Raw genomic sequence first — 140061 nt, forward strand, 5'->3', positions numbered from 1 at the left:
ATGTGTTTGGGTGATGTGTGTGCCAGTGAGAGTGGTGCAATGTGTTTGGGTGATGTGTGTATCAGTGAGTGTGGTGCAATGTGTTTGGGTGATGTGCCTATCAGTGAGCGTTGTGCAATGTGTTTGGGTGATGTGTGTGTAAGTGAGTGTGGTGCAATGTGTTTGGTGATGTGTGTGTCAGTGCGTGTGGTGCAACATGTTGGGTGATGTGAGTGTCAGTGAGTGTGGTGCAATGTGTTTGGGTGATGTGTGTGTCAATGAGTGTGGTGCAATGTGTTTGGTGATGTGTGTGTCAGTGAGTGTGGTGCAATGTGTTTGGGTGATGTGTGTGTCAATGAGTGTGGTGCAATGTGTTTGGGTGATGTGTGCGTCAGTGAGTGTGGTGCAATGTGTTTGGGTGATGTGTGTGTCAGTGAGTGTGGTGCAATGTGTTTGGGTGATTTGCGTGTCAGTGATTGTGGTGCAATGTGTTTGGTTGAAGTGTGTCAGTGAATGTGGTGCAATATATTTGGTTGAAGTGTGTCCGTTAGCCTCATGCAATGTGTTTGGGTGATGTGTGTGTCAGTGAGTGTGGTGCAAAGTTTTTGGGTGAATTGTGTTGGTGAGTATGGTGCAATGTGTTTGGCTGAAGTACGTCAGTGAATGTGATGCAATGTGTTCGGGTGATGTGTGTCAGGGAGTGTGGTGCAATGTGTTTGGGTGATTTGTGCGTCACTGAGTGTGGTGCAATGTGTTTGGGTGATGTTTGTCAGGGAGTGTGGTGCAATGTGTTTTGGTGATGTGTGTGTAAGTGAGTGTGGTGCAATTTGTTTGGGTGACGTGTGTCAGTGAGTGTGGTACAATGTGTTTGGGTGTAGTGTGTCAGTGAGTGTGGTGCAATGTGTTTGGGTGAAGTGTGTGTCAGTGAGTGTGCTGCAATGTGTTTGGGTGATGTGTTTCATTGAATTTCATGCAATGTGTTTGGGTGATGTGTGTCAGTGAGCGTGGTGCAATGTGGTTGAGTGAAGTTTGTCTGTGAGTGTGGTGCAATGTGTTTGGGTGATGTTTGTGTCAGTGAGTGTGGTGCAGTGTGTTTGGGTGATGTGTGTCAGTGAGAGTGGTGCAATGTGTTTGGGTGATGTGTGTATCAGTGAGTGTGGTGCAATGTGTTTGGGTGATGTGCCTATCAGTGAGCGTGGTGCAACGTGTTGGGTGATGTGAGTGTCAGTGAGTGTGGTGCAATGTGTTTGGTGATGTGTGTGTCAGTGAGTGTGGTGCAATTTGTTTGGGTGATGTGTGCGTCAGTGAGTGTGGTGAAATGTGTTTGTATGAAGTGTGCGTCCGTGTGTGTGTAGCAATATGTTTGGGTGATGTGTGTGTCAGTGAGTGTGGTGCAATGTGTTTGGGTGATGTGTGTGTCAGTGATTGTGGTGCAATGTGTTTGGGTGATTTATGCATCACTAAGTGTGGTGCAATGTGTTTTTTGAAGTGTGTCAGTGAATGTGGTGCAATATATTTGGTTGAAGTGTGTCGGTTAGCCTCATGCAAAGTGTTTGGGTGATGTGTGTGTCAGTGAGTGTGGTGCAAAGTTTTTGGGTGAATTGTGTTGGTGAGTATGGTGCAATGTGTTTGGCTGAACTACGTCAGTGAATGTGATGCAATGTGTTCGGGTGATGTGTGTCAGGGAGTGTGGTGCAATGTGTTTTGGTGATGTGTGTGTCAGTGAGTGTGGTGCAATATGTTTGGGTGATGTGTGTCAATGAGTGTGGTGCAATGTGTTTGGGTGATGTTTGTCAGGGACTGTGGTGCAATGTGTTTTGGTGATGTGTGTGTAAGTGAGTGTTGCAATTTGTTTGGGTGACGTGTGTCAGTGAGTGTGGTGCAATGTGTTTGGGTGTAGTGTGTCAGTGAGTGTGGTGCAATGTGTTTGGGTGAAGTGTGTGTCAGTGAGTGTGGTACAATGTGTTTGGGTGATGTGTGTGTCAGGGAGTGTGGTGCAATGTGTTTGGGTGATGTGTGTCATTGAATTTCATGCAATGTGTTTGGGTGATGTGTGTCAGTGAGTGTGCTGCAATGTGTTTGGGTGAGGTGTGTGTCAATGAGTGTGGTGCAATGTTTTTGGGTGATGTTTGTGTCAGTGAGTGTGGTGCAGTGTGTTTGGCAGATATGTGTCAGTGAGTGTGGTGCAATGTGTTTGGGTGATGTGTGTCAGTGAGTGTGGTGCAATGTGTATGGGTGATGTGTGTCAGTGAGTGTGGTGCAATGTGTTTGGGTGATGGGTGTGTCAGTGAGTGTGGTGCAATGTGTTTGGGTGATGTGTGTGTCAGTGAGTGTGGTGCAATGTGTTTGGTGATGTGTGTGTCAGTGAGTGTGGTGAATTGTGTTTGGGTGATGTGTGCGTCAGTGAGTGTGGTGCAGTGTGTTTGGGTGATGTGTGTGTCAGTGAGTGTGGTGCAATGTATTTGGGTGATGTGTGTCAGTGAGTGTGATGCAATGTATTTGTGTGAAGTGTGTCAGTGAGTGTGGTGCAATGTGTTTGTGTGAAGTGTGTCAGTGAGTGTTGCGCAATGTGTTCGGTTGAAGTGTGTGTCAATCAGTGTGGTGCAATGTGGTTGAGTGAAGTGTGTCAGTGAGTGTGGTGCAATGTGTTTGGGTGATGTGTGTGTCAGTGATGGTGGTGCAATGTGTTTGGGTGAAGTGTGTGTCAGTGAGTGTGGTTCAATGTGGTTGGGTGCACTGTGTCAGTGAGTGTGGTGCAATGTTTTTGGGTGATGAGTGTGTCAGTGAGTGTGATGCAATGAGTTTGGGTGATGTTTGTGTCAGTGAGTGTGGTGCACTTTGTTTGGGTGATGTATGTCACTGAGTGTGGTGCAATGCTTTTTGGTGATGAGTGTGTCAGTGAGTGTGTTGCAATGTGTTTCGGTGAATGTGTAAGTGAGTGTGGTGCAATATGTTTGTGTGATGTGTGTTTCAGTGAGTGTGGTGCAATGTGTTTGGGTGAAGTGTGTCAGTGAGTGTGGTGCAATGAGTTTGGGTGATGTGTGTCATTGAATTTCATGCAATGTGTTTGGGTGATGTGTGTCAGTGAGTGTGGTGCAATGTGTTTTGGTGAGGTGTGTGTCAATGACTGTGGTGCAATGTTTTTGGGTGATGTTTGTGTCAGTGAGTGTGGTGCAGTGTGTTTGGCAGATATGTGTCAGTGAGTGTGGTGCAATGTGTTTGGGTGATGTGTGTCAGTGAGTGTGGTGCAATGTGAATGGGTGATGTGTGTCAGTGAGTGTGGTGCAATGTGTTTGGGTGATGGGTGTGTCAGTGAGTGTGGTGCAATGTGTTTGGGTGATGTGTGTGTCAGTGAGTGTGGTGCAATGTGTTTGGTGATGTGTGTGTCAGTGAGTGTGGTGAATTGTGTTTGGGTGATTTGTGCGTCAGTGAGTGTGGTGCAGTGTGTTTGGGTGATGTGTGTGTCAGTGAGTGTGGTGCAATGTATTTGGGTGATGTGTGTCAGTGAGTGTGATGCAATGTATTTGTGTGAAGTGTGTCAGTGAGTGTGGTGCAATGTGTTTGTGTGAAGTGTGTCAGTGAGTGTTGCGCAATGTGTTCGGTTGAAGTGTGTGTCAATCAGTGTGGTGCAATGTGGTTGAGTGAAGTGTGTCAGTGAGTGTGGTGCAATGTGTTTGGGTGATGTGTGTGTCAGTGATGGTGGTGCAATGTGTTTGGGTGAAGTGTGTGTCAGTGAGTGTGGTTCAATGTGGTTGGGTGCACTGTGTCAGTGAGTGTGGTGCAATGTTTTTGGGTGATGAGTGTGTCAGTAAGTGTGATGCAATGAGTTTGGGTGATGTTTGTGTCAGTGAGTGTGGTGCACTTTGTTTGGGTGATGTATGTCACTGAGTGTGGTGCAATGTTTTTTGGTGATGAGTGTGTCAGTGAGTGTGTTGCAATGTGTTTCGGTGAATGTGTAAGTGAGTGTGGTGCAATATGTTTGTGTGATGTGTGTTTCAGTGAGTGTGGTGCAATGTGTTTGGGTGAAGTGTGTCAGTGATTGTGGTGCAATGAGTTTGGGTGAAGTGTGTCAGTGAGTGCATGGTAATGTGTTTGGGTGAAGTTTGTGTCATTGAGTATGGCACAAGGTGATTGGGTGAATTGTGTCAGTGATTATGGCGCTCTGTGTTTGGGTGATGTTTGTGTTAGTGAGTGTGGTGCAACGTTTTTGAGTGAAGTGTGTGTCAGTGAGTGTGCTGCAATGTGTTTGAGTGATGTGTGTGTCAGTGAGTGTGGTGCAATGTGTTTGTGTGATGTATGTCAGGGAGTGTGGTGCAATGTGATTGGGTGACATGTGTATCAGTGAGTGTGGTGAAATGTGTTTGGGTCTTGTGTGTATCAGTGAGTGTGGTGCAATACGTTTGGGTTATGTGTGTCAGGGAGTGTGGTGCAATGTGTTTGTGTGAAGTGTGTGTCAGTGAGTGTGCTGCAATGTTTTTGGGTGATGTGTGTGTCAGTGAGTGTGGTGCAATGTGTTTGGGTGATGTGTGTGTCAGTGAGTGTGGTGCAATGTGTTTGGTGATGTGTGTGTCAGTGAGTGTGGTGCAATTTGTTTGGGTGAAGTGTGTGTCAGTGAGTGTGGTGCAATGTGTTTGGGTGATGTGTATGTCAGCGAGTGTGGTGTAATGTGTTTGGTTTGACATTGATTTGACAATCTGACATTATTCTCTGACTATATAAGCTGTGTCTTTATGCATTTCTCCACTTCACCTGACGAAGGAGCAGCGCTCCGAAAGCTTGTGATTTCAAATAAAGCTGTTGGACTATAACCTGGTGTTGTGTGATTTCTTACATTTGTCCACTCCAGTCCAACTCCGGCATCTCCACACCATGGTTTATGTGTGTCAGTGAGTGTGGTGCAATGTTTTTGGGTGAAGTGTGTGTCAGTGAGTGTGCTGCAATGTGTTTGAGTGATGTGTGTCTGTGAGTGTGGTGCAATGTTTTTGGGTGAAGTGTGTGTCAGTGAGTGTGGTGCAATGTGTTTGGGTGAGGTGTGTTTCAGTGAGTGTGGTGCAATGTGTTTGGGTGATGTGTGTCAGTGAGTGTGGTGCAATGTGTTTGGGTGAAGTGTGTGTCAGTGAGTGTGGTGCAATGTGTTTGGGTGATGTGTGTCAGTGAGTGTGGTGCAATGTGTTTGGGTGAGGTGTGTGTAAATGAGTTTGGTGCAATGTTTTTGGGTGATGTTTGTGTCAGTGAGTGTGGTGCAGTGTGTTTGGCAGATATGTGTCAGTGAGTGTGGTGCAATGTGTTTGGGTGATGTGTGTCAGTGAGTGTGGTGCAATGTTTATGGGTGATGTGTGTCAGTGAGTGTGGTGCAATGTGTTTGGGTGATGGGTGTGTCAGTGAGTGTGGTGCAATGTGTTTGGGTGATGTGTGCGTCAGTGAGTGTGGTGCAGTGTGTTTGGGTGAAGTGTGTGTCAGTGAGTGTGGTGCAATGTATTTGGGTGAAGTGTGTCAGTGAGTGTGGTGCAATGTGTTTGTGCGAAGTGTGTCAGTGAGTGTTGCGCAATGTGTTCGGTTGAAGTGTCTGTCAATCAGTGTGGTGCAATGTGGTTGGGTGAAGTGTGTCAGTGAGTGTGGTGCAATGTGTTTGGGTGATGTGTGTGTCAGTGATGGTGGTGCAAAGTGTTTGGGTGAAGTGTGTGTCAGTGAGTGTGGTGCAATGTGTTTGTGTGAAGTGTGTCAGTGAGTGTGGTGCAATGTGTTTGGGTGATGTTTTTGTTAGTGAGTGTGGTGCACTTTGTTTGGGTGATGTATGTCACTGAGTGTGGTGCAATGTTTTTTGGTGATGAGTTTGTCAGTGAGTGTGTTGCAATGTGTATCGGTGAATGTGTAAGTGAGTGTGGAGCAATATGTTTGGGTGAAGTGTGTATCAGTGAGTGTGGTGCAATGTGTTTGGATGACGAGTGTGTCAGTGAGTATGGTGCAATATATTTGGGTGATGTGTTTATCAGTGAGTGTGGTGAAATGTGTTTGGGTGTTGTGCGTATCAGTGGGTGTGGTGTAATGTGTTTGGATGACGAGTGTGTCAGTGAGAGTGGTGCAATATATTTGGGTGATGTGTGTGTCAGTGAGTGTGCTGCAATGTGTTTGGGTGATGTGTGTGGCAATGAGTGGTGGTGCAATGTGTTTGTGTGAAGTATTTCAGTGAGTGTGGTGCAATGTGTTTGGGTGAAGTGTGTCAGTGAGTGTGGTGCAATGAGTTTGGGTGAAGTGTGTCAGTGAGTGCGTGGCAATGTGTTTGGGTGAAGTTTGTGTCATTGAGTATGGCACAAGGTGTTTGGGTGAATTGTGTCAGTGACTATGGCGCTCTGTGTTTGGGTGATGTTTGTGTTAGTGAGTGTGGCGCAACATTTTTGAGTGAAGCGTGTGTCAGTGAGTGTGCTGCAATGTGTTTGGGTGAAATGTGTGTCAGTGAGTGTGCTGCAAAGTTTTTGGGTGATATGTGTGTCAGTGAGTGTGGTGCAATGTGTTTGGGTGACATGTGTGTCAGTGAGTGTGGTGCAATGTGTTTGGGTGATGTGTGTGTCAGTGAGTGTGGTGCAATGTGTTTGGGTGATGTGTGTGTCAGTGAGTGTGGTGCAATGTGTTTGGTGATGTGTGTGTCAGTGAGTGTGGTGAATTGTGTTTGGGTGATGTGTGCGTCAGTGAGTGTGGTGCAGTGTGTTTGGGTGATGTGTGTGTCAGTGAGTGTGGTGCAATGTATTTGGGTGATGTGTGTCAGTGAGTGTGATGCAATGTATTTGTGTGAAGTGTGTCAGTGAGTGTGGTGCAATGTGTTTGTGTGAAGTGTGTCAGTGAGTGTTGCGCAATGTGTTCGGTTGAAGTGTGTGTCAATCAGTGTGGTGCAATGTGGTTGAGTGAAGTGTGTCAGTGAGTGTGGTGCAATGGGTTTGGGTGATGTGTGTGTCAGTGATGGTGGTGCAATGTGTTTGGGTGAAGTGTGTGTCAGTGAGTGTGGTTCAATGTGGTTGGGTGCACTGTGTCAGTGAGTGTGGTGCAATGTTTTTGGGTGATGAGTGTGTCAGTGAGTGTGATGCAATGAGTTTGGGTGATGTTTGTGTCAGTGAGTGTGGTGCACTTTGTTTGGGTGATGTATGTCACTGAGTGTGGTGCAATGCTTTTTGGTGATGAGTGTGTCAGTGAGTGTGTTGCAATGTGTTTCGGTGAATGTGTAAGTGAGTGTGGTGCAATATGTTTGTGTGATGTGTGTTTCAGTGAGTGTGGTGCAATGTGTTTGGGTGAAGTGTGTCAGTGAGTGTGGTGCAATGAGTTTGGGTGATGTGTGTCATTGAATTTCATGCAATGTGTTTGGGTGATGTGTGTCAGTGAGTGTGGTGCAATGTGTTTTGGTGAGGTGTGTGTCAATGACTGTGGTGCAATGTTTTTGGGTGATGTTTGTGTCAGTGAGTGTGGTGCAGTGTGTTTGGCAGATATGTGTCAGTGAGTGTGGTGCAATGTGTTTGGGTGATGTGTGTCAGTGAGTGTGGTGCAATGTGAATGGGTGATGTGTGTCAGTGAGTGTGGTGCAATGTGTTTGGGTGATGGGTGTGTCAGTGAGTGTGGTGCAATGTGTTTGGGTGATGTGTGTGTCAGTGAGTGTGGTGCAATGTGTTTGGTGATGTGTGTGTCAGTGAGTGTGGTGAATTGTGTTTGGGTGATTTGTGCGTCAGTGAGTGTGGTGCAGTGTGTTTGGGTGATGTGTGTGTCAGTGAGTGTGGTGCAATGTATTTGGGTGATGTGTGTCAGTGAGTGTGATGCAATGTATTTGTGTGAAGTGTGTCAGTGAGTGTGGTGCAATGTGTTTGTGTGAAGTGTGTCAGTGAGTGTTGCGCAATGCGTTCGGTTGAAGTGTGTGTCAATCAGTGTGGTGCAATGTGGTTGAGTGAAGTGTGTCAGTGAGTGTGGTGCAATGTGTTTGGGTGATGTGTGTGTCAGTGATGGTGGTGCAATGTGTTTGGGTGAAGTGTGTGTCAGTGAGTGTGGTTCAATGTGGTTGGGTGCACTGTGTCAGTGAGTGTGGTGCAATGTTTTTGGGTGATGAGTGTGTCAGTGAGTGTGATGCAATGAGTTTGGGTGATGTTTGTGTCAGTGAGTGTGGTGCACTTTGTTTGGGTGATGTATGTCACTGAGTGTGGTGCAATGTTTTTTGGTGATGAGTGTGTCAGTGAGTGTGTTGCAATGTGTTTCGGTGAATGTGTAAGTGAGTGTGGTGCAATATGTTTGTGTGATGTGTGTTTCAGTGAGTGTGGTGCAATGTGTTTGGGTGAAGTGTGTCAGTGATTGTGGTGCAATGAGTTTGGGTGAAGTGTGTCAGTGAGTGCATGGTAATGTGTTTGGGTGAAGTTTGTGTCATTGAGTATGGCACAAGGTGATTGGGTGAATTGTGTCAGTGATTATGGCGCTCTGTGTTTGGGTGATGTTTGTGTTAGTGAGTGTGGTGCAACGTTTTTGAGTGAAGTGTGTGTCAGTGAGTGTGCTGCAATGTGTTTGAGTGATGTGTGTGTCAGTGAGTGTGGTGCAATGTGTTTGTGTGATGTATGTCAGGGAGTGTGGTGCAATGTGATTGGGTGACATGTGTATCAGTGAGTGTGGTGAAATGTGTTTGGGTCTTGTGTGTATCAGTGAGTGTGGTGCAATACGTTTGGGTTATGTGTGTCAGGGAGTGTGGTGCAATGTGTTTGTGTGAAGTGTGTGTCAGTGAGTGTGCTGCAATGTTTTTGGGTGATGTGTGTGTCAGTGAGTGTGGTGCAATGTGTTTGGGTGATGTGTGTGTCAGTGAGTGTGGTGCAATGTGTTTGGTGATGTGTGTGTCAGTGAGTGTGGTGCAATTTGTTTGGGTGAAGTGTGTGTCAGTGAGTGTGGTGCAATGTGTTTGGGTGATGTGTATGTCAGCGAGTGTGGTGTAATGTGTTTGGTTTGACATTGATTTGACAATCTGACATTATTCTCTGACTATATAAGCTGTGTCTTTATGCATTTCTCCACTTCACCTGACGAAGGAGCAGCGCTCCGAAAGCTTGTGATTTCAAATAAAGCTGTTGGACTATAACCTGGTGTTGTGTGATTTCTTACATTTGTCCACTCCAGTCCAACTCCGGCATCTCCACACCATGGTTTATGTGTGTCAGTGAGTGTGGTGCAATGTTTTTGGGTGAAGTGTGTGTCAGTGAGTGTGCTGCAATGTGTTTGAGTGATGTGTGTCTGTGAGTGTGGTGCAATGTTTTTGGGTGAAGTGTGTGTCAGTGAGTGTGGTGCAATGTGTTTGGGTGAGGTGTGTTTCAGTGAGTGTGGTGCAATGTGTTTGGGTGATGTGTGTCAGTGAGTGTGGTGCAATGTGTTTGGGTGAAGTGTGTGTCAGTGAGTGTGGTGCAATGTGTTTGGGTGATGTGTGTCAGTGAGTGTGGTGCAATGTGTTTGGGTGAGGTGTGTGTAAATGAGTTTGGTGCAATGTTTTTGGGTGATGTTTGTGTCAGTGAGTGTGGTGCAGTGTGTTTGGCAGATATGTGTCAGTGAGTGTGGTGCAATGTGTTTGGGTGATGTGTGTCAGTGAGTGTGGTGCAATGTTTATGGGTGATGTGTGTCAGTGAGTGTGGTGCAATGTGTTTGGGTGATGGGTGTGTCAGTGAGTGTGGTGCAATGTGTTTGGGTGATGTGTGCGTCAGTGAGTGTGGTGCAGTGTGTTTGGGTGAAGTGTGTGTCAGTGAGTGTGGTGCAATGTATTTGGGTGAAGTGTGTCAGTGAGTGTGGTGCAATGTGTTTGTGCGAAGTGTGTCAGTGAGTGTTGCGCAATGTGTTCGGTTGAAGTGTCTGTCAATCAGTGTGGTGCAATGTGGTTGGGTGAAGTGTGTCAGTGAGTGTGGTGCAATGTGTTTGGGTGATGTGTGTGTCAGTGATGGTGGTGCAATGTGTTTGGGTGAAGTGTGTGTCAGTGAGTGTGGTGCAATGTGTTTGTGTGAAGTGTGTCAGTGAGTGTGGTGCAATGTGTTTGGGTGATGTTTTTGTTAGTGAGTGTGGTGCACTTTGTTTGGGTGATGAATGTCACTGAGTGTGGTGCAATGTTTTTTGGTGATGAGTTTGTCAGTGAGTGTGTTGCAATGTGTATCGGTGAATGTGTAAGTGAGTGTGGAGCAATATGTTTGGGTGAAGTGTGTATCAGTGAGTGTGGTGCAATGTGTTTGGATGACGAGTGTGTCAGTGAGTATGGTGCAATATATTTGGGTGATGTGTTTATCAGTGAGTGTGGTGAAATGTGTTTGGGTGTTGTGCGTATCAGTGGGTGTGGTGTAATGTGTTTGGATGACGAGTGTGTCAGTGAGAGTGGTGCAATATATTTGGGTGATGTGTGTGTCAGTGAGTGTGCTGCAATGTGTTTGGGTGATGTGTGTGGCAATGAGTGGTGGTGCAATGTGTTTGTGTGAAGTATTTCAGTGAGTGTGGTGCAATGTGTTTGGGTGAAGTGTGTCAGTGAGTGTGGTGCAATGAGTTTGGGTGAAGTGTGTCAGTGAGTGCGTGGCAATGTGTTTGGGTGAAGTTTGTGTCATTGAGTATGGCACAAGGTGTTTGGGTGAATTGTGTCAGTGACTATGGCGCTCTGTGTTTGGGTGATGTTTGTGTTAGTGAGTGTGGCGCAACATTTTTGAGTGAAGCGTGTGTCAGTGAGTGTGCTGCAATGTGTTTGGGTGAAGTGTGTGTCAGTGAGTGTGCTGCAAAGTTTTTGGGTGATATGTGTGTCAGTGAGTGTGGTGCAATGTGTTTGGGTGACATGTGTGTCAGTGAGTGTGGTGCAATGTGTTTGGGTGATGTGTGTGTCAGTGAGTGTGGTGCAATGTGTTTGGTGATGTGTGTGTCAGTGAGTGTGGTGCAATGTGTTTGGGTGATGTGTGTCAGTGAGTCTGGTGCAATGTGTTTGGGTGAGGTGTGTGTCAATGAGTGTGGTGCAATATTTTTGGGTGATGTTTGTGTCAGTGAGTGTGGTGCAGTGTGTTTGGCAGATATGTGTCAGTGAGTGTGGTGCAATGTGTTTGGGTGATGTGTGTCAGTGAGTGTGGTGCAATGTGTATGGGTGATGTGTGTCAGTGAGTGTGGTGCAATGTGTTTGGGTGATGGGTGTGTCAGTGAGTGTGGTGCAATGTGTTTGGGTGATGTGTGCATCAGTGAGTGTGGTGCAGTGTGTTTGGGTGAAGTGTGTGTCAGTGAGTGTGGTGCAATGTATTTGGGTGATGTGTGTCAGTGAGTGTGATGCAATGTATTTGTGTGAAGTGTGTCAGTGAGTGTGGTGCAATGTGTTTGTGTGAAGTGTGTCAGTGAGTGTTGCGCAATGTATTCGGTTGAAGTGTCTGTCAACCAGTGTGGTGCAATGTGGTTGAGTGAAGTGTGTCAGTGAGTGTGGTGCAATGTGTTTGGGTGATGTGTGTGTCAGTGATGGTGGTGCATTGTGTTTGGGTGAAGTGTGTGTCAGCGAGTGTGGTTCAATGTGGTTGGGTGCAGTGTGTCAGTGAGTATGGTGCAATGTGTTTCAGTGATGTGTGTGTCAGTGAGTGTGGTGCAATGTGTTTGTGTGAAGTGTGTCAGTGAGTGTGGTGCAATGTGTTTGGGTGATGTGTGTGTCAGTGAGTGTGGTGCACTTTGTTTGGGTGATGTATGTCAGTGAGTGTGGTGCAATGTTTTTTGGTGATGAGTGTGTCAGTGAGTGTGTTGCAATGTGTTTCGGTGAATGTGTAAGTGAGTTTGGAGCAATATGTTTGGGTGATGTGTTTATCAGTGAGTGTGGTGAAATGTGTTTGGGTGTTGTGCGTATCAGTGGGTGTGGTGTAATGTGTTTGGATGACGAGTGTGTCAGTGAGTGTGGTGCAATATATTTGGGTGATGTGTGTATCAGTGAGTGTGCTGCAATGTGTTTGGGTGACGTGTGTGGCAATGAGTGGTGGTGCAATGTGTTTGTGTGAAGTATTTCAGCGAGTGTGGTGCAACGTGTTTGGGTGATGTGTGTTTCAGTGAGTGTGGTGCAATGTGTTTGGGTGAAGTGTGTCAGTGAGTGTGGTGCAATGAGTTTGGGCGAAGTGTGTCAGTGAGTGCGTGACAATGTGTTTGGGTGAAGTTTGTGTCATTGAGTATGGCACAAGGTGTTTGGGTGAATTGTGTCAGTGATTATGGCGCTCTGTGTTTGGGTGATGTTTGTGTTAGTGAGTGTGGTGCAACGTTTTTGAGTGAAGTGTGTGTCAGTGAGTGTGCTGCAATGTGTTTGAGTGATGTGTGTGTCAGTGAGTGTGCTGCAAAGTTTTTGGGTGATATGTGTGTAAGTGAGTGTGGTGCAATGTGTTTGGGTGATGTGTGTGTCAGTGAGTGTGGTGCAATGTGTTTGGTGATGTGTGTGTCAGTGAGTGTGGTGCAATTTGTTTGGGTGAAGTGTGTGTCAGTGACTGTGCTGCAATGTGTTTGGTGATGAGTGTGTCAGTGAGTTTGGTGCAATTTGTTTGGGAGACGTGTGTGTCAGTGAGTGTGCTGCAATGTGTTTGGGTGATGTGTGTGTCAGTGAGTGCGGTGCAATGTGTTTGGGTGAAGTATGTCAGTGAGTGTGATGCAAAGTGTTTGGATGAAGTGTGTGTCAGTGTGTGTGGTGCAATGTGTTTGGTGATGTGTGTGTCAGTGAGTGTGGTGCAATTTGTTTGGGTGAAGTGTGTGTCAGTGAGTGTGCTGCAATGTGTTTGGGTGATGTGTGTGTCTGTGAGTGCGGTGCAATGTATTTGGGTGATGTGTGTGTCAGTGAGTGTGGTGCAATGTGTTTGGGTGATGTGTGTGTCAGTGAGTGTGGTGCAATGTGTTTAGGTGATGTCTGTCAGTGAGTGTGGTGCAATGTGTTTGGTTGATGTGAGTGTCAGTGAGTGTGGTGCAATGTGTTTGTGTGATGTGTGTGTCAGTGAGTGCGGTGCAATGTGTTTGGGTGATGTGTGTGTCAGTGAGTGTGGTGCAATGTGTTTGGGTGATGTATGTGTCAGTGAGTGCGGTGCAATGTGTTTGGGTGACGTGTGTGTCAGTGAGTGTGGTGCAATGTGTTTGGGTGAAGTGTGTGTCAGTGAGTGTGGTGCAATGTGTTTGGGTGATGTGTGTATCAGTGAGTGTGGTGCAATACGTTTGGGTCATGTGTGTCAGGGAGTGTGGTGCAATGTGTTTGTGTGAAGTGTGTGTCAGTGAGTGTGCTGCAATGTTTTTGGGTGATGTGTGTGTCAGTGAGTGTGGTGCAATGTGTTTGTGTGATGTGTGTGTCAGTGAGTGTGGTGCAATTTGTTTGGGTGAAGTGTGTGTCCGTGAATGTGGTGCAATGTGTTTGGGTGATGTGTATGTCAGCGAGTGTGGTGTAATGTGTTTGGTTTGACATTGATTTGACAATCTGACATTATTCTCTGACTACATAAGCTGTGTCTTTATGCATTTCTCCACTTCACCTGACGAAGGAGCAGCGCTCCGAAAGCTTGTGATTTCAAATAAATCTGTTGGACTATAACCTGGTGTTGTGTGATTTCTTACATTTGTCCACTCCAGACCAACTCCGACATCTCCACACCATGGTTTATGTGTGTCAGTGAGTGCGCTGCAATGTTTTTGAGTGATGTGTGTCTGTGAGTGTGGTGCAATGTTTTTGGGTGAAGTGTGTGTCAGTGAGTGTGGTGCAATGTGTTTGGGTGAGGTGTGTGTCAGTGAGTGTGGTGCAATGTGTTTGAGTGATGTGTATCAGTGAGTGTGGTGCAATGTGTTTGGGTGAAGTGTGTGTCAGTGAGTGTGGTGCAATGTTTTTGGGTGATGTGTGTCAGTGAGTGTGGTGCAATGTGTTTGGGTGAGGTGTGTGTCAATGAGTGTGGTGCAATGTTTTTGGGTGATGTTTGTGTCAGTGAGTGTAGTGCAGTGTGTTTGGCAGATATGTGTCAGTGAGTGTGGTGCAATGTGTTTGGGTGATGTGTGTCAGTGAGTGTGGTGCAATGTGTTTGGGTGATGTGTGTGTCAGTGAGTGTGGTGCAATGTGTATGGGTGATGTGTGTCAGTGAGTGTGGTGCAATGTGTTTGGGTGATGGGTGTGTCAGTGAGTGTGGTGCAATGTGTTTGGGTGATGTGTGTGTCAGTGAGTGTGGTGCAATGTGTTTGGTGATGTGTGTGTCAGTGAGTGTGGTGCAATGTGTTTGGGTGATATGTGCGTCAGTGAGTGTGGTGCAGTGTGTTTGTTGAAGTGTGCGTCAGTGAGTCTGGTGCAATGTATTTGGGTGATGTGTGTCAGTGAGTGTGGTGCAATGTATTTGTGTGAAGTGTGTCAGTGAGTGTTGCGCAATGTGTTCGGTTGAAGTGTGTGTCAATCAGTGTGGTGCAATGTGGTTGGGTGAAGTGTGTCAGTGAGTGTGGTGCAATGTGTTTGGGTGATGTGTGTGTCAGTGATGGTGGTGCAATGTGTTTGGGTGAAGTGAGTGTCAGTGAGTGTGGTGCAATGTGTTTGGGTGATGTGTGTCAGTGAGTGTGGTGCAATGTGTATGGGTGATGTGTGTCAGTGAGTGTGGTGCAATGTGTTTGGGTGATGTGTGCGTCAGTGAGTGTGGTGCAGTGTGTTTGGGTGAAGTTTGTGTCAGTGAGTGTGGTGCAATGTATTTGGGTGAAGTGTGTCAGTGAGTGTGGTGCAATGTGTTTGTGCGAAGTGTGTCAGTGAGTGTTGCGCAATGTGTTCGGTTGAAGTGTCTGTCAATCAGTGTGGTGCAATGTGGTTGGGTGAAGTGTGTCAGTGAGTGTGGTGCAATGTGTTTGGGTGATGTGTGTGTCAGTGATGGTGGTGCAATGTGTTTGGGTGAAGTGTGTGTCAGTGAGTGTGGTGCAATGTGTTTGTGTGAAGTGTGTCAGTGAGTGTGGTGCAATGTGTTTGGGTGATGTGTGTGTCAGTGAGTGTGATGCAATGAGTTTGGGTGATGTTTTTGTTCGTGAGTGTGGTGCACTTTGTTTGGGTGATGTATGTCAGTGAGTGTGGTGCAATGTTTTTTGGTGATGAGTTTGTCAGTGAGTGTGTTGCAATGTGTATCGGTGAATGTGTAAGTGAGTGTGGAGCAATATGTTTGGGTGAAGTGTGTATCAGTGAGTGTGGTGCAATGTGTTTGGATGACGAGTGTGTCAGTGAGTGTGGTGCAATATATTTGGGTGATGTGTTTATCAGTGAGTGTGGTGAAATGTGTTTGGGTGTTGTGCGTATCAGTGGGTGTGGTGTAATGTGTTTGGATGACGAGTGTGTCAGTGAGTGTGGTGCAATATATTTGGGTGATGTGTGTGTCAGTGAGTGTGCTGCAATGTGTTTGGGTGATGTGTGTGGCAATGAGTGGTGGTGCAATGTGTTTGTGTGAAGTATTTCAGTGAGTTTGGTGCAATGTGTTTGGGTGAAGTGTGTCAGTGAGTGTGGTGCAATAAGTTTGGGTGAAGTGTGTCAGTGAGTGCGTGGCAATGTGTTTGGGTGAAGTTTGTGTCATTGAGTATGGCACAAGGTGTTTGGGTGAATTGTGTCAGTGACTATGGCGCTCTGCGTTTGGGTGATGTTTGTGTTAGTGAGTGTGGTGCAACATTTTTGAGTGAAGTGTGTGTCAGTGAGTGTGCTGCAATGTGTTTGAGTGATGTGTGTGTCAGTGAGTGTGGTGCAATGAGTTTGGGTGAAGTGTGTGTCAGTGAGTGTGCTGCAAAGTTTTTGGGTGATATGTGTGTCAGTGAGTGTGGTGCAATGTGTTTGGGTGACATGTGTGTCAGTGAGTGTGGTGCAATGTGTTTGGGTGATGTGTGTGTCAGTGAGTGTGGTGCAATGTGTTTGGTGATGTGTGTGTCAGTGAGTGTGGTGCAATGTGTTTGGGTGATGTGTGTCAGTGAGTCTGGTGCAATGTGTTTGGGTGAGGTGTGTGTCAATGAGTGTGGTGCAATATTTTTGGGTGATGTTTGTGTCAGTGAGTGTGGTGCAGTGTGTTTGGCAGATATGTGTCAGTGAGTGTGGTGCAATGTGTTTGGGTGATGTGTGTCAGTGAGTGTGGTGCAATGTGTATGGGTGATGTGTGTCAGTGAGTGTGGTGCAATGTGTTTGGGTGATGGGTGTGTCAGTGAGTGTGGTGCAATGTGTTTGGGTGATGTGTGCGTCAGTGAGTGTGGTGCAGTGTGTTTGGGTGAAGTGTGTGTCAGTGAGTGTGGTGCAATGTATTTGGGTGATGTGTGTCAGTGAGTGTGATGCAATGTATTTGTGTGAAGTGTGTCAGTGAGTGTGGTGCAATGTGTTTGGGTGATGTGTGTGTCAGTGATGGTGGTGCATTGTGTTTGGGTGAAGTGTGTGTCAGCGAGTGTGGTTCAATGTGGTTGGGTGCAGTGTGTCAGTGAGTATGGTGCAATGTGTTTCAGTGATGTGTGTGTCAGTGAGTGTGGTGCAATGTGTTTGTGTGAAGTGTGTCAGTGAGTGTGGTGCAATGTGTTTGGGTGATGTGTGTGTCAGTGAGTGTGATGCAATGAGTTTGGGTGATGTTTTTGTCAGTGAGTGTGGTGCACTTTGTTTGGGTGATGTATGTCAGTGAGTGTGGTGCAATGTTTTTTGGTGATGGGTGTGTCAGTGAGTGTGTTGCAATGTGTTTCGGTGAATGTGTAAGTGAGTTTGGAGCAATATGTTTGGGTGAAGTGTGTATCAGTGAGTGTGTTGCAATGTGTTTGGATGACGAGTGTGTCAGTGAGTGTGGTGCAATATATTTGGGTGATGTGTTTATCAGTGAGTGTGGTGAAATGTGTTTGGGTGTTGTGCGTATCAGTGGGTGTGGTGTAATGTGTTTGGATGACGAGTGTGTCAGTGAGTGTGGTGCAATATATTTGGGTGATGTGTGTATCAGTGAGTGTGCTGCAATGTGTTTGGGTGACGTGTGTGGCAATGAGTGGTGGTGCAATGTGTTTGTGTGAAGTATTTCAGCGAGTGTGGTGCAACGTGTTTGGGTGATGTGTGTTTCAGTGAGTGTGGTGCAATGTGTTTGGGTGAAGTGTGTCAGTGAGTGTGGTGCAATGAGTTTGGGTGAAGTGTGTCAGTGAGTGCGTGGCAATGTGTTTGGGTGAAGTTTGTGTCATTGAGTATGGCACAAGGTGTTTGGGTGAATTGTGTCAGTGATTATGGCGCTCTGTGTTTGGGTGATGTTTGTGTTAGTGAGTGAGGTGCAACGTTTTTGAGTGAAGTGTGTGTCAGTGAGTGTGCTGCAATGTGTTTGAGTGATGTGTGTGTCAGTGAGTGTGCTGCAAAGTTTTTGGGTGATATGTGTGTCAGTGAGTGTGGTGCAATGTGTTTGGGTGATGTGTGTGTCAGTGAGAGTGGTGCAATGTGTTTGGGTGATGTGTGTGTCAGTGAGTGTGGTGCAATGTGTTTGGTGATGTGTGTGTCAGTGAGTGTGGTGCAATTTGTTTGGGTGAAGTGTGTGTCAGTGAGTGTGCTGCAATGTGTTTGGTGATGTGTGTGTCAGTGAGTTTGGTGCAATTTGTTTGGAGACGTGTGTGTCAGTGAGTGTGCTGCAATGTGTTTGGGTGATGTGTGTGTCAGTGAGTGCGGTGCAATGTGTTTGGGTGAAGTATGTCAGTGAGTGTGATGCAAAGTGTTTGGGTGAAGTGTGTGTCAGTGTGTGTGGTGCAATGTGTTTGGTGATGTGTGTGTCAGTGAGTGTGGTGCAATTTGTTTGGGTGAAGTGTGTGTCAGTGAGTGTGCTGCAATGTGTTTGGGTGATGTGTGTGTCCGTGAGTGCGGTGCAATGTATTTGGGTGATGTGTGTGTCAGTGAGTGTGGTGCAATGTGTTTAGGTGATGTCTGTCAGTGAGTGTGGTGCAATGTGTTTGGTTGATGTGAGTGTCAGTGAGTGTGGTGCAATGTGTTTGTGTGATGTGTGTGTCAGTGAGTGCGGTGCAATGTGTTTGGGTGATGTGTGTGACACTGAGTGTGGTGCAATGTGTTTGGGTGATGTGTGTGTCAGTGGGTCCGGTGCAATGTGTTTGGGTGATGTGTGTGTCAGTGAGTGTGGTGCAATGTGTTTGTGTGAAGTGTGTGTCAGTGAGTGTGGTGCAATGTGTTTGTGTGATGTGTGTGTCAGTGAGTGCGGTGCAATGTGTTTGGGTGATGTGTGTGTCAGTGAGTGCGGTGCAATGTGTTTGGGTGATGTGTGTGTCAGTGAGTGCGGTGCAATGTGTTTGGGTGATGTGTGTGTCAGTGAGTGCGGTGCAATGTGTTTGGGTGATGTGTGTGTCAGTGAGTGCGGTGCAATGTGTTTGGGTGATGTGTGTGTCAGTGAGTGTGGTGCAATGTGTTTGGGTGAAGTGTGTGTCAGTGAGTGTGGTGCAATGTGTTTGGGTGATGTGTGTATCAGTGAGTGTGGTGCAATACGTTTGGGTTATGTGTGTCAGGGAGTGTGGTGCAATGTGTTTGTGTGAAGTGTGTGTCAGTGAGTGTGCTGCAATGTTTTTGGGTGATGTGTGTGTCAGTGAGTGTGGTGCAATGTGTTTGTGTGATGTGTGTGTCAGTGAGTGTGGTGCAATTTGTTTGGGTGAAGTGTGTGTCAGTGAATGTGGTGCAATGTGTTTGGGTGATGTGTATGTCAGCGAGTGTGGTGTAATGTGTTTGGTTTGACATTGATTTGACAATCTGACATTATTCTCTGACTATATAAGCTGTGTCTTTATGCATTTCTCCACTTCACCTGACGAAGGAGCACTGCTCCGAAAGCTTGTGATTTCAAATAAAGCTGTTGGACTATAAGCTGGTGTTGTGTGATTTCTTACATTTGTCCACTCCAGTCCAACTCCGGCATCTCCACCCCATGGTTTATGTGTGTCAGTGAGTGTGGTGCAATGTTTTTGGGTGAAGTGTGTGTCAGTGAGTGTGCTGCAATGTGTTTGAGTGATGTGTGTCTCTGAGTGTGGTGCAATGTTTTTGGGTGAAGTGTGTGTCAGTGAGTGTGGTGCAATGTGTTTGGGTGAGGTTGTGTGTCAGTGAGTGTGGTGCAATGTGTTTGGGTGATGTGTGTCAGTGAGTGTGGTGCAATGTGTTTGGGTGAAGTGTGTGTCAGTGAGTGTGGTGCAATGTGTTTGGGTGATGTGTGTCAGTGAGTGTGGTGCAATGTGTTTGGGTGAGGTGTGTGTCAATGAGTGTGGTGCAATGTTTTTGGGTGATGTTTGTGTCAGTGAGTGTGGTGCAGTGTGTTTGGCAGATATGTGTCAGTGAGTGTGGTGCAATGTGTTTGGGTGATGTGTGTCAGTGAGTGTGGTGCAATGTGTTTGGGTGATGTGTGTGTCAGTGAGTGTGGTGCAATGTGTTTGGTGATGTGTGTGTCAGTGAGTGTGATGCAATGTGTTTGGGTGATATGTGCGTCAGTGAGTGTGGTGCAGTGTGTTTGGGTGAAGTGTGCGTCAGTGAGTGTGGTGCAATGTATTTGGGTGATGTGTGTCAGTGAGTGTGATGCAATGTATTTGTGTGAAGTGTGTCAGTGCGTGTGGTGCAATGTGTTTGTGTGAAGTGTGTCAGTGAGTGTTGCGCAATGTGTTCGGTTGAAGTGTGTGTCAATCAGTGTGGTGCAATGTGGTTGGGTGAAGTGTGTCAGTGATGGTGGTGCAATGTGTTTGGGTGAAGTGAGTGTCAGTGAGTGTGGTTCAATGTGGTTGGGTGCAGTGTGTCAGTGAGTGTGGTGCAATGTGTTTCAGTGATGTGTGTGTCAGTGAGTGTGGTGCAATGTGTTTGTGTGAAGTGTGTCAGTGAGTGTGGGGCAATGTGTTTGGGTGATGAGTGTGTCAGTGAGTGTGGTGCAATGAGTTTGGGTGAAGTGTGTCAGTGAGTGCGTGGCAATGTGTTTGGGTGAAGTTTGTGTCATTGAGTATGGCACAAGGTGTTTGGGTGAATTGTGTCACTGATTATGGCGCTCTGTGTTTGGGTGATGTTTGTGTTAGTGAGTGTGGTGGAACGTTCTTGAGTGAAGTGTGTGTCAGTGAGTGTGCTGCAATGTGTTTGAGTGATGTGTGTGTCAGTGAGAGTGGTGCAATGTGTTTGTGTGATGTATGTCAGGGAGTGTGGTGCAATGTGATTGGGTGATATGTGTATCAGTGAGTGTGGTGAAATGTGTTTGGGTCTTGTGTGTATCAGTGAGTGTGGTGCAATACGTTTGGGTTATGTGTGTCAGGGAGTGTGGTGCAATGTGTTTGTGTGAAGTGTGTGTCAGTGAGTGCGCTGCAATGTTTTTGGGGGATGTGTGTGTCAGTGAGTGTGGTGCAATGTGTTTGGGTGATGTGTGTGTCAGTGAGTGTGGTGCAATGTGTTTGGGTGATGTGTGTGTCAGTGAGTGTGGTGCAATGTGTTTGGTGATGTGTGTGTCAGTGTGTGTGGTGCAATTTGTTTGGGTGAAGTGTGTGTCAGTGAGTGTGGTGCAATGTGTTTGAGTGATGTGTATGTCAGCGAGTGTGGTGTAATGTGTTTGGTTTGACATTGATTTGACAATCTGACATTATTCCCTGACTATATAAGCTGTGTCTTTATGCATTTCTCCTCTTCACCTGACGAAGGAGCACTGCTCCGAAAGCTTGTGATTTCAAATAAAGCTGTTGGACTATAAGCTGGTGTTGTGTGATTTCTTACATTTGTCCACTCCAGTCCAACTCCGGCATCTCCACCCCATGGTTTATGTGTGTCAGTGAGTGTGGTGCAATGTTTTTGGGTGAAGTGTGTGTCAGTGAGTGTGCTGCAATGTGTTTGAGTGATGTGTGTCTCTGAGTGTGGTGCAATGTTTTTGGGTGAAGTGTGTGTCAGTGAGTGTGGTGCAATGTGTTTGGGTGAGGTTGTGTGTCAGTGAGTGTGGTGCAATGTGTTTGGGTGAAGTGTGTGTCAGTGAGTGTGGTGCAATGTGTTTGGGTGATGTGTGTCAGTGAGTGTGGTGCAATGTGTTTGGGTGAGGTGTGTGTCAATGAGTGTGGTGCAATGTTTTTGGGTGATGTTTGTGTCAGTGAGTGTGGTGCAGTGTGTTTGGCAGATATGTGTCAGTGAGTGTGGTGCAATGTGTTTGGGTGATGTGTGTCAGTGAGTGTGGTGCAATGTGTTTGGGTGATGTGTGTGTCAGTGAGTGTGGTGCAATGTGTTTGGTGATGTGTGTGTCAGTGAGTGTGATGCAATGTGTTTGGGTGATATGTGCGTCAGTGAGTGTGGTGCAGTGTGTTTGGGTGAAGTGTGCGTCAGTGAGTGTGGTGCAATGTATTTGGGTGATGTGTGTCAGTGAGTGTGATGCAATGTATTTGTGTGAAGTGTGTCAGTGAGTGTGGTGCAATGTGTTTGTGTGATGTGTGTCAGTGAGTGTTGCGCAATGTGTTCGGTTGAAGTGTGTGTCAATCAGTGTGGTGCAATGTGGTTGGGTGAAGTGTGTCAGTGATGGTGGTGCAATGTGTTTGGGTGAAGTGAGTGTCAGTGAGTGTGGTTCAATGTGGTTGGGTGCAGTGTGTCAGTGAGTGTGGTGCAATGTGTTTCAGTGATGTGTGTGTCAGTGAGTGTGGTGCAATGTGTTTGTGTGAAGTGTGTCAGTGAGTGTGGGGCAATGTGTTTGGGTGATGAGTGTGTCAGTGAGTGTGGTGCAATGAGTTTGGGTGAAGTGTGTCAGTGAGTGCGTGGCAATGTGTTTGGGTGAAGTTTGTGTCATTGAGTATGGCACAAGGTGTTTGGGTGAATTGTGTCACTGATTATGGCGCTCTGTGTTTGGGTGATGTTTGTGTTAGTGAGTGTGGTGGAACGTTCTTGAGTGAAGTGTGTGTCAGTGAGTGTGCTGCAATGTGTTTGAGTGATGTGTGTGTCAGTGAGAGTGGTGCAATGTGTTTGTGTGATGTATGTCAGGGAGTGTGGTGCAATGTGATTGGGTGATATGTGTATCAGTGAGTGTGGTGAAATGTGTTTGGGTCTTGTGTGTATCAGTGAGTGTGGTGCAATACGTTTGGGTTATGTGTGTCAGGGAGTGTGGTGCAATGTGTTTGTGTGAAGTGTGTGTCAGTGAGTGCGCTGCAATGTTTTTGGGGGATGTGTGTGTCAGTGAGTGTGGTGCAATGTGTTTGGGTGATGTGTGTGTCAGTGAGTGTGGTGCAATGTGTTTGGGTGATGTGTGTGTCAGCGAGTGTGGTGCAATGTGTTTGGTGATGTGTGTGTCAGTGTGTGTGGTGCAATTTGTTTGGGTGAAGTGTGTGTCAGTGAGTGTGGTGCAATGTGTTTGAGTGATGTGTATGTCAGCGAGTGTGGTGTAATGTGTTTGGTTTGACATTGATTTGACAATCTGACATTATTCCCTGACTATATAAGCTGTGTCTTTATGCATTTCTCCTCTTCACCTGACGAAGGAGCACTGCTCCGAAAGCTTGTGATTTCAAATAAAGCTGTTGGACTATAAGCTGGTGTTGTGTGATTTCTTACATTTGTCCACTCCAGTCCAACTCCGGCATCTCCACCCCATGGTTTATGTGTGTCAGTGAGTGTGGTGCAATGTTTTTGGGTGAAGTGTGTGTCAGTGAGTGTGCTGCAATGCGTTTGAGTGATGTGTGTCTCTGAGTGTGGTGCACTGTTTTTGGGTGAAGTGTGTGTCAGTGAGTGTGGTGCAATGTGTTTGGGTGAGGTTGTGTGTCAGTGAGTGTGGTGCAATGTGTTTGGGTGATGTGTGTCAGTGAGTGTGGTGCAATGTGTTTGGGTGAAGTGTGTGTCAGTGAGTGTGGTGCAATGTGTTTGGGTGATGTGTGTCAGTGAGTGTGGTGCAATGTGATTGGGTGAGGTGTGTGTCAATGAGTGTGGTGCAATGTTTTTGGGTGATGTTTGTGTCAGTGAGTGTGGTGCAGTGTGTTTGGCAGATATGAGTCAGTGAGTGTGGTGCAATGTGTTTGGGTGATGTGTGTCAGTGAGTGTGGTGCAATGTGTTTGGGTGATGTGTGTGTCAGTGAGTGTGGTGCAATGTGTTTGGTGATGTGTGTGTCAGTGAGTGTGATGCAATGTGTTTGGGTGATATGTGCGTCAGTGAGTGTGGTGCAGTGTGTTTGGGTGAAGTGTGCGTCAGTGAGTGTGGTGCAATGTATTTGGGTGATGTGTGTCAGTGAGTGTGATGCAATGTATTTGTGTGAAGTGTGTCAGTGAGTGTGGTGCAATGTGTTTGTGTGAAGTGTGTCAGTGAGTGTTGCGCAATGTGTTCGGTTGAAGTGTGTGTCAATCAGTGTGGTGCAATGTGGTTGGGTGAAGTGTGTCAGTGAGTGTGGTGCAATGTGTTTGGGTGAAGTGAGTGTCAGTGAGTTTGGTTCAATGTGGTTGGGTGCAGTGTGTCAGTGAGTGTGGTGCAATGTGTTTCAGTGATGTGTGTGTCAGTGAGTGTGGTGCAATGTGTTTGTGTGAAGTGTGTCAGTGAGTGTGGGGCAATGTGTTTGGGTGATGAGTGTGTCAGTGAGTGTGATGCAATGAGTTTGGGTGATGTTTTTGTCAGTGAGTGTGGTGCACTTTGTTTGGGTGATGTATGTCAGTGAGTGTGGTGCAATGTTTTTTGGTGAATGTGTAAGTGAGTGTGGTGCAATATGTTTGGGTGAAGTGTGTATCAGTGAGTGTGGTGCAATGTGTTTGGATGACGAGTGTGTCAGTGTGTGTGGTGCAACATATTTGGTTGATGTGTTTATCAGTGGGTGTGGTGCAATGTGTTTGGAACACGAGTGTGTCAGTGAGTGTGGTGCAATATATTTGGGTGAAGTGTGTATCAGTGAGTGTGGTGAAATGTGTTTGGGTGTTGTGTGTATCAGTGGGTGTGGGGCAATGTGTTTGGATGACGAGTGTGCCAGTGAGTGTGGTGCAATATATTTGGGTGATGAGTGTATCAGTGAGTGTGCTGCAATGTGTTTGGGTGATGTGTGTCAATGAATGTGGTGCAATGTGTTTGTGTGAAGTATTTCAGGGAGTGTAGTGCAAAGTGTTTGGGTGATGTGTGTTTCAGTGAGTGTGGTGCAATGTGTTTGGGTGAAGTGTGTCAGTGAGTGTGGTGCAATGAGTTTGGGTGAAGTGTGTCAGTGAGTGTGGTGCAATGACATTGGGTGAAGTGTGTCAGTGAGTGCGTGGCAATGTGTTTGGGTGAAGTTTGTGTCATTGAGTATGGCACAAGGTGTTTGGGTGAATTGTGTCAGTGATTATGGCGCTCTGTGTTTGGGTGATGTTTGTGTTAGTGAGTGTGGTGCAACGTTTTTGAGTGAAGTATGTGTCAGTGAGTGTGCTGCAATGTGTTTGAGTGATGTATGTCAGGGAGTGTGGTGCAATGTGATTGGGTGATATGTGTATCAGTGAGTGTGGTGAAATGTGTTTGGGTCTTGTGTGTACCAGTGAGTGTGGTGCAATACGTTTGGGTTATGTGTTTCAGGGAGTGTGGTGCAATGTGATTGGGTGATATGTGTATCAGTGAGTGTGGTGAAATGTGTTTGGGTCTTGTGTGTACCAGTGAGTGTGGTGCAATACGTTTGGGTTATGTGTGTCAGGGAGTGTGGTGCAATGTGTTTGTGTGAAGTGTGTGTCAGTGAGTGTTCTGCAATGTTTTTGGGTGATGTGTGTGTCAGTCAGTGTGGTGCAATGTGTTTGGGTGATGTGTGTTTCAGTGAGTGTGGTGCAATTAGTTTGGGTGATGGGTGTGTCAGTGAGTGTGGTGCAATGTCTATGGGTGATGGGTGTGTCAGTGAGTGTGGTGCAATGTGTATGGGTGATGTGTGTCAGTGAGTGTGGTGCAATGTGTTTGGGTGGTGGGTGTGTCAGTGAGTGTGGTGCAATGTGTTTGGGTGATGTGTGTGTCAGTGAGTGTGGTGCAATGTGTTTGGTGATGTGTGTGTCAGTGAGTGTGGTGCAATGTGTTTGGGTGATATGTGCATCAGTGAGTGTGGTGCAGTGTGTTTGGGTGAAGTGTGCGTCAGTGAGTGTGGTGCAATGTATTTGGGTGATGTGTGTCAGTGAGTGTGATGCAATGTATTTGTGTGAAGTGTGTCAGTGAGTGTGGTGCAATGTGTTTGTGTGAAGTGTGTCAGTGAGTGTTGCGCAATGTGTTCGGTTGAAGTGTGTGTCAATCAGTGTGGTGCAATGTGGTTGGGTGAAGTGTGTCAGTGAGTGTGGTGCAATGTGTTTGGGTGATGTGTGTGTCAGTGATGGTGGTGCAATGTGTTTGGGTGAAGTGAGTGTCAGTGAGTGTGGTTCAATGTGGTTGGGTGCAGTGTGTCAGTGAGTGTGGTGCAATGTGTTTCAGTGATGTGTGTGTCAGTGAGTGTGGTGCAATGTGTTTGTGTGAAGTGTGTCAGTGAGTGTGGTGCAATGTTTTTTGGTGATGAGTGTGTCAGTGAGTGTGTTGCAATATTTTTCGGTGAATGTGTAAGTGAGTGTGGTGCAATATGTTTGGGTGAAGTGTGTATCAGTGAGTGTGGTGCAATGTGTTTAGATGACGAGTGTGTCAGTGTGTGTGGTGCAATATATTTGGTTGATGTGTTTATCAGTGGGTGTGGTGCAATGTGTTTGGATGACGAGTGTGTCAGTGAGTGTGGTGCAATATATTTGGGTGAAGTGTGTATCAGTGAGTGTGGTGAAATGTGTTTGGGTGTTGTGTGTATCAGTGGGTGTGGGGCAATGTGTTTGGATGACGAGTGTGTCAGTAAGTGTGGTGCAATATATTTGGGTGATGTGTGTATCAGTGAGTGTGCTGCAATGTGTTTGGGTGATGTGTGTGGCAATGAGTGTGGTGCAATGTGTTTGTGTGAAGTATTTCAGGGAGTGTAGTCCAAAGTGTTTGGTTGATGTGTGTTTCAGTGAGTGTGGTGCAATGAGTTTCGGTGAAGTGTGTCAGTGAGTGCGTGGCAATGTGTTTGGGTGAAGTTTGTGTCATTGAGTATGGCACAAGGTTTTTGGGTGAATTGTGTCAGTGATTATGGCGCTCTGTGTTTGGGTGATGTTTGTGTTAGTGAGTGTGGTGGAACGTTTTTGAGTGAAGTGTGTGTCAGTGAGTGTGCTGCAATGTGTTTGAGTGATGTGTGTGTCAGTGAGTGTGGTGCAATGTGTTTGTGTGATGTATGTCAGGGAGTGTGGTGCAATGTAATTGGGTGATATGTGTATCAGTGAGTGTGGTGAAATGTGTTTGGGTCTTGTGTGTATCAGTGAGTGTGGTGCAATACGTTTGGGTTATGTGTGTCAGGGAGTGTAGTGCAATGTGTTTGTGTGAAGCGTGTGTCAGTGAGTGTTCTGCAATGTTTTTGGGTGATGTGTGTGTCAGTGAGTGTGGTGCAATGTGTTTGGGTGATGTGTGTGTCAGTGAGTGTGGTACAATGTGTTTGGGTGATGGGTGTGTCAGTGAGTGTGGTGCAATGTGTATGGGTGATGGGTGTGTCAGTGAGTGTGGTGCAATGTGTATGGGTGATGTGTGTCAGTGAGTGTGGTGCAATGTGTTTGGGTGGTGGGTGTGTCAGTGAGTGTGGTGCAATGTGTTTGGGTGATGTGTGTGTCAGTGAGTGTGATGCAATGTATTTGTGTGAAGTGTGTCAGTGAGTGTGGTGCAATGTGTTTGTGTGAAGTGTGTCAGTGAGTGTTGCGCAATGTGTTCGGTTGAAGTGTGTGTCAATCAGTGTGGTGCAATGTGGTTGGGTGAAGTGTGTCAGTGAGTGTGGTGCAATGTGTTTGGGTGATGTGTGTGTCAGTGATGGTGGTGCAATGTGTTTGGGTGAAGTGAGTGTCAGTGAGTGTGGTTCAATGTGGTTGGGTGCAGTGTGTCAGTGAGTGTGGTGCAATGTGTTTCAGTGATGTGTGTGTCAGTGAGTGTGGTGCAATGTGTTTGTGTGAAGTGTGTCAGTGAGTGTGGTGCAATGTTTTTTGGTGATGAGTGTGTCAGTGAGTGTGTTGCAATATTTTTCGGTGAATGTGTAAGTGAGTGTGGTGCAATATGTTTGGGTGAAGTGTGTATCAGTGAGTGTGGTGCAATGTGTTTAGATGACGAGTGTGTCAGTGTGTGTGGTGCAATATATTTGGTTGATGTGTTTATCAGTGGGTGTGGTGCAATGTGTTTGGATGACGAGTGTGTCAGTGAGTGTGGTGCAATATATTTGGGTGAAGTGTGTATCAGTGAGTGTGGTGAAATGTGTTTGGGTGTTGTGTGTATCAGTGGGTGTGGGGCAATGTGTTTGGATGACGAGTGTGTCAGTAAGTGTGGTGCAATATATTTGGGTGATGTGTGTATCAGTGAGTGTGCTGCAATGTGTTTGGGTGATGTGTGTGGCAATGAGTGTGGTGCAATGTGTTTGTGTGAAGTATTTCAGGGAGTGTAGTCCAAAGTGTTTGGTTGATGTGTGTTTCAGTGAGTGTGGTGCAATGAGTTTCGGTGAAGTGTGTCAGTGAGTGCGTGGCAATGTGTTTGGGTGAAGTTTGTGTCATTGAGTATGGCACAAGGTTTTTGGGTGAATTGTGTCAGTGATTATGGCGCTCTGTGTTTGGGTGATGTTTGTGTTAGTGAGTGTGGTGGAACGTTTTTGAGTGAAGTGTGTGTCAGTGAGTGTGCTGCAATGTGTTTGAGTGATGTGTGTGTCAGTGAGTGTGGTGCAATGTGTTTGTGTGATGTATGTCAGGGAGTGTGGTGCAATGTAATTGGGTGATATGTGTATCAGTGAGTGTGGTGAAATGTGTTTGGGTCTTGTGTGTATCAGTGAGTGTGGTGCAATACGTTTGGGTTATGTGTGTCAGGGAGTGTAGTGCAATGTGTTTGTGTGAAGCGTGTGTCAGTGAGTGTTCTGCAATGTTTTTGGGTGATGTGTGTGTCAGTGAGTGTGGTGCAATGTGTTTGGGTGATGTGTGTGTCAGTGAGTGTGGTACAATGTGTTTGGGTGATGGGTGTGTCAGTGAGTGTGGTGCAATGTGTATGGGTGATGGGTGTGTCAGTGAGTGTGGTGCAATGTGTATGGGTGATGTGTGTCAGTGAGTGTGGTGCAATGTGTTTGGGTGGTGGGTGTGTCAGTGAGTGTGGTGCAATGTGTTTGGGTGATGTGTGTGTCAGTGAGTGTGGTGCAATGTGTTTGGGTGATGTGTATGTCAGTGAGTGTGGTGCAATGTGTTTGGGTGAAGTTTGTGTCATTGAGTATGGCACAAGGTGTTTGGGTGAATTGTGTCAGTGATTATGGTGCTCTGTGTTTGGGTGATGTTTGTGTTAGTGAGTGTGGTAGAACGTTTTTGAGTGACGTGTGTGTCAGTGAGTGTACTGCAATGTGTTTGAGTGATGTGTGTGTCAGTGAGTGTGGTGCAATGTGTTTGTGTGATGTATGTCAGGGAGTGTGGTGCAATGTGATTGGGTGATGTATGTCAGGGAGTGTGGTGCAATGTGATTGGGTGATATGTGTATCAGTGAGTGTGGTGAAATGTGTTTGGGTCTTGTGTGTATCAGTGAGTGTGGTGCAATACGTTTGGGTTATGTGTGTCAGGGAGTGTGGTGCAATGTGTTTGTGTGAAGTGTGTGTCAGTGAGTGTGCTGCAATGTTTTTGGGTGATGTGTGTGTCAGTGAGTGTGGTGCAATGTGTTTGGGTGATGTGTGTGTCAGTGAGTGTGGTGCAATGTGTTTGGGTGATGTGTGTGTCAGTGAGTGTGGTGCAATGTGTTTGGGTGATGTGTGTGTCAGTGAGTGTGGTGCAATGTGTTTGGGTGAAGTTTGTGTCATTGAGTATGGCACAAGGTGTTTGGGTGAATTGTGTCAGTGATTATGGTGCTCTGTGTTTGGGTGATGTTTGTGTTAGTGAGTGTGGTGGAACGTTTTTGAGTGAAGTGTGTGTCAGTGAGTGTACTGCAATGTGTTTGAGTGATGTGTGTGTCAGTGAGTGTGGTGCAATGTGTTTGTGTGATGTATGTCAGGGAGTGTGGTGCAATGTGATTGGGTGATGTATGTCAGGGAGTGTGGTGCAATGTGATTGGGTGATATGTGTATCAGTGAGTGTGGTGAAATGTGTTTGGGTCTTGTGTGTATCAGTGAGTGTGGTGCAATACGTTTGGGTTATGTGTGTCAGGGAGTGTTGTGCAATGTGTTTGTGTGAAGTGTGTGTCAGTGAGTGTGCTGCAATGTTTTTGGGTGATGTGTGTGTCAGTGAGTGTGGTGCAGTGTGTTTGGGTGACGTGTGTGTCAGTGCGTGTGGTGCAATTTGTTTGGGTGAAGTGTGTGTCAGTGAGTGTGGTGCAATGTGTTTGGGTGAAGTGTGTGTCAGTGAGTGTGGTGCAATGTGTTTGGGTGATGTGTGTGTCAGCGAGTGTGGTGCAATGTGTTTGGGTGATGTGTGTGTCAGCGAGTGTGGTGTAATGTGTTTGGTTTGACATTGATTTGACAATCTGACATTATTCTCTGACTATATAAGCTGTGTCTTTATGCATTTCTCCACTTCACCTGACGAAGGAGCAGCGCTCCGAAAGCTTGTGATTTCAAAGAAAGTTGTTGGACTATAACCTGGTGTTGTGTGATTTCTTACATTTGGCCACTCCAGTCCAACTCCGGCATCTCCACCCCATGGTTTATGTGTGTCAGTGAGTGTGGTGCAAAGTTTTTGGGTGAAGTGTGTGTCAGTGAGTGTGCTGCAATGTGTTTGAGTGATGTGTGTCTCTGAGTGTGGTGCAATGTTTTTGGGTGAAGTGTGTGTCAGTGAGTGTGGTGCAATGTGTTTGGGTGAGGTTGTGTGTCAGTGAGTGTGGTGCAATGTGTTTGGGTGATGTGTGTCAGTGAGTGTGGTGCAATGTGTTTGGGTGAAGTGTGTGTCAGTGAGTGTGGTGCAATGTGTTTGGGTGAGGTTGTGTGTCAGTGAGTGTGGTGCAATGTGTTTGGGTGATGTGTGTCAGTGAGTGTGGTGCAATGTGTTTGGGTGATGTGTGTCAGTGAGTGTGGTGCAATGTGTTTGGGTGAAGTGTGTGTCAGTGAGTGTTGCGCAATGTGTACGGTTGAAGTGTGTGTCAATCAGTGTGGTGCAATGTGGTTGGGTGAAGTGTGTCAGTGAGTGTGGTGCAATGTGTTTGGGTGAAGTGAGTGTCAGTGAGTGTGGTTCAATGTGGTTGGGTGCAGTGTGTCAGTGAGTGTGGTGCAATGTGTTTCAGTGATGTGTGTGTCAGTGAGTGTGGTGCAATGTGTTTGTGTGAAGTGTGTCAGTGAGTGTGGTGCAATGTGTTTGGGTGATGAGTGTGTCAGTGAGTGTGATGCAATGAGTTTGGGTGATGTTTTTGTCAGTGAGTGTGGTGCACTTTGGGTGATGTATGTCAGTGAGTGTGGTGCAATGTTTTTTGGTGATGAGTGTGTCAGTGAGTGTGTTGCAATGTGTTTCGGTGAATGTGTAAGTGAGTGTGGTGCAATATGTTTGGGTGAAGTGTGTATCAGTGAGTGTGGTGCAATGTGTTTGGATGACGAGTGTGTCAGTGTGTGTGGTGCAATATATTTGGTTGATGTGTTTATCAGTGGGTGTGGTGCAATGTGTTTGGATGACGAGTGTGTCAGTGAGTGTGGTGCAATATATTTGGGTGAAGTGTGTATCAGTGAGTGTGGTGAAATGTGTTTGGGTGTTGTGTGTATCAGTGGGTGTGGGGCAATGTGTTTGGATGACGAGTGTGTCAGTGAGTGTGGTGCAATATATTTGGGTGATGTGTGTATCAGTGAGTGCGCTGCAATGTGTTTGGGTGATATGTGTGTCAGTGAGTTTGGTGCAATGTGTTTGGGTGACATGTGTGTCAGTGAGTGTGGTGCAATGTGTTTGGGTGATGTGTGTGTCAGTGAGTGTGGTGCAATGTGTTTGGTGATGTGTGTGTCAGTGAGTGTGGTGCAATGTGTTTGGGTGATGTGTGTCAGTGAGTCTGGTGCAATGTGTTTGGGTGAGGTGTGTGTCAATGAGTGTGGTGCAATATTTTTGGGTGATGTTTGTGTCAGTGAGTGTGGTGCAGTGTGTTTGGCAGATATGTGTCAGTGAGTGTGGTGCAATGTGTTTGGGTGATGTGTGTCAGTGAGTGTGGTGCAATGTGTATGGGTGATGTGTGTCAGTGAGTGTGGTGCAATGTGTTTGGGTGATGGGTGTGTCAGTGAGTGTGGTGCAATGTGTTTGGGTGATGTGTGCGTCAGTGAGTGTGGTGCAGTGTGTTTGGGTGAAGTGTGTGTCAGTGAGTGTGGTGCAATGTATTTGGGTGATGTGTGTCAGTGAGTGTGATGCAATGTATTTGTGTGAAGTGTGTCAGTGAGTGTGGTGCAATGTGTTTGTGTGAAGTGTGTCAGTGAGTGTTGCGCAATGTATTCGGTTGAAGTGTCTGTCAATCAGTGTGGTGCAATGTGGTTGGGTGAAGTGTGTCAGTGAGTGTGGTGCAATGTGTTTGGGTGATGTGTGTGTCAGTGATGGTGTTGCATTGTGTTTGGGTGAAGTGTGTGTCAGCGAGTGTGGTTCAATGTGGTTGGGTGCAGTGTGTCAGTGAGTATGGTGCAATGTGTTTCAGTGATGTGTGTGTCAGTGAGTGTGGTGCAATGTGTTTGTGTGAAGTGTGTCACTGAGTGTGGTGCAATGTGTTTGGGTGATGTGTGTGTCAGTGAGTGTGATGCAATGAGTTTGGGTGATGTTTTTGTCAGTGAGTGTGGTGCACTTTGTTTGGGTGATGTATGTCAGTGAGTGTGGTGCAATGTTTTTTGGTGATGAGTGTGTCAGTGAGCGTGTTGCAATGTGTATCGGTGAATGTGTAAGTGAGTTTGGAGCAATATGTTTGGGTGAAGTGTGTATCAGTGAGTGTGTTGCAATGTGTTTGGATGACGAGTGTGTCAGTGAGTGTGGTGCAATATATTTGGGTGATGTGTTTATCAGTGAGTGTGGTGAAATGTGTTTGGGTGTTGTGCGTATCAGTGGGTGTGCTGCAATGTGTTTGGGTGACGTGTGTGGCAATGAGTGGTGGTGCAATGTGTTTGTGTGAAGTATTTCAGCGAGTGTGGTGCAACGTGTTTGGGTGATGTGTGTTTCAGTGAGTGTGGTGCAATGTGTTTGGGTGAAGTGTGTCAGTTATTGTGGTGCAATGAGTTTGGGTGAAGTGTGTCAGTGAGTGCGTGGCAATGTGTTTGGGTGAAGTTTGTGTCATTGAGTATGGCACAAGGTGTTTGGGTGAATTGTGTCAGTGATTATGGCGCTCTGTGGTTGGGTGATGTTTGTGTTAGTGAGTGAGGTGCAACGTTTTTGAGTGATGTGTGTGTCAGTGAGTGTGCTGCAATGTGTTTGGTGATGTGTGTGTCAGTGAGTTTGGTGCAATTTGTTTGGGAGACGTGTGTGTCAGTGAGTGTGCTGCAATGTGTTTGGGTGATGTGTGTGTCAGTGAGTGCGGTGCAATGTGTTTGGGTGAAGTATGTCAGTGAGTGTGATGCAAAGTGTTTGGGTGAAGTGTGTGTCAGTGTGTGTGGTGCAATGTGTTTGGTGATGTGTGTGTCAGTGAGTGTGGTGCAATTTGTTTGGGTGAAGTGTGTGTCAGTGAGTGTGCTGCAATGTGTTTGGGTGATGTGTGTGTCCGTGTGTGCGGTGCAATGTATTTGGGTGATGTGTGTGTCAGTGAGTGTGGTGCAATGTGTTTGGGTGATGTGTGTGTCAGTGAGTGTGGTGCAATGTGTTTAGGTGATGTCTGTCAGTGAGTGTGGTGCAATGTGTTTGGTTGATGTGAGTGTCAGTGAGTGTGGTGCAATGTGTTTGTGTGATGTGTGTGTCAGTGAGTGCGGTGCAATGTGTTTGGGTGATGTGTGTGTCAGTGAGTGTGGTGCAATGTGTTTGGGTGATGTGTGTGTCAGTGGGTGCGGTGCAATGCGTTTGGGTGATGTGTGTGTCAGTGAGTGTGGTGCAATGTGTTTGGGTGAAGTGTGTGTCAGTGAGTGTGGTGCAATGTGTTTGTGTGATGTGTGTGTCAGTGAGTGCGGTGCAATGTGTTTGGGTGATGTGTGTGTCAGTGAGTGTGGTGCAATGTGTTTGGGTGATGTGTGTGTCAGTGAGTGCGGTGCAATGTGTTTGGGTGATGTGTGTATCAGTGAGTGTGGTGCAATGTGTTTGGGTGATGTGTGTGTCAGTGAGTGCGGTGCAATGTGTTTGGGTGATGTGTGTGTCAGTGAGTGTGGTGCAATGTGTTTGGGTGAAGTGTGTGTCAGTGAGTGTGGTGCAATGTGTTTGGGTGATGTGTGTATCAGTGAGTGTGGTGCAATACGTTTGGGTTATGTGTGTCAGGGAGTGTGGTGCAATGTGTTTGTGTGAAGTGTGTGCCAGTGAGTGTGCTGCAATGTTTTTGGGTGATGTGTGTGTCAGTGAGTGTGGTGCAATTTGTTTGGGTGAAGTGTGTGTCAGTGAATGTGGTGCAATGTGTTTGGGTGATGTGTATGTCAGCGAGTGTGGTGCAATGTGTTTGGTTTGACATTGATTTGACAATGTGACATTATTCTCTGACTACATAAGCTGTGTCTTTATGCATTTCTCCACTTCACCTGACGAAGGAGCAGCGCTCCGAAAGCTTGTGATTTCAAATAAAGCTGTTGGACTATAACCTGGTGTTGTGTGATTTCTTACATTTGTCCACTCCAGTCCAACTCCGACATCTCCACACCATGGTTTATGTGTGTCAGTGAGTGTGGTGCAATGTTTTTGGGTGTAGTGTGTGTCAGTGAGTGCGCTGCAATGCGTTTGAGTGATGTGTGTCTGTGAGTGTGGTGCAATGTTTTTGGGTGAAGTGTGTGTCAGTGAGTGTGGTGCAATGTGTTTGGGTGAGGTGTGTGTCAGTGAGTGTGGTGCAATGTGTTTGGGTGATGTGTGTCAGTGAGTGTGGTGCAATGTGTTTGGGTGAAGTTTGTGTCAGTGAGTGTGGTGCAATGTGTTTGGGTGATGTGTGTCAGTGAGTGTGGTGCAATGTGTTTGGGTGAGGTGTGTGTCAATGAGTGTGGTGCAATGTGTTTGGGTGATGTGTGTCAGTGAGTGTGGTGCAGTGTGTTTGGCAGATATGTGTCAGTGAGTGTGGTGCAATGTGTTTGGGTGATGTGTGTCAGTGAGTGTGGTGCAATGTGTTTGGGTGATGTGTGTGTCAGTGAGTGTGGTGCAATACGTTTGGGTTATGTGTGTCAGTGAGTGTGGTGCAATGTGTTTGGGTGATGGGTGTGTCAGTGAGTGTGGTGCAATGTGTTTGGGTGATGTGTGTGTCAGTGAGTGTGGTGCAATGTGTTTGGTGATGTGTGTGTCAGTGAGTGTGGTGCAATGTGTTTGGGTGATATGTGTGTCAGTGAGTGTGGTGCAGTGTGTTTGTTGAAGTGTGCGTCAGTGAGTGTGGTGCAATGTATTTGGGTGATGTGTGTCAGTGAGTGTGATGCAATGTATTTGTGTGAAGTGTGTCAGTGAGTGTGGTGCAATGTGTTTGTGTGAAGTGTGTCAGTGAGTGTTGCGCAATGTGTTCGGTTGAAGTGTGTGTCAATCAGTGTGGTGCAATGTGGTTGGGTGAAGTGTGTCAGTGAGTGTGGTGCAATGTGTTTGGATGATGTGTGTGTCAGTGATGGTGGTGCAATGTGTTTGGGTGAAGTGAGTGTCAGTGAGTGTGGTTCAATGTGGTTGGGTGCAGTGTGTCAGTGAGTGTGGTGCAAAGTTTTTCAGTGATGTGTGTGTCAGTGAGTGTGGTGCAATGTGTTTGTGTGAAGTGTGTCAGTGAGTGTGGTGCAATGTGTTTGGGTGATGAGTGTGTCAGTGAGTGTGATGCAATGAGTTTGGGTGATGTTTTTGTCAGTGAGTGTGGTGCACTTTGTTTGGGTGATGTATGTCAGTGAGTGTGGTGCAATGTTTTTTGGTGATGAGTGTGTCAGTGAGTGTGTTGCAATGTGTTTAGATGACGAGTGTGTCAGTGTGTGTGGTGCAATATATTTGGTTGATGTGTTTATCAGTGGGTGTGGTGCAATGTGTTTGGATGATGAGTGTGTCAGTGAGTGTGGTGCAATATATTTGGGTGAAGTGTGTATCAGTGAGTGTGGTGAAATGTGTTTGGGTGTTGTGTGTATCAGTGTGTGTAGGGCAATGTGTTTGGATGACGAGTGTGTCAGTGAGTGTGGTGCAATATATTTGGGTGATGTGTGTATCAGTGAGTGTGCTGCAATGTGTTTGGGTGATGTGTGTGGCAATGGGTGTGGTGCAATGTGTTTGTGTGAAGTATTTCAGGGAGTGTAGTGCAAAGTGTTTGGATGATGTGTGTTTCAGTGAGTGTGGTGCAATGTGTTTGGGTGAAGTGTGTCCGTGAGTGTGGTGCAATGAGTTTGGGTGAAGTGTGTCAGTGAGTGCGTGGTATTGTGTTTGGGTGAAGTTTGTGTCATTGAGTATGGCACAAGGTGTTTGGGTGAATTGTGTCAGTGATTATGGCGCTCTGTGTTTGTGTGATGTTTGTGTTAGTGAGTATGGTGGAATGTTTTTGAGTGAAGTGTGTGTCAGTGAGTGTGCTGCAATGTGTTTGAGTGATGTGTGTGTCAGTGAGAGTGGTGCAATGTGTTTGTGTGATGTATGTCAGGGAGTGTGGTGCAATGTGATTGGGTGATATGTGTATCAGTGAGTGTGGTGAAATGTGTTTGGGTCTTGTGTGTATCAGTGAGTGTGGTGCAATACGTTTGGGTTATGTGTGTCAGGGAGTGTGGTGCAATGTGTTTGTGTGAAGTGTGTGTCAGTGAGTGCGCTGCAATGTTTTTGGGGGATGTGTGTGTCAGTGAGTGTGGTGCAATGTGTTTGGGTGATGTGTGTGTCAGTGAGTGTGGTGCATTATGTTTGGTGATGTGTGTGTCAGTGAGTGTGGTGCAATGTGTTTGGGTGATGTGTGTGTCAGTGAGTGTGGTGCAATGTGTTTGGTGATGTGTGTGTCAGTGAGTGTGGTGCAATGTGTTTGGGTGAAGTGTGTGTCAGTGAGTGTGGTGCAATGTGTTTGGGTGATGTGTATGTCAGCGAGTGTGGTGTAATGTGTTTGGTATGACATTGATTTGACAATCTGACATTATTCTCTGACTATATAAGCTGTGTCTTTATGCATTTCTCCACTTCACCTGACGAAGGAGCACTGCTCCGAAAGCTTGTGATTTCAAATAAAGCTGTTGGACTATAAGCTGGTGTTGTGTGATTTCTTACATTTGTCCACTCCAGTCCAACTCCGGCATCTCCACCCCATGGTTTATGTGTGTCAGTGAGTGTGGTGCAATGTTTTTGGGTGAAGTGTGTGTCAGTGAGTGTGCTGCAATGTGTTTGAGTGATGTGTGTCTCTGAGTGTGGTGCAATGTTTTTGGGTGAAGTGTGTGTCAGTGAGTGTGGTGCAATGTGTTTGGGTGAGGTTGTGTGTCAGTGAGTGTGGTGCAATGTGTTTGGGCGATGTGTGTCAGTGAGTGTGGTGCAATGTGTTTGGGTGAAGTGTGTGTCAGTGAGTGTGGTGCAATGTGTTTGGGTGATGTGTGTCAGTGAGTGTGGTGCAATGTGTTTGGGTGAGGTGTGTGTCAATGAGTGTGGTGCAATGTTTTTGGGTGATGTTTGTGTCAGTGAGTGTGGTGCAGTGTGTTTGGCAGATATGTGTCAGTGAGTGTGGTGCAATGTGTTTGGGTGATGTGTGTGTCAGTGAGTGTGGTGCAATGTGTTTGGTGATGTGTGTGTCAGTGAGTGTGATGCAATGTGTTTGGGTGATATGTGCGTCAGTGAGTGTGGTGCAGTGTGTTTGGGTGAAGTGTGCGTCAGTGAGTGTGGTGCAATGTATTTGGGTGATGTGTGTCAGTGAGTGTGATGCAATGTATTTGTGTGAAGTGTGTCAGTGAGTGTGGTGCAATGGGTTTGTGTGAAGTGTGTCAGTGAGTGTTGCGCAATGTGTTCGGTTGAAGTGTGTGTCAATCAGTGTGGTGCAATGTGGTTGGGTGAAGTGTGTCAGTGAGTGTGGTGCAATGTGTTTGGGTGAAGTGAGTGTCAGTGAGTGTGGTTCAATGTGGTTGGGTGCAGTGTGTCAGTGAGTGTGGTGCAATGTGTTTCAGTGATGTGTGTGTCAGTGAGTGTGGTGCAATGTGTTTGTGTGAAGTGTGTCAGTGAGTGTGCGGCAATGTGTTTGGGTGATGAGTGTGTCAGTGAGTGTGATGCAATGAGTTTGGGTGATGTTTTTGTCAGTGAGTGTGGTGCACTTTGTTTGGGTGATGTATGTCAGTGAGTGTGGTGCAATGTTTTTTGGTGAATGTGTAAGTGAGTGTGGTGCAATATGTTTGGGTGAAGTGTGTATCAGTGAGTGTGGTGCAATGTGTTTGGATGACGAGTGTGTCAGTGTGTGTGGTGCAACATATTTGGTTGATATGTTTATCAGTGGGTGTGGTGCAATGTGTTTGGAAGACGAGTGTGTCAGTGAGTGTGGTGCAATATATTTGGGTGAAGTGTGTATCAGTGAGTGTGGTGAAATGTGTTTGGGTGTTGTGTGTATCAGTGGGTGTGGGGCAATGTGTTTGGATGACGAGTGTGCCAGTGAGTGTGGTGCAATATATTTGGGTGATGTGTGTATCAGTGAGTGTGCTGCAATGTGTTTGGGTGATGTGTGTCAATGAATGTGGTGCAATGTGTTTGTGTGAAGTATTTCAGGGAGTGTAGTGCAAAGTGTTTGGGTGATGTGTGTTTCAGTGAGTGTGGTGCAATGTGTTTGGGTGAAGTGTGTCAGTGAGTGTGGTGCAATGAGATTGGGTGAAGTGTGTCAGTGAGTGCGTGGCAATGTGTTTGGGTGAAGTTTGTGTCATTGAGTATGGCACAAGGTGTTTGGGTGAATTGTGTCAGTGATTATGGCGCTCTGTGTTTGGGTGATGTTTGTGTTAGTGAGTGTGGTGCAACGTTTTTGAGTGAAGTATGTGTCAGTGAGTGTGCTGCAATGTGTTTGAGTGATGTGTGTGTCAGTGAGTGTTCTGCAATGTTTTTGGGTGATGTGTGTGTCAGTGAGTGTGGTGCAATGTGTTTGGGTGATGTGTGTGTCAGTGAGTGTGGTGCAATTAGTTTGGGTGATGGGTGTGTCAGTGAGTGTGGTGCAATGTCTATGGGTGATGGGTGTGTCAGTGAGTGTGGTGCAATGTGTATGGGTGATGTGTGTCAGTGAGTGTGGTGCAATGTGTTTGGGTGGTGGGTGTGTCAGTGAGTGTGGTGCAATATGTTTGGGTGATGTGTGTGTCAGTGAGTGTGGTGCAATGTGTTTGGTGATGTGTGTGTCAGTGAGTGTGGTGCAATGTGTTTGGGTGATATGTGCGTCAGTGAGTGTGGTGCAGTGTGTTTGGTTGAAGTGTGCGTCAGTGAGTGTGGTGCAATGTATTTGGGTGATGTGTGTCAGTGAGTGTGATGCAATGTATTTGTGTGAAGTGTGTCAGTGAGTGTGGTGCAATGTGTTTGTGTGAAGTGTGTCAGTGAGTGTTGCGCAATGTGTTCGGTTGAAGTGTGTGTCAATCAGTGTGGTGCAATGTGGTTGGGTGAAGTGTGTCAGTGAGTGTGGTGCAATGTGTTTGGGTGATGTGTGTGTCAGTGATGGTGGTGCAATGTGTTTGGGTGAAGTGAGTGTCAGTGAGTGTGGTTCAATGTGGTTGGGTGCAGTGTGTCAGTGAGTGTGGTGCAATGTGTTTCAGTGATGTGTGTGTCAGTGAGTGTGGTGCAATGTGTTTGTGTGAAGTGTGTCAGTGAGTGTGGTGCAATGTTTTTTGGTGATGCGTGTGTCAGTGAGTGTGTTGCAATGTGTTTCGGTGAATGTGTAAGTGAGTGTGGTGCAATATGTTTGGGTGAAGTGTGTATCAGTGAGTGTGGTGCAATGTGTTTAGATGACGAGTGTGTCAGTGTGTGTGGTGCAATATATTTGGTTGATGTGTTTATCAGTGGGTGTGGTGCAATGTGTTTGGATGACGAGTGTGTCAGTGAGTGTGGTGCAATATATTTGGGTGATGTGTGTATCAGTGAGTGTGCTGCAATGTGTTTGGGTGATGTGTGTGGCAATGAGTGTGGTGCAATGTGTTTGTGTGAAGTATTTCAGGGAGTGTAGTCCAAAGTGTTTGGTTGATGTGTGTTTCAGTGAGTGTGGTGCAATGAGTTGCGGTGAAGTGTGTCAGTGAGTGCGTGGCAATGTGTTTGGGTGAAGTTTGTGTCATTGAGTATGGCACAAGGTGTTTGGGTGAATTGTGTCAGTGATTATGGCGCTCTGTGTTTGGGTGATGTTTGTGTTAGTGAGTGTGGTGGAACGTTTTTGAATGAAGTGTGTGTCAGTGAGTGTGCTGCAATGTGTTTGAGTGATGTGTGTGTCAGTGAGTGTGGTGCAATGTGTTTGTGTGATGTATGTCAGGGAGTGTGGTGCAATGTAATTGGGTGATATGTGTATCAGTGAGTGTGGTGAAATGTGTTTGGGTCTTGTGTGTATCAGTGAGTGTGGTGCAATACGTTTGGGTTATGTGTGTCAGGGAGTGTAGTGCAATGTGTTTGTGTGAAGCGTGTGTCAGTGAGTGTTCTGCAATGTTTTTGGGTGATGTGTGTGTCAGTGAGTGTGGTGCAATGTGTTTGGGTGATGTGTGTGTCAGTGAGTGTGGTACAATGTGTTTGGGTGATGGGTGTGTCAGTGAGTGTGGTGCAATGTGTATGGGTGATGGGTGTGTCAGTGAGTGTGGTGCAATGTGTATGGGTGATGTGTGTCAGTGAGTGTGGTGCAATGTGTTTGGGTGGTGGGTGTGTCAGTGAGTGTGGTGCAATGTGTTTGGGTGATGCGTGTGTCAGTGAGTATGGTGCAATGTGTTTGGGTGATGTGTGTGTCAGTGAGTGTGGTGCAATGTGTTTGGGTGAAGTTTGTGTCATTGAGTATGGCACAAGGTGTTTGGGTGAATTGTGTCAGTGATTATGGTGCTCTGTGTTTGGGTGATGTTTGTGTTAGTGAGTGTGGTGGAACGTTTTTGAGTGAAGTGTGTGTCAGTGAGTGTACTGCAATGTGTTTGAGTGATGTGTGTGTCAGTGAGTGTGGTGCAATGTGTTTGTGTGATGTATGTCAGGGAGTGTGGTGCAATGTGATTGGGTGATGTATGTCAGGGAGTGTGGTGCAATGTGATTGGGTGATATGTGTATCAGTGAGTGTGGTGAAATGTGTTTGGGTCTTGTGTGTATCAGTGAGTGTGGTGCAATACGTTTGGGTTATGTGTGTCAGGGAGTGTGGTGCAATGTGTTTGTGTGAAGTGTGTGTCAGTGAGTGTGCTGCAATGTTTTTGGGTGATGTGTGTGTCAGTGAGTGTGGTGCAGTGTGTTTGGGTGACGTGTGTGTCAGTGCGTGTGGTGCAATTTGTTTGGGTGAAGTGTGTGTCAGTGAGTGTGGTGCAATGTGTTTGGGTGATGTGTGTGTCAGCGAGTGTGGTGTAATGTGTTTGGTTTGACATTGATTTGACAATCTGACATTATTCTCTGACTATATAAGCTGTGTCTTTATGCATTTCTCCACTTCACCTGACGAAGGAGCAATGCTCCGAAAGCTTGTGATTTCAAAGAAAGTTGTTGGACTATAACCTGGTGTTGTGTGATTTCTTACATTTGGCCACTCCAGTCCAACTCCGGCATCTCCACCCCATGGTTTATGTGTGTCAGTGAGTGTGGTGCAAAGTTTTTGGGTGAAGTGTGTGTCAGTGAGTGTGCTGCAATGTGTTTGAGTGATGTGTGTCTCTGAGTGTGGTGCAATGTTTTTGGGTGAAGTGTTTGTCAGTGAGTGTGGTGCAATGTGTTTGGGTGAGGTTGTGTGTCAGTGAGTGTGGTGCAATGTGTTTGGGTGATGTGTGTCAGTGAGTGTGGTGCAATGTGTTTGGGTGAAGTGTGTGTCAGTGAGTGTTGCGCAATGTGTACGGTTGAAGTGTGTGTCAATCAGTGTGGTGCAATGTGGTTGGGTGAAGTGTGTCAGTGAGTGTGGTGCAATGTGTTTGGGTGAAGTGAGTGTCAGTGAGTGTGGTTCAATGTGGTTGGGTGCAGTGTGTCAGTGAGTGTGGTGCAATGTGTTTCAGTGATGTGTGTGTCAGTGAGTGTGGTGCAATGTGTTTGTGTGAAGTGTGTCAGTGAGTGTGGTGCAATGTGTTTGGGTGATGAATGTGTCAGTGAGTGTGATGCAATGAGTTTGGGTGATGTTTTTGTCAGTGAGTGTGGTGCACTTTGGGTGATGTATGTCAGTGAGTGTGGTGCAATGTTTTTTGGTGATGAGTGTGTCAGTGAGTGTGTTGCAATGTGTTTCGGTGAATGTGTAAGTGAGTGTGGTGCAATATGTTTGGGTGAAGTGTGTATCAGTGAGTGTGGTGCAATGTGTTTGGATGACGAGTGTGTCAGTGTGTGTGGTGCAATATATTTGGTTGATGTGTTTATCAGTGGGTGTGGTGCAATGTGTTTGGATGACGAGTGTGTCAGTGAGTGTGGTGCAATATATTTGGGTGAAGTGTGTATCAGTGAGTGTGGTGAAATGTGTTTGGGTGTTGTGTGTCTCAGTGGGTGTGGGGCAATGTGTTTGGATGACGAGTGTGTCAGTGAGTGTGGTGCAATATATTTGGGTGATGTGTGTATCAGTGAGTGCGCTGCAATGTGTTTGGGTGATGTGTGTCAATGAGTGTGGTGCAATGTGTTTGTGTGAAGTATTTCAGGGAGTGTAGTGCAAAGTGTTTGGGTGATGTGTGTCAGTGAGTGTGGTGCAATGTGTTTGGGTGAAGTGTGTCAGTGAGTGTGGTGCAATGAGATTGGGTGAAGTGTGTCAGTGAGTGCGTGGCAATGTGTTTGGGTGAAGTTTGTGTCATTGAGTATGGCACAAGGTGTTTGGGTGAATTGTGTCAGTGATTATGGCGCTCTGTGTTTGGGTGATGTTTGTGTTAGTGAGTGTGGTGCAACGTTTTTGAGTGAAGTGTGTGTCAGTGAGTGTGCTGCAATGTGTTTGAGTGATGTGTGTGTCAGTGAGTGTGGTGCAATGTGTTTGTGTGATGTATGTCAGGGAGTGTGGTGCAATGTGATTGGGTGATATGTGTATCAGTGAGTGTGGTGAAATGTGTTTGGGTCTTGTGTGTATCAGTGAGTGTGGTGCAATACGTTTGGGTTATGTGTGTCAGGGAGTGTGGTGCAACGTGTTTGTGTGAAGTGTGTGTCAGTGAGTGTGCTGCAATGTTTTTGGGTGATGTGTGTGTCAGTGAGTGTGGTGCAGTGTGTTTGGGTGACGTGTGTGTCAGTGAGTGTGGTGCAATGTGTTTGGGTGAAGTGTGTGTCAGTGAGTGTGGTGCAATGTGTTTGGGTGATGTGTATGTCAGCGAGTGTCGTGTAATATGTTTCGTTTGACATTGATTTGACAATCTGACATTATTCTCTGACTATATAAGCTGTGTCTTTATGCATTTCTCCACTTCACCTGACGAAGGAGCACTGCTCCGAAAGCTTGTGATTTCAAATAAAGTTGTTGGACTATAAGCTGGTGTTGTGTGATTTCTTACATTTGTCCACTCCAGTCCAACTCCGGCATCTCCACCCCATGGTTTATGTGTGTCAGTGAGTGTGGTGCAATGTTTTTGGGTGAAGTGTGTGTCAGTGAGTGTGCTGCAATGTGTTTGAGTGATGTGTGTCAGTGAGTGTGGTGCAATGTGTTTGGGTGAGGTTGTGTCTCAGTGAGTGTGGTGCAATGTGTTTGGGTGATGTGTGTCAGTGAGTGTGGTGCAATGTGTTTGGGTGAAGTGTGTGTCAGTGAGTGTTGCGCAATGTGTTCGGTTGAAGTGTGTGTCAATCAGTGTGGTGCAATGTGGTTGGGTGAAGTGTGTCAGTGAGTGTGGTGCAATGTGTTTGGGTGAAGTGAGTGTCAGTGAGTGTGGTTCAATGTGGTTGGGTGCAGTGTGTCAGTGAGTGTGGTGAAATGTGTTTCAGTGATGTGTGTGTCAGTGAGTGTGGTGCAATGTGTTTGTGTGAAGTGTGTCAGTGAGTGTGGTGCAATGTGTTTGGGTGATGAGTGTGTCAGTGAGTGTGATGCAATGAGTTTGGGTAATGTTTTTGTCAGTGAGTGTGGTGCACTTTGGGTGATGTATGTCAGTGAGTGTGGTGCAATGTTTTTTGGTGATGAGTGTGTCAGTGAGTGTGTTGCAATGTGTTTCGGTGAATGTGTAAGTGAGTGTGGTGCAATATGTTTGGGTGAAGTGTGTATCAGTGAGTGTGGTGCAATGTGTTTGGATGACGAGTGTGTCAGTGTGTGTGGTGCAATATATTTGGTTGATGTGTTTATCAGTGGGTGTGGTGCAATGTGTTTGTGTGAAGTATTTCAGGGAGTGTAGTGCAAAGTGTTTGGGTGATGTGTGTGAGTGAGTGTGGTGCAATGAGATTGGGTGAAGTGTGTCAGTGAGTGCGTGGCAATGTGTTTGGGTGAAGTTTGTGTCATTGAGTATGGCACAAGGTGTTTGGGTGAATTGTGTCAGTGATTATGGCGCTCTGTGTTTGGGTGATGTTTGTGTTAGTGAGTGTGGTGCAATGTTTTTGAGTGAAGTGTGTGTCAGTGAGAGTGGTGCAATGTGTTTGTGTGATGTATGTCAGGGAGTGTGGTGCAATGTGATTGGGTGATGTATGTCAGGGAGTGTGGTGCAATGTGATTGGGTGATATGTGTATCAGTGAGTGTGGTGAAATGTGTTTGGGTCTTGTGTGTACCAGTGAGTGTGGTGCAATACGTTTGGGCTATGTGTGTCAGGGAGTGTGGTGCAATGTGTTTGTGTGAAGTGTGTGTCAGTGAGTGTGCTGCAATGTCTTTGGGTGATGTGTGTGTCAGTGAGTGTGGTGCAATGTGTTTGGGTGATGTGTGTGTCAGTGAGTGTGGTGCAATGTGTTTGGGTGATGGGTGTGTCAGTGAGTGTGGTGCAATGTGTATGGGTGATGGGTGTCAGTGAGTGTGGTGCAATGTGTTTGGGTGGTGGGTGTGTCAGTGAGTGTGGTGCAATGTGTTTGGGTGATGTGTGTGTCAGTGAGTGTGGTGCAATGTGTTTGGTGATGTGTGTGTCAGTGAATGTGGTGCAATGTGTTTGGGTTATATGTGCGTCAGTGAGTGTGGTGCAGTGTGTTTGGGTGTAGTGTGTGTCAGTGAGTGTGGTGCAATGTATTTGGGTTATGTGTGTCAGTGAGTGTGATGCAATGTATTTGTGTGAAGTGTGTCAGTGAGTGTGGTGCAATGTGTTTGTGTGAAGTGTGTCAGTGAGTGTTGCGCAATGTGTTCGGTTGAAGTGTGTGTCAATCAGTGTGGTGCAATGTGGTTGGGTGAAGTGTGTCAGTGAGTGTGGTGCAATGTGTTTGGGTGATGTGTGCGTCAGTGATAGTGGTGCAATGTGTTTGGGTGAAGTGAGTGTCACTGAGTGTGGTTCAATGTGGTTGGGTGCAGTGTGTCAGTGAGTGTGGTGCAATGTGTTTCAGTGATGTGTGTGTCAGTGAGTGTGGTGCAATGTGTTTGTGTGAAGTGTGTCAGTGAGTGTGGTGCAATGTTTTTTGGTGATGAGTGTGTCAGTGAGTGTGTTGCAATGTGTTTCGGTGAATGTGTAAGTGAGTGTGGTGCAATATGTTTGGGTGAAGTGTGTATCAGTGAGTGTGGTGCAATGTGTTTGTATGACGAGTGTGTCAGTGTGTGTGGTGCAATATATTTGGTTGATGTGTTTATCAGTGGGTGTGGTGCAACGTGTTTGGATGACGAGTGTGTCAGTGAGTGTGGTGCAATATATTTGGGTGAAGTGTGTATCAGTGAGTGTGGTGAAATGTGTTTGGGTGTTGTGTGTATCAGTGGGTGTGGGCAATGTGTTTGGATGACGAGTGTGTCAGTGAGTGTAGTGCAAAGTGTTTGGGTGATGTGTGTTTCAGTGAGTGTGGTGCAATGTGTTTGGGTGAAGTGTGTCAGTGATTGTGGTGCAATGAGATTGGGTGAAGTGTGTCAGTGAGTGCGTGGCAATGTGTTTGGGTGAAGTTTGTATCATTGAGTATGGCACAAGGTGTTTGGGTGAATTGTGTCAGTGATTATGGCGCTCTGTGTTTGGGTGATGTTTGTGATAGTGAGTGTGGTGGAACGTTTTTGAGTGAAGTGTGTGTCAGTGAGTGTGCTGCAATGTGTTTGAGTGATGTGTGTGTCAGTGAGTGCGGTGCAATGCGTTTGTGTGATGTATGTCAGGGAGTGTGGTGCAATGTGATTGGGTGATATGTGTATCAGTGAGTGTGGTGAAATGTGTTTGGGTCTTGTGTGTATCAGTGAGTGTGGTGCAATACGTTTGGGTTATGTGTGTCAGGGAGTGTGGTGCAATGTGTTTGTGTGAAGTATGTGTCAGTGAGTGTGCTGCAATGTTTTTGGGTGATGTGTGTGTCAGTGAGTGTGTTGCAATGTGTTTGGGTGATGTGTGTGTCAGTGAGTGTGCTGCAATGTGTTTGGTGATGTGTGTGTCAGTGCGTGTGGTGCAATTTGTTTGGGTGATGTGTATGTCAGCGAGTGTGGTGTAATGTGTTTGGTTTGACATTGATTTGACAATCTGACATTATTCTCTGACTATATAAGCTGTGTCTTTATGCATTTCTCCACTTCACCTGACGAAGGAGCACTGCTCCGAAAGCTTGTGATTTCAAATAAAGTAGTTGGACTATAAGCTGGTGTTGTGTGATTTCTTACATTTGGCCACTCCAGTCCAATTCCGGCATCTCCACCCCATGGTTTATGTGTGTCAGTGAGTGTGGTGCAATGTTTTTGGGTGAAGTGTGTGTCAGTGAGTGTGGTGCAATGTGTTTGGGTGAGGTTGTGTGTCAGTGAGTGTGGTGCAATGTGTTTGGGTGATGTGTGTCAGTGAGTGTGGTGCAATGTGTTTGGGGGAAGTGTGTGTCAGTGAGTGTGGTGCAATGTGTTTGGGTGATGTGTGTCAGTGAGTGTGGTGCAATGTGTTTGGGTGAGGTGTGTGTCAATGAGTGTATTGCAATGTTTTTGGGTGATGTTTGTGTCAGTGAGTGTGGTGCAGTGTGTTTGGCAGATATGTGTCAGTGAGTGTGGTGCAATGTGTTTGGGTGATGTGTGTCAGTGAGTGTGGTGCAATGTGTATGGGTGATGTGTGTCAGTGAGTGTAGTGCAATGTGTTTGGATGATGGGTGTGTCAGTGAGTGTGGTGCAATGTGTTTGGGTGATGTGTGTGTCAGTGAGTGTGGTGCAATGTGTTTGGTGATGTGTGTGTCAGTGAGTGTGGTGCAATGTGTTTCGGTGATATGTGCGTCAGTGAGTGTGGTGCAGTGTGTTTGGGTGAAGTGTGCGTCAGTGAGTGTGGTGCAATGTATTTGGGTGATGTGTGTCAGTGAGTGTGATGCAATGTATTTGTGTGAAGTGTGTCAGTGAGTGTTGCGCAATGTTTTCGGTTGAAGTGTGTGTCAATCAGTGTGGTGCAATGTGGTTGGGTGAAGTGTGTCAGTGAGTGTGGTGCAATGTGTTTGGGTGATGTGTGTGTCAGTGATGGTGGTGCAATGTGTTTGGGTGAAGTGAGTGTCAGTGAGTGTGGTTCAATGTGGTTGCGTGCAGTGTGTCAGTGAGTGTGGTGCAATGTGTTTCAGTGATGTGTGTGTCAGTGAGTGTGGTGCAATGTGTTTGTGTGAAGTGTGTCAGTGAGTGTGGTGCAATGTGTTTGGGTGATGAGTGTGTCAGTGAGTGTGATGCAATGAGTTTGGGTGATGTTTTTGTCAGTGAGTGTGGTGCACTTTGTTTGGGTGATGTATGTCAGTGAGTGTGGTGCAATGTTTTTTGGTGATGAGTGTGTCAGTGAGTGTGATGCAATGTGTTTCGGTGAATGTGTAAGTGAGTGTGGTGCAATATGTTTGGGTGAAGTGTGTATCAGTGAGTGTGGTGAAATGTGTTTGGGTGTTGTGTGTATCAGTGGGTGCGTTGCAATGTGTTTCGGTGAATGTGTAATTGAGTGTGGTGCAATATATTTGGGTGATGTGTGTATCAGTGAGTGTGCTGCAATGTGTTTGGGTGATGTGTGTCAATGAGTGTGGTGCAATGTGTTTGTCTGAAGTATTTCAGGGAGTGTAGTGCAAAGTGTTTGGGTGATGTGTGTTTCAGTGAGTGTGGTGCAATGTGTTTGGGTGAAGTGTGTCAGTGAGTGTGGTGCAATGAGATTGGGTGAAGTGTGTCAGTGAGTGCGTGGCAATGTGTTTGGGTGAAGTTTGTGTCATTGAGTATGGCACAAGGTGTTTGGGTGAATTGTGTCAGTGATTATGGCGCTCTGTGTTTGGGTGATGTTTGTGTTAGTGAGTGTGGTGCAACGTTTTTGAGTGATGTGTGTGTCAGTGAGTGTGCTGCAATGTGTTTGAGTGATGTGTGTGTCAGTGAGTGTGCTGCAAAGTTTTTGAGTGATGTGTGTGTCAGTGAGTGTGGTGCAACGTTTTTGAGTGAAGTGTGTGTCAGTGAGTGTGCTGCAATGTGTTTGAGTGATGTGTGTGTCAGTGAGTGTGGTGCAATGTGTTTGTGTGATGTTTGTCAGGGAGTGTGGTGCAATGTGATTGGGTGATATGTGTATCAGTGAGTGTGGTGAAATGTCTTTGGGTCTTGTGTGTACCAGTGAGTGTGGTGCAATACGTTTGGGTTATGTGTGTCAGGGAGTGTGGTGCAATGTGTTTGTGTGAAGTGTGTGTCAGTGAGTGTTCTGCAATGTTTTTGGGTGATGTGTGTGTCAGTGAGTGTGGTGCAATGTATTTGGGTGATGTGTGTCAGTGAGTGTGATGCAATGTATTTGTGTGAAGTGTGTCAGTGAGTGTGGTGCAATGTGTTTGTGTGAAGTGTGTCAGTGAGTGTTGCGCAATGTGTTCGGTTGAAGTGTGTGTCAATCAGTGTGGTGCAATGTCGTTGGGTGAAGTGTGTCAGTGAGTGTGGTGCAATGTGTTTGGGTGATGTGTGTGTCAGTGATGGTGGTGCAATGTTTTTGGGTGAAGTGAGTGTCAGTGAGTGTGGTGCAATGTGTTTCAGTGATGTGTGTGTCAGTGAGTGTGGTGCAATGTGTTTGTGTGAAGTGTGTCAGTGAGTGTGGTGCAATGTTTTTTGGTGATGAGTGTGTCAGTGAGTGTTTTGCAATATGTTTCGGTGAATGTGTAAGTGAGTGTGGTGCAATATGTTTGGGTGAAGTGTGTATCAGAGAGTGTGGTGCAATGTGTTTAGATGACAAGTGTGTCAGTGTGTGTGGTGCAATATATTTGGTTGATGTGTTTATCAGTGGGTGTGGTGCAACTTGTTTGGATGACGAGTGTGTCAGTGAGTGTGGTGCAATATATTTGGGTGAAGTGTGTATCAGTGAGTGTGGTGAAATGTGTTTGGGTGTTGTGTGTATCAGTCGGTGTGGGGCAATGTGTTTGGATGATGAGTGTGTCAGTGAGTGTGGTGCAATATATTTGGGTGATGTGTGTATCAGTGAGTGTGCTGCAATGTGTTTGGGTGATGTGTGTGGCAATGAGTGTGGTGCAATGTGTTTGGGTGATGTGTGTGGCAATGAGTGTGGTGCAATGTGTTTGGGTGAAGTATTTCAGGGAGTGTAGTGCAAAGTGTTTGGATGATGTGTGTTTCAGTGAGTGTGGTGCAATGTGTTTGGGTGAAGTGTGTCAGTGAGTGTGGTGCAATGAGATTGGGTGAAGTGTGTCATTGAGTGCGTGGCAATGTGTTTGGGTGAAGTTTGTGTCATTGAGTATGGCACAAGGTGTTTGGGTGAATTGTGTCAGTGATTATGGCGCTCTGTGTTTGGGTGATGTTTGTGTCAGTGAGTGTGGTGCAACGTTTTTGAGTGAAGTGTGTGTCAGTGAGTGTGCTGCAATGTGTTTGAGTGATGTGTGTGTCAGTGAGTGTGGTGCAATGTGTTTGTGTGATGTATGTCAGGGAGTGTGGTGCAATGTGATTGGGTGATATGTGTACCAGTGAGTGTGGTGAAATGTGTTTGGGTCTTGTGTGTACCAGTGAGTGTGGTGCAATACGTTTGGGTTATGTGTGTCAGGGAGTGTGGTGCAATGTGTTTGTGTGAAGTGTGTGTCAGTGAGTGTGCTGCAATGTTTTTGGGTGATGTGTGTGTCAGTGAGTGTGGTGCAATGTGTTTGGGTGATGTGTGTGTCAGTGAGTGTGGTGCAATGTGTATGGGTGATGGGTGTGTCAGTGAGTGTGGTGCAATGTGTATGGGTGATGTGTGTCAGTGAGTGTGGTGCAATGTGTTTGGGTGGTGGGTGTGTCAGTGAGTGTGGTGCAATGTGTTTGGTGATGTGTGTGTCAGTGAGTGTGGTGCAATGTGTTTGGGTGATGGGTGTGTCAGTGAGTGTGGTGCAATGTATTTGGGTGATGTGTGTCAGTGAGTGTGATGCAATGCATTTGTGTGAAGTGTGTCAGTGAGTGTGGTGCAATGTGTTTGTGTGAAGTGTGACAGTGAGTGTTGCGCAATGTGTTCGGTTGAAGTGTGTGTCAATCAGTGTGGTGCAATGTGGTTGGGTGAAGTGTGTCAGTGAGTGTGGTGCAATGTGTTTGGGTGATATGTGTGTCAGTGATGGTGGTGCAATGTGTTTGGGTGAAGTGAGTGTCAGTGAGTGTTGTTCAATGTGGTTGGGTGCAGTGTGTCAGTGAGTGTGGTGCAATGTGTTTCAGTGATGTGTGTGTCAGTGAGTGTGGTGCAATGTGTTTTGTGAAGTGTGTCAGTGAGTGTGGTGCAATGTGTTTGGGTGATGAGTGTGTCAGTGAGTGTGTTGCAATGAGTTTGGGTGATGTTTTTGTCAGTGAGTGTGGTGCACTTTGTTTGGGTGATGTATGTCAGTGAGTGTGGTGCAATGTTTTTTGGTGATGAGTGTGTCAGTGAGTGTGGTGCAATATGTTTGGGTGAAGTGTGTATCAGTGAGTGTGGTGCAATGTGTTTGGATGACGAGTGTTTCAGTTTGTGTGGTGCAATATATTTTGTTGATGTGTTTATCAGTTGGTGTGGTGCAATGTGTTTGGATGACGAGTGTGTCAGTGAGTGTGGTGCAATATATTTGGGTGAAGTGTGTATCAGTGAGTGTGGTGAAATGTGTTTGGGTGTTGTGTGTATCAGTGGGTGTGGGGCAATGTGTTTGGATGACGAGTGTGTCAGTGAGTGTGGTGCAATATATTTGGGTGATGTGTGTATCAGTGCGTGTGCTGCAATGTGTTTGGGTGATGTGTGTCAATGAGTGTGGTGCAATGTGATTGTGTGAAGTATTTCAGGGAGTGTAGTGCAAAGTGTTTGGGTGATGTGTGTTTCAGTGAGTGTGGTGCAATGTGTTTGGGTGAAGTATGTGTCAGTGAGTGTGCTGCAATGTTTTTGGGTGATGTGTGTGTCAGTGAGTGTGTTGCAATGTGTTTGGGTGATGTGTGTGTCAGTGAGTGTGCTGCAATGTGTTTGGTGATGTGTGTGTCAGTGCGTGTGGTGCAATTTGTTTGGGTGATGTGTATGTCAGCGAGTGTGGTGTAATGTGTTTGGTTTGACATTGATTTGACAATCTGACATTATTCTCTGACTATATAAGCTGTGTCTTTATGCATTTCTCCACTTCACCTGACGAAGGAGCACTGCTCCGAAAGCTTGTGATTTCAAATAAAGTAGTTGGACTATAAGCTGGTGTTGTGTGATTTCTTACATTTGGCCACTCCAGTCCAATTCCGGCATCTCCACCCCATGGTTTATGTGTGTCAGTGAGTGTGGTGCAATGTTTTTGGGTGAAGTGTGTGTCAGTGAGTGTGGTGCAATGTGTTTGGGTGAGGTTGTGTGTCAGTGAGTGTGGTGCAATGTGTTTGGGTGATGTGTGTCAGTGAGTGTGGTGCAATGTGTTTGGGGGAAGTGTGTGTCAGTGAGTGTGGTGCAATGTGTTTGGGTGATGTGTGTCAGTGAGTGTGGTGCAATGTGTTTGGGTGAGGTGTGTGTCAATGAGTGTATTGCAATGTTTTTGGGTGATGTTTGTGTCAGTGAGTGTGGTGCAGTGTGTTTGGCAGATATGTGTCAGTGAGTGTGGTGCAATGTGTTTGGGTGATGTGTGTCAGTGAGTGTGGTGCAATGTGTATGGGTGATGTGTGTCAGTGAGTGTAGTGCAATGTGTTTGGATGATGGGTGTGTCAGTGAGTGTGGTGCAATGTGTTTGGGTGATGTGTGTGTCAGTGAGTGTGGTGCAATGTGTTTGGTGATGTGTGTGTCAGTGAGTGTGGTGCAATGTGTTTCGGTGATATGTGCGTCAGTGAGTGTGGTGCAGTGTGTTTGGGTGAAGTGTGCGTCAGTGAGTGTGGTGCAATGTATTTGGGTGATGTGTGTCAGTGAGTGTGATGCAATGTATTTGTGTGAAGTGTGTCAGTGAGTGTTGCGCAATGTTTTCGGTTGAAGTGTGTGTCAATCAGTGTGGTGCAATGTGGTTGGGTGAAGTGTGTCAGTGAGTGTGGTGCAATGTGTTTGGGTGATGTGTGTGTCAGTGATGGTGGTGCAATGTGTTTGGGTGAAGTGAGTGTCAGTGAGTGTGGTTCAATGTGGTTGCGTGCAGTGTGTCAGTGAGTGTGGTGCAATGTGTTTCAGTGATGTGTGTGTCAGTGAGTGTGGTGCAATGTGTTTGTGTGAAGTGTGTCAGTGAGTGTGGTGCAATGTGTTTGGGTGATGAGTGTGTCAGTGAGTGTGATGCAATGAGTTTGGGTGATGTTTTTGTCAGTGAGTGTGGTGCACTTTGTTTGGGTGATGTATGTCAGTGAGTGTGGTGCAATGTTTTTTGGTGATGAGTGTGTCAGTGAGTGTGATGCAATGTGTTTCGGTGAATGTGTAAGTGAGTGTGGTGCAATATGTTTGGGTGAAGTGTGTATCAGTGAGTGTGGTGAAATGTGTTTGGGTGTTGTGTGTATCAGTGGGTGCGTTGCAATGTGTTTCGGTGAATGTGTAATTGAGTGTGGTGCAATATATTTGGGTGATGTGTGTATCAGTGAGTGTGCTGCAATGTGTTTGGGTGATGTGTGTCAATGAGTGTGGTGCAATGTGTTTGTCTGAAGTATTTCAGGGAGTGTAGTGCAAAGTGTTTGGGTGATGTGTGTTTCAGTGAGTGTGGTGCAATGTGTTTGGGTGAAGTGTGTCAGTGAGTGTGGTGCAATGAGATTGGGTGAAGTGTGTCAGTGAGTGCGTGGCAATGTGTTTGGGTGAAGTTTGTGTCATTGAGTATGGCACAAGGTGTTTGGGTGAATTGTGTCAGTGATTATGGCGCTCTGTGTTTGGGTGATGTTTGTGTTAGTGAGTGTGGTGCAACGTTTTTGAGTGATGTGTGTGTCAGTGAGTGTGCTGCAATGTGTTTGAGTGATGTGTGTGTCAGTGAGTGTGCTGCAAAGTTTTTGAGTGATGTGTGTGTCAGTGAGTGTGGTGCAACGTTTTTGAGTGAAGTGTGTGTCAGTGAGTGTGCTGCAATGTGTTTGAGTGATGTGTGTGTCAGTGAGTGTGGTGCAATGTGTTTGTGTGATGTTTGTCAGGGAGTGTGGTGCAATGTGATTGGGTGATATGTGTATCAGTGAGTGTGGTGAAATGTCTTTGGGTCTTGTGTGTACCAGTGAGTGTGGTGCAATACGTTTGGGTTATGTGTGTCAGGGAGTGTGGTGCAATGTGTTTGTGTGAAGTGTGTGTCAGTGAGTGTTCTGCAATGTTTTTGGGTGATGTGTGTGTCAGTGAGTGTGGTGCAATGTATTTGGGTGATGTGTGTCAGTGAGTGTGATGCAATGTATTTGTGTGAAGTGTGTCAGTGAGTGTGGTGCAATGTGTTTGTGTGAAGTGTGTCAGTGAGTGTTGCGCAATGTGTTCGGTTGAAGTGTGTGTCAATCAGTGTGGTGCAATGTCGTTGGGTGAAGTGTGTCAGTGAGTGTGGTGCAATGTGTTTGGGTGATGTGTGTGTCAGTGATGGTGGTGCAATGTTTTTGGGTGAAGTGAGTGTCAGTGAGTGTGGTGCAATGTGTTTCAGTGATGTGTGTGTCAGTGAGTGTGGTGCAATGTGTTTGTGTGAAGTGTGTCAGTGAGTGTGGTGCAATGTTTTTTGGTGATGAGTGTGTCAGTGAGTGTTTTGCAATATGTTTCGGTGAATGTGTAAGTGAGTGTGGTGCAATATGTTTGGGTGAAGTGTGTATCAGAGAGTGTGGTGCAATGTGTTTAGATGACAAGTGTGTCAGTGTGTGTGGTGCAATATATTTGGTTGATGTGTTTATCAGTGGGTGTGGTGCAACTTGTTTGGATGACGAGTGTGTCAGTGAGTGTGGTGCAATATATTTGGGTGAAGTGTGTATCAGTGAGTGTGGTGAAATGTGTTTGGGTGTTGTGTGTATCAGTCGGTGTGGGGCAATGTGTTTGGATGATGAGTGTGTCAGTGAGTGTGGTGCAATATATTTGGGTGATGTGTGTATCAGTGAGTGTGCTGCAATGTGTTTGGGTGATGTGTGTGGCAATGAGTGTGGTGCAATGTGTTTGGGTGATGTGTGTGGCAATGAGTGTGGTGCAATGTGTTTGGGTGAAGTATTTCAGGGAGTGTAGTGCAAAGTGTTTGGATGATGTGTGTTTCAGTGAGTGTGGTGCAATGTGTTTGGGTGAAGTGTGTCAGTGAGTGTGGTGCAATGAGATTGGGTGAAGTGTGTCATTGAGTGCGTGGCAATGTGTTTGGGTGAAGTTTGTGTCATTGAGTATGGCACAAGGTGTTTGGGTGAATTGTGTCAGTGATTATGGCGCTCTGTGTTTGGGTGATGTTTGTGTCAGTGAGTGTGGTGCAACGTTTTTGAGTGAAGTGTGTGTCAGTGAGTGTGCTGCAATGTGTTTGAGTGATGTGTGTGTCAGTGAGTGTGGTGCAATGTGTTTGTGTGATGTATGTCAGGGAGTGTGGTGCAATGTGATTGGGTGATATGTGTACCAGTGAGTGTGGTGAAATGTGTTTGGGTCTTGTGTGTACCAGTGAGTGTGGTGCAATACGTTTGGGTTATGTGTGTCAGGGAGTGTGGTGCAATGTGTTTGTGTGAAGTGTGTGTCAGTGAGTGTGCTGCAATGTTTTTGGGTGATGTGTGTGTCAGTGAGTGTGGTGCAATGTGTTTGGGTGATGTGTGTGTCAGTGAGTGTGGTGCAATGTGTTTGGGTGATGGGTGTGTCAGTGAGTGTGGTGCAATGTGTATGGGTGATGGGTGTGTCAGTGAGTGTGGTGCAATGTGTATGGGTGATGTGTGTCAGTGAGTGTGGTGCAATGTGTTTGGGTGGTGGGTGTGTCAGTGAGTGTGGTGCAATGTGTTTGGTGATGTGTGTGTCAGTGAGTGTGGTGCAATGTGTTTGGGTGATGGGTGTGTCAGTGAGTGTGGTGCAATGTATTTGGGTGATGTGTGTCAGTGAGTGTGATGCAATGCATTTGTGTGAAGTGTGTCAGTGAGTGTGGTGCAATGTGTTTGTGTGAAGTGTGACAGTGAGTGTTGCGCAATGTGTTCGGTTGAAGTGTGTGTCAGTGAGTGTGGTGCAATGTGTTTGGGTGATATGTGTGTCAGTGATGGTGGTGCAATGTGTTTGGGTGAAGTGAGTGTCAGTGAGTGTTGTTCAATGTGGTTGGGTGCAGTGTGTCAGTGAGTGTGGTGCAATGTGTTTCAGTGATGTGTGTGTCAGTGAGTGTGGTGCAATGTGTTTTGTGAAGTGTGTCAGTGAGTGTGGTGCAATGTGTTTGGGTGATGAGTGTGTCAGTGAGTGTGTTGCAATGAGTTTGGGTGATGTTTTTGTCAGTGAGTGTGGTGCACTTTGTTTGGGTGATGTATGTCAGTGAGTGTGGTGCAATGTTTTTTGGTGATGAGTGTGTCAGTGAGTGTGGTGCAATATGTTTCGGTGAAGTGTGTATCAGTGAGTGTGGTGCAATGTGTTTGGATGACGAGTGTTTCAGTTTGTGTGGTGCAATATATTTTGTTGATGTGTTTATCAGTTGGTGTGGTGCAATGTGTTTGGATGACGAGTGTGTCAGTGAGTGTGGTGCAATATATTTGGGTGAAGTGTGTATCAGTGAGTGTGGTGAAATGTGTTTGGGTGTTGTGTGTATCAGTGGGTGTGGGGCAATGTGTTTGGATGACGAGTGTGTCAGTGAGTGTGGTGCAATATATTTGGGTGATGTGTGTATCAGTGCGTGTGCTGCAATGTGTTTGGGTGATGTGTGTCAATGAGTGTGGTGCAATGTGATTGTGTGAAGTATTTCAGGGAGTGTAGTGCAAAGTGTTTGGGTGATGTGTGTTTCAGTGAGTGTGGTGCAATGTGTTTGGGTGAAGTGTGTCAGTGAGTGTGGTGCAATGTGTTTGTGTGAAGTATTTCAGGGAGTGTAGTGCAAAGTGTTTGGGTGATGTGTGTTTCAGTGAGTGTGGTGCAATGAGTTTGGGTGAAGTGTGTCAGTGAGTGCGTGGCAATGTGTTTGGGTGATGTTTGTGTCATTGAGTATGGCACAAGGTGTTTGGGTGAATTGTGTCAGTGATTATGGCGCTCTGTGTTTGGGTGATGTTTGTGTTAGTGAGTTTGGTGCAACGTTTTTGAGTGAAGTGTGTGTCAGTGAGTGTGCTGCAATGTGTTTGAGTGATGTGTGTGTCAGTGAGTGTGGTTCAATGTGTTTGTGTGATGTATGTCAGGGAGTGTGGTGCAATGTGATTGGGCGATATGTGTATCAGTGAGTGTGGTGAAATGTGTTTGGGTCTTGTGTGTATCAATGAGTGTGCTGCAATACGTTTGGGTTATGTGTGTCAGGGAGTGTGGTGCAATGTGTTTGTGTGAAGTGTGTGTCAGTGAGTGTGCTGCAATGTTTTTGGGTGATGTGTGTGGCAGTGAGTGTGGTGCAATGAGTTTGGGTGATGTGTGTGTCAGTGAGTGTGGTGCAATGTGTTTGGGTGAAGTGTGTGTCAGTGAGTGTGGTGCAATGTGTTTGGGTGATGTGTATGTCAGCGAGTGTGGTGTAATGTGTTTGGTTTGACATTGATTTGACAATCTGACATTATTCTCTGACTACATAAGCTGTGTCTTTATGCATTTCTCCACTTCACCTGACGAAGGAGCACTGCTCCGAAAGCTTGTGATTTCAAATAAAGCTGTTGGACTATAACCTGGTGTTGTGTGATTTCTTACATTTGTCCACTCCAGTCCAACTCCGGCATCTCCACACCATGGTTCATGTGTGTCAGTGAGTGTGTTGCAATGTTTTTGGGTGAAGTGTGTGTCAGTGAGTGTGCTGCAATGTGTTTGAGTGATGTGTGTCTGTGAGTGTGGTGCAATGTTTTTGGGTGAAGTGTGTGTCAGTGAGTGTGGTGCAATCTGTTTGGGTGAGGTTGTGTGTCAGTGAGTGTGGTGCAATGTGTTTGGGTGATGTGTGTCACTGAGTGTGGTGCAATGTGTTTGGGTGAAGTGTGTGTCAGTGAGTGTGGTGCAAAGTGTTTGGGTGATGTGTGTCAGTGAGTGTGGTGCAATGTGTTTGGGTGAGGTGTGTGTCAATGAGTGTGGTGCAATGTTTTTGGGTGATGTTTGTGTCAGTGAGTGTGGTGCAGTGTGTTTGGCAGATATGTGTCAGTGAGTGTGGTGCAATGTGTATGGGTCATGTGTGTCAGTGAGTGTGGTGCAATGTGTTTGGGTGATGGGTGTGTCAGTGAGTGTGGTGCAATGTGTTTGGGTGATGTGTGTGTCAGTGAGTGTGGTGCAATGTGTTTGGTGATGTGTGTGTCAGTGAGTGTGGTGCAATGTGTTTGGGTGATATGTGCGTCAGTGACTGTGGTGCAGTGTGTTTGGGTGAAGTGTGTGTCAGTGAGTGTGGTGCAATGTATTTGGGTGATGTATGTCAGTGAGTGTGAGGCAATGTATTTGTGTGAAGTGTGTCAGTGAGTGTGGTGCAATGTGTTTGTGTGAAGTGTGTCAGTGAGTGTTGCGCAATGTGTTCGGTTGAAGTGTCTGTCAATCAGTGTGGTGCAATGTGGTTGGGTGAAGTGTGTCAGTGAGTGTGGTGCAATGTGTTTGGGTGATGTGTGTTTCAGTGATGGTGGTGCAATGTGTTTGGGTGAAGTGTGTGTCAGTGAGTGTGGTTCAATGTGGTTGGGTGCAGTGTGTCAGTGAGTGTGGTGCAATGTGTTTGGGTGATGTGTGTGTCAGTGCGTGTGGTGCAATGTGTTTGTGTGAAGTGTGTCAGTGAGTGTGATGCAATGAGTTTGGGTCATGTTTTTGACAGTGAGTGTGGTGCACTTTGTTTGGGTGATGTATGTCAGTGAGAGTGGTGCAATGTGTTTGGCTGATGTGTGTGTCAGTGAGTGTGGTGCAATGTGTTTGGGTGATGTGTGTGTCAGTGAGTGCGGTGCAATGTGTTTGTGTGAAGTATGTCAGGGAGTGTGGTGCAATGTGTTTGGGTGAAGTTTGTCTTTGAGTGTGGTGCAATGAGTTTGTGCGAAATTTGTGTCATTGAGTGTGGTACAAGGTGTTTGTGTGAAGTGTGTCAGTGAGTGTTGCGCAATGTTTTCAGTTGAAGTGTGTGTCAGTGAGTGTGGTGCAATGTGTTTTGGTGAAGTGTGTCAGTGAGTGTGGTGCAATGTGTTTGGTTGAAGTCTGTGTCAATGAGTGTGGTGCAGTGTGTTTGGGTGATGTGTGTCTGTCAGTGTGGTGCAATGTGTTTGGGTGATGTGTGTCAGTGAGTGTGGTGCAATGTGTTTGGGTGATGTGTGTCAGTGAGTGTGGTGCAATGTGTTTGGCTGAAGTGTGCGTCAGTGAGTGTGGTGCAATGTGTTTGGGTGATGTGTGTGTCAGTGAGTGTGCTGCATTGTTTTTGGGTGATGTGTTTGTCAGTGAGTGCGGTGCAATGTGTTTGGATGAAGTGTTTGTCAGTGAGCGTGGTGCAATTTAGTTGTCTGAAGTTTGTCAGTGAGTGTGGTGCAATGTGTTTGGGTGATGTGTGTGTCAGTGAGTGCGGTGCAATGTGTTTGGGTGATGTGTGCGTCAGTGAGTGTGGTGCAATGTGTTTGGGTGAAGTGTGTGTCAATGAGTGTGCTGCAATGTGTTTGGGTGATGTGTGTGTCAGTGAGTGTGGTGCAATGTGTTCGGGTGATGTGTGTCAGTGAGTGTGGTGCAATGTTTTTGGGTGATGTGTGTCACTGGGTGTGGTACAATGTGTTTGGGTGAAGTGTGTGTCAGTGAGTGTGGTGCAATGTGTTTGGGTGATGTGTGTGTCAGTGAGTGTGGTGCAATGTGTTTGTGTGAAGTATGTCAGCGAATGTGGTGCAATGTTTTTGGGTGAGGTGTGTGTCAATTAGTGTGGTGCAATGTGTTTGTGTGAAGTATGTCAGGGAGTGTGGTGCAATACGTTTGGGTGATGTGTATCAGTGAGTGTGATGCAATGTGTTTGGGTGAAGTGTGTGTCCGTGAGTGCGGTGCAATGTGTTTGGGGTGAAGTGTGTGTCAGTGAGTGTGGTGCAATGTGTTTGGGTGAAGTGTGTGTCAGTGAGTGTGGTGCAATGTGTTTGGGTGAAGTGTGTGTCAGTGAGTGTGGTGCAATGTGTTTGGGTGAAGTGTGTGTCAGTGAGTGTGGTGCAATGTGTTTGGGTGAAGTGTGTGTCAGTGAGTGAAAGAGAAAGCCACACACTCTCCCCCTACCACCTCCTGCTCAACAAGAGAAAAGCAGCCTAGCCAGGAAGTGAGTGAGCCCCCCAGCTCCGACCAGACACAAACCCAGAGACCCCACAGCCCGGTACAACTAAAGGAGAAATTTAACCAGCTGGAGACACAGCTGGTTAAACTTACAGAGGAGGTCCTTAAAATGAAAACCGACCAAGAAAACATCATTTCAGCAATAAAACAGGAATAAAAACAAGAGAGGGAGAGACACAGGAGGGATCTGAACTTACTTGAGAAGCAGGTGAAAGAGCTGCAGAAAGACAAAGTGAGACACAGGGGAGAGAGAGCGGCATTAGCCCAGCAGCCAGAGGCTAGAGATAAGACAATACAGAGCCCGACTGGGCAGCTACACTCTCACAATGAACAACAGCAGCAGACCCACAATACAGGGGGAGCCACACAGACCGACCAGCACACTGAAACCCAGTCTGCCCCCACCACTTTGGAACCACAGCCGAACCGCTCACAAGAGGAACGCTCACACCAGACACGACCACCCCGGTCCAACACACAACCAGGGAGTCCAGATGAAAGCCACAAACCAGTAAACACCAACAAGGCTGGCATCGTAATACTCATAGACTCAAATGGGAAAAAGCTATGGGAGAAAAGGCTCTTCCCTAGACGTAAAGTAGAAAAGCTCTGGTGCCCAACAACAGACAGAGCCCTAGAATGGCTGACCAAAACCCAATTAGGCTCCCCCCAACACATAATAATACACACCGGCACAAATGACCTAAGGGCCCAGTAGGAAAGGGTAGCAACATCGCTCGGATCGGTGATCAAGAAGGCAAGCGACACCTTCCCAAACACTAGAATCACGGTTTCCACACTATTGCCGAGAAGAAATTTCAACAACAAAATAATCCACGAGATAAATGCAAGCATAGCAAGAGACTGTGAATTAAAACATAACGTGCACCTGGCCCAACACCCCACCCTCGATGTGGAATGTCTTTACGACCAAGTCCATATCCACAGGAACCGAATGTCGGTCTTTGCGAAGGACCTGAAGGACGTCGCTTTTAACCGGGTCCACACCCAGATCCCAAAAGGACCCCCCCCCCCGATCACCAAAGACCAACGGGATACAGACCAGGGCTACAAAAGAGACCATCACCACACCAACCGGGACCAGAGAGGATCCCCACGCACAACAACAATGTCGGACGTACGCAATACCACAGGCAGAGACAATCCATTAAGAGACATAATGCAGGCGATCAGCAGCATCCACTCCCGCCTTATGGATCAGAAAAAATAAGGACTAGTTGTGAGAAAAAGTTGTAACAAATTATCCTCAGCATTTATAGACAATTGAAATGTTCTTTTTTCCCCATTTAGACATGACAAACACATGTCACTATTTATCATATTCTAACCCATCACAGTAAAAGATCAATTTTGGCATGAAATCCTTATATATCTCAACCTGGAATATCCAAGGTCTACGCTCTTCTATGCTTGGCATGAAGAGTGAGACCCCAGAGTTCCTAGATGAGATTAAAGATCTAGATATTATCTTTTTACAGGAAACCTGGTGTAGAGGAGAAGGGCACACTGGCTGTCCCATTGGGTACACAGAGCTAGTGGTCCCCTCCAATAAATTGCCAGGAGTAACCCAGGGCAGAGAATCTGGAGGCATACTGATTTGGATTAAAGCAGAGCTTAGGAATTACATTAAATTTATAAAAAAGGGTGAAAACCACTTATGGCTCAAAATTAAGAGGGGCATCATCTCTAGCATGAAAGATGTTTTCATTTGCACACTCTATATCCCCCCGATAGAATCCCCGTACTTCAAAGAGGACACCTTCTCCAACATAGAGAGGGAGATTATCCAATTCCAGGCCAAGGGAAATGTGTTGATATGTGGGGACCTCAACTCAAGAACGGGCGAAGAACCAGACTTCACCAATAATCATGGGAATAATTACATATTTGGGAATAACCACTTTGATCTCCCTTCCCATCCACACAGGCATAACTGCGACAAACAGACAAATGCTAACGGAAAACAGCTCCTGCAGCTCTGTCGAAGCCTGGGTCTGTACATTGTCAATGGTAGGTTATTGGGAGACTTCCTAGGAAGACCCACCTATTGCTCACCTCTTGGCTTCAGCACCGTAGACTATATGATCACAGATCTAGACCCATCCTCTTTCAGAACATTCACAGTCAAACCACAAACAACACTGTCAGACCACAGTCAAATTACTGCATATCTTGAAAGGACAGAAACAACCAACACAGAAACACAACCCAGTAAACTGTACAACATTAAAAATCTTACAGATGGGCCAAAAACAGCACGGAAAAATACCAGAAAGCAATTAGCAACCAAACAACTCAAGCTCTCTTGGACACCTTTCTGGAAAATACATACACACACAGTAAAGAAGGCGTAAACCGGGCAGTGAATAACCTAAATAATATTTTTGATAATTTGGCATCAATGTCAAACTTGAAAGTTCTCAAGAACAAACCCAAAACAAACAACTATAAAACATGGTTTGACTCAGATTGCCAGAACATGAGGAAAAAATTCAGAAAAATATCAAACCAAAAACACAGACAACCAGAAAATGAGGAATTACGCCTTACTTATTGTCAGGCACTAACACAACACAAAAACACACTCAGAACCAAGAAAGAGCAGTATATTAAGAATACACTCATCTCCATTGAGGAATCCATTGATTCCAATTGTTTCTGGGACAACTGGAATACATTACACAAAAAACAACACGACGAATTGGCCATTCAAAACGGAGACACATGGGAAAACCATTTTGAAAAATTATACCAGAAAAACACACTAAGCCCAGAGCAATACCAAATATGTGAAAAACTGGCAAAGCTAGAATTTGCCATAAAAGATAACCAAAACCCGATAGACCCCATAATATCTGAAAAAGAGCTAATTGAAAAACTCAAAGACCTGCGACCAGAAAAAGCTTGTGGTGCAGACGGCATCCTAAGCGAGATGATTAAACACATGGACGATAAAATGAAATTGGCTATACTGAAACTCTTCAACTTGGTTCTGAGTTTCGATTACTTCCCTGATATCTGGAACAAAGGACTCATAACGCCCATACACAAAAGTGGGGACAAAGTTGACCCAAATAACTATCGAGGCATCTGTGTAAACAGTAACCTGGGGAAGGTTTTCTGTAGTATCATAAACAAAAGACTTATAAACTTCCTTGAGGAGCACAATGTCTTGAGTAAAAGCCAAATTGGATTCTTAACAAACTATAGAACATCAGATCATATCTTCACGCTACAGACCCTAACATGTTCATCAAAACAAAAGCAAAATTTTTGCCTGCTTTATAGATTTCCAGAAGGCTTTCGATTCCATCTGGCACGACAGTCTATTCTTGAAACTTATTGAAAGTGGTGTAGGGGGAAAAACATATGATGTAATTAAATCAATGTATACAAACAATAAATGTGCAGTTAAGATTGGAGAAAAACAAACAAAATACTTCCCACAGGGGCGTGGTGTGACGCAGGGCTCGCCCATCTCACCGACACTCTTTAATCTATATATATAAAGCGGCTCGTCTGTCTGTCTGTCTGTCTGTCTGTCTGTCTGTCCGCCTGGTCTCTATACGTTTGGAAGTTACAGAGCGTACCGACGCGCGCGTCGCCTCAAAAGAAAGCTTGCGATTCCGGACCGGTCATAGGCGTATTTACGTTTCGGCCGGACAAAAATCCCGCCCGCGGTATCCCAAAAACGTTCAGCGTTCTGCTCATTAGCATCTCATTAGCGACCGTTGTGACGTCGAGGTCTTCCTACAGTTGAGTGTCGAGTGACTCGACGATTGACCAACCCTACGCTTCGGTGACCTGACCGGTCGACCAATCGGTGCGTGTGTGGGCGGGCCTTATCCTTCTGAACCGAGGTGAGTGGCCGCCATCTTGATTTTCCACGATTTTTTCCCCCACACTTTCTGTGTGTTAGGGAACTAAGGTAAATATTTCAATTATGTGTTAGGCAATTAATTAACAATTTATTTGAGTTTTATATTGTGTTTAGCAACGCCCCCCCCCCTCCTCCTCACCCTCGCGCAGGGGGGACTCGGGGCCTGAAGCTGAAAAAATTTCTCTCTCTCTCTCTCTCTTTCTTCCCTCTCTCTCTCTCCTTCTCCTCTTCCCTCTCTCTCCTTCTCCTCTTCCCTCTCTCCTCTTCCCTCTCTCTCCTTCTCCTCTTCCCTCTCTGTCTCTCTCTACTTCCCCCTCTCAGGTGTCGCGGACGGAGTGCGGGCGCGCCGCCCGAAGTTTCCCGCTGGCTAACGGCCTTGCCGGCTCCCGCGGGCCGCTCGCACTGACCGCGCATGCGCCGCCCGCACTCACCGCGCATACGCCGCCCGCCCGCACGCAGCGGCCGTCCATCAGCCGCGCGATACACGGGGGACCTCAGCAATGGCACCGGACCTCAGGCGCTAGGCAGGGGGAGGGGCCGGAGAGAGGGACAGAGGGGAGTGGGGGAGGGGAGGGAGAGAGGGGAGGGAGAGAGGGGAGGGGAGGGGAGGGAGAGAGGGGAGGGGAGGGAGGGAGGGAGAGGGGGGAGGGGAGAGAGGGGGAGGGGAGGGAGAGAGGGGAGGGGAGGGAGGGAGGGAGAGAGGGGAGGGGAGGGAGGGAGGGAGAGAGGGGAGGGGAGGGAGAGAGTGGAGGGGAGGGAGGGGGGGAGGGGAGGGAGGGAGGGAGGGAGAGAGGGGAGGGGAGGGAGAGAGGGGAGGGATAGAGAGGAGGGAGAGAGGGGAGGGGAGGGAGGGATAGGACAGGGAGAGGACATGACAGGGAGAGGGGGGACACACAGGGGCAGGGAGACCAAACGCCCCAAAATTGCCCTCGCGCCCCAAAATTGCCCTCGCAACGCGGGGCTCGCTAGGCAGGGGGAGGGGCCGGAGAGAGGGACAGAGGGGAGTGGGGGAGCGGGGGAGTCGGGGGGGAGGGAGGGGAGGGAGAGAGGGGAGGGAGAGAGGGGAGGGGAGGGAGGGAGAGAGGGGAGGGGAGGGAGAAAGGGGAGGGAGGGATAGGACAGGGAGAGGACATGACAGGGAGAGGGGGGACACACAGGGGCAGGGAGACCAAACGCCCCAAAATTGCCCTCGCGCCCCAAAATTGCCCTCGCAACGTGGGGCTCCCCAGCTAGTATTTACATAAATGAGTTGGCAAAACTACTTGAACAATCAACAGCACCCGGCCTCACCCTATATGAATCCAAGGTTAAATTCCTCCTCTATGCAGATGACCTGGTTCTGCTGTCACCAACTAAGGAGGGTCTACAGCAGAACCTGGATCTGCTGGAGTCATTCTGCCAGACCTGGGCCCTGACAATAAACCCCCAAAAAACCAAAGACCTTGTGTTCCAGGAAAGATCCAGACATCAGGGACCCAGAATAAATTTCACACTAGGAACAACTAAAATCGAACAAACCACTAACTACACATACTTGGGCATAAAAATCAGCTCTACGGGAAATTTTCATCTGGCTGTGAATGAATTGAAAGAGAAAGCTAGAAGGGCTTTCTATGCCATAAAAAGATCAATCCAAATAGAAATCCCAATTAGCATTTGGCTCAAAATTTTTAAATCAGTAATTGAACCAATTGCACTCTATGTCAGTAAGGTGTGGGGACCGCTAACACAACAAGAATTTGCAAAATGGGACAAACACCCAATTGAGGTCCTACATGCAGAATTCTGTAAAAGTATCCTCCGGACTCAAAGGAAAACCGTAAACAATGCATGCAGGGCAGAACTAGGCCAATATCCACTAATAATCACTATCCAAAAAAGAGCCACCAAATTTTGGAAACACCTAAAAATGAGCAACCCCCACTGCTATCATTACGAAGCCTTGAAATGCCAAGAGAGGACCATAAAGAAGAATACCCTCAGTCAACTAGTCCTGGGACTCAGTGAAGCAACACTAACACTACTAACAATAACCAGCCCCAGGACAGTGACATCGTAGCACAGAGAATTCGACCCAACACAATTGTCACTAAGCAAAAGGAAAAATACCTGTCATATTGGGCAGAAACAACAAAAACCCAAAACAAACTCAATTGCTACTTGGCCCCAAACAGACAATACAACATGGCTGAATACCTGACCATGGTAAAGGATAGCAAACTGAGAAAAACCTTGACAAGGTACAGACTTAGTGAACATAGCCTGGCGATCGAAAAAGGCAGACACAGACAGACCCGGCTGCCAAGAGAGGACAGGATATGCTCTCACTGCAGTCAGGGAGTGGTGGAGACAGAGATGCACTTCCTCACAGCTTGTGGAAAATATCAGGGCATCAGGGAGAATTTCTACCAAAAATTCTCACAAATATGCCCTGAATTCAGAAATTTGAATGACGACCAAAAACTCCCATACCTACTAGGGGAACAGAGAAACTGTGTAACCTTAGCGGCACACTATGTTACAGCTTGCCATAAACAGAGGGACAACCAGTAAACCTAAGAAAAGAGTATATACAAATTATACGAATGCATATTTATACACTCAGGGATATATCTGTTTATACACTGTATGAATAGATCTGCGTTTATGTGTTCAAACATAAATGTTTTTCGATGCTTTGGCAACATAAGATGTACCTTATCATGCCAATAAAGCGATTTGAATTGAATTGAATTGAAATTGAATTGAGTGTGGTGCTCTGTGTTTGGGTGAAGTGTGTCAGTTAGTGTGGTACAAGTTGTTTGGTTGAAGTGTGTGTCAGTGAGTGTGGTGCAATGTGATTGGGTGAAGTGTGTGTCAGTGAGTGTGCTGCAATGAGTTTGGGTGAAGTGTGTCAGTGAGTGTGGTGCAATGTGTTTGGGTGAAGTGTGTGTCAGTGAGTGTGGTGCAATGTGTTTGGGTGAAGTGTGTGTCAGTGAGTGTGGTGCAATGTGTTTGGGTGAAGTGTGTGTCAGTGAGTGTGGTGCAATGTGTTTGGGTGAAGTGTATGTCAGTGAGTGTGGTGCTCTGTGTTTGAGTGAAGTATGTCAGGGAGTGTGGTGCAATGTGATTGGGTGATGTGTGAGTCAGTGAGTGTGGTGCAATGTGTTTGGGTGAAGTGTGTGCCAGCGAGTGTGGTGGAATGTGTTTGGGTAATGTGTGTGTCAGTGCATGTGGTGCAATGTGTTTGGGTGATGTGTGTGTCAGTGAGTGTGGTGCAATGTGTTTGGGTGATGTGTGTGTCAGTGAGTGTGGTGCAATGTGTTTGGGTAATGTGTGTGTCAGTGCGTGTGGTGCAATGTGTTTGGGTGATGTGTGTGTCAGTGAGTGTGGTGGAATGTGTTTGGGTAATGTGTGTGTCAGTGCGTGTGGTGCAATGTGTTTGGGTAATGTGTGTGTCAGTGAGTGTGGTGCAATGTGTTTGGGTGATGTGTGTGTCAGTAAGTGTGGTGGAATGTGTTTGGTAATGTGTGTGTCAGTGCGTGTGGTGCAATGTGTTTGGGTGATGTGTGTGTCAGTGAGTGTGGTGCAATGTGTTTGGGTGATGTGTGTGTCAGTGAGTGTGGTGCAATGTGTTTGGATAATGTGTGTGTCAGTGCGTGTGGTGCAATGTGTTTGGGTGATGTGTGTGTCAGTGAGTGTGGTGCAATGTGTTTGGATAATGTGTGTGTCAGTGAGTGTGGTGCAATGTGTTCGGTTGAAGTGTGTGTCAGTGAGTGTGGTGCAATGTGTTTGGGTGATGTGTGTGTCAGTGCGTGTGGTGCAATGTGTTTGGGTGATGTGTGTGTCAGTGAGTGTGGTGCAATGTGTTTGGATAATGTGTGTGTCAGTGCGTGTGGTGCAATGTGTTTGGGTGATGTGTGTGTCAATGAGTGTGGTGCAATGTGTTTGGGTGATGTGTGTGTCAGTGAGTGTGGTGCAATGTGTTTGGGTGATGTGTGTCAGTGAGTGTGTTGCAATGTGTTTGGTTAATGTGTGTGTCAGCGAGTGTGGTGCAATGTGTTTGGGTGTTGTGTGTATCAGTGGGTGTGGGGTAATGTGTTTGGATGACGAGTGTGTCAGTGAGTGTGGTGCAATATATTTGGGTGATGTGTGTATCAGTGAGAGTGGTGAAATATGTTTGGGTGTTGTGCGTATCAGTGGGTGTGGTGCAATGAGATGTGTGTGTAAATGAGTGTGGTGCAATGTGTTTGTGTGAACTTTTTCAGGGAGTGTGGTGCAAAGTGTTTGGGTGATGTGTGTTTCAGTGAGTGTGGTGCAATGTGTTTGGGTGAAGTGTGTCAGTGAGTGCGTGGCAATGTGTTTGGGTGAAGTTTGTGTCATTGTGTATGGCACAAGGTGTTTGGGTGAACTGTGTCAGTGACTATGGCGCTCTGTGTTTGGGTGATGTTTGTGTCAGTGAGTGTGGTGCAACGTTTATGAGTGAAGTGTGTGTCAGTGAGTGTGCTGCAATGTGTTTGAGTGATGTGTGTGTCAGTGAGTGTGGTGCAATATGTTTGGGTGATGTGTGTGTCAGTGAGTGTGGTGCAATGTGTTTGGGTGATGTGCGTGTAAGTGAGTGTGGTGCAATGTGTTTGGGTGATGTGTGAGTCACTGAGTGTGGTGCAATGTGTTTGGGTGATGTGTGTGTCAGTGAATGTGGTGCAATGTGTTTGGGTGATGTGTGTGTCAGTGAGTGTGGTGCAATATGTTTGGTGAAGTGTGTGTCAGTGAGTGTGGTGCAATATGTTTGGGTGAAGTGTGTGTCAGTGAGTGTGGTGCAATGTGTTTGGGTGATGTGTGTCAGTGAGTGTGGTGCAATCGATTTGGTTGATGTGTGTCAGTGAGTGTGGTGCAATGTGTTTGTGTGATGTGTGTCAGTGAGTGTGGTGTAATGTGTTTGGGTGATGTGTGTGTCAGTGAGACGTTTCAATGTGTTTCAATGATGTGTGTGTCAGTAAGTGTGGTGCAATGTGTTTGTGTGATGTGTGTCAGTGAGTGTGGTGCAATGTGTTTGGGTGATGTGTGTCAGTGAGTGTGGTGCAATGTGTTTGGGTGATGTGTGTGTCAGTGAGTGTAGTGCAATGTGTTTGGGTGATGTGTGTGTCAGTGAGTGTGGTGCCATGTGCTTGGGTGATGTGTGTGTCAGTGAGTGTGGTGCAATGTGTTTGGGTGAAGTGTGTCAGTGATTGTGGTGCAATGTGTTTGGGTGATGTGTGTGTCAGTGAGTGTGGTGCAATATGTTTGGGTGATGTATGCGCCAGTGAGTTTGGTGCAATGTGTTTGGGTGAAGTGTGTCAGTGAGTGTATAGCAATGTGTTTGGGTGATGTGTGTGTCAGTGAGTGTGGTGAAATGTGTTTGGGTGATGTGTGTGTCAGTGAGTGTGGTGCAATGTGTTTGGGTGAAGTGTGTCAGGGAGTGTGGTGCAATGTGTTTGGGTGAAGTTTATCAGTGAGTGTGGTGCAATGTTTTTGGGAGTTGTGTGTGTCAGTGAGTGTGGTGCAATGTGTTTGGGTGATGTGTGTGTCAGTGAGTGTGGTGCAATGTGTTTGGGTGATGTGTGTCAATGAGTGTGGTGCAATGTGTTTCGGTGATGTGTCTGTCAGCGAGTGTGGTGCAATGTGTTTGGGTGATGTGTCTGTCAGCGACTGTGGTGCAATGTGTTTGTGTGATGTGTGTCAGTGATTGTGGTGCAATGTGTTTGGGTGAAGTGTGTGTCAGTGAGTGTCGTGCAATGTGTTTCGATGAAGTGTGTGTCAGTGAGTGTGGTGCAATGTGTTTGGGTGAAGTATGTCAGGGAGTGTGGTGCAATGTGTTTGGGTGATGTGAGTCAGTGAGTGTGGTGCAATGTGTTTGGGTGATGTGTGTGTCAGTGAGTGTGGTGCAATGTTTTTGGGTGATGTGTGTGTCAGTGAGTGTGATGCAATGTGTTTGAGTGAAGTATGTCAGGGAGTGTGGTGCAATGTGTTTGAGTGATTTGTGTGCCAGTGAGAGTGGTGCAAAGTGTTTGGGTGATGTGTGCGTCACTGAGTGCGTTTCAATGTGTTTCGGTGATGTGTGTGTCAGTGAGTGTGTTGCAATGTGTTTGGGTGATGTTTGTCGTTGAGTGTGGTGCAATGTGTTTGGGTGATGTGTTTGTCAGTGAGTGTTTTTCAATGTGTTTCGGTGATGTGTGTGTCAGTGAGTGTGGTGCAATGTGTTTGGGTGATGTGTGTGGCAGTGAGAGTGGTGCAATGTGTTTGGGTGATGTGTGTGTCAGTGAGGGTGGTGCAATGTGTTTGTGTAATGTGTGTGTCAATGAGTGTGGCGCAATTGGTTTGGGTGATGTGTGTGTCTGTGAGTGTGGTGTAATGTGTTTGGGTAATGTGTGTGTCACTGAGTGTGTTGCAATGTGTTTGGGTGATGTGTGTGTCAGTGAGTGTGGTGCCATGTGTTTGGGTGATGTGTGTGTCAGTGAGTGTGGTGCAATATGTTTGGGTGATGTGTGTGTCAGTGAGTGTGGTGCAAAGTTTTTGTGTGATGTGTGTGTCACTGAGTGTGTTGCAATGTGTTTGGGTGATGTGTGTGTCAGTGAGTGTGGTGCAATGTGTTTGGGTGATGTGTGTGTCAGTGAGTGTGGTGCCATGTGTTTGGGTGATGTGTGTGTCAGTGAGTGTGGTGCAATGTGTTTGGGTGATGTGTGTGTAAGTGAGTGTGGTGCAATATGTTTGCGTGATGTGTGTCAGTGAGTGTGGTGCAATGTTTTTGGGTGAAGTGTGTCAGTGAGTGTGGTGCAATATGTTTGGTTGATGTGTGCATCAGTGAGTGTGGTGCAATGTGTTTGGGTGATGTGTGTGTCAGTGAGTGTGGTGCAATGTGTTTGGGTGATGTGTGTGTAAGTGAGTGTGGTGCAATGTGTTTGGGTGATGTGTGTCATTGAGTGTGATGCAATATGTTTGGGTGAAGTGTGTCAGTGAGTGTGGTGCAATGTGTTTGGGTGAAATGTGTCAGTGAGTGTGGTGCAATGTGTTTGAGTGATGTGTGTGCCAGTGAGTGTGGTGCAATGTGTTTGTGTGATGTGTGTGTCAGTGAGTGTGGTGCAATGTGTTTTGGTGATGTGAGTGTCAGTGAGTGTGGTGCAATGTGTTTGGGTGATGTGTGTCAGTGAGTGTGCTGCAATGTGCTTCGGTGATGTGTGTGTCAGTGAGTGTGGTGCAATGTGTTTGGGTGACATGTCTGTCAGTGAGTGTGGTGCAATGTGTTTGGGTGATGTGTCTGTCAGCGAGTGTGGTGCAATGTGTTTGGGTGATGTGTGTCATTGAGTGTGGTGCAATATGTTTGGGTGATGTGTGTGTCAGTGAGTGTGGTGCAATGTGTTTTGATGAAGTGTATGTCAGTGAGTGTGGTGCAATGTGCTTGGGTGATGTGTGTGTCAGCCAGTGTGGTGCAATCGGTTTGGGTGATGTGTGTCAGTGAGTGTGGTGCAATGGATTTGGGTGATGTGTGTCAGTGAGTGTGGTGCAATGTGTTTGGGTGATGTGTGTGTCAGTGAGTGTGGTGCAATATGTTTGGTTGATTTGTGCCTCAGTCAATGTGTTGCAATGTGTTTGGGTGATGTGTGTGTCAGTGAGTGTGGTGCAATGTGTTTGGGTGATGTGTCTGTCAGTGATTGTGGTGCAATGTGTTTGGGTGATGTGTGTCAGTGAGTGTGGTGCAATGTGTTTCGGTGATGTGTGTCAGTGAGTGTGGTGCAATGTGTTTGGGTGATGTGTGTGTCAGCGAGTATGGAGCAATGTTTTTGGATGATGTGTCTGTCAGCGACTGTGGTGCAATGTGTTTGGGTGATGTGTGTCATTGAGTGTGGTGCAATATGTTTGGGTGAAGTGTGTCAGTGAGTGTGGTGCAATGTGTTTGGATGATGTGTCTGTCAGCGACTTAGGTGCAATGTGTTTGGGTGAAATGTGTCAGTGAGTGTGGTGCAATATGTTTGGGTGACATGTCTGTCAGCGAGTGTGGTGCAATGTGTTTGGTTGATGTGTGTCAGTGAGTGTGGTGCAATGTGTTTGTGTGATGTGTGTCAGTGAGTGTGGTGTAATGTGTTTGGGTGATGTGTGTGTCAGTGAGACGTTTCAATGTGTTTCAATGATGTGTGTGTCAGTAAGTGTGGTGCAATGTGTTTGTGTGATGTGTGTCAGTGAGTGTGGTGCAATGTGTTTGGGTGATGTGTGTCAGTGAGTGTGGTGCAATGTGTTTGGGTGATGTGTGTGTCAGTGAGTGTAGTGCAATGTGTTTGGGTGATGTGTGTGTCAGTGAGTGTGGTGCCATGTGCTTGGGTGATGTGTGTGTCAGTGAGTGTGGTGCAATGTGTTTGGGTGAAGTGTGTCAGTGATTGTGGTGCAATGTGTTTGGGTGATGTGTGTGTCAGTGAGTGTGGTGCAATATGTTTGGGTGATGTATGCGCCAGTGAGTTTGGTGCAATGTGTTTGGGTGAAGTGTGTCAGTGAGTGTATAGCAATGTGTTTGGGTGATGTGTGTGTCAGTGAGTGTGGTGAAATGTGTTTGGGTGATGTGTGTGTCAGTGAGTGTGGTGCAATGTGTTTGGGTGAAGTGTGTCAGGGAGTGTGGTGCAATGTGTTTGGGTGAAGTTTATCAGTGAGTGTGGTGCAATGTTTTTGGGAGTTGTGTGTGTCAGTGAGTGTGGTGCAATGTGTTTGGGTGATGTGTGTGTCAGTGAGTGTGGTGCAATGTGTTTGGGTGATGTGTGTCAATGAGTGTGGTGCAATGTGTTTCGGTGATGTGTCTGTCAGCGAGTGTGGTGCAATGTGTTTGGGTGATGTGTCTGTCAGCGACTGTGGTGCAATGTGTTTGTGTGATGTGTGTCAGTGATTGTGGTGCAATGTGTTTGGGTGAAGTGTGTGTCAGTGAGTGTCGTGCAATGTGTTTCGATGAAGTGTGTGTCAGTGAGTGTGGTGCAATGTGTTTGGGTGAAGTATGTCAGGGAGTGTGGTGCAATGTGTTTGGGTGATGTGAGTCAGTGAGTGTGGTGCAATGTGTTTGGGTGATGTGTGTGTCAGTGAGTGTGGTGCAATGTTTTTGGGTGATGTGTGTGTCAGTGAGTGTGATGCAATGTGTTTGAGTGAAGTATGTCAGGGAGTGTGGTGCAATGTGTTTGAGTGATTTGTGTGCCAGTGAGAGTGGTGCAAAGTGTTTGGGTGATGTGTGCGTCACTGAGTGCGTTTCAATGTGTTTCGGTGATGTGTGTGTCAGTGAGTGTGTTGCAATGTGTTTGGGTGATGTTTGTCGTTGAGTGTGGTGCAATGTGTTTGGGTGATGTGTTTGTCAGTGAGTGTTTTTCAATGTGTTTCGGTGATGTGTGTGTCAGTGAGTGTGGTGCAATGTGTTTGGGTGATGTGTGTGGCAGTGAGAGTGGTGCAATGTGTTTGGGTGATGTGTGTGTCAGTGAGGGTGGTGCAATGTGTTTGTGTAATGTGTGTGTCAATGAGTGTGGCGCAATTGGTTTGGGTGATGTGTGTGTCTGTGAGTGTGGTGTAATGTGTTTGGGTAATGTGTGTGTCACTGAGTGTGTTGCAATGTGTTTGGGTGATGTGTGTGTCAGTGAGTGTGGTGCCATGTGTTTGGGTGATGTGTGTGTCAGTGAGTGTGGTGCAATATGTTTGGGTGATGTGTGTGTCAGTGAGTGTGGTGCAAAGTTTTTGTGTGATGTGTGTGTCACTGAGTGTGTTGCAATGTGTTTGGGTGATGTGTGTGTCAGTGAGTGTGGTGCAATGTGTTTGGGTGATGTGTGTGTCAGTGAGTGTGGTGCCATGTGTTTGGGTGATGTGTGTGTCAGTGAGTGTGGTGCAATGTGTTTGGGTGATGTGTGTGTAAGTGAGTGTGGTGCAATATGTTTGCGTGATGTGTGTCAGTGAGTGTGGTGCAATGTTTTTGGGTGAAGTGTGTCAGTGAGTGTGGTGCAATATGTTTGGTTGATGTGTGCATCAGTGAGTGTGGTGCAATGTGTTTGGGTGATGTGTGTGTCAGTGAGTGTGGTGCAATGTGTTTGGGTGATGTGTGTGTAAGTGAGTGTGGTGCAATGTGTTTGGGTGATGTGTGTCATTGAGTGTGATGCAATATGTTTGGGTGAAGTGTGTCAGTGAGTGTGGTGCAATGTGTTTGGGTGAAATGTGTCAGTGAGTGTGGTGCAATGTGTTTGAGTGATGTGTGTGCCAGTGAGTGTGGTGCAATGTGTTTGTGTGATGTGTGTGTCAGTGAGTGTGGTGCAATGTGTTTTGGTGATGTGAGTGTCAGTGAGTGTGGTGCAATGTGTTTGGGTGATGTGTGTCAGTGAGTGTGCTGCAATGTGCTTCGGTGATGTGTGTGTCAGTGAGTGTGGTGCAATGTGTTTGGGTGACATGTCTGTCAGTGAGTGTGGTGCAATGTGTTTGGGTGATGTGTCTGTCAGCGAGTGTGGTGCAATGTGTTTGGGTGATGTGTGTCATTGAGTGTGGTGCAATATGTTTGGGTGATGTGTGTGTCAGTGAGTGTGGTGCAATGTGTTTTGATGAAGTGTATGTCAGTGAGTGTGGTGCAATGTGCTTGGGTGATGTGTGTGTCAGCCAGTGTGGTGCAATCGGTTTGGGTGATGTGTGTCAGTGAGTGTGGTGCAATGGATTTGGGTGATGTGTGTCAGTGAGTGTGGTGCAATGTGTTTGGGTGATGTGTGTGTCAGTGAGTGTGGTGCAATATGTTTGGTTGATTTGTGCCTCAGTCAATGTGTTGCAATGTGTTTGGGTGATGTGTGTGTCAGTGAGTGTGGTGCAATGTGTTTGGGTGATGTGTCTGTCAGTGATTGTGGTGCAATGTGTTTGGGTGATGTGTGTCAGTGAGTGTGGTGCAATGTGTTTCGGTGATGTGTGTCAGTGAGTGTGGTGCAATGTGTTTGGGTGATGTGTGTGTCAGCGAGTATGGAGCAATGTTTTTGGATGATGTGTCTGTCAGCGACTGTGGTGCAATGTGTTTGGGTGATGTGTGTCATTGAGTGTGGTGCAATATGTTTGGGTGAAGTGTGTCAGTGAGTGTGGTGCAATGTGTTTGGATGATGTGTCTGTCAGCGACTTAGGTGCAATGTGTTTGGGTGAAATGTGTCAGTGAGTGTGGTGCAATATGTTTGGGTGACATGTCTGTCAGCGAGTGTGGTGCAATGTGTTTGGGTGATGTGTCTGTCAGCGAGTGTAGTGCAATGTGTGTGGGTGAGGTGTGCCAGTGAGTGTGGTGCAATGTGTTTTGAGTGATGTGTGTGCCAGTGAGTGTGGTGCAATGTGTTTGTGTGATGTGTGTGTCAGTGAGTGTGGTGCAATGTATTTGGGTGATGTGTGTGTCAGTGAGTGTGGTGCAATGTGTTTGGGTGAGGTGTGTCAGTGAGTGTGGTGCAATGTGTTTGGGTGACATGTCTGTCAGCGAGTGTGGTGCAATGTGTTTGGGTGATGTGTCTGTCAGCGAGTGTGGTGCAATGTGTTTGGGTGATGTGTGTCATTGATTGTGGTGCAATGTTTTTGCTGAAGTGTATGTCAGTGAGTGTGGTGCAATGTGTTTGGGTGTTGTGTCTGTCAGCGAGTGTGGTGCAATGTGTTTTGATGATGTGTGTGTCAGTGAGTGTGGTGCAATGTGTTTGGGTGAAGTATGTCAGGGAGTGTGGTGCAATGTGTTTGGGTGATGTGTGTCAGTGAGTGTCGTGCAATGTGTTTGGGTGATGTGTGTGACAGTGAGTGTGGTGAAATGATTTTGGGTGATGTGTGTGTCAGTGAGTGTTTTGCAATGTGTTTGAGTGAAGTATGTCAGGGAGTGTGGTGCAATGTGTTTGAGTGACTTGTGTGCCAGTGAGAGTGGTGCAATGTGTTTGGGTGATGTTTGTGTCAGTGAGTGTGGTGCAATGTGTTTGGGTGATGTGTGTGTCAGTGAGTGTGGTGCAATGTGTTTGGGTGATGTGTGTGTCAGTGAGTGTGGTGCAATGTATTTGGGTGAAGTGTGTCAGTGAGTGTGGTGCAATGTGTTTGGGTGATGTGTGTCAGCGAGTGTGGTGCAATGTGTTTGTGTGATGTGTGTGTCAGCGAGTGTGGAGCAATCTGTTTGTGTGATGTGTCTGTCAGCGACTGTGGTGCAATGTGTTTCGGTGATGTGTGTCATTGAGTGTGGTGCAATATGTTTGGGTGAAGTGTGTCAGTGATTGTGGTCCAATGTGTTTGGATGAAGTGTGTCAGTGAGTGTGGTGCAATGTGTTTGGGTGAAGAGTGTCAGTGAGTGTGGTGCAATGTGTTTGAGTGATGTGTGTGCCAGTGAGTGTGGTGCAATGTGTTTGAGTGATGTGTGTGTCAGTGAGTGTGGTGCAATGTTTTTGGGTGATGTGTTTCAGTGAGTGTGGTGCAATGTGTTTGGGTGAAGTGTGTCAGTGAGTGTGGTGCAATGTGTTTGGGTGATGTGTGTGTCAGTGAGTGTGGTGCAATGTTTTTGGGTGATGTCTGTCAGTGAGTGTGGTGCAATGTGTTTCGGTGATGTTTGTGTCAGTGAGTGTGGTGCAATGTGTTTCGGTGACGTGTGTGTCAGTGAGTGTGGTGCAATGTGTTTGGGTGATGTGTGTGTCAGTGAGTGTAGTGCAATGTGTTTGTGTGATGTGTGTGTCAGTGAGTGTGGTGCAATGTGTTTGGGTGATGTGTGTGTCAGTGAGTGTGGTGTAATGTGTTTGGGTGATGTGTGTGTCAGTGAGTGTGGTGCCATGTGTTTGGGTGATGTGTGTCAGTGAGTGTGCTGCCATGTGTTTGGGTGATGTGTGTCAGTGAGTGTGGTGCAATATGTTTGGGTGATGTGTGTTAGTGAGTGTGGTGCAATGTGTTTGGGTGAAGTGTGTCAGTGAGTGTGGTGCAATATGTGTGGGTGATGTGTGTGGCAGTGAGTGTGGTGCAATATGTTTGGGTGATGTGTGTCAGTGAGTGTGGTGCAATATATTTGGGTGATGTGTGACAGTGATTGTGGTGCAATGGATTAGGGTGATGTGTGTCAGTGAATGTGGTGCAATGTGTTTGGGTGATGTGTGTGTCAGTGAGTGTGGTGCAATATGTTTGGGTGATGTGTGTGTCAGTGAGTGTGGTGCAATGTGTTTGGGTCATGTGTCTGTCAGTGAGTGTGGTGCAATATGTTTGGGTGATGTGTGTCAGTGAATGTGGTGCAATATGTTTGGGTGATGTGTGTGTCAGTGAGTGTGGTGCAATGTGTTTGGGTGATGTATGTGTCAGTGAGTGTGGTGCAATGTGTTTGGGTGATGTGTCTGTCAGTGTGTGTGGTGCAATATGTTTGGGTCATGTGTGTCAGTGAGTGTGGTGCAATGTGTTTGGGTGATGTATGTCAGTGAGAGTGGTGCAATGTGTTCGGATGAAGAGTGTGTCAGCGAGTGTGGAGCAATGTTTTTGGGTGATGCGTCTGTCAGCGACTGTGGTGCAATGTGTTTGGGTGATGTGTGTCATTGTGTGTGGTGCAATATGTTTGGGTGAAGTTTATCAGTGATTGTGGTGCAATGTGTTTGGGTGAAGAGTGTCAGTGAGTGCGGTGCAATGTTTTTGGGTGATGTGTGTCAGTGAGTGTGGTGCAATGTGTTTCGGTGATGTTTGTGTCAGTGAGTGTGGTGCAATGTGTTTGGGTGACGTGTCCGTCAGCGAATGTGGTGCAATGTGTTTGGGTGATGTGTCTGTCAGCGAGTGTGGTGCAATATGTTTGGGTGATGTGTGTCAGTGATTGTAGTGCAATGTGTTTGGGTGAAGTTTGTGTCAGCGAGTGTGGTGCAATGTGTTTGGGTGATGTGTCTGTCAGTGAGTGTGGTGCAATGTGTTTGGGTGATGTGTGTCAGCGAGTGTGGTGCAATATGTTTGGGTGAAGTATGTCAGGGAGTGTGGTGCAATGTGTTTGGGTGATGTGTGCCAGTGAGTCTGGTGCAATGTGTTTGGGTGACATGTCTGTCAGCGAGTGTAGTGCAATGTTTTTGGGTGATGTGTGTGTCAGTGAGTGTGGTGCAATGTGTTTTGATGAAGTGTATGTCATTGAGTGTGGTGCAATGTGTTTGGGTAATGTGTCTGTCAGCGAGGGTGGTGCAATGTGTTTGGGTGAAGTGTGTGTCAGTGAGTGTGGTGCAATGTGTTTTGATGAAGTGTATGTCAGTGAGTGTGGTGCAATGTGTTTGGGTGATGTGTCTGTCAGCGAGTGTGGTGCAATGTGTTTGGGTGACGTGTGTCACTGATTTTGGTGCAATGTGTTTGGGTGAAGTGTGTGTCAGTGAGTGTGGTGCAATGTGTTTTGTTGAAGTGTGTGTCAGTGAGTGTGGTGCAATGTGTTTGGTTAAGTATGTCAGGGAGTGTGGTGCAATGTGTTTGGGTGATGTGTGTCAGTGAGAGTGGTGCAATGTGTTTGGTTGATGTGTGTGTCAGTGAGTGTGGTGAAATGTTTTTGGGTGATGTGTGTGTCAGTGAGTGTGGTGCAATGTGTTTGAGTGAAGTATGTCAGGGAGTGTGGTGCAATGTGTTTGAGTGATTTGTGTGCCAGTGAGAGTGGTGCAAAGTGTTTGTGTGATGTGTGCGTCACTGAGTGTGTTTCAATGTGTTTCGGTGATGTGTGTGTCAGTGAGGGTGTTGCAATATATTTGGGTGATGTGTGTCAGTGAGTGTGGTGCAATGGATTTGGGTGATGTCTGTCAGTGAGTGTGGTGCAATGTGTTTGGGTGATGTGTGTGTCAGTGAGTGTGGTGCAATATGGTTGGGTTGATGTATGCGTCAGTGAGTGTGGTGCAATGTGTTTGGGTGAAGTGTGCCAGTGAGTGTGGTGCAATGTGTTTGTGTGATGTGTCTGTCAGCGAGTGTGGTGCAATGTGTTTGGGTGATGTGTGTCAGTGATTGTGGTGCAATGTATTTGGGTGATGTGTCTGTCAGCGAGTGTGGTGCAATGTTTTTGGGTGATGTGTCTGTCAGCGAGTGTGGTGCAATGTGTTTGTGTGATGTGTGTCAGTGAGTGTGGTGCAATGTGTTTCGGTGATGTGTGTGTCAGTGAGTGTGGTGCAGTATGTTTGGGTGACATGTCTGTCAGCGAGTGTGGATCAATGTTTTTGGGTGATGTGTATGTCAGCGAGTGTGGTGCAATCTGTTTGGGTGATGTTGTAAGATTCGAAAATTTTCAGCAGAAATCACGCAAGAAAACTAGATAAAATAAGACTGTTTATTGACCAAAGTAAGCTTGCACAGAAAAACCTTTGATAAAAGGGCATACAAAATGGCCGCCAGGCCCCGTGATCAGTTTCTGAACCAGTTTATTTCTGTTACTGCAAGCTAGACAGGCTTGTGGATTGAAGACAGTAAACCCGCGAAAGCCAGTATCTGGGAACCGAAACTCAGAGCAACAGCATACATATTCAATGGATTCTAAGTACAGGATGGGGCCCATCAAGATATGGGCGGACAATGTAAAAACACTTATACCCATTTATTGTACAAAGGAAAAACCGTTTAGCAGCCATCAAGGAAAATGTCCAGACCGATCAATATGCGAACCGAGCCGCGGTGACAATGCAAAGGACATTAACAGACATTATCGGCCAGGAAGGCCAGTTCAAGTTATCACCGGCTCCGTTATAAGACAAAGCGCCCCTGCAGAGATCTCTGCCCGCCAAAATTAATACAAAGACAGGACTATGATTTGGTGGGAGATAAGACTGTCCCAAAAGAGTATAACTATGGATTGAAAGTCCATCTAAGTTACTTCTTCACTGCTACGGCTTCTTGTTGGGCGACTTCAGGCTTCCATTTCTTCAAGAACTTTCTTCTACGAGGAACGAACGAAGGGCGGACGGTGCCCGGATCGGCGCCTCTTCCACTTCGGCAGATCGATGAAAACGTTTTTGTCTTTTTAAAGACGGACGGTTTCGGAAAAAGGACAACGTGGCCGGTGTTCAGCCAAACAAGGCTCGGCCACGACGAGAAGACGACAAGGGTGGCCCGGGTACTGGGGTCGGGAGATCATCGACGACCCAGGCCGACGGAGAAGAAACCCTCTGGAGAACCGGCGATCGATGCCACAAGATTCTCCCATGTGCATAACCTGCATCTAGGTCTACTCCACGAACAAAAATCCACGACAGGCCTAGTGGATCTCAACCTTGACGAGCGCTCATCGAGGCTGGGTCTACCCCACCGCCTCGAGGGAGGAGAGAATATCGACTGCGCCAGAAGCTTCCAATCCACGTGACGACGGGAAGCGGTGTCAAAAAGGCTGCGAACCCCTTTTCGCGATTTCGAGAGTGGTGAGCATGATCCCAAGTTCCCCAGGTCGAAACTTAGTTTAGGTATAGGGGAGGGAGTTAAGGGAAATCGTAATGTGTTTCCCCTTTTACGATGTGCCGTGTGTTCCCCATTTCCATAGAGTCAAGTTCATAAATTTGTGCATGATTGTAGTTACTTTAATCTGTGCCTATGACATGTATTTTGTAATGCTTCAAACTGTTCAAAAATAAAAGCATCCATTTCGTGCTATTCAGCCTGGTCTATTGAGTCCTCTTCTCTGCACTACTGTTCTCTGCATCTAAGTCCAAGGTCTAGAACCGTAGGGGGGGTGGGTCGAACCACTCAAGGGTAATTCTTGCACGAAGCCTGGCAGGGGGCCAGAACGGGCAAGAGAGCAGGAAAAAACCCCCTACAATGTGTAGCATTGAGTGTGGTGCAATAATTTTGGGTGATGTGTGTGTCAGTGAGTGTGGTGCAATGTGTTTTGATGAAGTGTATGTCAGTGAGTGTGGTGCAATGTGTTTGGGTGATGTGTCTGTCAGCGAGTGTGGTGCAATGTGTTTGGATGATGTGTGTCAGCGATTGTGGTGCAATGTGTTTGGGTGATGTGTGTGTCAGCGAGTGTGGAGCAGTGTGTTTGGCTGATGTGTCTGTCAGCGACTGTGGTGCAATGTGTTTGGGTGATGTGTGTCATTGAGTGTGGTGCAATATGTTTGGGTGATGTGTGTCAGTGAGTGTGGTGCAATGTGTTTGGGTGAAGTGTATCAGTGAGTGTGGTGCAATGTGTTTGGGTGATGTGTGTCATTGAGTGTGGTGCAATATGTTTGGGTGATGTGTGTCAGTGAGTGTGGTGCAATGTGTTTGGGTGAAGTGTATCAGTGAGTGTGGTGCAATGTGTTTGGGTGAAGTGTGTCAGTGAGAGTGGTGCAATGTGTTTGGGTGATGTGTGTTATTGAGTGTGGTGCAATGTGTTTCAGTGATGTTTGTGCCAGTGAGTCTGGTGCAATGTGTTTGGGTGACATGTCTGTCAGCGAGTGTGGTGCAATGTTTTTGGGTGATGTGTCTGTCAGCGAGTGTGGTGCAATGTATTTTGATGAAGAGCATGTCAGTGAGTGTGGTGCAATGTGTTTGGGTGATGTGTCTGTCAGCGAGTGTGGTGCAATGTGTTTGGGTGATGTGTGTCAGTGATTGTGGTGCAATGTGTTTGGGTGAAGTGTGTGTTAGTGAGTGTGGTGCAATGTGTTTTGATGAAGTGTGTGTCAGTGAGTGTGTTGCAATGTGTTTGGGTGAAGTATGTCAGGGAGTGTGGTGCAATGTGTTTGGTTGATGTGTGTGTCAGTGAGTGTGGTGAAATGTTTTTAGGTGATGTGTGTGTCAGTGAGTGTGGTGCAATGTGTTTGAGTGAAGTATGTCAGGGAGTGTGGTGCAATGGGTTTGGGTGATGTGTGCGTCACTGAGTGTGTTTCAATGTGTTTCGATGATGTGTGTGTCAGTGAGTGTGGTGCAATGTGTTTGGGTGATGTGTGTCAGTGAGTGTGGTGCAATGTGTTTGTGTGATATGTGTGTCAGTGAGTGTGTTTCAATGTTTTTCGGTGATGTGTGTGTCAGTGAGGGTGGTGCAATGTGTTTGCGTGATGTGTGTCAGTGGGTGTGGTGCAATGTGTTTGGGTGATGTGTGTGTCAGTGAGTGTGGTGCAATGTGTTTGGGTGATGTGTATGTCAGTGAGTGTGGTGCAATGTGTTTGGGTGATGTGTGTGTCAGTGAGTGTGGTGCAATATGTTTGGGTGATGTGTGTGTCAGTGAGTGTGGTGCCATGTGTTTGGGTGATGTGTGTCAGTGAGTGTGGTGCAATGTGTTTGTGTGACCTGTGTGTCAGTGAGTGTGGTGCAATGTGTTTGGGTGATGTGTATGTCAGTGAGTGTGGTGCAATGTGTTTGGGTGATGTGTGTGTCAGTGAGTGTGGTGCAATATGTTTGGGTGATGTGTGTGTCAGTGAGTGTGGTGCCATGTGTTTGGGTGATGTGTCTGTCAGTGAGTGTGGTGCAATGTGTTTGGGTGATGTGAGTCAGTGAGTGTGGTGCAATGTGTTTCGGTGATGTGTTTCAGTGAGTGTGGTGCAATGTGTTTGGATGATGTGTGTGTCAGCGAGTGTGGAGCAATGTGTTTGGGTGATGTGTGTGCCAGTGAGTGTGGTGCAATGTGTTTGGGTGATGTGTGTCAGTGAGTGTGGTGCAATGTGTTTGGGTGAAGTGTGTCAGTGAGCGTGTTGCAATGTGTTTGGGTGATGTGTGTCAGTGAGCGTGGTGCAATGTGTTTGGGTGACGTGTGTGCCAGTGAGTGTGGTGCAATGTGTTTGTGTGATGTGTGTGTCAGTGAGTGTGGTGCAATGTGTTTCGGTGATGTTTGCGTCAGTGAGTGTGGTGCAATGTGTTTGGGTGGCGTGTCTGTCAGCGAGTGTGGTACAATGTGTTTGGGTGATGTGTGTCAGTGAGTGTGGTGCAATGTGTTTGGTTGATGTGTATGTCAGTGAGTGTGGTGAAATGTTTTTGGGTGATGTGTGTGTCAGCGAGTGTGGTGCAATGTGTTTGGGTGATGTGTGTGCCAGTGAGTGTGGTGCAATGTGTTTGGTTGATGTGTGTGTCAGTGAGCGTGGTGCAATGTGTTTGGGTGATGTGTGTGTCAGTGAGTGTGGTGAAATGTTTTTGGGTGATGTGTGTGTCAGTGAGTGTGGTGCAATGTGTTTGGATGATGTGTGTGTCAGCGAGTGTGGAGCAATGTGTTTGGGTGATGTGTGTGCCAGTGAGTGTCGTGCAATGTGTTTGGGTGATGTGTCTGTCAGCGACTGTGGTGCAATTTGATTGGGTGATGTGTGTCATTGAGTGTTGTGCAATACGTTTGGGAGAAGTGTGTCAGTGAGTGTGGTCCAATGTGTTTGGGTGAAGTGTGTCAGTGAGTGTGGTGCAATGTGTTTGGGTGAAGTGTGTCAGTGAGTGTGCTGCAATGTGTTTGGGTGATGTGTGTCAGTGAGTGTGGTGCAATGTGTTTGGGTGACGTGTGTGCCAGTGAGTGTGGTGCAATGTGCTTGTGTGATGTGTGTGTCAGTGAGTGTGGTGCAATGTGTTTCGGTGATGTTTGTGTCAGTGAGTGTGGTGCAATGTGTTTGGGTGGCGTGTCTGTCAGCGAGTGTGGTGCAATGTGTTTGGGTGATGTGTCTGTCAGTGAATGTAGTGCAATGTGTTTGGGTGATGTGTGTCAGTGATTGTGGTGCAATGTGTTTGGGTGAAGTGTGTGTCAGTGAGTGTGGTGCAATGTGTTTGGGTGAAGTATGTCAGGGAGTGTGGTGCAATGTGTTTGTGTGATGTGTGTCAGTGAGTGTGGTGCAATGTGTTTGGGTGATGTGTGTGTCAGTGAGTGTGGTGCAATGTTTTTGGGTGAAGTGTGTGTCAGTGAGTGTCGTGCAATGTGTTTGAGTGAAGTATGTCAGGGAGTGTGGTGCAATGTGTTTGAGTGATTTGTGTGCCCGTGAGAGTGGTGCAATGTGTTTGGGTGATGTGTGCGTCACTGAGTGTGTTTCAATGTGTTTGGGTGAAGTGTCTCAGTGAGTGTGGTGCAATGTGTTTGAGTGATGTGTGTGCCAGTGAGTGTGGTGCAATGTGTTTGTGTGATGTGTGTGTCAGTGAGTGTGGTGCAATGTGTTTGGGTGATGTGTGTGTCAGTGAGTGTGGTGCAATGTGTTTGGGTGATGTGTGTCAGTGAGTGTGGTGCAATGTGTTTGTGTGATGTGTGTGTCAGTGAGTGTGGTGCAATGTGTTTGAGTGATGTGTGTGCCAGTGAGTGTGGTGCAATGTGTTTGTGTGATGTGTGTGTCAGTGAGTGTGGTGCAATGTGTTTGTGTGATATGTGTGTCAGTGAGTGTGTTTCAATGTTTTTCGGTGATGTGTGTGTCAGTGAGGGTGGTGCAATGTGTGCGTGATGTGTGTCAGTGAGTGTGGTGCAATGTGTTTGGGTGATGTGTGTGTCAGTGAGTGTGGTGCAATGTGTTTGTGTGACCTGTGTGTCAGTGAGTGTGGTGCAATGTGTTTGGGTGATGTGTATGTCAGTGAGTGTGGTGCAATGTGTTTGGGTGATGTGTGTGTCAGTGAGTGTGATGCAACATGTTTGGGTGATGTGTGTCAGTGAGTGTGATGCAATATATTTGGGTGATGTGTGTGACAGTGAGAGTGGTGCAATGTGTTTGGGTGATGTGTGTGTCAGTGAGTGTGTTGCAATGTGTTTGGGTGATGTGTGTGTCAGTGAGTGTGGTGCAATGTGTTTGGGTGATGTGTGTGTCAGTGAGTGTGGTGCAATGTGTTTGGGTGATGTGTGTGTCAGTGAGTGTGGTGCCATGTGTTTGGGCGATGTGTCTGTCAGTGAGTGTGGTGCAATGTGTTTGGGTGATGTGAGTCAGTGAGTGTGGTGCAATGTGTTTCGGTGATGTGTTTCAGTGAGTGTGGTGCAATGTGTTTGGATGATGTGTGTGTCAGCGAGTGTGGAGCAATGTGTTTGGGTGATGTGTGTCAGTGAGTGTGGTGCAATGTGTTTGGGTGACGTGTGTGCCAGTGAGTGTGGTGCAATGTGTTTGTGTGATGTGTGTGTCAGTGAGTGTGGTGCAATGTGTTTCGGTGATGTTTGTGTCAGTGAGTGTGGTGCAATGTGTTTGGGTGGCATGTGTGTCAGCGAGTGTGTAGCAATGTGTTTGGGTGATGTGTGTGCCAGTGAGTGTGGTGCAATGTGTTTGGGTGATGTGTCTGTCAGCGACTGTGGTGCAATGTGATTGGGTGATGTGTGTCATTGAGTGTTGTGCAATACGTTTGGGAGAAGTGTGTCAGTGAGTGTGGTCCAATGTGTTTGGGTGAAGTGTGTCAGTGAGTGTGGTGCAATGTGTTTGGGTGAAGTGTGTCAGTGAGTGTGCTGCAATGTGTTTGGGTGATGTGTGTCAGTGAGTGTGGTGCAATGTGTTTGGGTGACGTGTGTGCCAGTGAGTGTGGTGCAATGTGTTTGTGTGATATGTGTGTCAGTGAGTGTGGTGCAATGTGTTTCGGTGATGTTTGTGTCAGTGAGTGTGGTGCAATGTGTTTGGGTGGCGTGTCTGTCAGCGAGTGTGGTGCAATGTGTTTGGGTGATGTGCCTGTCAGTGAATGTAGTGCAATGTGTTTGGGTGATGTGTGTCAGTGATTGTGGTGCAATGTGTTTGGGTGAAGTGTGTGTCAGTGAGTGTGGTGCAATGTGTTTGGGTGAAGTATGTCAGGGAGTGTGGTGCAATGTGTTTGTGTCATGTGTGTCAGTGAGTTTGGTGCAATGTGTTTGGGTGATGTGTGTGTCAGTGAGTGTGGTGCAATGTTTTTGGGTGATGTGTGTGTCAGTGAGTGTGGTGCAATGTGTTTGAGTGAAGTATGTCAGGGAGTGTGGTGCAATGTGTTTGAGTGATTTGTGTGCCCGTGAGAGTGGTGCAATGTGTTTGGGTGATGTGTGCGTCACTGAGTGTGTTTCAATGTGTTTGGGTGAAGTGTCTCAGTGAGTGTGGTGCAATGTGTTTGAGTGATGTGTGTGCCAGTGAGTGTGGTGCAATGTGTTTGTGTGATGTGTGTGTCAGTGAGTGTGGTGCAATGTGTTTGGGTGATGTGTGTGTCAGTGAGTGTGGTGCAATGTGTTTGGGTGATGTGTGTCAGTGAGTGTGGTGCAATGTGTTTGTGTGATATGTGTGTCAGTGAGTGTGTTTCAATGTGTTTGGGTGATGTGTGTCAGTGAGTGTGGTGCAATGTGTTTGTGTGATGTGTGTGTCAGTGAGTGTGGTGCAATGTGTTTGGGTGATGTGTGTGTCAATGAGTGTGGTGCAATGTGTTTGGGTGATGTGTGTGTCAGTGGGTTTGGTGCAATATGTTTGGGTGATGTGTGTCAGTGAGTGTGGTGCAATATATTTGGGTGATGTGTGTCAGTGTGTGTGGTGCAATGGATTTGGATGATGTGTGTCAGTGAGTGTGGTGCAATGTGTTTGGGTGATGTGTGTCAGTGAGTGTGGTGTAATGTGTTTCGGTGATGTGTGTCAGTGAGTGTGGTGCAATGTGTTTGGATGATGTGTATGTCAGCGAGTGTGGAGCAATGTGTTTGGGTGATGTGTCTGTCAGCGACTGTGGTGCAATGTGATTGGGTGATGTGTGTCATTGAGTGTTGTGCAATATGTTTGGGAGAAGTGTGTCAGTGAGTGTGGTCCAATGTGTTTGGGTGAAGTGTGTCAGTGAGTGTTGTGCAATGTGTTTGGGTGACGTGTGTGCCAGTGAGTGTGGTGCATTGTGTTTGTGTGATGTGTGTGTCAGTGAGTGTGGTGCAATGTATTTGTGTGATGTGTGTGTCAGTGAGTGTGGTGCAATGTTTTTGGGTGATGTGTGTGTCAGTGAGTGTGGTGCAATGTGTTTGAGTGAAGTATGTCAGGGAGTGTGGTGCAATGTGTTTGAGTGATTTGTGTGCCAGTGAGATTGGTGCAATGTGTTTGGGTGATGTGTGCGTCACTGAGTGTGTTTCAATGTGTTTGGGTGAAGTGTGTCAGTGAGTGTGGTGCAATGTGTTTGAGTGATGTGTGTGCCAGTGAGTGTGGTGCAATGTGTTTGTGCGATGTGTGTGTCAGTGAGTGTGGTGCAATGTGTTTGCGTGATGTGTGTGTCAGTGAGTGTGGTGCAATGTGTTTGGGTGATGTGTGTCAGTGAGTGTGATGCAATGTGTTTCGGTGATGTGTGTGTCAGTGAGTGTGGTGCAATGTGTTTTGATGAAGTGTATGTCAGTGAGTGTGGTGCAATGTGTTTGGGTGATGTGTGTCAGTGAGTGTGGTGCAATGTGTTTGGGTGATGTGTGTGTCAGTGAGTGTGGTGCAATGTGTTTGGGTGATGTGTCTGTCAGCGACTGTGGTGCAATGTGATTGGGTGATGTGTGTCATCGAGTGTTGTGCAATATGTTTGGGAGAAGTGTGTCAGTGAGTGTGGTCCAATGTATTTGGGTGAAGTGTGTCAGTGAGTGTGGTGCAATGTGTTTGGGTGAAGTGTTTCAGTGAGTGTGTTGCGATGTGTTTGGATGATGTGTGTCAGTGAGTGTGGTGCAATGTGTCTGGGTGACGTGTGTGCCAGTGAGTGTGGTGCAATGTGTTTGTGTGATGTGTGTGTCAGTGAGTGTGGTGCAATGTGTTTCGGTGATGTTTGTGTCAGTGAGTGTGGTGCAATGTGTTTGGGTGGCGTGTCTGTCAGCGAATGTGGTGCAATGTGTTTGGGTGATGTGTCTGTCAGTGAATGTAGTGCAATGTGTTTGGGTGATGTGTGTCAGTGATTGTGGTGCAATGTGTTTGGGTGAAGTGTGTGTCTGTGAGTGTGGTGCAATGTGTTTGGGTGAAGTATGTCAGGGAGTGTGGTGCAATGTGTTTGTGTGATGTGTGTCAGTGAGTGTGGTGCAATGTGTTTGGGTGATGTGTGTGTCAGTGAGTGTGGTGCAATGTTTTTGGGTGATGTGTGTGTCAGTGAGTGTGGTGCAATGTGTTTGAGTGAAGTATGTCAGGGAGTGTGGTGCAATGTGTTTGAGTGATTTGTGTGCCAGTGAGAGTGGTGCAATGTGTTTAGGTGATGTGTGCGTCACTGAGTGTGTTTCAATGTGTTTGGGTGAAGTGTGTCAGTGAGTGTGGTGCAATGTGTTTGAGTGATGTGTGTGCCAGTGAGTGTGGTGCAATGTGTTTGTGTGATGCGTGTGTCAGTCAGTGTGGTGCAATGTGTTTGGGTGATGTGTGTGTCAGTGAGTGTGGAGCAATGTGTTTGGGTGATGTTTGTCAGTGAGTGTGGTGCAATGTGTTTGGTTGATGTGTGTCAGTGGGTGTGGTGCAATGTGTTTGGGTTAAGTGTGTCAGTGAGTGTGGTGCAATGTGTTTGGGTGATGTGTGTGGCAGTGAGTGTGGTGCAATGTGTTTGGGCGATGTGTGTGTCAGTGAGTTTGGTGCAATGTGTTTGGGTGATGTGTGACAGTCTGTGTGGTGCAATGGATTTGGGTGATGTGTGTCAGTGAGTGTGGTGCAATATGTTTGGTGATGTGTGCGTCAGTGAGTGTGGTGCAATGTGTTTGGGTGAAGTGTGTCAGTGAGTGTGGTGCATGTGTTTGGGTGATGTGTGTGTCAGTGAGTGTGGTGCAATGTGTTTGGTGATGTGTGTGTCAGTGAGTGTGGTGCAATGTGATTGGGTGATGTGTGTGTCAGTGGGTGTGGTGCAATATGTTTGGTGATGTGTGCGTCAGTGAGTGTGGTGCAATGTGTTTGGGTGAAGTGTGTCAGTGAGTGTGGTGCAATGTGTTTGGGTGATGTGTGTGTCAGTGAGTGTGGTGCAATGTGTTTGGGTGATGTGTGTGTCAGTGAGTGTGGTGCAATGTGTTTGGGTGATGTGTCTGTCAGTGAGTGTGGTGCAATGTGTTTGGGTGATGTGTGTCAGTGATTGTGGTGCAATGTGTTTCGGTGATGTGTTTCAGTGAGTGTGGTGCAATGTGTTTGGATGATGTGTGTGTCAGTGAGTGTGGTGCAATGTGTTTGGGTGATGTGTCTGTCAGCGACTGTGGTGCAATGTGATTGGGTGATGTGTGTCATTGAGTGTTGTGCAATATGTTTGGGAGAAGTGTGTCAGTGAGTGTGGTCCAATGTGTTTGGGTGAAGTGTGTCAGTGAGTGTGGTGCAATGTGTTTGGGTGAAGTGTGTCAGTGAGTGTGTTGCAATGTGTTTGGGTGATGTGTGTCAGTGAGTGTGGTGCAATGTGTTTGGGTGACGTGTGTGCCAGTGAGTGTGGTGCAATGTGTTTGTGTGATGTCTGTGTCAGTGAGTGTGGTGCAATGTGTTTCGGTGATGTTTGTGTCAGTGAGTGTGGTGCAATGTGTTTGGGTGGCGTGTCTGTCAGCGAGTGTGGTGCAATGTGTTTGGGTGATGTGTCTGTCAGTGAATGTAGTGCAATGTGTTTGGGTGATGTGTGTCAGTGATTGTGGTGCAATGTGTTTGGGTGACGTGTGTGCCAGTGAGTGTGGTGCAATGTGTTTGTGTGATGTCTGTGTCAGTGAGTGTGGTGCAATGTGTTTCGGTGATGTTTGTGTCAGTGAGTGTGGTGCAATGTGTTTGGGTGGCGTGTCTGTCAGCGAGTGTGGTGCAATGTGTTTGGGTGATGTGCCTGTCAGTGAATGTAGTGCAATGTGTTTGGGTGATGTGTGTCAGTGATTGTGATGCAATGTGTTTGTGTGAAGTATGTCAGGGAGTGTGGTGCAATGTGTTTGGGTGATGTGTGTGTCAGTGAGTGTGGTGCAATGTTTTTGGGTGATGTGTGTGTCAGTGAGTGTGGTGCAATGTGTTTGAGTGAAGTATGTCAGGGAGTGTGGTGCAATGTGTTTGAGTGATTTGTGTGCCAATGAGAGTGGTGCAATGTGTTTGGGTGATGTGTGCGTCACTGAGTGTGTTTCAATGTGTTTGGGTGAAGTGTGTCAGTGAGTGTGGTGCAATGTGTTTGAGTGATGTGTGTGCCAGTGAGTGTGGTGCAATGTGTTTGTGTGATGTGTGTGTCAGTGAGTGTGGCGCAATGTGTTTGGGTGATGTGTGTGTCAGTGAATGTGGTGCAATGTGTTTGGGTGATGTGTGTCAGTGAGTGTGGTGCAATGTGTTTGTGTGATATGTGTGTCAGTGAGTGTGTTTCAATGTGTTTTGGTGATGTGTGTGTCAGTGAGGGTGGTGCAATGTGTTTGTGTGATGTGTGTGTCAGTGAGAGTGGTGAAATGTGTTTGGGTGATGTGTGTGTCAGTGAGTGTGGTGCAATGTGTTTGGGTGATGTGTGTGTCAGTGAGTGTGGTGCAATGTGTTTGGGTGAAGTATGTCAGGGAGTGTGGTGCAATGTGTTTGTGTCATGTGTGTCAGTGAGTGTGGTGCAATGTGTTTGGGTGATGTGTCTGTCAGCGACTGTGGTGCAATGTGATTGGGTGATGTGTGTCATTGAGTGTTGTACAATATGTTTGGGAGAAGTGTGTCAGTGTGTGTGGTCCAATGTGTTTGGGTGATGTGTGTCAGTGTGTGTGGTCCAATGTGTTTGGGTGATGTGTGTCAGTGAGTGTGGTGCAATGTGTTTGGGTGATGTGTCTGTCAGCGACTGTGGTGCAATGTGATTGGGTGATGTGTGTCATTGAGTGTTGTGCAATATGTTTGGGAGAAGTGTGTCAGTGAGTGTGGTCCAATGTGTTTGGGTGAAGTGTGTCAGTGAGTGTGGTGCAATGTGTTTGGGTGAAGTGTGTCAGTGAGTGTGTTGCAATGTGTTTGGGTGATGTGTGTCAGTGAGTGTGGTGCAATGTGTTTGGGTGACGTGTGTGCCAGTGAGTGTGGTGCAATGTGTTTGTGTGATGTCTGTGTCAGTGAGTGTGGTGCAATGTGTTTCGGTGATGTTTGTGTCAGTGAGTGTGGTGCAATGTGTTTGGGTGGCGTGTCTGTCAGTGAATGTAGTGCAATGTGTTTGGGTGATGTGTGTCAGTGATTGTGGTGCAATGTGTTTGGGTGACGTGTGTGCCAGTGAGTGTGGTGCAATGTGTTTGTGTGATGTCTGTGTCAGTGAGTGTGGTGCAATGTGTTTCGGTGATGTTTGTGTCAGTGAGTGTGGTGCAATGTGTTTGGGTGGCGTGTCTGTCAGCGAGTGTGGTGCAATGTGTTTGGGTGATGTGCCTGTCAGTGAATGTAGTGCAATGTGTTTGGGTGATGTGTGTCAGTGATTGTGATGCAATGTGTTTGTGTGAAGTATGTCAGGGAGTGTGGTGCAATGTGTTTGGGTGATGTGTGTGTCAGTGAGTGTGGTGCAATGTTTTTGGGTGATGTGTGTGTCAGTGAGTGTGGTGCAATGTGTTTGAGTGAAGTATGTCAGGGAGTGTGGTGCAATGTGTTTGAGTGATTTGTGTGCCAGTGAGAGTGGTGCAATGTGTTTGGGTGATGTGTGCGTCACTGAGTGTGTTTCAATGTGTTTGGGTGAAGTGTGTCAGTGAGTGTGGTGCAATGTGTTTGAGTGATGTGTGTGCCAGTGAGTGTGGTGCAATGTGTTTGTGTGATGTGTGTGTCAGTGAGTGTGGCGCAATGTGTTTGGGTGATGTGTGTGTCAGTGAATGTGGTGCAATGTGTTTGGGTGATGTGTGTCAGTGAGTGTGGTGCAATGTGTTTGTGTGATATGTGTGTCAGTGAGTGTGTTTCAATGTGTTTTGGTGATGTGTGTGTCAGTGAGGGTGGTGCAATGTGTTTGTGTGATGTGTGTGTCAGTGAGAGTGGTGAAATGTGTTTGGGTGATGTGTGTGTCAGTGAGTGTGGTGCAATGTGTTTGGGTGATGTGTGTGTCAGTGAGTGTGGTGCAATGTGTTTGGGTGAAGTATGTCAGGGAGTGTGGTGCAATGTGTTTGTGTCATGTGTGTCAGTGAGTGTGGTGCAATGTGTTTGGGTGATGTGTGTGTCAGTGAGTGTGGTGCAATGTTTTTGGGTGATGTGTGTGTCAGTGAGTGTCGTGCAATGTGTTTGAGTGAAGTATGTCAGGGAGTGTGGTGCAATGTGTTTGAGTGATGTGTGTGCCCGTGAGAGTGGTGCAATGTGTTTGGGTGATGTGTGCGTCACTGAGTGTGTTTCAATGTGTTTGGGTGAAGTGTCTCAGTGAGTGTGGTGCAATGTGTTTGAGTGATGTGTGTGCCAGTGAGTGTGGTGCAATGTGTTTGTGTGATGTGTGTGTCAGTGAGTGTGGTGCAATGTGTTTGGGTGATGTGTGTGTCAGTGAGTGTGGTGCAATGTGTTTGGGTGATGTGTGTCAGTGAGTGTGGTGCAATGTGTTTGTGTGATATGTGTGTCAGTGAGTGTGTTTCAATGTGTTTGGGTGATGTGTGTCAGTGAGTGTGGTGCAATGTGTTTGTGTGATGTGTGTGTCAGTGAGTGTGGTGCAATGTGTTTGGGTGATGTGTGTGTCAATGAGTGTGGTGCAATGTGTTTGGGTGATGTGTGTGTCAGTGGGTTTGGTGCAATATGTTTGGGTGATGTGTGTCAGTGAGTGTGGTGCAATATATTTGGGTGATGTGTGTCAGTGTGTGTGGTGCAATGGATTTGGATGATGTGTGTCAGTGAGTGTGGTGCAATGTGTTTGGGTGGTGCGTCTGTCAGTGAGTGTGGTGCAATGTGTTTGGGTGAATTGTGTCAATGAGTGTGGTGCAATGTGTTTGGGTGATGTGTGTCAGTGAGTGTGGTGCAATGTGTTTCGGTGATGTGTGTCAGTGAGTGTGGTGCAATGTGTTTGGATGATGTGTATGTCAGCAAGTGTGGAGCAATGTTTTGGGTGATGTGTCTGTCAGCGACTGTGGTGCAATGTGATTGGGTGATGTGTGTCATTGAGTGTTGTGCAATATGTTTGGGAGAAGTGTGTCAGTGAGTGTGGTCCAATGTGTTTGGGTGAAGTGTGTCAGTGAGTGTTGTGCAATGTGTTTGGGTGACGTGTGTGCCAGTGAGTGTGGTGCATTGTGTTTGTGTGATGTGTGTGTCAGTGAGTGTGGTGCAATGTGTTTGGGTGATGTGTGTGTCAGTGAGTGTGGTGCAATGTGTTTGGGTGACGTGTCTGTCAGCGAGTGTGGTGCAATGTGTTTGGGTGATGTGTCTGTCAGCGAATGTAGTGCAATGTGTTTGGGTGATGTGTGTCAGTGATTGTGGTGCAATATGTTTGGGTGAAGTGTGTGTCAGTGAGTGTGGTGCAATGTATTTGTGTGATGTGTGTGTCAGTGAATGTGGTGCAATGTTTTTGGGTGATGTGTGTGTCAGTGAGTGTGGTGCAATGTGTTTGAGTGAAGTATGTCAGGGAGTGTGGTGCAATGTGTTTGAGTGATTTGTGTGCCAGTGAGATTGGTGCAATGTGTTTGGGTGATGTGTGCGTCACTGAGTGTGTTTCAATGTGTTTGGGTGAAGTGTGTCAGTGAGTGTGGTGCAATGTGTTTGAGTGATGTGTGTGCCAGTGAGTGTGGTGCAATGTGTTTGTGCGATGTGTGTGTCAGTGAGTGTGGTGCAATGTGTTTGCGTGATGTGTGTGTCAGTGAGTGTGGTGCAATGTGTTTGGGTGATGTGTGTCAGTGAGTGTGATGCAATGTGTTTCGGTGATGTGTGTGTCAGTGAGTGTGGTGCAATGTGTTTTGATGAAGTGTATGTCAGTGAGTGTGGTGCAATGTGTTTGGGTGATGTGTGTCAGTGAGTGTGGTGCAATGTGTTTGGGTGATGTGTGTGTCAGTGAGTGTGGTGCAATGTGTTTGGGTGATGTGTCTGTCAGCGACTGTGGTGCAATGTGATTGGGTGATGTGTGTCATCGAGTGTTGTGCAATATGTTTGTGAGAAGTGTGTCAGTGAGTGTGGTCCAATGTGTTTGGGTGAAGTGTGTCAGTGAGTGTGGTGCAATGTGTTTGGGTGAAGTGTTTCAGTGAGTGTGTTGTGATGTGTTTGGGTGATGTGTGTCAGTGAGTGTGGTGCAATGTGTTTGGGTGACATGTGTGCCAGTGAGTGTGGTGCAATGTGTTTGTGTGATGTGTGTGTCAGTGAGTGTGGTGCAATGTGTTTCGGTGATGTTTGTGTCAGTGAGTGTGGTGCAATGTGTTTGGGTGGCGTGTCTGTCAGCGAATGTGGTGCAATGTGTTTGGGTGATGTGTCTGTCAGTGAATGTAGTGCAATGTGTTTGGGTGATGTGTGTCAGTGATTGTGGTGCAATGTGTTTGGGTGAAGTGTGTGTCTGTGAGTGTGGTGCAATGTGTTTGGGTGAAGTATGTCAGGGAGTGTGGTGCAATGTGTTTGTGTGATGTGTGTCAGTGAGTGTGGTGCAATGTGTTTGGGTGATGTGTGTGTCAGTTAGTGTGGTGCAATGTTTTTGGGTGATGTGTGTGTCAGTGAGTGTGGTGCAATGTGTTTGAGTGAAGTATGTCAGTGAGTGTGGTGCAATGTGTTTGAGTGATGTGTGTGCCAGTGAGTGTGGTGCAATGTGTTTGTGTGATGCGTGTGTCAGTCAGTGTGGTGCAATGTGTTTGGGTGAAGTGTGTGTCAGTGAGTGTGGAGCAATGTGTTTGGGTGATGTTTGTCAGTGAGTGTGGTGCAATGTGTTTGGTTGATGTGTGTCAGTGGGTGTGGTGCAATGTGTTTGGGTTAAGTGTGTCAGTGAGTGTGGTGCAATGTGTTTGGGTGATGTGTGTGTCAGTGAGTGTGGTGCAATGTGTTTGGTGATGTGTGTGTCAGTGAGTGTGGTGCAATGTGTTTGGGTGATGTGTGTGTCAGTGGGTGTGGTGCAATATGTTTGGTGATGTGTGCGTCAGTGAGTGTGGTGCAATGTGTTTGGGTGAAGTGTGTCAGTGAGTGTGGTGCAATGTGTTTGGGTGATGTGTGTGTCAGTGAGTGTGGTGCAATGTGTTTGGGTGATGTGTGTGTCAGTGAGTGTGGTGCAATGTGTTTGGGTGATGTGTCTGTCAGTGAGTGTGGTGCAATGTGTTTGGGTGATGTGTGTCAGTGATTGTGGTGCAATGTGTTTCGGTGATGTGTTTCAGTGAGTGTGGTGCAATGTGTTTGGATGATGTGTGTGTCAGCGAGTGTGGTGCAATGTGTTTGGGTGATGTGTCTGTCAGCGACTGTGGTGCAATGTGATTGGGTGATGTGTGTCATTGAGTGTTGTACAATATGTTTGGGAGAAGTGTGTCAGTGTGTGTGGTCCAATGTGTTTGGGTGATGTGTGTCAGTGAGTGTGGTGCAATGTGTTTGGGTGATGTGTGTGTCAGTGAGTGTGGTGCAATGTGTTTGGGTGATGTGTCTGTCAGCGACTGTGGTGCAATGTGATTGGGTGATGTGTGTCATTGAGTGTTGTGCAATATGTTTGGGAGAAGTGTGTCAGTGAGTGTGGTCCAATGTGTTTGGGTGAAGTGTGTCAGTGAGTGTGGTGCAATGTGTTTGGGTGAAGTGTGTCAGTGAGTGTGTTGCAATGTGTTTGGGTGATGTGTGTCAGTGAGTGTGGTGCAATGTGTTTGGGTGACGTGTGTGCCAGTGAGTGTGGTGCAATGTGTTTGTGTGATGTCTGTGTCCGTGATTGTGGTGCAATGTATTTCGGTGATGTTTGTGTCAGTGAGTGTGGTGCAATGTGTTTGGGTGGCGTGTCTGTCAGCGAGTGTGGTGCAATGTGTTTGGGTGATGTGTCTGTCAGTGAATGTAGTGCAATGTGTTTGGGTGATGTGTGTCAGTGATTGTGGTGCAATGTGTTTGGGTGACGTGTGTGCCAGTGAGTGTGGTGCAATGTGTTTGTGTGATGTCTGTGTCAGTGACTGTGGTGCAATGTGTTTCGGTGATGTTTGTGTCAGTGAGTGTGGTGCAATGTGTTTGGGTGGCGTGTCTGTCAGCGAGTGTGGTGCAATGTGTTTGGGTGATGTGCCTGTCAGTGAATGTAGTGCAATGTGTTTGGGTGATGTGTGTCAGTGATTGTGATGCAATGTGTTTGTGTGAAGTATGTCAGGGAGTGTGGTGCAATGTGTTTGGGTGATGTGTGTGTCAGTGAGTGTGGTGCAATGTGTTTGAGTGAAGTATGTCAGGGAGTGTGGTGCAATGTGTTTGAGTGATTTGTGTGTCAGTGAGAGTGGTGCAATGTGTTTGGGTGATGTGTGCGTCACTGAGTGTGTTTCAATGTGTTTGGGTGAAGTGTGTCAGTGAGTGTGGTGCAATGTGTTTGAGTGATGTGTGTGCCAGTGAGTGTGGTGCAATGTGTTTGTGTGATGTGTGTGTCAGTGAGTGTGGCGCAATGTGTTTGGGTGATGTGTGTGTCAGTGAATGTGGTGCAATGTGTTTGGGTGATGTGTGTCAGTGAGTGTGGTGCAATGTGTTTGTGTGATATGTGTGTCAGTGAGTGTGTTTCAATGTGTTTTGGTGATGTGTGTGTCAGTGAGGGTGGTGCAATGTGTTTGTGTGATGTGTGTGTCAGTGAGAGTGGTGAAATGTGTTTGGGTGATGTGTGTGTCAGTGAGTGTGGTGCAATGTGTTTGGGTGATGTGTGTCAGTGATTGTGGTGCAATATGTTTCGGTGATGTGTTTCAGTGAGTGTGGTGCAATGTGTTTGGATGATGTGTGTGTAAGCGAGTGTGGTGCAATGTGTTTGGTTGATGTGTGTCAGTGGGTGTGGTGCAATGTGTTTGGGTTAAATGTGTCAGTGAGTGTGGTGCAATGTGTTTGGGTGATGTGTGTGGCAGTGAGTGTGGTGCAATGTGTTTGGGTGATGTGTGTGTCAGTGAGTTTGGTGCAATGTGTTTGGGTGATGTGTGACAGTGTGTGTGGTGCAATGGATTTGGGTGATGTGTGTCAATGAGTGTGGTGCAATATGTTTGGTGATGTGTGCGTCAGTGAGTGTGGTGCAATGTGTTTGGGTGCAGTGTGTCAGTGAGTGTGGTGCAATGTGTTTGGGTGATGTGTGTGTCAGTGAGTGTGGTGCAATGTGTTTGGTGATGTGTGTGTCAGTGAGTGTGGTGCAATGTGTTTGGGTGATGTGTGTGTCAGTGGGTGTGGTGCAATATGTTTGGTGATGTGTGCGTCAGTGAGTGTGGTGCAATGTGTTTGGGTGAAGTGTGTCAGTGAGTGTGGTGCAATGTGTTTGGGTGATGTGTGTGTCAGTGAGTGTGGTGCAATGTGTTTGGGTGATGTGTGTGTCAGTGAGTGTGGTGCAATGTGTTTGGGTGATGTGTCTGTCAGTGAGTGTGGTGCAATGTGTTTGGGTGATGTGTGTCAGTGATTGTGGTGCAATGTGTTTCGGTGATGTGTTTCAGTGAGTGTGGTGCAATGTGTTTGGATGATGTGTGTGTCAGCGAGTGTGGTGCAATGTGTTTGGGTGATGTGTCTGTCAGCGACTGTGGTGCAATGTGATTGGGTGATGTGTGTCATTGAGTGTTGTACAATATGTTTGGGAGAAGTGTGTCAGTGTGTGTGGTCCAATGTGTTTGGGTGATGTGTGTCAGTGAGTTTGGTGCAATGTGTTTGGGTGATGTGTGTGGCAGTGAGTGTGGTGCAATGTGTTTGGGTAATGTGTCTGTCAGCGACTGTGGTGCAATGTGATTGGGTGATGTGTGACATTGAGTGTTGTGCAATATGTTTGGGAGAAGTGTGTCAGTGAGTGTGGTCCAATGTGTTTGGGTGAAGTGTGTCAGTGAGTGTGGTGCAATGTGTTTGGGTGAAGTGTGTCAGTGAGTGTGTTGCAATGTGTTTGGGTGATGTGTGTCAGTGAGTGTGGTGCAATGTGTTTGGGTGACGTGTGTGCCAGTGAGTGTGGTGCAATGTGTTTGTGTGATGTCTGTGTCAGTGAGTGTGGTGCAATGTGTTTCGGTGATGTTTGTGTCAGTGAGTGTGGTGCAATGTGTTTGGGTGGCGTGTCTGTCAGCGAGTGTGGTGCAATGTGTTTGGGTGATGTGTCTGTCAGTGAATGTAGTGCAATGTGTTTGGGTGATGTGTGTCAGTGATTGTGGTGCAATGTGTTTGGGTGACGTGTGTGCCAGTGAGTGTGGTGCAATGTGTTTGTGTGATGTCTGTGTCAGTGACTGTGGTGCAATGTGTTTCGGTGATGTTTGTGTCAGTGAGTGTGGTGCAATGTGTTTGGGTGGCGTGTCTGTCAGCGAGTGTGGTGCAATGTGTTTGGGTGATGTGCCTGTCAGTGAATGTAGTGCAATGTGTTTGGGTGAGGTGTGTCAGTGATTGTGATGCAATGTGTTTGTGTGAAGTATGTCAGGGAGTGTGGTGCAATGTGTTTGGGTGATGTGTGTGTCAGTGAGTGTGGTGCAATGTGTTTGAGTGAAGTATGTCAGGGAGTGTGGTGCAATGTGTTTGAGTGATTTGTGTGTCAGTGAGAGTGGTGCAATGTGTTTGGGTGATGTGTGCGTCACTGAGTGTGTTTCAATGTGTTTGGGTGAAGTGTGTCAGTGAGTGTGGTGCAATGTGTTTGAGTGATGTGTGTGCCAGTGAGTGTGGTGCAATGTGTTTGTGTGATGTGTGTGTCAGTGAGTGTGGCGCAATGTGTTTGGGTGATGTGTGTGTCAGTGAATGTGGTGCAATGTGTTTGGGTGATGTGTGTCAGTGAGTGTGGTGCAATGTGTTTGTGTGATATGTGTGTCAGTGAGTGTGTTTCAATGTGTTTTGGTGATGTGTGTGTCAGTGAGGGTGGTGCAATGTGTTTGTGTGATGTGTGTGTCAGTGAGAGTGGTGAAATGTGTTTGGGTGATGTGTGTGTCAGTGAGTGTGGTGCAATGTGTTTGGGTGATGTGTGTCAGTGATTGTGGTGCAATATGTTTCGGTGATGTGTTTCAGTGAGTGTGGTGCAATGTGTTTGGATGATGTGTGTGTAAGCGAGTGTGGTGCAATGTGTTTGGTTGATGTGTGTCAGTGGGTGTGGTGCAATGTGTTTGGGTTAAATGTGTCAGTGAGTGTGGTGCAATGTGTTTGGGTGATGTGTGTGGCAGTGAGTGTGGTGCAATGTGTTTGGGTGATGTGTGTGTCAGTGAGTTTGGTGCAATGTGTTTGGGTGATGTGTGACAGTGTGTGTGGTGCAATGGATTTGGGTGATGTGTGTCAATGAGTGTGGTGCAATATGTTTGGTGATGTGTGCGTCAGTGAGTGTGGTGCAATGTGTTTGGGTGCAGTGTGTCAGTGAGTGTGGTGCAATGTGTTTGGGTGATGTGTGTGTCAGTGAGTGTGGTGCAATGTGTTTGGTGATGTGTGTGTCAGTGAGTGTGGTGCAATGTGTTTGGGTGATGTGTGTGTCAGTGGGTGTGGTGCAATATGTTTGGTGATGTGTGCGTCAGTGAGTGTGGTGCAATGTGTTTGGGTGAAGTGTGTCAGTGAGTGTGGTGCAATGTGTTTGGGTGATGTGTGTGTCAGTGAGTGTGGTGCAATGTGTTTGGGTGATGTGTGTGTCAGTGAGTGTGGTGCAATGTGTTTGGGTGATGTGTCTGTCAGTGAGTGTGGTGCAATGTGTTTGGGTGATGTGTGTCAGTGATTGTGGTGCAATGTGTTTCGGTGATGTGTTTCAGTGAGTGTGGTGCAATGTGTTTGGATGATGTGTGTGTCAGCGAGTGTGGTGCAATGTGTTTGGGTGATGTGTCTGTCAGCGACTGTGGTGCAATGTGATTGGGTGATGTGTGTCATTGAGTGTTGTACAATATGTTTGGGAGAAGTGTGTCAGTGTGTGTGGTCCAATGTGTTTGGGTGATGTGTGTCAGTGAGTTTGGTGCAATGTGTTTGGGTGATGTGTGTGGCAGTGAGTGTGGTGCAATGTGTTTGGGTGATGTGTCTGTCAGCGACTGTGGTGCAATGTGATTGGGTGATGTGTGACATTGAGTGTTGTGCAATATGTTTGGGAGAAGTGTGTCAGTGAGTGTGGTCCAATGTGTTTGGGTGAAGTGTGTCAGTGAGTGTGGTGCAATGTGTTTGGGTGAAGTGTGTCAGTGAGTGTGTTGCAATGTGTTTGGGTGATGTGTGTCAGTGAGTGTGGTGCAATGTGTTTGGGTGACGTGTGTGCCAGTGAGTGTGGTGCAATGTGTTTGTGTGATGTCTGTGTCAGTGAGTGTGGTGCAATGTGTTTCGGTGATGTTTGTGTCAGTGAGTGTGGTGCAATGTGTTTGGGTGGCGTGTCTGTCAGCGAGTGTGGTGCAATGTGTTTGGGTGATGTGTCTGTCAGTGAATGTAGTGCAATGTGTTTGGGTGATGTGTGTCAGTGATTGTGGTGCAATGTGTTTGGGTGACGTGTGTGCCAGTGAGTGTGGTGCAATGTGTTTGTGTGATGTCTGTGTCAGTGAGAGTGGTGCAATGTGTTTCGGTGATGTTTGTGTCAGTGAGTGTGGTGCAATGTGTTTGGGTGGCGTGTCTGTCAGCGAGTGTGGTGCAATGTGTTTGGGTGATGTGCCTGTCAGTGAATGTAGTGCAATGTGTTTGGGTGATGTGTGTCAGTGATTGTGGTGCAATGTGTTTGTGTGAAGTATGTCAGGGAGTATGGTGCAATGTGTTTGGGTGATGTGTGTGTCAGTGAGTGTGGTGCAATGTTTTTGGGTGATGTGTGTGTCAGTGAGTGTGGTGCAATGTGTTTGAGTGAAGTATGTCAGGGAGTGTGGTGCAATGTGTTTGAGTGATTTGTGTGCCAGTGAGAGTGGTGCAATGTGTTTGGGTGATGTGTGCGTCACTGAGTGTGTTTCAATGTGTTTGGGTGAAGTGTGTCAGTGAGTGTGGTGCAATGTGTTTGAGTGATGTGTGTGCCATTGAGTGTGCTGCAATGTGTTTGTGTGATGTGTGTGTCAGTGAGTGTGGTGCAATGTGTTTGGGTGATGTGTGTGTCAGTGAATGTGGTGCAATGTGTTTGGGTGATGTGTGTCAGTGAGTGTGGTGCAATGTGTTTGTGTGATATGTGTGTTAGTGAGTGTGTTTCAATGTGTTTTGGTGATGTGTGTGTCAGTGAGGGTGGTGCAATGTGTTTTTGTGATGTGTGTGTCAGTGAGAGTGGTGCAATGTGTTTGGGTGATGTGTGTGTCAGTGAGTGTGGTGCAATATGTTTGGGTGATGTGTGTCAGTGAGTGTGGTGCAATAAATTTGGGTGATGTGTGTCAGTGTGTGTGGTGCAATGGATTTGGGTGATGTGTGTCAGTGAGTGTGGTGCAATGTGTTTGGGTGATGTGTATGTGTGTGAGTGTGGTGCAATATGTTTGGGTGATGTGTGCGTCAGTGAGTGTGGTGCAATGTGTTTGGGTGATGTGTCTGTCAGTGAGTGTGGTGCAATGTGTTTGGGTGATGTGTGTCAGTGATTGTGGTGCAATGTGTTTCGGTGATGTGTTTCAGTGAGTGTGGTGCAATGTGTTTGGATGATGTGTGTGTCAGCGAGTGTGGTGCAATGTGTTTGGGTGATGTGTCTGTCAGCGACTGTGGTGCAATGTGATTGGGTGATGTGTGTCATTGAGTGTTGTGCAATATGTTTGGGAGAAGTGTGTCAGTGTGTGTGGTCCAATGTGTTTGGGTGATGTGTGTCAGTGAGTGTGGTGCAATGTGTTTGGGTGATGTGTGTGTCAGTGAGTGTGGTGCAATGTGTTTGGGTGATGTGTCTGTCAGTGACTGTGGTGCAATGTGATTGGGTGATGTGTGTCATTGAGTGTTGTGCAATATGTTTGGGAGAAGTGTGTCAGTGAGTGTGGTCCAATGTGTTTGGGTGAAGTGTGTCAGTGAGTGTGGTGCAATGTGTTTGGGTGAAGTGTGTCAGTGAGTGTGTTGCAATGTGTTTAGGTGATGTGTGTCAGTGAGTGTGGTGCAATGTGTTTGGGTGACGTGTGTGCCAGTGAGTGTGGTGCAATGTGTTTGTGTGATGTCTGTGTCAGTGAGTGTGGTGCAATGTGTTTCGGTGATGTTTGTGTCAGTGAGTGTGGTGCAATGTGTTTGGGTGGCGTGTCTGTCAGCGAGTGTGGTGCAATGTGTTTGGGTGATGTGTCTGTCAGTGAATGTAGTGCAATGTGTTTGGGTGATGTGTGTCAGTGATTGTGGTGCAATGTGTTTGGGTGACGTGTGTGCCAGTGAGTGTGGTGCAATGTGTTTGTGTGATGTCTGTGTCTGTGAGTGTGGTGCAATGTGTTTCGGTGATGTTTGTGTCAGTGAGTGTGGTGCAATGTGTTTGGGTGGCGTGTCTGTCAGCGAGTGTGGTGCAATGTGTTTGGGTGATGTGTCTGTCAGTGAATGTAGTGCAATGTGTTTGGGTGATGTATGTCAGTGATTGTGGTGCAATGTGTTTGTGTGAAGTATGTCAGGGAGTGTGGTGCAATGTGTTTGTGTGATGTGTGTCAGTGAGTGTGGTGCAATGTGTTTGGGTGATGTGTGTGTCAGTGAGTGTGGTGCAATGTTTTTGGGTGATGTGTGTGTCAGTGAGTGTGGTGCAATGTGTTTGAGTGAAGTATGTCAGGGAGTGTGGTGCAATGTGTTTGAGTGATTTGTGTGCCAGTGAGAGTGGTGCAATGTGTTTGGGTGATGTGTGCGTCACTGAGTGTGTTTCAATGTGTTTGGGTGAAGTGTGTCAGTGAGTGTGGTGCAATGTGTTTGGGTGATGTGTGTGCCAGTGAGTGTGGTGCAATGTGTTTGTGTGATGTGTGTGTCAGTGAGTGTGGTGCAATGTGTTTGGGTGATGTGTGTGTCAGTGAATGTGGTGCAATGTGTTTGGGTGATGTGTGTCAGTGAGTGTGGTGCAATGTGTTTGTGTGATATGTGTGTCAGTGAGTGTGTTTCAATGTGTTTGGTGATGTGTGTATCAGTGAGGGTGGTGCAATGTGTTTGTGTGATGTGTGTGTCAGTGAGAGTGGTGCAATGTGTTTGGGTGATGTGTGTGTCAGTGAGTGTGGTGCAATGTGTTTGGGTGATGTGTGTGTCAGTGAGTGTGGTGCAATAGTTTTGGGTGATGTGTGTCAGTGAGTGTGGTGCAATAAATTTGGGTGATGTGTGTCAGTGTGTGTGGTGCAATGGATTTGGGTGATGTGTGTCAGTGAGTGTGGTGCAATGTGTTTGGGTGATGTGTATGTGTGAGTGTGGTGCAATATGTTTGGGTGATGTGTGCGTCAGTGAGTGTGGTGCAGTGTGTTTGGGTGATGTGTGTACCAGTGAGTGTGGTGCAATGTGTTTGGGTGATGTGTGTGTCAGTGAGTGTGGTGCAATGTGTTTGGGTGATGTGTGTATCAGTGAGTGTGGTGCAATGTGTTTGGGTGATGTGTGTGTCAGTGAGTGTGGTGCAATGTGTTTGGGTGATCTGTGTCAGTGAGTGTGGTGCAATGTGTTTCGGTGATGTGTGTCAGTGAGTGTGGAGCAATGTGTTTGGGTGATGTGACTGTCAGCAACTGTGGTGCAATGTGATTGGGTGATGTGTGTCATTTAGTGTTGTGCAATATGTTTGGGAGAAGTGTGTCAGTGAGTGTGGTCCAATGTGTTTGGGTGAAGTGTGTCAGTGAGTGTGGTGCAATGCGTCTGGGTGAAGTGTGTCAGTGAGTGTGTTGCAATGTGTTTGGGTGATGTGTGTCAGTGAGTGTGGTGCAATGTGTTTGGGTGACGTGTGTGCCAGTGAGTGTGGTGCAATGTGTTTGTGTGATGTGTTTGTCAGTGAGTGTGGTGCAATGTTTTTGGGTGATGTGTGTGTCAGTGAGTGTGGTGCAATGTGTTTGGGTGATGTGTGTCAGTGAGTGTGGTGCAATGTGTTTCGGTGATGTTTGTGTCAGTAAGTGTGGTGCAATGTGTTAGGGTGACGTGTCTGTCAGCGAGTGTGGTGCAATGTGTTTGGGTGATGTGTCTGTCAGCGAATGTAGTGCAATGTGTTTGGGTGATGTGTGTCAGTGATTGTGGTGCAATGTGTTTGGGTGAAGTGTGTGTCAGTGAGTGTGCTGCAATGTGTTTTGATGAAGTGTGTGTCAGTGAGTGTGGTGCAATGTGTTTGGGTGAAGTATGTCAGGGAGTGTGGTGCAATGTGTTTGGGTGATATGTGTGTCAGTGAGTGTGGTGCAAAGTGTTTGGGTGATATGTGTGTCAGTGAGTGTGGTGCAATGTTTTTGGGTGATGTGTGTGTCAGTGAGTGTGGTGCAATGTGTTTGTGTGATGTGTGTGTCAGTGAGAGTGGTGCAATGTGTTTGGGTGATGTGTGTGTCAGTGAGTGTGGTGCAATGTGTTTGGGTGATGTGTGTGTCAGTGAGTGTGGTGCAATATGTTTGGGTGATGTGTGTCAGTGAGTGTGGTGCAATAAATTTGGGTGATGTGTGTCAGTGTGTGTGGTGCAATGTGTTTGGGTGATGTGTGTCAGTGAGTTTGGTGCAATATGTTTGGGTGAAGTGTGTGTCAGTGAGTGTGGTGCAATGTGATTCGGTGATGTGTGTGTGGAGCAAAGTGTGTCAGTGAGTGCGGCGCAATGTGATTGGGTGATGTGTGTCAGTGAGTGTGGTGCATTATGATTGGTGATGTGTGTGTCAGTGAGTGTGGTGCAATGTGTTTGGGTGATGTGTGTGTCAGTGAATGTGGTGCAATATGTTTGGGTGATGTGTCTGTCAGTGAGTGTGGTGCAATGTGTTTGGGTGATGTGTGTGTCAGTGAGTGTGGTGCAATGTGTTTGGGTGATGAATGTGTCAGTGAGTGTGGTGCAATGTGTTTGGGTGATGAATGTGTCAGTGAGTGTGGTGCAATGTGTTTGGATGAATTGTGTGACAGTGAGTGTGGTGTAATGTGTTTAGGTGATGTGTGTTTTAGTGAGTCTGGTGCAATGTGTTTTGGTGAAGTGTGTCAATGAGTGTGGTGCAATGTGTTTGGGTAAAGTATGTCAGGGAGAGTGGTGCAATGTGTTTGAGAGATGTGTGTGCCAGTGGGTGTGGTGCAATGTGTTTGGTTGATGTGTGCATCAGTGAGTGTGGTGCAATGTGTTTGGTTGATGTCTGTCAGTGAGTGTGGTGCAATATGTTTGGGTGATGTGTGTGTCAGTGAGTGTGGTGCAATGTTTTGGGTTGAAGTGTGTCTGTGAGTGTGGTGCAATATATTTGGGTGAAGTGTGTGTCAGTGAGTGTGGTGCAATGTGTTATGGTAATGTGTGAATCAGTGAGTGTGGTGCAATGTGCTTGGGTGATGTGTGTCAGTGAGTGTGGTGTAATGTGTTTGGGTGATGTGTGTGTCAGTGAGTGTGCTGCAATGTGTTTAGGTGAAGTGTGTGTCAGTGATTGTGGTGCAATGTGTTTGGGTGATGTGTGTGTCGCTGTGTGTGGTGCAATGTGTTTGGGTGATGTTTGTGTCAGTGAGTGTGGTGCAATGTGTTTGGGTGATGTGTGCGTCAGTGAGTGTGGTGCAATGTGTTTGGGTGATGTGTGTGTCAGTGAATGTGGTGCATTATATTTGGTGATGTGTGTGTCAGTGAGTGTTGTGCAATGTGTTTGGGTGATGTGTGCATCAGTGAGTGTGGTGCAATGTGTTTGGGTGAAGTGTGTGTCAGTGAGTGTAGTGCAATGTGTTTGGGTGAAGTATGGCAGAGAGTGTGTTGCAATGTGTTTGGGTGAAGTGTGTGTCAGTGAGTGTAGTGCAATGTGTTTGGGTGAAGTATGGCAGAGAGTGTGTTGCAATGTGTTTGGGTGAAGTGTGTGTCAGTGAGTGTAGTGCAATGTGTTTGGGTGAAGTATGGCAGAGAGTGTGGTGCAATGTGTTTGAGTGATGTGTGTCAGTGAGTGTGGTGCAATGTGTTTTGGTGATGTGTGTCAGTGAGTGTGGTGCAATGTGTTTTGGTGATGTGTGTCAGTGAGTGTGGTGCAATGTGTTTGGGTGATGCGTGAATCAGTGAGTGGTGTGTAATATGTTTGGATGATGTGTGTGTCAGTGAGTGTGTTGCAATTTGTTTTGGTGAAGTGTGAGTCAGTGAGTCTGGTGAAATGTTTTTGGGTGATGTGTGTGTCAGTGAGTGTGGTGCAAAGTATTTGGGTGATGTGTGTCAGTGAGTGTGGTGCAATGTGTTTGGGTGAAGTGTGTGTCAGTGAGTGTGGTGCAATGGAGTTGGGTGAAGTATATCAGGGAGTGTGGTGCAATGTGCTTGAGTGATGTGTGCATCAGTGAGTGTGGTGCAATGTATTTGGGTGATGTGTGTGTCAGTGAGTGCGGTGCAACATGTTTGGGTGATGTGTGTGTCACTGTGTGTGTTGCAATGTGATTGGGTGAAGTATGTCAGTGAGTGTGGTGCAATGTGTTTGGGTGATGTGTGTCAGTGAGTGTGGTGCAATGTGTTTGGGTGATGTATGTGTCAGTGAGTGTGGTGCAATGTGTTTGGGTGATGTGTGTGTCAGTGAGTGTGGTGCAATGTGTTTGGGTGCAGTGTGTGTCAGTGAGTGTGGTGCAATGTATTTAGGTGAAGTGTGTGTCAGTGATTGTGGTGCAATGTGTTTGGGTGACGTGTGTGTCCCTGTGTGTGGTGCAATGTGTTGGGTGATGTGTGTGTCGGTGAGTGTGGTGCAATGTGTTTGGGTGAAGTGTGTGTCGGTGAGTGTGGTGCAATGGATTTGGGTGAAGTATATCAGGGAGTGTGGTGCAATGTGTTTGAGTGATGTGTGTGCCAGTGATTGTGGTGCAATGTGTTTGGGTGACGTGTGTGTCCCTGTGTGTGGTGCAATGTGTTTGGGTGATTTGTGTCAGTGAGTGTGGTGCAATGTGTTGGGTGATGTGTGCTTCGGTGAGTGTAGTGCAATGTGTTTGGGTGATGTGTGCGTCGGTGAGTGTGGTGCACTGTGTTTCGGTGATGTGTGTGTCAGTGAATGTGGTGCATTATATTTGGTGATGTGTGTGTCAGTGAGTGTGGTGCAATGTGTTTGGGTGATGTGACTGTCAGCAACTGTGGTGCAATGTGATTGGGTGATGTCTGTCATTGAGTGTTGTGCAATATGTTTGGGAGAAGTGTGTCAGTGAGTGTGGTCCAATGTGTTTGGGTGAAGTGTGTCAGTGAGTGTGGTGCAATGCGTCTGGGTGAAGTGTGTCAGTGAGTGTGTTGCAATGTGTTTGGGTGATGTGTGTCAGTGAGTGTGGTGCAATGTGTTTGGGTGACGTGTGTGCCAGTGAGTGTGGTGCAATGTGTTTGTGTGATGTGTTTGTCAGTGAGTGTGGTGCAATGTTTTTGCGTGATGTGTGTGTCAGTGAGTGTGGTGCAATGTGTTTGGGTGATGTGTGTCAGTGAGTGTGGTGCAATGTGTTTCGGTGATGTTTGTGTCAGTAAGTGTGGTGCAATGTGTTTGGGTGACGTGTCTGTCAGCGAGTGTGGTGCAATGTGTTTGGGTGATGTGTCTGTCAGCGAATGTAGTGCAATGTGTTTGGGTGATGTGTGTCAGTGATTGTGGTGCAATGTGTTTGAGAGATGTGCGTGCCAGTGGGTGTGGTGCAATGTGTTTGGTTGATGTGTGCATCAGTGAGTGTGGTGCAATGTGTTTGGTTGATGTCTGTCAGTGAGTGTGGTGCAATATGTTTGGGTGATGTGTGTGTCAGTGAGTGTGGTGCAATGTTTTGGGTTGAAGTGTGTCTGTGAGTGTGGTGCAATATATTTGGGTGAAGTGTGTGTCAGTGAGTGTGGTGCAATGTGTTTTGGTAATGTGTGAATCAGTGAGTGTGGTGCAATGTGCTTGGGTGATGTGTGTCAGTGAGTGTGGTGTAATGTGTTTGGGTGATGTGTGTGTCAGTGAGTGTGCTGCAATGTGTTTAGGTGAAGTGTGTGTCAGTGATTGTGGTGCAATGTGTTTGGGTGATGTGTGTGTCGCTGTGTGTGGTGCAATGTGTTTGGGTGATGTTTGTGTCAGTGAGTGTGGTGCAATGTGTTTGGGTGATGTGCGTGTCAGTGAACGTGGTTCATTATATTTGGTGATGTGTGTGTCAGTGAGTGTTGTGCAATGTGTTTGGGTGATGTGTGCATCAGTGAGTGTGGTGCAATGTGTTTGGGTGAAGTGTGTGTCAGTGAGTGTAGTGCAATGTGTTTGGGTGAAGTATGGCAGTGAGTGTGTTGCAATGTGTTTGGGTGAAGTGTGTGTCAGTGAGTGTAGTGCAATGTGTTTGGGTGAAGTATGGCAGAGAGTGTGTTGCAATGTGTTTGGGTGAAGTGTGTGTCAGTGAGTGTAGTGCAATGTGTTTGGGTGAAGTATGGCAGAGAGTGTGGTGCAATGTGTTTGAGTGATGTGTGTCAGTGAGTGTGGTGCAATGTGTTTTGGTGATGTGTGTCAGTGAGTGTGGTGCAATGTGTTTTGGTGATGTGTGTCAGTGAGTGTGGTGCAATGTGTTTGGGTGATGTGTGAGTCAGTGAGTGGTGTGTAATATGTTTGGGTGATGTGTGTGTCAGTGAGTGTGTTGCAATTTGTTTTGGTGAAGTGTGAGTCAGTGAGTCTGGTGAAATGTTTTTGGGTGATGTGTGTGTCAGTGAGTGTGGTGCAAAGTATTTGGGTGATGTGTGTCAGTGAGTGTGGTGCAATGTGTTTGGGTGAAGTGTGTGTCAGTGAGTGTGGTGCAATGGAGTTGGGTGAAGTATATCAGGGAGTGTGGTGCAATGTGCTTGAGTGATGTGTGCATCAGTGAGTGTGGTGCAATGTATTTGGGTGATGTGTGTGTCAGTGAGTGTGGTGCAACATGTTTGGGTGATGTGTGTGTCACTGTGTGTGTTGCAATGTGATTGGGTGAAGTATGTCAGTGAGTGTGGTGCAATGTGTTTGGGTGATGTGTGTCAGTGAGTGTGGTGCAATGTGTTTGGGTGATGTATGTGTCAGTGAGTGTGGTGCAATGTGTTTGGGTGATGTGTGTGTCAGTGAGTGTGGTGCAATGTGTTTGGGTGCAGTGTGTGTCAGTGAGTGTGGTGCAATGTATTTAGGTGAAGTGTGTGTCAGTGATTGTGGTGCAATGTGTTTGGGTGACGTGTGTGTCCCTGTGTGTGGTGCAATGTGTTCGGTGATGTGTGTGTCGGTGAGTGTGGTGCAATGTGTTTGGGTGAAGTGTGTGTCGGTGAGTGTGGTGCAATGGATTTGGGTGAAGTATATCAGGGAGTGTGGTGCAATGTGTTTGAGTGATGTGTGTGCCAGTGATTGTGGTGCAATGTGTTTGGGTGACGTGTGTGTCCCTGTGTGTGGTGCAATGTGTTTGGGTGATTTGTGTCAGTGAGTGTGGTGCAATGTGTTGGGTGATGTTTGCGTCGGTGAGTGTAGTGCAATGTGTTTGGGTGATGTGTGCGTCGGTGAGTGTGGTGCACTGTGTTTCGGTGATGTGTGTGTCAGTGAATGTGGTGCATTATATTTGGTGATGTGTGTGTCAGTGAGTGTGGTGCAATGTGTTTGGGTGATGTGTGCATCAGTGAGTGTTGTGCAATGTGTTTGGGTGATGTGTGCATCAGTGAGTGTGTTGCAATGTGTTTGGGTGAAGTGTGTGTCAGTGAGTGTACTGCAATGTGTTTGGGTGAAGTATGGCAGAGAGTGTGCTGCAATGTGTTTGGGTGAAGTGTGTGTGAGTGAGTGTGGTGCAATGTGTTTGAGTGATGTGTGTCAGTGAGTGTGGTGCAATGTGTTTTGGTGATGTGTGTCAGTGAGTGTGGTGCAATGTGTTTGGGTGATGTGTGTGTCAGTGAGTGTGGTACATTATGTTTGGTGATGTGTGTGTGTTAGTGAGTGTGGTGCAATGTGTTTGGGTGATGTGTGAGTCCGTGAGTGGTGTGCAATATGCTTGGGTGATGTGTGTGTCAGTGAGTGTGTTGCAATTTGTTTTGGTGAAGTGTGAGTCAGTGAGTGTGGTGCAATGTGTTTGAGTGATGTGTGTGCCAGTGAGTATGGTGCAATGTGTTTGAGTGATGTGTGTCAGTGAGTGTGGTGCAATGTGTTTGGATGAAGTGTGTGTCAGTAAGTGTGGTGCAATGTGTTTGGGTGATGTGTTTTTCAGTGAGTGTGGTGCAATGTATTTGGGTGAAGTGTGTCAATGAGTGTGGTGCAATGTATTTGGGTGAAGTGTGTGTCAGTGAGTGTGGTGCAACGTGTTTGGGTGAAGTGTGTCAGTGAGTGTGGTGCAATATTTTTGGGTGATGTGTGTGTCAGTGAATGTGGTGCATTATATTTGGTGATGTGTGTCAGTGTGTGTGGTGCAATGTGTTTGGGTGAAGTGTGTGTCAGTGAGTGTGGTGCAATGTGTTTGGGTGATGTGTGTCAATAAGTGTGGTGCAATGTGTTTGGGTGATTTGTGTGTCAGTGAGTGTGGTGCAATGTATTTGGGTGAAGTGTGTCAGTGAGTGTGGTGCAATGCATTTTGTTGAAGTGTGTGTCAGTGAGTGTGGTGCAATGTGTTTGGGTGAAGTGTGTCAGTGAGTGTGGTGCAATGTGTTTGGGTGAAGTGTGTCAGTGAGTGTGGTGCAATATGTTTGGGTGATGTGTGTGTAAGGGAGTGTGCTGCAAAATGTTAGGGTGAAGTGTGTGTCAGTGCGTGTGTTGCAATGTGTTTGGCTGATGTGTGCGTCAGTGAGTGTGGTGCAATGTGTTTGGGTGATGTGTGTCAGTGTGTGTGGTGCAATGTGTTAGGGTGAAGTGTGTGTCAGTGAGTGTGGTGCAATGTGTTTGGGTGATGTGTGTCAGTGTGTGTGGTGCAATATGTTTGGGTGAAGTGTGTGTCAGTGAGTGTGGTGCAATGGATTTGGGTGATGTGTGTCAGTGTGTGTGATGCAATGTGTTAGGGTGAAGTGTGTGTCAGTGAGTGTGGTGCAATAGGTTTGGGTGATGTGTGTCAGTGAGTGTGGTGCAATGTGTTTGGGTGAAGTGTGTGTCAGTGAGTGTAGTGCAATGGATTTGGGTGAAGTATATCAGGGAGTGTGGTGCAATGTGTTTGAGTGATGTGTGTGCCAGTGAGTGTGGTGCAATGTGTTTGGGTGATGTGTGTCATTAAGTGTGGTGCAATGTGTTTGGGTGATGTGTTTGTCAGTGAGTGTGGTGCAATGTATTTGGGTGATGTGTGTGTCAGTGAGTGTGATGGAATGTGTTTGGGTGATTTGTGTGTCAGTGAGTGCGGTGCAATATGTTTGGGTGATGTGTGTGTCACTGTGTGTGTTGCAATGTGTTTGGGTGAAGTATGTCAGTGAGTGTGGTGCAATGTGTTTGGGTGATGTGTGTCAGCGAGTGTGGTGCAATGTGTTTGGGTGATGTACGTGTCAGTGAGTGTGGTGCAATGTGTTTGGGTGATGTGTGTGTCCCTGTGTGTGGTGCAATGTGTTTGGGTGATTTGTGTCAGTGAGTGTGGTGCAATGTGTTGGGTGATGTGTGTGTCAGTAAGTGCGGTGCAATGTGTTGGGTGATGTGTGCGTCGGTGAGTGTAGTGCAATGTGTTTGGGTGATGTGTGCGTCAGTGAGTGTGGTGCAATGTGTTTGGGTGATGTTTGTGTCAGTGAGTGTGGTGCAATGTGTTTGGGTGATGTGTGTGTCAGTGAATGTGGTGCATTATATTTGGTGATGTGTGTGTCAGTGAGTGTGGTGCAATGTGTTTGGGTGATGTGTGCATCAGTGAGTGTTGTGCAATGTGTTTGGGTGATGTGTGCATCAGTGAGTGTGTTGCAATGTGTTTGGGTGAAGTGTGTGTCAGTGAGTGTGGTGCAATGGATTTGGGTGAAGTATATCAGGGAGTGTGGTGCAATGTGTTTGAGTGATGTGTGTGCCAGTGAGTGTGGTGCAATGTGCTTGAGTGATGTGTGCATCAGTGAGTGTGGTGCAATGTGTTTGGGTGATGTGAGTCATTAAGTGTGGTGCAATGTGTTTGGGTGATGTGTTTGTCAGTGAGTGTGGTGCAATGTATTTGGGTGATGTGTGTGTCAGTGAGTGTGATGGAATGTGTTTGGGTGAAGTATGTCAGTGAGTGTGGTGCAATGTGTTTGGGTGATGTGTGTCAGTGAGTGTGGTGCAATGTGTTTGGGTGATGTATGTGTCAGTGAGTGTGGTGCAATGTGATTGGGTGATGTGTGTGTCAGTGAGTGTGGTGCAATGTGTTTGGGTGCAGTGTGTGTCAGTGAGTGTGGTGCAATGTATTTAGGTGAAGTGTGTGTCAGTGATTGTGGTGCAATGTGTTTGGGTGATGTGTGTGTCCCTGTGTGTGGTGCAATGTGTTTGGGTGATTTGTGTCAGTGAGTGTGGTGCAATGTGTTGGGTGATGTGTGTGTCGGTGAGTGTGGTGCAATGTGTTGGGTGATGTGTGTGTCAGTAAGTGTGGTGCAATGTGTTGGGTGATGTGTGCGTCGGTGAGTGTAGTGCAATGTGTTTGGGTGATGTGTGCGTCAGTGAGTGTGGTGCAATGTGTTTGGGTGATGTGTGTGTCAGTGAGTGTGGTGCAATGTGTTTGGGTGATGTGTGTGTCAGTGAATGTGGTGCATTATATTTGGTGATGTGTGTGTCAGTGAGTGTGGTGCAATGTGTTTGGGTGATGTGTGCATCAGTGAGTGTTGTGCAATGTGTTTGGGTGATGTGTGCATCAGTGAGTGTGGTGCAATGTGTTTGGGTGAAGTATGGCAGAGAGTGTGTTGCAATGTGTTTGGGTGAAGTGAGTGTAGCGCAATGTGTTTGGGTGAAATATGGCAGAGAGTGTGTTGCAATGCGTTTGGGTGAAGTGTGTGTCAGTGAGTGTGGTGCAGTGTGTTTGAGTGATGTGTGTCAGTGAGTGTGGTGCCATGTGTTTTGGTGATGTGTGTCAGTGAGTGTGGTGCAATGTGTTTGGGTGATGTGTGAGTCAGTGAGTGTGGTGCAAAGTATTTGGGTGATGTGTGTCAGTGAGTGTGGTGCAATGTGTTTGGGTGATGTTTGTGTCAGTGAGTGAGGTGCAATGTGTTTGGGTGATGTGTGCGTCAGTGAGTGTGGTGCAATGTGTTTGGGTGATGTGTGTGTCAGTGAATGTGGTGCATTATATTTGGTGATGTGTGTGTCAGTGAGTGTGGTGCAATGTGTTTGGGTGATGTGTGCATCAGTGAGTGTTGTGCAATGTGTTTGGGTGATGTGTGCATCAGTGAGTGTGGTGCAATGTGTTTGGGTGAAGTATGGCAGAGAGTGTGTTGCAATGTGTTTGGGTGAAGTGAGTGTAGCGCAATGTGTTTGGGTGAAGTATGGCAGAGAGTGTGTTGCAATGCGTTTGGGTGAAGTGTGTGTCAGTGAGTGTGGTGCAGTGTGTTTGAGTGATGTGTGTCAGTGAGTGTGGTGCCATGTGTTTTGGTGATGTGTGTCAGTGAGTGTGGTGCAATGTGTTTGGGTGATGTGTGAGTCAGTGAGTGTGGTGCAAAGTATTTGGGTGATGTGTGTCAGTGAGTGTGGTGCAATGGATTTGGGTGAAGTATATCAGGGAGTGTGGTGCAATGTGTTTGAGTGATGTGTGTGCCAGTGAGTGTGGTGCAATGTGTTTGGGTGATGTGCGTCAGTGAGTGTGGTGCAATGTGTTTGGATGAAGTGTGTGTCCGTAAGTGTGGTGCAATGTGTTTGGGTGATGTGTTTGTCAGTGAGTGTGGTGCAATGTATTTGGGTGAAGTGTGTCAATGAGTGTGGTGCAATATATTTGGGTGAAGTGTGTGTCAGTGAGTGTGGTGCAATCTGTTTGGGTGATGTGTGTGTCAGTGAATGTGGTGCATTATATTTGGTGATGTGTCTGTCAGTGAGTGTGCTGCAATGTGTTTGGCTGATGTGTGCGTCAGTGAGTGCGGTGCAATGTGTTTGGGTGATGTGTGTCAGTGAGTGTGGTGCAATGTGTTTTTGTGAAGTGTGTGTCAGTGAGTGTGGTGCAATGTGTTTGGGTGATGTGTGTCAATAAGTGTGGTGCAATGTGTTTGGGTGATTTGTGTGTCAGTGAGTGTGGTGCAATGTATTTAGGTGAAGTGTGTCAGTGAGTGTGGTGCAATGCATTTAGTTGAAGTGTGTGTCAGTGAGTGTGGTGCAATGTGTTTGGGTGAAGTGTGTCAGTGAGTGTGGTGCAATATGTTTGGGTGATGTGTGTGTAAGGGAGTGTGCTGCAAAATGTTAGGGTGAAGTGTGTGTCAGTGCGTGTGGTGCAATGTGTTTGGCTGATGTGTGCGTCAGTGAGTGCGGTGCAATGTGTTTGGGTGATGTGTGTGTCAGTGAATGTGGTGCATTATATTTGGTGATGTGTGTGTCAGCGAGTGTGTTGCAATGTGTTTGGCTGATGTGTGTGTCAGTGAGTGCGGTGCAATGTGTTTGGGTGATGTGTGTCAGTGTGTGTGGTGCAATGTGTTAGGGTGAAGTGTGTGTCAGTGAGTGTGGTGCAATGTGTTTGGGTGATGTGTGTCAGTGTGTGTGGTGCAATGTGTTTGGGTGAAGTATATCAGGGATTGTGGTGCAATGTGTTTGAGTGATGTGTGTGCCAGTGAGTGTGGTGCATTATGTTTGGTGATGTGTGTGTGTCAGTGAGTGTGGTGCAATATGTTTGGGTGATGTGTGAGTCAGCGAGTGGGGTGCAATATATTTGGGTGATGTGTGCGTCAGTGAGTGTGGTGCAATTTGTTTTGGTGAAGTGTGTGTCAGTGAGTATTGTGCAATGTGTTTGGGTGAAGTATATCAGGGATTGTGGTGCAATGTGTTTGGGTGATGTGTGCATCAGTGAGTGTGGTGCAATGTGTTTGGGTGAAGTGTGTGTCAGTGAGTGTGGTGCAATGTGTTTGGGTGATGTGTGCATCAGGGATTGTGGTGCAATGTGTTTGAGTGATGTGTGTGTCAGTGAGTGTGGTGCAATGTGTTTGGGTGTCATGTGCGTCAGTGAGTGTGGTGCAATGTGTTTTGGTGAAGTGTGAGTCAGTGAGTGTGGTGCAATGTGTTTGGGTGATTTAGGATTCGCAAAATTGAACTTTATGTTATAAAGGTTTGAATGGCAGAAGAGGCCATGATTTTAAAAACTGTTTTAAAGGAAGCTTAGGAAAAAGGGGCAATCAAAATGGCCACCAGACCCCGTGACCAACTTATTGGGACACTTTAAAATGGTTCCTGCAGTCCTCAGATAGCCCACAGTAAGTTCTGGAAGCCGTTTCTGAGGGAATGAAACCAGACACCCACATATACATATAGATTAGATGCAGATCCAGTCAAGATCAGCCTGTAGATAAAGGCCATCTAAATGTTTACCCAGACAAAAGGGAACAGTTTCATATTCATGAGAAGTGCATCAAGGACCCGTTGAGGGCATCACCAGGACATTAAAAACAATGAAGGTCATTCCAGACCAGAGATGGCCCGTTACCGGCGATCCAAGAACAGTTTAAAATATAATAACTACCCCGTTGTGCTCCCAGCCCGCCAAAATTAAAACAAAAGACTAACCTGATTTGGCGCGAGATAAGGGCTTCTGATGAGAAGTATATCTGGGAACCCGGGGGTAGGAAGAACAAAAGCAGTCATTGTGGTGCTTCCATCATATCGGTGGTGTCATCGCTAGAAGAAGGAGAAGAAGACGGTTCGAGCTGGTGTCCTGCCCAGGGTAAAACATCGGGAGATCATCGACCAACCCCGGGCCGTTGACGAAACGGGAGACCATCGACCCACTCCGGCTCGGGAGAAGAGACAATAAAAAACTACAGAAGAAACTATGGGGCCAGCCCGAGGCTCCTCTGACCGGGGTTGAGCAGACGATCGCCGACCCCGCCGACATCCAGACCAGCCGGTATCCAGCCGTCTCCGACCCCCACCTCAGGAGAGAGGTGTGACGCAGCTCGCTGGGGCTCCACCAACCACGTGGAGGCAGGACGCCTGAAAGGATCAAACGCAGACCTGTTTCAAAACCTTACACTTCCTAGTTGGATTGGTAAGCATGTTTCTGGCCCTTCATAATCAGATCTAGATAGGCTTAAGGGGGTGGACATTTAAGGGTATAATTAACATGAGTTGTTGCCCCTCGATGTTCCGTGTGTTTCCCCATTTCATGATGACCTTTGTAGAGTATAATATGTCTGTATTTGCCTTAGTTAGTATTGTGTCGTTATGATTTGTTTGTGTTTTTCCCTCCCATGTGTTATGTTCATTAATAACTAGTCGTTTGCATTATGAACAGCTAGCTTAGAGCTAGACATTTATTCATACCATGTGGACTTGTACAGCATCCTGTAGAGGCAGCCATTTGACTACTGCCTTCTGGGTAGCCTAGTGCATCGTGGGTAGTGTAGTCTTAAACATATACAACAATTATACAGCTCTATACAGCTCTACGGCTCCATCTAGTGTACCACTCTAGAATGGCATGTTATTGATCATTACATCCCCCTTTCTTTGAGGTTAACAAAATCAATATCAATCAACTTTCAAGAAAAACGATAAAGATGATATCAGTAACAATTTTGTTAGTGCTCTATAAACATAAACATTTTCACAACAGTCAATATATTTTCAAAATAGTTTTTTCTTAGTACTCAAAGATTAAGTCTCTCAGGCTTTTTTACTAAACGTGTGGGTCTTCTCAGCACGGGTAAGTCTGATGTGTTTTCATGAGATTGTTCTGGTGGTGAATGACAAGATTCAGTTGCGGCATTGTCATCAATCTGCTCTTGGATAGTTTCTTGTGTTTTCAGGAGGGAACGGCGGTTCCTCCTGAGAATCTGTCCTTCCTCAGTTCTAACAGTGTATGACCTTGGCTGTACTTTCTCAAGAACTGTAGCTTTCCTGTTCCATGCATCTGGATCCTCAATCCTGACAACATCATCCCTTGTCAATGGTTTTAGAGTTTTGGATGACTTGTCATAGTATGATTTCCGTTTCAGCTTTAACAGTTGAAGTCTCTGTCTCAGTTCCTTACTTTGCTGTTCTTTTGCACAGCAGGGTAGCGTGGTGCGCAACTTGCGACCCATTAGTAATTCAGCAGGTGAAGAACCAGAGTCTAAAGGTGAGGCTCGGTAGCTCAGCAGAGTGAGATAAGGATCAGACTTGCTTTCTGTCGCTTTCTTCAGTAGCTGCTTGAGAACTTGAACACCTTTCTCTGCCTTACCATTTGACTGAGCATACAAAGGACTGGATGTGATGTGCTGAAAGTCATACTCTGCTGCAAACTGTTGCCACTCCTTGCAGTTGAAGCACGGACCATTGTCGTTAATGGCAATCCTGGGAATTCCATGTCTGGCGAAGATAGATTTCACATGCATTATGACACTGCTTGCTGTGGTGCTTGAGAGCAGCGCCATCTCAGGATAGTTAGAATAGTAGTCAATCACTATTAGATATTCTTTACCATTCAAATGAAAGAGGTCCATACCAACCTTTTGCCATGGTGCTGTTGGTAAGTCAGCTACTATCATTGGTTCCTTTGTTTGTTTGTTTTGGTGTTTCTGACATGTCTCACATTTGCCTATCATGTTCTCAATGTCCTTATTTATGCCAGGCCAATAAACAGTGTCTCTTGCTCTCCTTTTGCATTTTTCAATTCCGAGGTGTCCCTCATGAATCCTTTTGAGCATGTCTTGACGTAGAGCCTGTGGAATGACTATTCTGTTCTGTTTTTAGCAATAGTCCACTTGCGACACTCAACTCTGACCTTATGTGATTGTATTTTGGACAGGAACCTTTTGGCCAACCATGATGAATGTTCTCTATTACTGTTTGTAACACTGTATCTTTTACTGTTTCTTCTGCTATTTGCTTTGATTTTGTGTCTGACACGGGCAGCGCAGCAGTGACCATACTCACATGAACATCCACGTCTTCTTCAGTGGAGCTCACTTGACTCATTGTGGGTGCTCGGGATAGTGCATCTGCTAACACTATGTATTTGCCTGGTGTGTAGATCAGTTCAAAGTCATATCTTTGCAGCTTCATCATGAGTCGTTGAATCCTTGGAGACATCTTATTCCGATTTTTTTTTATGACGGCAACCAGTGGGTTGTGGTCTGTCTCAACTGTGAAGGTGGGAAGTCCATATATGTAGCCATGGAACTTTTCTAATCCAACTACCAAGCCTAGACATTCCTTTTCAACCTGGGCGTATCAACACTCAGTATCAGTCATAGACCTGGAGGCATAGGCAACAGGCTTCCAATCTTCACCCTCTGCTTGTAGCAAGATCGCGCCTAGGCCATCTTTTGATGCATCCGTTGACACTTTGATTCTCTTTGTTGGGTCAAAGAAAGTGAGTACAGGTGTGGTTGTCAGCACTGTTTTGAGGTTCATCCACTCTTGTTCATGTCTTTCTGTCCATGCGAACTCATTTGTTTTATGTAGCAGGTCTCGCAGACAGGTTGTCTTGGCTGACAAGTTAGGAATGAACTTTCCAATGAAGTTTATCATCCCCATGATGCGTAGCACTCCTTTTTTGTCAGTGAGTCGGGGCATTTTGAGTATGGTTTTACTTTTTCCATATCTGGCTCTATTCCTTTACCAGATTGAATATCTCCTAGGAAAGTGACTTCCTGGACGCCAAACTGACACTTGGCTTTGTTGAGCTTCAGTCCATTCTGGCGTATGCTCTGTAGCACTTTAGTCAGTCTCTCACTGGGCCAGAAATTCCAGAACGGGGCTTGCAGCGCGTGCAAGCCCCGTATTTGTACTTACCCCGCGCTCCTGCCGATCAGCTCCAGGGACGCCTGCACTTCCAGAAACTGAAGCAAGAATCCCGGGCAGCGTATGATGTCACGCCGCCCAGGAGCGCAGCCAGCGCGGACCCAGGAGCGTGCAGTGTAAGTGAGACACGCCCCTTGAGGTCTCAGTTTCACTGGACACGCCCCCAATGTTTCTGTCAAGCTGCTTTGCTTTTTTACATGCAAAGCAGCAGTTTAAATAGGTTTTTGGAAGTTTTTTGAAGATTTTGGTAACTTTTATAAACTTTTTAAAATGTTTACATTATTTTGAGTAATCTGAAGTAGTTTTAAAGAGAATTAAAGCAATTTAAAGACTTTTAAAAGCCCTAAAAGAATTTTTTTAATTCCATTTATTTATTTAGCAATGTCGTCGTCATACGTGTCTTCACACTGTTCCCTTTGGGGAACTGTATGAAGTGGTGGAAGGATTTATGGCCGTGATTAACGCTCATTCTGTGACCGTAACCATCTTTGAACCAGCCATTAGGGCGGTTAGTCCTATGGCGGGAGGGTTTTACGGGCTCCCACAAGCTATACAAGGAGGTGGGGCCACCCACACCCACGGACGCAAATATCCCACTGGATGTCAACCCAGAATTTAGAGCCGGAGCTCCGACTCCACTTGCCGGGACTGTCTGGAGCGGGGTTCGAAACCCTACCCTGATCTGGCCCAGCGGCAGGGATCCTACCGCTATGACAAAGGCCCAATCCGATTAGCAACGTGAAATGGCAGCATAGGGCCCCAGTCACGGGGAGGGAAAAGGCGCAGGAAACGTATGGGTGTCACCTTTTGTGCGGAGTGGGCCTTTTGCGTAGCAGTAAGCATCCCCGCCGCTGGGCCAGAAGGAGTAGGGTTTTGAACCCCACTCCAGACAGTCCCGGCAAGTGGAGTCGGAGCTCCAACTTTAAATTCTGGGTGGACATCCAGCGGGATACTTGCATCCGTGGGTGTTGGTGGCCGCCCCCCCCCCCTCAGATGGGTTGTGGGAGCCCGTAAAACCCTCCCGCCATAGGACTAACCACCCTAATTGCTGGTTCAAAGATGGTTACGGTCACGGAATGAGCGTTAATCACGGCCATAAATCCTTCCACCACTTCATACAGTTCCCCAAAGGGAACAGTGTGAGGATACGTCTGATGATGACCTCTTGCGCAATGCACCTCCTTGGACCCTCAGTCGCAGGTGCGAGGGGGCAAGTGGTGCAAGTGTTAAATTTTTTATTTTATTGACATGTAAAATGTTGGCCCAATAATTCCCTTCCAAATGCGCTAGTACGGTTGGGGTACTTATGCATCTGGCCGGATGAAATGCCGGTTTTCAGCATGCACAGTGCATGTGGGGAAAACCGGCATTTCCTGTCCTCTGAACGAAGGGGTTCAGAGGCAGAACGCGTGCGACTGCACATGCAGCGCGTGCGCAGTATAATTCGCCGCTTTCATTAATGCTTTCAGTGAGGTCCAGTCATTACAACTTACACATGAAAAAAGCATGGGTACAGTTGCTACAGAGGCTACGGAGGAAGATATTTCTTATCGTGGAGCTTCTGAAAGTATGTATGTCTGTATATATTCCTTTGCGTGTTATGTATATATTCCTTTACTTATGTGTATGAATGTATTATTTAATTATGACTTTCAGAGAAAGTAACTTATTGGAAAATCATAATTAAAAACATACATTCATAGTAAAGGAATATAAAACATACATACATATACGTAAAGGAATATATGTGGACATACATACATAACTCATTCTCACATTCCATTCACACAGCCACAATTGCTCCTTCTACCTACCGTTCTGAAAACACTTTAAAAAAAAAAAAAAAAATTTTAACTTTAAAACTTACTTAAAATTTCTTAAAATAACTTCCCTCCCTTTCCCAAACAAAAATATTATTGCATTTCAAAAGCTCCATGATAAAATATATCTTCCTCCGCAGCCAATGAACCACTTTACACTTGCTTTTTTTCAGTGTAAGTTCTGAGGACTTACCCTCACGGATTTCATGAATGAAATCCACGAAGTTCACTGCGCAAGCGCTGCCTGTGCAGTCGCACGCGCTCGAGGTCTGGAAATGCCGGCGTTCCCCGCATGCGCTGTTCCTGCTGAACGCCGGCATTTCCAACGGCCAGAAGCGTGAGTACTCTGAGCGCACTCACGCTTCTGGCCTGGAATTTCTGGCCCATTGTGTTCTTTCAGTGTGGAGCCCCAGATGATGATGTCATCAACATAGACCTGAACTCCTTCCAGACCTTCAATTATGTGCTCCATCGCTCTATGAAAGATTTCAGATGCAGATATTATCCCGAAAGACATTCTGAGGAAACAATACCTGCCAAATGGTGTGTTGAAGGTACAGTATTTGGTGCTCTCTTCATCCAGTTTTAGTTGCCAAAATCCTTGTGAGGTATCGAGCTTTGTAAAGTATCTGGCACCTAACATTTCACTGGTGATTTCTTCTTGCTTGGGAATCTGGTAGTGTTCACGTTTTATGTTTGCATTTAAGTCCTTTGGATCCATGCATATTTTTAGATCATTGTTCTTTTTCTTTACACATACCATGGAATTAACCCAGTCTGTTGGCTCTTCGACTTTCCTGATGACTCCTAGTGTGGTCATTCTGTCCAGTTCATTCTTGAGCCGGTCACGCAGGGGTGCTGGAACTCTTCATTGAGCATGTACCACTGGCTGAGCATCCTCCTTTAGTTGGATCTTGTAAGTGAATGGTAGAACTCCAAATCCTTTGAACACATCCTGGAAATTACTCACTACAGAATCCACCGAGTCATCTGGTCTGCTTATGGCACAGTTTATACGGTAGACTCTCTTGACCAGTTCTAAGTCCTCACAAGCTTTGTCACCCAGTAGTGAATCAAGTCCTTCAGCCACAACAGAAAACATGAGATGATGCACTTTGTCTTTGACTGTAACTTTAAGTCTGCATACACCTAAGCTATCTATTTTCTGTCCATTATAGCTCTTCAGTAGTACTGACTTTTTCTGTGTTTTGGGCTTTTCTTTCATGTTTTTAATGTCACTCATACTGATTAAGTTTGCTTTTGCCCCAGTGTCTAGTTTCAATGTAACTAATGCTCCATGTGCTTGCAGTGGGATCATCCATTTGTCCTCTTTTACTGCAATAACTTTATGTTCAGCATTGTTTATTCCTGAGGGCTGCACATTTTCTGTATCCTATTCTATATTGTCACATGACACCATTCCTACAAAAAATGTCTCACTTAAATCAGTGTCCTCAATCACATTGACTTGGACTTGTTGCCCTTTCTTTGTTTTTACTTTAGAAAAGCATTGTTTGGCAAAGTGATTTTTTCCATGGCATTTTGTGCACATTTTTCCAAACGCTGGGCATTGTCTTAACTGGTGTTTGTAACCACAGCATTTACAATTAAAAATTCCTTCCTCCGATTGCTTTTCATTTCTGTTCTGCCCATGTTTCTTCCCTTTGTAGGACACAGCACTGACAGCAGCACTTAATACAATCGCATCATTATTGATTTCACTGAAAGTCTTCGCATGCTTTTGAACTAGCTCGCTGGCTTGGCATATTGTCACAGCATTTTCCAATGTTAGTTCGGTTTCTCTCAACAGATGTTCCCTGACCTTTTTATCATGAATACCAAACACAATTTGGTCACGAATCATGGATGCTTTCTGCTCAGAGAAATTACATGTCTGTGCTTTCAGTTTCAGATCAGCCACAAAGCTATCAAAAGTTTCATTTTGCTGCTGTGTCCTTGAACAGAACACATATCTTTCATAGGTCTCATTCTTTTTGGGAGAACAATGTGTATCAAATTTCTTTAGCACATCATCTAAATTTTCTCTGTTCTCCTCTGGATTAAATACAAATGTATTAAATACCTCTATTGCCTGTGGGCCTGCAACCGTGAGCAGCAATGCTATTTTCATTGCGTCTGGCTTCATACCAAACTCGATGGCAGCAATGTAGAGTTCGAATTGTTGTTTGAATGTCCGCCAATTGTAGTTGACATTTCCCGTGAGATTCAAAAACTCTGGTGGCTTCAAATTCTCCATGTCGCTTTTCACAATTTTGAGCAGATCTTCACCAATCCTGGTACCATGTTATGTTCATTAATACCTAGTCGTTTGCATTATGAAAAGCTAGCTTAGAGCTAGATATTTATTCATGCCATGTGGACTTGTACAGCATCTTGTAAAGGCAGCCATCTTGACTACTGCCTTCTGGGTAGCCTAGTGCATCGTGGGTAGTGTAGACTTAAACACATACAACTAAATATACAGCTCTATACAGCTCTACGGCTCCATCTAGTGTACCACTCTAGAATGATATGTTATTGATCATTACACCATGTCCCCTCTTATTTGCTTGCATTTGATTTGTTTTACATTATGCAATAAAATTCCATTTCGTTTCATCAAATTGGTCTATAAGAGTATTCTCTACATTGTAGTTCCTGCCCCAAAGTCCAGAGTACAGAATCTAAGGGGCGAGTGGGTCGAACCACTGACGGTTTTACTGTGCAAGAGAGAGAGGCCTCCAGAGAGAGAAAACTCTGCAATCTAAAACACCTTACAGTGAACTATGTCAGGGAGTGTGGTGCAATTTGTTTGAGTGATGCGCGTGCCAGTGAGTGTGGTGCAATGTGTTTGTGTGATATGTGCATCAGTGAGTGTGATGCAATGTGTTTGGGTGATGTGTGAGTCAGTGAGTGCGGTGCAATATGTTTGGTTGATGTGTGCATCAGTGAGTGTGGAGCAATGTGTTTTGGTGAAGTGTGTCAGTGAGTGTGGTGCAATGTGTTTGGGTGATGTGTGCCTCAGTGAGTGTGGTGCAATGTGTTTGGGTGAAGTGTGTGTCAGTGAGTGTGGTGCAATGTGTTTGGGTGATGTGTGTCAGTGAGTGTGGGTGATGTGTGTCAGTGAGTGTGGTGCAATGTGTTTGGGTGATGTGTGTGTCAGTGAGTGTGGTGCATTATGTTTGGTGATGTGCGTGTGTCAGTGAGTGTGGTGCAATGTGTTTGGGTGATTTGTGAGTCAGTGAGTGTGGTGCAATATGTTTGGGTGATGTGTGCGTGAGTGAGTGTGGTGCAATGTGGCTCAAAATTTTTAAATCAGTAATTGAACCAATTGCACTCTATGGCAGTGAAGTGTGGGGACCGCTAACACAACAAGAAGTTGCAAAATGGGACAAACAACCAATTGAGATCCTACAGGCAGAATTCTGTAAAAGTATCCACCGGGCTCAAAGAAAAACTGTAAACAATGCATGCAGGGCAGAACTAGGCCAATATCCATTAATAATCAATATCCAAAAAAGAGCCACCAAATTTTGGAAACACCTAAAAATGAGCAACCCCCACTGCTATCATTACGAAGCCCTGAAATGCCAAGAGAGGACCATAAAGAAGGATACCCTCAGTCAACTAGTCCTGGGACTCAGTGAAGTAACTACTAACACTACTAACAATAACCAGCCCCAGGACAGTGACATCGTAACACAGAGAATTCGACCCAACACAATTGTCACTAAGCAAAAGGAAAAATATCTGCCATATTGGGCAGAAACAACAAAAACCCAAAACAAACTCATTTGCTACTTGGCCCTAAACAGACAATACAACATGGCTGAATACCTGACCATGTTAAAGGATAGCAAACGGAGAAAAACCTTGACAAGGTACAGACTTAGTGAACATAGCCTGGCCATCGAAAAAGGCAGACACAGACAGACCCAGCTGCCAAGAGAGGACAGGATATGCTCTCACTGCAGTCAGGGAGTGGTGGAGACAGAGATGCACTTCCTCACAGCTTGTGGAAAATATCAGGGCATCAGGGAGAATTTCTACTCAAAATTCACAAAAATATGCCCTGAATTCAGAAATTTGAATGACGACCAAAAACTCCCATACCTACTAGGGGAACAGAGAAATTGTATAACCTTAGTGGCACACTATGTTACAGCTTGCCATGAACAGAGGGACAACCATTAAACCTAAGAAAAGAGTACATACAAATTATACGAATGTATATTTGTACACTCAGGGATTTATCTGTTAATACACTGTATGGATAGATCTGCATTTATGTGTTCAACCATAAATGTTTTTCGATGCTTTGGCAACATAAGATGTACCTTATCATGCCAATAAAGCGATTTGAATTGAATTGAATTGAATTGAGTGTGGTGCAATATGTTTGGGTGATGTGTGTGTCAGTTTGTGTGGTGCAATATGTGTGGGTGATGTGTCTGTCAGTGAGTGTGGTGCAATGTTTTTGGGTGATGTGTGTCACTGAGTGTGGTGCAATGTGTTTGGGTGAAATGTGTGTCAGTGGGTGTGGTGCAATGTGATTTTGTGAAGTGTGTCAGTGAGTGTGGTGCAATGTGTTTGGGTGATGTGTCTGTCAGTGAGTGTGGTGCAATGTGTTTGGGTGATGTGCGTCACTGAGTGTGGTGCAATGTCTTTGGCTGATGTATGTGTCAGTGAGTGTGGTGCAAAGTGTTTGGGTGATGTGTGTCACTGAGTGTGGAGCAATGTGTTTGGGTGAAGGGTGTGTCAGTAAGTGTGCTGCAATGTGTTTGGGTGATGTGTGTCAGTGTGTGTGGAGCCATGTGTTTGGGTGAAGTGTGTGCCAGTGAGTGTGGTGCAATGTGTTTGGGTGATGTGTGCATCAGTGAGAGTGGTGCAATATGTTTGGGTGATGTGTGTCAGTGAGTGCGGTGCAATATGTTTGGTTGATGTGTGCATCAGTGAGTGTGCAGCAATATGTTTTGGTGAAGTGTGTCAGTGAGTGTGGTGCAATGTGTTTGGGTGAAGTATGTCAGGGAGTGTGGTGCAATGTGTTTGATAGATGTGTGTGCCAGTGAGTGTGGTGCAATGTGTTTGGTTGATGTGTGCATCAGTAAGTGTGGTGCAATGTATTTGGGTGATGTCTGTCAGTGAGTGTGGTGCAATGTGTTAGGGTGATGTGTGTGTCAGTGAGTGTGGTGCAATATGTTTGGGTGATGTGTGTGTCTGTGAATGTGGTGCAATGTATTTGGGTGAAGTGTGTCAGTGAGTGTGGTGCATTGTGCTTGGGTGATGTGAGTGTCAGTGAGTGTGATGCATTGGGTTTGGGTGATGTGTGTTTAAGGGAGTGTGCTGCAAAATGTTAGGGTGAAGTGTGTGTCAGTGAGTGTGGTGCAATCTGTTTGGGTGATGTGTGTGTCAGTGAGTGTGGTGCATTATGTTTGGGTGATGTGTGCATCAGTGAGTGTGGTGCAATGTGTTTGGGTGAAGTGTGTTTCAGTGAGTGTGGTGCAATGTGTTTGGGTGATGTGTGCATCAGTGAGTGTGGAACAATGTGTTTGGGTGAATGTGTCTCAGTGAGTGTGGTGCAATGTGTTTGGGTGAAGTATGGCAGGGAGTGTGGTGCAATGTGTTTGAGTGATTTGTGTGCCAGTGAGTGTTATGCAATGTGTTTGGGTGGTGTGTGCCTCAGTGAGTGATGTAAGAAAAAGGAGTCTTACCATCAAGTAACTTTAAAGTAAGCTTTAAGTAACTTATAAACACACTATATACAAGAGAGGTCTTTACCATGCCTCTGGTAGAAGCCTCTTACAATACTGAACAGTCCAGTATTTATACCAGTCCAACAGGAAGTGACATATGACAGGAAGTGAGGTATGTACACAGTTCATAGTTCATAGTTCACAGTTCACAGGAAGTGATGACATAACTTCCCGGAAGTTATTATTATTATCACAGTGAGTGTGGTGCAATATGTTTGTGTGATCTGTGCGTCAGTGTGTGTGGTGCAATGTGTTTGAGTGATGTGTGTGCCAGTGACAGTGGTGCAATGTGTTTGGGTGATGTGTGCATCAGTGAGTGTGGTGCAATGTGTTTGGGTGACGTCTGTCAATGAATGTGGTGCAATGTGTTTGGGTGAAGTGTGTGTTAGTGAGTGTGGTGCAATGTGTTCGGGTGATGTTTGTGTCAGTGAGTGTGGTGCAATGTGTTTGGATGATGTGTGTGTCACTGAGTGTGGTGCATTATGTTTAGTGATGTGTGTGTCAGTGAGTGTGGTGCAATGTGTTTGGGTGATGTGTGCGTCAGTGAGTGTGGTACAATGTGTTTGGGTGATGTGTGTGTCAGTGAGTGTGGTGTAATGTGTTTGGGTGATATGTGCATCAGTGAGTGTGATGCAATGTGTTTGGGTGATGTGTGTCAGTGAGTGTGGTGCAATGTGTTTGGTTGATGTGTGCATCAGTGAGTGTGGAGCAATGTGTTTTGGTGAAGTGTGTCAGTGAGTGTGGTGCAATGTGTTTGGGTGAAGTATGTCAGGGAGTGTGGTGCAATGTGTTTGGGTGAAGTGTGTGTCAGTGAGTGTGGTGCAATGTGTTTGGGAGATGTGTGTCAATGAGTGTGGTGCAATGTTTTTGGGTGATGTGTGAGTCAGTGAGTGTGGTGCATTATGTTTGGTGATGTGCGTGTGTCAGTGAGTGTGGTGCAATGTGTTTGGGTGATTTGTAAGTCAGTGAGTGTGGTGCATTATGTTTGGTGATGTGCGTGTGTCAGTGAGTCTGGTGCAATGTGTTTGGGTGATTTGTGAGTCAGTGAGTGTGGTGCATTATGTTTGGTGATGTCCGTGTGTCAGTGAGTCTGGTGCAATGTGTTTGGGTGATTTGTGAGTCAGTGAGTGTGGTGCAATATGTTTGGGTGATGTGTGTCAGTGAGTGTGGTGCAATGTGTTTGGGTGATGTGTGTGTCAGTGTCCTGAATAAAAGCCAAATTGGATTCCGACCAAACTATAGAACATCAGATCATATCTTCACCCTGCAGACCCTAATTGACAAACATGTTCATCAAAACAAAAGCAAAATTTTTGCCTGCTTTATAGATTTCCAGAAGGCTGTCGATTCCATCTGGCACGACGGTGTATTCTTGAAACTTATTGTAAGTGTGTAGGGGGAAAAACATATGATGTAATTAAATCAATGTATACAAACAATAAATGTGCAGTTAAAATTGGAGACAAACAAACAAAATACTTCCCACAGGGGCGTGGTGTGATGCAGGGCTCGCCCATCTCACTGATACTCTTTAATATTTACATAAATGAATAGGCAAAACTACTTGAACAATCTACAGCACCCGGCCTCACCCTATATGAATCCAAGGTAAAATTCCTCCTGTATGCAGATGACCTGGTTCTGCTGTCACCAACTAAGGAGGGTCTACAGCAGAACCTGGATCTGCTAGAATCATTCTGTCAGACCTGGGCCCTGACAATAAACCCCCAAAAAACCAAAGTCCTTGTGTTCCAGCAAAGATCCAGACATCAGGGACCCAGAATAAATTTCACACTGGGAAAAACTAAAATTGAACAAACCACTAACCACACATACCTGGGCTTAAAAATCAGCTCTATGGGAAATTTTCATCTGGCTGTGAATGAACTGAAAGAGAAAGCTAGAAGGGCTTTCTATGCCATTAATAAATCAATCCAAATAGAAATCCCGATTAGCTTTTGGCTCAAAATTTTTAAATCAGTAATTGAACCAATTGCACACTATGGCAGTGAAGTGTGGGGACTGCTAACACAACAAGAATTTGCAAAATGGGACAAACACCCAATTGAGATCCTACATGCAGAATTCTGTAAAAGTATCCTCCGGACTCAAAGGAAAACTGTAAACAATGCATGCCGGGCAGAACTAGGCCAATATCCATTAATAATCAATATCCAAAAAAGAGCCACCAAATTTTGGAAACACCTAAAAATGAGCAACCCCCACTGCTATTATTACGAAGCCCTGAAATGCCAAGAGAGGACCATAAAGAAGAATACCCTCAGTCAACTAGTCCTGGGACTCAGTGAAGTAACTACTAACACTACTAACAATAACCAGCCCCAGGACAGTGACATTGTAGCACAGAGAATTCGACCCAACACAATTGTCACTAAGCAAAAGGAAAAATATCTGTCATATTGGGCAGAAACAACAAAAATCCAAAACAAACTCATTTGCTACTTGGCCCTAAACAGACAATACAACATGGCTGAATACCTGACCATGGTAAAGGATAGCAAACTGAGAAAAACCTTGACAAGGTACAGACTTAGTGAACATAGCCTGGCCATCGAAAAAGGCAGACACAGACAGACCCGACTGCCAAGGGAGGACAGGATATGCTCTCACTGCAGTCAGGGAGTGGTGGAGACAGAGATGCACTTCCTCACAGCTTGTGGAAAATATCAGGGCATCAGGGAGAATTTCTACCCAAAATTCACAAAAATATGCCCTGAATTCAGAAATTTGAATGACGACCAAAAACTCCCACACCTACTAGGGGAACAGAGAAATTGTGTAACCTTCGCGGCACACTATGTTACAGCTTGCCATAAACAGAGGGACAACCATTAAACCTAAGAAAAGAGTATATACAAATTATACGAATGTATATTTATACACTCAGGGATTTATCTGTTTATACACTGTATGGATAGATCTGCATTTATGTGTTCAACCATAAATGTTTTTCGATGCTTTAGCAACATAAGATGTGTATTGATTTCTTTGTGGGTTCAATGACGAGACATTTATGAAAGAGAATGTCTTTTAATCTAAAGTCTGTTCAACTCTTTATACAGCATTTCAGGAGACACCATGCTAGTGATGCATCTAGAACGAAACTGAAACTAAACTCCTCTGCTTGTCTCTCACATGACCTCTGCTGGTCAGGCATAAGCAATCAATACATGTAAACATGCTGGTAAGACATGATAATCAAACAGGCAAATAACATCACTATTTGCTGATATCATTACATCTCCCTTTCTTAAAACAAAAGTATTTTACTTTTAACTAACCATATGTTTTCTTTGTATTAATCTGCATTTTAACTGTAACACTTAATGAACTTACATTATCATTATCATGATCAAGGTTTTTTAACCTTGCTTTGTGTGTTCACATGAAATATGTAAATACACTAGAACTTGAAGAAAAAATAAGATAACATTACTTCCTTCGATAACAATAGTCCTTAAATTTGCTCAATGAGTCTCTCAGGAGGCTTCACATGTCTTGAGGATTTTCTGATTGATTGTCCTTGAATCTGAGTTGTTGCCTCAGATGATTGGTTCTCAGCTGTGTGATCAGGTTGTTCAACAGTATCAGTCTCTTGTCCTGCTGTGGCTGGTCCCATGAGAAGATCTCGACGATTTCTTCTCAGAACAGCACACTCATCTGTCTGAATGGTGTACGATCTTGGTTGAACTTCACTCAGGACAGTTCCCTTCTGAGTCCATGTGTTTGTTTTGTCTTTGAACCTTACTTGGTCACGAGTATGCAGTTCAGGTAGGTTTTGTGTTCCTCTGTCATAGTAGTACTTTTGCTTTTCTTTCTGTTGTTCTTTTGAACTTCCTCACTTTCTCCCCCTCTTTTGTTTTCAGGAGGTTCTCCAGGATGGGTAGGTTTGACCTTAGCATACATCCCATAAGGAGTTGGGCTGGTGACATACCACACTCGAGCGGCATTGTGCGGTATACAAGCATGCTCTGGTAGAAGTCAGTTCCACTGTCTTTTGCCTTGTACATCAGTCTTTTCACTGTGTTTGCGGGCTCTCCTGGGTCAACAGCTCTGGACAACGTGTCTGCTGTATACATCAGCTTACCCGGTGTGTACGCAACATTCAGTTCATCATAGACTGTCTCTCCTTCACTTTCCACAACGAGGACTCTCTTTACCAGGTTCAGTCTCTCACAGGCTTTTAAACCTAGTATGGCTTGCACATCCTTTGGCACCACGATTAATGCTAGCGTGTGCTCTCTGTCCTTGTGTGTTACTTTGACAATGCATCTTCCTTTCACTGGTATATCAGTACCTGAGTATCCTGTCACTTTCACTTTTATTCCATGTATCTTTGGTCTGGGTCTAATTTTCTTAAAATCAGTCTCTGATATCACATTAACTTGTGCTCCAGTATCCAATTTAAATGGAATGTTTATGTCATTCACTTTTAGTGTCAACATCCAGTCTCTTTCTTCTTTTTTGTTTTCAGACACAACATCTACATAGAACTCCTCTATGTCGCTTTCATCTACTGCATGGACCTTGCTTTGTTGCATTTGGTTCTTACAGCAACGGGCATAATGGTTGTTCTTGTTGCAACCATTGCATGTTTTACCATATGCTGGACACTTTCTTGGTGGATGCTGTGTACCGCATCGACGACATGACTTTCGATTGTCCCTTTCATTTTCGTTCGCTGGCCACGCCTCTTTTTTCACATTGGCGCTCTTTTTGTTAAACGGTTTGTGTCCGTTCTTACTCACTGCATCCACGTTGCAGCTACTGTCACTGAACAGCTCCTTTGCCTGAAACTTCACAGTCTCTGTAGCCCTACACAGTGCTATGGCTTTTCCCAGGTCTAGATCTTGCTCTCTTAGCAGTCTTTCCCTTAGACCATTATCTGGAATACCACACACCAGTCTGTCTTTTATCAGCGAGTCTGTCAGTCCCCCAAACTCACACGTTTTGCTTCGGTTTCTCAGTTCAGTCACATACTGATCAATAGTCTCTCCCGTTTTCTGTACACATGTGAAAAATCTGTGCCTCTCAAACGTCACATTACGTTTAGGTATGCAGTAGGCCTCAAACTGTTCCATTATTTTATCTAGTTAAATTTTGTCTCCATCAGCAGTGAATGTGAAGTTATTATACACCTCCAGCGCTTCATCACCCACGACATGTAACAGTGACGATTTCTTTTTATTACTTTTCTCGTCAGCTCCAATTGCCGCTAAATACAACCCCACACGTTGTTTGAACCTCCTCCAATTTTCAGCCACATTACCTGTCAACTGAAGCGTCGCCGGTGGGAGTAAACCTTCCATTTTTCACTTCATTAGCTATTCTCTAATGGTAAGTAACGATGTTCTCTTTTGGCTTGCTAATCTGTGGAGAACTGATTTAACTTCAGATTTTTTCTCTTCATCTCTTTCAGCCACTTCTGACACCATGTATTGATTTCTTTGTGGGTTCAATGATGAGACATTTATGAAAGAGAATGTCTTTTAATCTAAAGTCTGTTCAACTCTTTATACAACATTTCAGGAGACACCATGCTAGTGATGCATCTAGAACGAAACTGAAACTAAACTCCTCTGCTTGTCTCTCACATGACCTCTGCTGGTCAGGCATAAGTAATCAATACATGCAAACATGCTGGTAAGACATGATAATCAAACAGGCAAATAACATCACTATTTGCTGATATAATTACAAGATGTACCTTATCATGCCAATAAAGCGATTTGAATTGAATTGAATTGAATTGAGTGTGGTGCAATATGTTTGGGTGATGTGTGTGTCAGTTTGTGTGGTGCAATATGTGTGGGTGATGTGTCTGTCAGTGAGTGTGGTGCAATGTTTTGGGTGATGAGTGTCACTGAGTGTGGTGCAATGTGTTTGGGTGAAATGTGTGTCAGTGGGTGTGGTGCAATGTGATTTTGTGAAGTGTGTCAGTGAGTGTGGTGCAATGTGTTTGGCTGATGTGTGTGTCAGTGAGTGTGGTGCAAAGTGTTTGGGTGATGTGTGTCACGGAGTGTGGAGCAATGTGTTTGGGTGATGTGTGTGTAAGTAAGTGTGGTGCAATGTGTTTGGGTGAAGTGTGTCAGTGAGTGTGGTGCAATGTGTTTGGGTGATGTGTGCATCAGTGAGAGTGGTGCAATATGTTTGGGTGATGTGTGTCAGTCAGTGCGGTGCAATATGTTTGGTTGATGTGTGCATCAGTGAGTGTGGAGCAATGTGTTTTGGTGAAGTGTGTCAGTGAGTGTGGTGCAATGTGTTTGGGTGAAGTATGTCAGGGAGTGTGGTGCAATGTGTTTGATAGATGTGTGTGCCAGTGAGTGTGGTGCAATGTGTTAGGGTGATGTGTGTGTCAGTGAGTGTGGTGCAATATGTTTGGGTGATGTGTGTGTCAGTGAGTGTGGTGCAATGTGTTGGGGTGAAGTGTGTCATTGAGTGTGGTGCAATGTATTTGGGTGAAGTATGTCAGTGAGTGTGGTGCATTGTGCTTGGGTGATGTGAGTGTCAGTGAGTGTGATGCATTGGGTTTGGGTGATGTGTGTGTAAGGGAGTGTGCTGCAAAATATTAGGGTGAAGTGTGTGTCAGTGAGTGTGGTGCAATCTGTTTGGGTGATGTGTGTGTCAGTGAGTGTGGTGCATTATGTTTGGGTGATGTGTGCATCAGTGAGTGTGGTGCAATGTGTTTGGGTGAAGTGTGTTTCAGTGAGTGTGGTGCAATGTGTTTGGGTGATGTGTGCATCAGTGAGTATGGAGCAATGTGTTTGGGTGAATGTGTCTCAGTGAGTGTGGTGCAATGTGTTTGGGTGAAGTATGGCAGGGAGTGTGGTGCAATGTGTTTGGGTGATGTGTGCCTCAGTGAGTGTGGTGCAATATGTTTGGGTGATCTGTGCGTCAGTGAGTGTGGTGCAATGTGTTTGAGTGATGTGTGTGCCAGTGAGTGTAGTGCAATGTGTTTGGTTGATGTGTGCATCAGTGAGTGTGGTGCAGTGTGTTTGGGTGATGTGTGTCAGTGAGTGTGGTGCAACGTTTTCGGGTGATGTTTGTGTCAGTGAGTGTGGTGCAATGTGTTTGGGTGATGTGTGTCAGTGAGAGTTGTGCAATGTGTTTGGGTGATGTGTGTCAGTGAGTGTGGTGCAATGTGTTTGGATGATGTGTGTGTCACTGAGTGCGGTGCATTATGTTTATTGATGTGTGTGTCAGTGAGTGTGGTGCAATGTGTTTGGGTGATGTGTGCGTCAGTGAATGTGGTGCAATGTGTTTGGGTGAAGTGTTTGCCAGTGAGTGTGGTGCAATGAATTTGGGTGATGTGTGTGTCAGTGAGTGTGGTGCAATGTGTTTGGGAGATGTGTGTGTCAGCGAGTGTGGTACAATGTGTTTGGGTGAATTATGTCAGGGAGTGTGGTGCAATGTGTTTGAGTGATGTGTCTGCCAGTGAGTGCCGTGCAATATGTTTGGGTGATTTGTGCATCAGTGAGTGTTTGGGTGATGTGTGTCAGTGACTGTGTTGCAATGTGTCTGGGTGAAGTGTGTCAGTGAATGTGGTGCAATGTGTTTTAGTGATGTATGTCAGGGAGTGTGCTTCAATGTGTTTGAGTGATGTGTGTGCCAGTGAGTGTGGTTCAATGTGTTTGTTTGATGTGTGTCAGTGAGTGTGGTGCAAAGTTTTTGGGTGATGTGTGTGTCAGTGAGTGTGGAGCATTATGTTTGGTGATGTGTGTGTGTCACTGAGTGTGGTGCAATGTGTTTGGGTGATGTGTGCGTCAGTGAGTGTGGTGCAACGTTTTTTGGCGAAGTGCGTGTCAGTGAGTGTGTTGCAATGTGTTAGTGTGAAGTATGTCAGGGAGTGTGGTGCAATGTGTTTGAGTGATGTGTGTGCCAGTGAGTGTGGTGCAATGTGTTTGGGTGATGTGTGTGACAGTGAGTGTGTTGCAATATGTTTGGGTGATGTGTGTGTCAGTGAGAGTGGTGCAATGTGTTTGGGTGATGTGTGTGTCAGTGAGTGTGGTGCAATATTTTTGGGTGAAGTGTGTCAGTGAGTGTGGTGCAATGTGTTTGGGTGAAGTCTGTGTTATTGAGAGTGGTACAATGTGTTTGGTTGAAGTGTGTCAGTGAGTGTGGTGCAATGTGTTTGGTTGTGTGTGTCAGTGAGTGTGATGCAATGTGTTTGGGTGATGTGTGTCAGTGAGTGTGGTGCAATGTGTTTGCTTGTGTTTGTCAGTGAGTGTTGTGCAATGTGTTTGGGTGATGTGTGTGTCAGTGAGTGTCATGCATAATATTTGGGTGATGTGTCTGTCAGTGAGTGTGGTGCAATGTGTTTGGGTGATGTTTGTTATGTTCATTAATAACTAGACATTCTTATTATGAACAGCTGGCTTCTAGCTAGTCATTCATTCAGTACACTTTCACTAGGAACAGCATCTGTAGATATTCAGCATGTGTCCTTCTGTGTGCAGGCAGCCATCTTGACTACTGCCTTCTGGGTAGCCTAGTGCATCATGGGTTGTGCAGTCTTAAACACATACAACTAAATATACAGCTCTATATAGCTCTATGTCTCCATCTGGTGTACCACTCTGGAATGACATGTTATTGATCATTACATCCCCCTTTCGTTGAGGTTAACAAAATCAACATCAATCAACTTTCAAGAAAAACGATAAAGTTGATATCAGTAACACATTTGTTAGTGCTCTATAAACATAAACATTTTCACAACTCTCAATACATTTTCAATGTAGTTTTTCTTTGTACTCAAAGATTAAGTCTATCAGGCTTTTTTACTACACGTGTGGATCTTCTCAGCACGGGTAAGTCTGCTGTGTTTTCATAAGGTTGTTCTGGTGGTGAATGACAAGATTCAGTTGCGGCATTGACATTAATCTGCTCTTGGATAGTTTCTTGTGTTTTCAGGAGGGAACGGCGGTTCCTCCTGAGAATCTGTCCTTCCTCAGTTCTAACAGTGTATGACCTTCGTCCTACTTCCTCAAGAACTGTAGCTTTCCTGTTCCATGCATCTGGATCCTCAATCCTGACAACATCATCCCTTGTCAATGGTTTTAGAGTTTTGGATGACTTGTCATAGTATGATTTCTGTTTCAGCTTTAACAGCTGAAGTCTCTGTCTCAGTTCCTTACTTTGCTGTTCTTTTGCACAGCAGGGTAGCGTGATGCGCAACTTGCGACCCATTAGTAGTTCAGCAGGTGAAGAACCACAGTCTAAAGGTGAGACTCGGTAGCTCGGCAGGGCGAGATAAGGATCAGACTTGTTTTCTGTCGCTTTCTTCAGTAGCTGCTTGAGAACTTGAACACCTTTCTCTGCCTTACCATTTGACTGTGCATACAAAGGACTGGTTGTGATGTGCTGAAAGTCATAATGTGCTGCAAACTGTTGCCACTCCTTACAGTTGAAGCACGGACTATTGTCGCTAATGGCAATCCTGGGAATTCCATGTCTGGCGAAGATGGATTTCACATGCATTATGACACTGCTTGCTGTGGTGCTTGAGAGCAGCGCCATCTCAGGATAGTTAGAATAGTAGTCAATCACTATTAGATATTCTTTACTATTTAACTGAAAAAGGTCCATACCAACCTTTTGCCATGGTGCTGTTGGTATGTCAGCTACTATAATTGGTTCCTTTGCTTGTTTGTTTTGGTGTTTCTGACATGTCTCATATTTGCCGATCATGTTCTCAATGTCCTTATTTATGCCAGGCCAATAAATAGTGTCTCTTGCTCTCCTTTTGCATTTTTCAATTCCGAGGTGTCCCTCATGAATTCTTTTGAGCATGTCTTGACGTAGAGCCTGTGGAATGACTATTCTGTTCTGTTTTATTAATAGTCCACTTGCAACACTCAATTCTGACCTTATGTGAAAATATCTTGGACAGGAACCTTTTGGCCAACCATGGTGAATGTTCTCTATTACTGTTTGTAACACTGTATCTTTTACTGTTTCTTCTGCTATTTGCTTTGATTTTGTGTCTGACATGGGCAGCGCGGCAGTGACCATACTCACATGAACATCCACGTCTACTTCAGTAGAGCTCACTTGACTCATTGTGGGTGCTCGGGATAGTGCATCTGCTAACATTATGGGCTAAAAATTCAGTGGCCTGCGCCACCAGTTTGCGCCCAAAGAGGGCTTTTGCGCCATTGTGCAAACCTACCGGCATATTTAGCGGGGAGCTAATGGCGGCGTTAGCCATTAGCGCTGCGCCGCCACCGATGATGTCATCGGTGTGCGCAGCACCCCGCTATCGCCCCGCTGGCCATATTTGGTTGCTGCCGCCACCCCAGCGCCGGCCGCTAACAGCGACCGGTACACGGGGCCTACCTATGCCGGTAGTGGGGCGAGTTAAGGTGGAGGTGCGGCCGGCCGCTTTTTCGGTGGCCGCCTGCCCGCACCTCCTTCCCCGGCCTCCTACACCTCCCCCCCCGCGGCATTGCCGGCTGTTTCCAGAGAGCCCGGCACTTCTCCTTGGTGCCGGGCTCATTTGCCGGCACTCGCGAGCGGGGATCGCGCTGTTGCAGGCACCTCCCCCTTAAGAATGAGAGGAAGGCCTGCAGTACCGCAGGCTGCCGTGCCGCAGCGGGTGGCGCTGCGGCACTTTACACGCTGATATTCAGTTTCAGCGCCCCAAGCGGGGCGCCGAAACCCTTGTTTAGCGGCCGGCTTCCACTTGGGGCGCTGAAACTGAATTTCCCGCTGGCGCAAGTGGCTCCACGCGCAGCGGTAATTCCGGCGCCCAGGCGAGCTGGGCGCCTCTAACTGAATTTCCAGGCCTATGTATTTGCCTGGTGTGTAGATCAGTTCAAAGTCATATCTTTGCAGCTTCATCATGAGTCGTTGAATCCTTGGAGACATCTCATTCAGATTTTTTTTAATGATGGCAACCAGTGGGCTGTGGTCTGTCTCAACTGTGAAGGTGGGAAGTCCATATATGTAACCATGGAACTTTTCTAATCCAACTACCAAGCCTAGACATTCCTTTTCAATCTGGGCGTATCGACACTCAGTATCAGTCATAGACCTGGAGGCATAGGCAACAGGCTTCCAATCTTCACCCTCTGCTTGAAGCAAGACCGCGCCTAGGCCATCCTTTGATGCATCCGTTGACACTTTGATTCTCTTTGTTGGGTCAAAGAAGGTGAGTACAGGTGTGGTTGTCAGCACTGTTTTGAGGCTCATCCACTCTTGTTCATGTCTTTCTGTCCATGCAAACTCATTTGTCTTATGTAGCAGGTCTTGCAGACAGGTTGTCTTGGCTGACAAGTTAGGAATGAACTTACCAATGAAGCTTATCATCCCCGTGATGCGTAGCACTCCTTTTTTGTCAGTGGGTCGGGGCATGTTGAGTATGGCGTTTACTTTTTCCATATCTGGCTCTATTCCTTTACCAGATAGATTGTCTCCTAGGAAAGTGACTTCCTGGACGCCAGACTGACACTTGGCTTTGTTGAGCTTCAGTCCATTCCGGCGTATGCTCTGTTGCACTTTAGTCAGTCTCTCATTGTGTTCTTTCAGTGTGGAGCCCCAGATGATGATGTCATCAACATAGACCCGAACTCCTTCCAGACCTTCAATTATGTGTTCCATCGCTCTATGAAAGATTTAAAATGCAGATATTATCCCGAAAGGCATTCTGAGGAAACAATACCTGCCAAATGGTATGTTGAAGGTACAGTATTTGGTGCTCTCTTCATCCAGTTTTAGTTGCCAAAATCCTTGTGAGGCATCAAGCTTTGTAAAGTATCTGGCACCTGACATTTCACTGGTGGTTTCTTCTTGCTTGGGATTCTGGTAGTGTTCACGTTTTATGTTTGCATTTAAGTCCTTTGGATCCATGCATATTCTTAGATCATTGTTCTTTTTCTTTACACATACCATGGAGTTAACCCAGTCTGTTGGCTCTTCGACTTTCCTGATGACTCCTAGTGTGGTCATTCTGTCCAGTTCATTCTTGAGCCGGTCACGCAGGGGTGCTGGAACTCTTTGTGGAGCATGTACCACTGGCTGAGCATCCTCCTTTAGCTGGATCTTGTAAGTGAATGGTAGAACTCCAAATCCTTTGAACACATCCTGGAAATTACTCTCTACAGAATCCACTGAGTCATCTGGTCTGCTTATGGCACAGTTTATACGGTATACTCTCTTGACCAGTTCTAATTCCTCACAAGCTTTGTCACCCAGTAGTGAATCAAGTCCTTCAGCCACAACAGAAAACATGAGATGATGCACTTTGTCTTTGACTGTCACTTTAAGTCTGCATACACCTAAGCTATCTATTTTCTGTCCATTATAGCTCTTCAGTAGTACTGACGTTTTCTGTATTTTGTGCTTTTCTTTCATGTTTTTGATGTCACTCATACTGATTAAGTTTGCTTTTGCCCCAGTGTCCAGTTTCAATGTAACTAATGCTCCATTTATCTGCAGTGGGATCATTCATTTGTCCTCTTTTACTGCATTAATTTTACGTTCAGCATTGTCCATATCTGAGGGCTGCACATTTTCTGTATCATTTTTGACATTGTCACATGACACCATTCGTACAAAAAATGTCTCACTTAAATCAGTTTCCTCAATCATATTGACTTTTTGCCCTTTCTTTGTTGTTACTTTTGAAAAGCATTGTTTGGCAAAGTGATTCTTTCCATGACATTTTGTGCACATTTTTCCAAACGCTGGGCATTGTTTTAACTGGTGTTTTTAACCACAGCGTTTACAAATAAAAATGTCATCCTCCAATTGCTTTTCATTTCTGTTCTGCCCACATTTCTTTCCTTTGTAGGACACAGCACCAACAGCAGCACTGACTGCAATCGCATCATTATTGATTTCACTGAAAGTCTTCGCGTGCTGTCGAGCTAGCTCACTGGCTTGGCATATTTTCACGACATTTTCCATTGTCAGTTTGGTTTCTCTCAACAGATGTTCCCTGACCTTTTTATCCTGAATACCAAACACAATCTGGTCACGAATCATGGATGCTTTCAGTTCAGAGAAATTACATGTCTGTGCTTTCAGTTTCAGGTCAGTCCAGTCACAAAGCTATCAAAAGTCTCATTTTGCTGCTCTGTCCTTGAACAGAACACATACCTCTCATAGGTTTCATTCTTTTTGGGAGAACAATGTGTATCAAATTTCTTTAGCACATCGTCTAATTTGTTTCTGTTCTCCTCTGGATTAAATACAAATGTATTAAATACCTCTATCACGTGTGGGCCTGCAACCGTGAGCAGCAACGCTATTTTCCTAGCGTCTGGCTTTGTACCGAACACGATGGCAGCAATGTAGAGTTCGAATTGTTGTTTGAATGTCCGCCAATTGTAGTCAACATTTCCCGTGAGATTCAAAAACTCTGGTGGCTTCAAATTCTCCATGTCGCATTTCACAATTTTGAGCAGATCTTCACCACTCCTGGTACCATGTTATGTTCATTAATAACTAGACATTCTTATTATGAACAGCTTGCTTCTAGCTAGTCATTTATTCAGTACATGTTCTCTAGGTGCAGCATCTGTAGAGATTCAGCATGTGTACTTCTGTGTGCAGGCAGCCATCTTGACTACTGCCTTCTGGGCAGCCTAGTGCATCGTCTTAAACACATACAACTAAATATACAGCACTATACAGCTCTACGGCTCCATCTAGCGTACCACTTTAGAATGACATGTTATTGATCATTACAATGTGTGTGTCAGTGAGTGTGGTGCAATGTGTTTGGCTAATGTGTGTGTCAGTGAGTGTGGTGCAATGTGTTTGGTTGATGTGTGTCAGTGAATGTGGTGCAATGTGCTTGGGTGAAGTGTGTCAGTGAGTGTGGTGCAATGTGTTTGGGTGATGTGTGTCAGTGAGTGTGGTGCAATATGTCTGGGTGAAGTGTGTGTCAGTGAGTGTGGTGCAATGTGTTTGGGTGAAGTTCATCAGGGAGTGGGGTGCAATGTGCTTGAGTGATGTGTGTGCCAGTGAGTGTGGTGCAAAGTGTTTCGGTGATGTGTGCTTCAGTGAGTGTGGTGCAATGTGTTTGGGTGATGTGTGTCAGTGAGTGTGGTGCAATATGTTTGGGTGATATGTCTGTCAGTGAGTGTGGTGCAATGTTTTGGGTGATGTGTGCTTCAGTGAGTGTGGTGCAATGTGTTTGGGTGATGTGTGTCAGTGAGTGTGGTGCAATATGTTTGGGTGATATGTCTGTCAGTGAGTGTGGTGCAATGTTTTGGCTGATGTGTGTGACAGTGAGTGTGGTGCAATGTGTTTGGCTGATGTGTGTGTCAGTGAGTGTGGTGCAATGCGTTTGGGTGATGTGTGTCAGTGTGTTTGGAGCAATGTTTTTAGGTGATGTGTGTCAGTGAGTGTGGTGCAATGTGTTTGTGTGATGTGTCTGTCAGTGAGTGTGGTGCAATATGTTTGGGTGAAGTGTGTGTCAGTGAGTGTGGTACAATGTTTTTGGGTGAAATATCTCAGGGAGTGTGGTGCAATGTGTTTGAGTGATTTGTGTGCCAGTGAGAGCATTGCAATGTGTTTGGGTGATGTGTGTGTCAGTGAGTGTGGTTCAATGTGTTTGGGTGAAGTGTGTCACTGAGTGCGGTGCAATATGTTTGGGTGAAGTGTGTGTCAGTGAGTATGGTGTAATGTGTTTGGGTGAAGTGTGTCAGTGAGTGTGGTGCAATATGTTTGTGTGAAGTCTGGGTCAATGAGTGTGGTACAATGGGGCAGTAATTCCTCCCCAAACGCGTGAGTACGGAAGGGGTACTCACGCGTCTGGCCAGAGGAAATGCCGGTTTTCAGCATGCACAGCACATGCGCTGAAAACCGGCATTTCCTCTCCTCTAACCCAAGAGGTGAAGAGGCTAGCGCGTGCACTGTAGGGGGTCTTGGATTTCCTCTGTTTTGGGGGATTTGCGCATGTGTAAAGGCCTCCGGTCTTTATGCTTGTAAAAAGCACACGTAAGTATTTATTTTTACAGGTAAGTGGTGTTTTAGTGCAATTTATAATTTTTTTTCCCACAGGTTTATTATTTTAAAGAATCTACAATAAGGTAAGTTTAGTTTTAGACCATTTTTATTAAAAATTTATTTTTTTCAAAAAAAACAATTATTGTTTAAATTATTTTCTTTAACTTATTTATACTTAATTTAATGATTGGGATGTTATTTAAATTTTTATTTAAAGTTTAAATACTGTTTTGGGCCCCCGTAGTTTTCATGAGTTTGACAGTTCTTACTCTCAAACTCAAGAATGAACCGTCCCCTCCCCTGATTGGTTGTACAGTGCTCACCTGATCCCAGCCGGCACATCGCACTAACTACGCCGCTGGATCAGGTAAGCACTGCGCGCTGACATCTGAACCGGGCCTGTGACAGGGAATGCAAGCAGGCCCGGGTTTCAGATGTCAGCGCGCAGGGTGAGTGCAGATCGGGGGCTTGCACGCGCGGCAAGCCCCCGATCCTAATTTCAGGGCCAATGTGTT

Source organism: Somniosus microcephalus, chromosome 11, assembly GCF_052327205.1.
Source record: "Somniosus microcephalus isolate GS21.2 chromosome 11, FLI_Smic_1.0, whole genome shotgun sequence".
Classification (NCBI taxonomy): domain Eukaryota; kingdom Metazoa; phylum Chordata; class Chondrichthyes; order Squaliformes; family Somniosidae; genus Somniosus; species Somniosus microcephalus.